Source organism: Mus caroli, unplaced genomic scaffold (assembly GCF_978045245.1).
Source record: "Mus caroli unplaced genomic scaffold, Mus_caroli_1 scaffold_8, whole genome shotgun sequence".
Taxonomy (NCBI): Eukaryota; Metazoa; Chordata; class Mammalia; order Rodentia; family Muridae; genus Mus; species Mus caroli.
The window spans coordinates 124,148,417-124,270,312 of NW_028227263.1; the positions used below are offsets into that span (position 1 = coordinate 124,148,417).

Here is a 121,896-nt window from a genome sequence, read left to right on the forward strand (position 1 = left end):
ACTCTGTCTTGGGGAAAAAAAAAAAAAAAAAACACCCAACAAGTTGGGAGCTACAGAGCATTTATTCAGTGTCTGTCATTCATACCGCTAGCCTCATGCCACATTCATTGCAAACCTGAGATATTATCTGGATGTCGTGTGCATAGCTACTAAAAACACCAACAAACCTCACACTGCTCCTTCTCCGGCGGTGGTTTGGAAAGAACCTGTGCCTTAGTTTACTTTTCACACACGGTGACCCTCACGTGGCGATCATGGCTGATTAGAACTGGGTCTGTAGATCACACTGGCTTGGAATTCTGTGAGATCTTTCTGTTTCTGCCACCTGAGTGCTGGGATTACAGTTGTGCAGCCCCAACCCGACCCCCTTCCTGAGATTCTTGTGAGCAACAAAGGAATTTTGAATAGTGTCCATTGTGGACCTGCCTCTTTCCATAGCCCTGACCTTTGGAACCAAGCCATTTTCCCTTCCCATGACTCAGTTCCCCTACCTCCTCCACGGCTTGATCGGGGGATTGTTTGGGAACAGACTTACACGAGGGCCTGGTGGGCAGACGAAGCTAAAACCCTTTATTAACAATGCTGTTAAAGGGATGTGGCAGCAGCTCAGAAAGGAGAGAGCTAGCTCAACTTGGAGTCAGTGCATGCCTACAATCCCAGGATTGTAACCCTCAGCTGGTTAGCCAGGACGACATGAGATGCCATCTCATAAAACAAAACCAAGGTGGGTGGAATGGCTTCAAAGGTTGCCACCAATCTTGGCTTACGTGAGTTGGGGCCCCAGCACCCACTTGCTGCTTACAACTCAAAGCAAGTTGTTGTTTGCCCTTCAGAAGTCGGCACGGCCTGCACACACACAAAATAATCAGCAAGCAAACAAATAGGAGCATTAACAAGAGTGGAGAGCAAGTTGGTCAGAGCCAGGGTCCACTCCTTGGGCCTTGCCACATGGGAGAGGGGCTTCATGTATGTGGCCAGTGGAGAAGGGGCCCTACCCCAGCCCAGGTGGCTCTCTCACAAGAAACCTCCAAATGCCTGGCCCTTGGGGATGATTTGGCTGTCAGGTACTCCAGCAGCGGAGTACCTGTTCCCCTCCCCCATCCCCAACAAGTGGACCTTCTCATTAGCTGCCCTCGGCGGCCCTGGGAATGTGAAAAGGCGGGTGGGGGTGGGGAGGAGTGGAGCGTCTAGGAAGAGACAAAAGGGCCGCCTCAAAACCAGTCACAAAGACCACAGGATTCTGGTGAGATAGAGAAAGTGGGACAAGGACAACCGGAAGGGACTGGTAGGGCCAGAGGACAGACTGACTGGTCCAGCCCCACCCAGCGGGGTTCGGCCTGCTGGGTTGGTTTGTGCTGCCCCCTCGCGGAAGGCTGCGATATAAAAAAAGGATAGTGGGTGGGAGGGACGCAGAGGCCAGATGCAGGGACAGGAATATTAAGAGTGACACAGAAAAAAACTATGAGACAAGGAACAGAAAGTGACAGGGACGCAAAGAAAGATGCACACAGTCAAAGGAATGCAACGAGACACGGGGACTAAGTGACATAGGCACATGGACAGACAAAGAAACACCAGAGCAAAGCCACAGAGAAACATGGGGATGCGGAGGAAGACTCAGAGACAGAGAAAGAGGAGAAATCTGGAAAGAAAAGATGCGGCGATACGAGAACCCAGGGCAGAGATCAGAAAGAAATGGGGTCCACTAAGAAGTGACCCCGACCTACCACAGCAGCAGGACTAGGAGAAAGGCTGGGACAGGGGTGTGGCCTCACCAAGAGGCGGTGCCTCAGGAAGGGAGGCCCTATGAGAGCCCACATACTCAGGCTAACCAGAGGGCAGTGGGGCGTGGTCTGGGCGAGAAGGCATGGCTTCTCCTGGTGGGAGGTGACCGGAAGTTTAGAAGGGGGTGTGACCGCGTCTCATTAGAGTGACCAGTAGGGGGCGCAGTGGGTCTTCCCGGGTTGTGTGGGGGCGTGGCTCCATGTCGAGTGGGCGTGGTCAAATAGCTTAATTCCAGGAGAAGGCGGAGATAGAATCGTGGGGCCAGACAGGTGTGGGACGCGGGATGGGCGGGGTCTTAGCCCTGAGAAGGGCGGAGCCTGAGCCCTAGGATCGCCTTGGCGAAGAGGGGCGGGGCCTGTGACGTAATGAGTCCGGCCCGCTGGAGCTAAGCGAGGGGCCGGGGGGCGCGGATCCTGAGAGCCAGGCGAGGGAAAGCTGGGCCGAACGAACTGATCCGGGGAGCCGTGAGCGGCGGAAGCCGGCCTGGAGCCGGACACTTCAGACCCCTGACTGCCCTCCCAGCCGATCGGTACACGAAGAGTGGTCCCTAGGCACCCCCTGCCCGGGCCCAGTCCCTCCCCGGGCCCCCCATGGCCCGGGCCGCAGTCCTCCCGCCGTCCAGATTGTCACCGACGCTGCCGTTGTTGCCGCTGCTACTGCTCCTGCTTCAGGAAACAGGTGAAAACGCGCGGATGCCTTCGTCAATCCTCAGAAGGGAGGGAACGGGGCATCGTCCCCCCACCTCACTCCCAGCTCCCCGAGGCCCCTTCCCTCGTGCCCCCTTCTAGGTTGGCCCTACTGATCGAGATTCTCTCAACACACCGTGCTCTCTCTCTGAGTCTCCTAACCTCCCTCTCTGCACCTCGCGTAATCACAAGTGTCCATTCTAACCCGGGTTTCTGTCCCCCTCCACCTCTCTCGGCGTGGAAAGGGTTAAATCCTCCCCATCCTGTGCCGATCACTTATCCGGAATCTGGATTTCCGTCTCTGCTCTCCCCCCTCAGGAATGTGGAGAATGTTCCCCCCCACTCACACTAGCTGGAGGGTCGTGATGGTGAGGAGGGACGACACCCTCCCCTTTTTTTTTTCTTTTCCTTCTTGTTGGGTTGGGCATCTGAGGCCCGGGGAGAATTGGGCGCGAGGGGATCCACAGTCGAGGTTCCCAAGACGAGTGTGTGTTGGTGGGGGGAGTGAGTTCAGTCTTTGGGAGCCCTTGGCAAACCAATGGTGAGAGTTGGGGGCACCCAGGGGCAGGAAGGGTGTGAGTCTGGAGTGCAAGCCTCAGGGAGTTTACAGACACTGACCCCTGGGTTCTGTGAAAATTAAGAGGTTCTGCCTCCAGGATCTCAGAAGGCGAGTCTAACCCGGGTCTAGATAGAATTGGAGAAAAGGGGTTCAAACTTGTGGGTCTTGGGTTTAACTGTAGGCAAAGAGCTCTGCTCGCTGGGGTCCAGGTGCAGTTGGGGTCCAGAGGCACTATCTTGGCAGGTTTGGATTTAGCTGTAGGCAATGGAATTTAAAGATCAAGGGACTCTGACCTTTACCCTTCTGCCCCCAAATATAATCAAAGGCTTAAAGACGTAGCCTGAAATTGGGAACTTAGTCGGCTGTGTCCCAGGTAGAGTAAGAGCCCGGTAGGTTTGCAGTTTTCCTCCCCTTCCCCCTTTCCTTGTGAGTGGCAACGTCCCTGGGGAAGTTTTCCGGTATCGCTTTCACCTAGTTTGGGAGGGGCGGGGCGGGGCTGGAGCGCTAAGAGTCCCAACTCCTGGTTTCGGGACCTTATCTCTCCTTTGGTCACGCCTTTGTCCTCGAAGCACTTGGAGAGGTAAATGGGAGGAGCCTCCTCTCTAAGACTCGCTCCCCTTTCCACCCGCCAGCCCTGGAGGGGCCAAGGGGCTCTGCGAGGCCCGGGGGTGGGGGTGGGGGATGGGGTGAGGTGTAAACAGGTGTGCTGACCTCGCCCCGCCCCTAGCAGGTGACCTGGCTGTTTCTTTTTTAACTACACACTCTGGGATGGGGAGCGGGGAGTTTCAGGAGAGTTTGCGCAGAACGGGGATCAGAAGGATCGTGGGGAGAATGCCTGTCACTTTTGGCCTCGGTTTTTCTTTCGTCACCTCCTTTGAGGTCATTGGCCTTGACCTCCCAGGTAGATGAGATCTGTACCTGTCCCTCTGGGTGAATTCTTAGAATCCACCCGTGTGGTACCTCACAGCAGATTCCACAGAACCCCAGAGCAAACCTTGTTCCCCTTCCCAGCCTGCGAACGAGGAAACCGAAAAGGACACTCTCTCCCAAGGTTCCACTCCCGTCCCTTGAAAGCCTTTGAAAGCCAGCAACCCAATAGCCAGACTGGGCAAGCTCCCCAAAGTTCTTCCTATTTCCTAGACCTGTGGTGGCTGTCCCTTCTCTGCTGAATCCCTGGGGGGGAGGGGGGGCTTTCCAGGGCCTGGGCCTTCCCTTCCAACGCTGGGGAGGGGATCTTGGCCTTTCCTAACCCACCCTACTCCTATCTCCACTTCCTCATTCCTTCTCTCTCCCTCTCCTTTTTCTTTCTTCATTTCCCTTTCCATCTCTCCCTTCTCTCTCTTTCTGGGCTCTTTCTCCTCTCTGTTCTGTTCTGTTTGTCCTTCCTTTGCTCTCTCCATCTCTCCCTTGCTTTCCCTACATCTCTTTCCCCTGGCTCTAGCTGCTCAGCCTCCCCGCTTCCTGGCCTCCTCTGGGAATGGGGCTTACACCACCTGGACCTCCCGCTGGAGCCTGAGCCTCCCTCCCCACTCTTCCCTATCTCTCTCTGCTCATCTATGTCATCTAGGCAGCCCCACACAGTGGCGGGGGAGGGGAGAAGAGGGGATGGCAGGCCTGGCTGTCTCTTCTCGTTAGGGAAGGGGAACTGAGCAGAGAAGAAATGGGGGGGGGGGCAAGGGACAGGATGGAGAGCAGGGATATAGGAACAGGAGCCAAGAGAGGGAGGGGACCGGGGAATCAGACCTATGCACGGATGGAGTCATGCAAGGATGGAGTCATGCACAAAGAATGAAGGAAGATTGCAAGGGAGGGCAGAAAGATACCGGAAAGGGGCAGGGGTGCTGGGGTGCTGGGAGGGGTGTAGGCAGGGACACTGGAAGGGCAGAGAGGTTTGGTGACAGGAGAGGAGATCAGAAGACCCCAGCCAGAGGGCTGTGGAGATCCTGTGACTCCAGAGGTCAGAGCACAGGCCAGTCTCAAGGCCAGCCAGCATGTAGGGGCCACAGGGAGTTAAAGACACGGGAGGCACAGGGAGTCTTGCACAAGGGCCAGCTCCCCTGCCCCCGCTGGGATGCTGTTACATTTTTAATGCCCCAGCAATGCTGAGAAACAGAGCAGGAAGGGGGGGAGGAGATGGACCAGGAGAGATGGCCCGCCAGTAAGAAAGTATGTCAGGAGCCTTGCAGAGGTGTGAGTGCTGGATGCCTAGAGACATGGAGACCCAAGGGTCACAGAAACAGAAACCTAAGACAGGAATGGAACACCTGTGACTCCAGCACTCAAAGAAGGCTGAGGAAGGGGGATTGCAGGGAGTTCAAGGTCAGGCTGAGTTACATAGGAAGACCTTGTTTCAAGACAGAGTGGCAGAGTCAGGCCTGTAATCTCAGTGCCAGAGTGGGGGAGGCTGAGGCAGCACACTGTTCACCCCCAGGGCCGCCTTGGCTGGAGAGCGGAAAGACTGGGGGGAAAAAAAGAGATGGGCTGGGCCAGTGGATAGAATGCTCACTTAGCATGCATGACACCCTGGGTTCCAAACTCAGCACCTCCAAAGTCAGGCATGGTGGCACAGGACTGGAATCCAAGCGTGAATTCAGGATTGCATGGCTATGTAGTGAGATTGAGGCCAGGCAGGGTTATCTGAGTCCTTCTCTCGGAAGAAAACAAGGGGAGCAAAGTGCAGTCAGCAGAGTGCTTGCCTAGCATGCATGAAGCCTAGGGTTCAATCCTTCGCACCCAAAAATCACCAGTGGTAGTGTGCACCTGTAATCCTGCAGATGTAAGGTAGAGACCAGAGCTTCAGAAGTTCAAAATCATATTTGGCTCCATAATTAAGATCAGGACAGCCTGGACTACTTAAGACCCTGATTCACACAAAATGTATGTGATTGTGGGGAGTAAGCCTTTAATCCCAGCACTCAGAATGCAGAGGCAGGCAGATCTCTGAGTTCAAAGCCAGTCTGGGCTAATTAGAGAGTTCAGGATAGTAAGTCAGTCTCTCTCTCTCTCTCTCTCTCTCTCTCTCTCTCTCTGGCACTCTAGGGAATGAGAGGCAAGGGGGTCAGGGGGAGAGAAACAGACCCTAGAAATAGGATCTATACACCAGCAGAAGCCAGAATCTCCTGGAATGGGGATTCACACTGAGGTGTCCACCTCAAGACCAAAAGTGGTCTATCCCAGGCCCCAGCCAGGAGAGCCTTTGAGAGCTTCACCCTGATGAGCCTGTCCTTCCATAGGAGAGGTCCTCTGGGAGCTGAGCCCCAGCAGCAGAAGGAGGCTGCGCATCCAAGGGTCCAGAGGGGCCTCGGGAGGCTCACATAGAAATCCAGACACAGCCCAAGCCATGTACCCTGGCAGCTCTGGCTGAGTTCTCACCCCACAGACAGGCTCCGGATGTCCACTGTGGGGGTGGGAACTATGATTAATGTAATTAATTAATTACCCAGGTGGCTGAGGCAGCAGCTGATGCTGGTCCTCAAGGCCCTCTGGCCTTGAAGGGTTTGCTCCAGCCCTGCCCCACCCTGATATGGTGGGGGCTAGGACACAGCTTGTTTTATAGGTGTGCAGGGGCCAGCTGGGACTGGAGGAGCCAGCCAGGCCGGAAATCTAAGAAACTAGGCTTCCAGACCCTCCTCCAGCCTCCTCCCTCAGACTATTATCCCCCCAGGTCTTACCCTCCCATGTCTTTCCTCAAACTGGGCTTTACCTACGCCAGAGGCAGTCTCTACGCTGGCCTGTAGGAAGCCTGTTAGTCCATTCCCCAGGGGAGGAGGAAGTGTGTTTGAAGACCCAGCTGACATCTCTATAGAGCTGTCACCAGTCAGAGGCAGAGAAGCAAGTGTTCCCACTGGCCATTCTCTGGCCACTGTCTCTGGGCGTGGTGTTGGCTGTCCGTGTCTGTCCCTGCAAGGTCACCACAGATACTTGCTGAGAAGCCTGCAGGAAATGTGTTTCTAGCACAAGGCCACGCATCTTCCCGGCTTCACGACTTCATCTCCCCTGCTTCCCCATCCGACACCCAGAATCCCTGGATCCCCCTCACCACATAGACTTCAAACGCCACAAGTCATTATGCATCTGTCTTCCTCCCCAAACCCAGTGTCCTGCTCCCATTCCCACTTGGGAGAAAACTTCCATCTAGTTCAGCTGTTCTCAACCTGTTTCCGATGATCTTAGGAAGCTCCAACCATAAGTTTATTTCATTGCTCCGTCATGATCATAAGGCCATTAGAAATACGTGTTTTTCATTGTCATGACCCACAGGGTCAGGAACATCGAATCATATACCTCCCCATCAATACAGCCCTTACCCTGATTCAGAGGCTTTATTTATTTATTTACTTACTTACTTACTCATCATTTTGGTTTTTCAAGATAATGTTTCTCTGTGAAGACCAGGCTGGCCTTGAACTCAGTTTCGCCCGCCTCTACCTCCCAAGTGCTGAGATTAAAGACCTGCCCCATCACCGCTTGGCACCAGAGGACTTTTCTTGGCTCTCACTGACCTTTTCAAACTTTATCCTGTTCCTTCCCCTTGTTTACAACTCCCCGTGGCTCCCAGTACCCTCACAGAAAAGCCTACACACTCCAGTTCAGCTGCTGCTTGTGCTGTGGGAAGATGGTGTTCATAGGCTGGCATAGGCCAGACTCTTCCTGCACCAGCCTCCCCATGCTGGGGTTAAAAGGTATGTACCCCCCCATACTTGGAAGCGCAGCACTTTTTGGTTGCCCATCATTCATTCATTCACTCACTCATTCATTCAGTACATTTACAGAGCACCTTCAGAATACTAGACACTGTTCTAGGCTCCGGAATATAGCAATGAATGAATCAGAGCTCTTTCCCTGTGGCTCTGCTGGGGAGATAGGTGGTTGGTTGGTTCTGTGCTGGAGGGAGCAAGTTAAGAATCCTTCTTATCATTATGGTGACCAGATCCTGCCATCACTAGATAAGGAGGAAGCCAGGCTGACCTGCTACAACCCATGCAAAGGCCCCAGAGGCCAGAAGATCAGAGAAGAGAGGTTAGGATACTGAGGGGCTGGGCATGGACATGAAGGGTTCTGAGTGAGAAGAGAGCTACTGAAGGCCCCAAGCAGAGAAGAGGGCTAGCAGCTACCGAAGTTTCTCTCTGGCTGTGTGTGGAGACAAAGCCGGAGAAGTAGGTACCTAGGAGGTGACCCAAGCAGGAAAGGCTGGTGACTTAAGCCCGAGTCGAGACCCTGAGGGAGAACACATAGTCTGACTGGAGATAAATCTTAGAGATTGAGCCTAAAAGGATGAGCTTCCTGAGGCTTCTACGCCAGGAGAGGGGAGAGAACACATCAGACTTCCGTGCTGACCTGTTACTAAGGGTTTAGAGGGGCCTTTAAAATGGACTAGTGCTCAGGAGGCAAAGGCAGCCTGTGAGTTCGAGGCAAGCCTGGTCTACAGAGTGAGTTCCAGGACAGTTAGAGCTACACAGAAAAACTCTTGTCTTGAAAAACCAAAACAAACAAAAAAGCACTACTCAACCAGGCGTGGTGGCGCTCGCCTTTAATCCCAGCACTCGGGAGGCAGAGGCAGGCGGATTTCTGAGTTCGAGGCCAGCCTGGTCTACAAAGTGAGTTCCAGGACAGCCAGGGCTATACAGAGAAACCCTGTCTCGAAAAAACCAAAAAAAACAAACAAACAAAAAAAAAAAAACAAAAAAAAAAAGCACTACTCTTGGTGTGTGTGTGGGGTGGGGGTGGGGGTGGCAGGCGATTGGTACAACTATGTGACCCAAGTATCTTGAGTATCTTGGGTTCCACGGTTGGCTGAGACTATGTAGTCAGACCCCATCTTAGAAAAACAAATAAAACAGCAGCCAGGGAGATGGCCAGGCGGGTGAAGGTGCTTGCTGCCAAACTCGACCGCCTGAGTTCTGTCTCCAAGACCCACACAGTGGAAAGAAGAGAGCCAACCTCACACCTGTGCGTTGGCACCCCCCACCCCTGCCCGACACATATGTAAATGTAGTAATTAAACAAAACAAACAAACATAAACCACAGTTCATCTCACGCTGAACATCCCTTCTTGTATTCAGAATTAGAGACTTAGTCTGGAGGTCTTGGGGCTGTGAGATTCTTGTCATTTGTATGTTTTCATTTATGAAGGGTGTCCCTGGATAATGAAGGTTAACCTGGAATTCTCTGGCCCCAAATTCATGATCCTTATGCCTCTGTCTCCTTAGTTTTGGAATTATGACTGAAGGCTACTGAGCCTGGTTCACTGATACCTCTTGTTATTTTACCGTGTGTGTGTGTGTGTGTGTGTGTGTGTGTGTGTGTGTGTGTGTGATAATACAAGAGGACAACGTTCAGGAGTCTGTTCTCCCTATCCACTACGCGGGATCTCAGAGATTAAAATCCGGTTATCATTCTTGGCTGCAATCACCTTTACCCGCAGTGCCATTTCACCAACCCGCCCCCCCCCACACACACACACCTTTTCAAGCCCATTTTTCTGTCCTTGATGTCCTTTTGCCTAGCTCCAAGACCTGTTCTAATTCACATTTGCAAAACTGTGTAATCCCAGCTCTTCTGGATAGTGAGACAGGAGGATTGATGTGAATTCAAGGCCAACTGAAGCCAAACATTGAGACCCTGTCTAAATAAACAAAATAAAACCCAGGCGGAAGCAAAGGCAAGCCCTGCCAGATGTGGCCTGTGGGGACAGGCACTGACCCTGTGACCCGGCCTGCAAAGAGTGTCAGATCTTTTATTGGAATTGTTCCAGGAGAACCTGCAGGGTGACTTAAATGTCTCCATTTTACACATGGAAGAACTTGGGCTTGAAAAGGTCACCCAGCCCAGAAGCAGCAAGCAGCAGGAAGCTCTCATCTCTCTGTGTTGCAATTTGAAAAAGTTCTCCTGCTCCTGCTGCTCCTTTGTGGTAGGGCTGGGATCCAAAGCTCTCCACGTGGTACACAAGCGCTCTACAACTGAGCCACGCCCCCAGCCCCTCACTGGGGGATTCTAGGCAGGGGCTATACCACTGAGCCACGCCCCCAGCCCCTCACTGGGGGATTCTAGGCAGGGGCTATACCACTGAGCCACGCCCCCAGCCCCTCACTGGGGGATTCTAGGCAGGGGCTCTACCACTGAGCCACGCCCCCAGCCCTTCACTGGGGGATTCTAGGCAGGGGCTCTACCACTGAGCCACACCCCCAGCCCCTCACTGGGGGATTCTAGGCAGGGGCTCTACCACTGAGCCACGCCCCCAGCTCCTCACTGGGGGATTCTAGGAAGAAGCTTTACTGGTGAGCTGTCCTTTTCCTAGTCCATATGGATCTGCTCTGTGGCAGAGATGAAGCCCTTTTTGTCTAGGTGTCTGGTGGGTTTGAGTGGTGAGGCATATGTTATGACTCTCTTAACTGGTGGCCACTTGTCCCATCCTCCCTAGCACTGTCTGGCCCCAGTATTGTGTTCTGTCAGATTCCCTCACCAGGACCACCCAGGTTCTTCTTTTTTAAAGATTGTTTTAAGTGAATTGGTGTTTCGCCTACATACATGTCTGCACACCATATGTGTACTGTGTCCAAGAGCTGAGTTTGGGATGTTTGTGAGCCACCATCTCAGGGAACCCAACCCAGGCCCTCTGCAAGAACAATGGGTGCTCTTAACTTCTGAGTCATCTCTCCAGCCACTGGCCTGCTTTTATTTATTTATTTATTTATTTATTTATTTATTGAGGCAGAGTTTAGCTACGTCTACTTGACTGGCCTGGGACTCACTATGTAGCCCAGGCTTTCTTCAGACACACAGAGATCTCCTGTGTGGTGGGATTAAAAGCTTTTGCTACCACACCCCAGCTTCCCTGGGTTCTTGTGTGTGAGGAGGCCAGGACGGCCACTCACCACTGTTCAGTGGGCAGCTCTGCCTAGGGTGCTTGCTCTCGCTCTCTTATTCTCTCTCGCTCTCTCACTCCTTTGTTCTCTCTCGTTCTCTCGATGGTTGTAAGCAGTTCCTCATAGAAACAAGTCATGTGTCCCTCACCTCAGGGCTCACCGTCAATGGCCACTTGTAATTATCCGGCCTCTGTTTGTTTACAAAGTTCAAGTTTCCTGTGGACCTAGGCTGAGTGCTCTTCAAGCATTCCTTGGTCCTCATAACACCCCTGGGGTGTGTGACACTGTCATTATGTCCTCATTATGCAGCTGGGAAACTGAGGCACAGAGATGTTGAGCCCTGGATTTAAACCCACACATTATTGTCCCCTGGGTCATCGTGGAGTACTTCCTCCAAAGCTGAGACACAGGCTTCCTCGTTTCTATATTTGTTCACAGTGGGGAGACAGTGGGGTTGAAGAGATAGCTCAGGCAGAGGACTTGCTCAACTTCCTGCCCAGCTGCCTGTAGTTCTGATTCCAAGGGCTTTTGGCATCCCCTTCTGGCCTGTACAGGTACCTGTTCGCCGTACATAGATGTGCACGCACACATACACATTAAATTTTAAAAATTACTATATTTTTAAAGATTTATTTATTATATGTATGTACACTGTAGCTGTCTTCAGGCACACCAGAAGAGGGCATTAGATCTCATTACAGATGGTTGTGAGCCACCATGTGGTTGCTGGGATTTTAACTCAGGACCTTCGGAAGAGGATTCAGTGCTCTTAACCACTGAGCCATCTCTCCAGCCCATACTATTTTTTTTAAGTGAGGACTGGAGAGTTGGCTTGGCGGTTAAGAGCACAGATGCTCTTGCAGAGGTTCTGGGTTCACTTCTCAGCATCCACATGGCAACACACAACCATCTGTAACTCCAGCTCCAGAGAACCCAGTGCCCTCTTCTGGCCTCCTTAGGCACCGGGCACACATGTGGTACAGAGACATACAAAGACAAAACATTCATATACATCAAATAATTTTTTAAAAGTTTTTTTAAGTAAAAATTCAACCAGGCACAATGGTGCACACCTTTTATCTCAGCATTTCTGGAGGCAGAAGGATCTCTGAGTTCAAGGCCAACCTGGTCTACATAGTGAGTTCTAAAACAGCTAGGGCTATGTGGAGAGAGCCTGTCTCCAAAAAGAACAAAATAAATAAAGTGGGAAAATAGAAGGGGCTCGTGAGACCCCCACCCTCCTGGAGGGGACATTGGCAGTTGGTTGTCAGGAAGGTTGCTGAAGGAGGGGGAGTGGCGAAGAGTGGGGTAGCGTCAGGCTTGTTGCCCATGTTCCAGTAAATAACCCCACGGCCATGCCAATACAAAGCACCAGGACAGAAGACGTCAAAGTCAGAGACAGACTTCTTAGGAAGAAAGGGGTTCAACAAGAGCCATGTGGGGGTAACGGGGTGGGGGCAGTGACAGTGACCAGACTATATTGTATACATGTAAGAAACCCTCAGGGAAAAATGAGCATAACTCACCTAGCATGTGAAATTTGCTGAATCAAATCACCATCAGTGTAAGGATCGGCAGAGAACAGAGATAGGGAGACGGAACGATGGACCAAAAACTTTCTATGTCAGTATGAGGACCGAGTTCGATCCCCAACACTGAGGAGGCTGAAACAGAGGGATCCCTGGGATTTGTTGGCCAGCCTAGCTGAAACTGAGCTTCCAGCCAACAAGCGACCTTTCTCAAATAATGTGGGGTGCTGAGAGATGGCTCAGCAGTTAAGAGCACTCTGCCTCTGGGTGTGGTGGCACACACCTTTAATCCCAGCACTAGGGAGGCAGAGAGAAGCAGAGTTTGGGGCCAGCCTGGTCTACAAAGCGAGTCCAGGATAGCCAGGGGTCTGTTATACAGAGAAACCCTGCCCCCTCACTCCCCACAAAAAGAGCACACTGCCTATTCTTCCATAGGATCCACCTGTAACTCCTGTGTCTGGGACTCTTGACACCCCTTTCTGGCCTCCTCTGGTACTGCATGCACACGGCACACAGACAAGCAAAACACCCATCTCATAAACTAAAAATAAATCTAAAAAAATAAAACTAAAATGACAAGGTGGGACTTTTGGGATAGCATTTGAAATATAAAATAAGAAAATACCTAATTTAAAAAAAATGACAAGGTGGGTCAGGTGTAGTGACTCAGTTTTAATCACACCACTGGGAGACAGACCTTGTGAGTTCAAGGCCAGCCCCGGGCTACATAGTGAGACCCTGTATAACGTAGGTCAGTCGAGTGAGTAGGCATATCATCTCTGCCTTGGTACTGCCTGACCTAGAGATCTCTGGCTTGTTCCCTCCCCAACAGGACTGACCTCTTTTCTCTCTCCCCAGGAGCCCAAGATGTGCGGGTACGAGTGCTTCCCGAGGTCCGGGGCCGCTTGGGAGGCACCGTGGAATTACCGTGCCACCTGCTCCCACCCACGACGGAGCGCGTCTCTCAGGTGACCTGGCAGCGCCTGGATGGCACAGTTGTGGCTGCTTTCCATCCATCCTTCGGAGTGGATTTCCCCAACTCTCAGTTCAGCAAGGACCGTCTGTCCTTTGTCAGAGCGAGACCGGAAACAAACGCGGACCTGCGGGATGCCACATTGGCCTTCCGGGGACTGAGGGTAGAGGATGAGGGCAATTACACCTGCGAGTTTGCCACGTTTCCCAACGGTACCCGCAGGGGGGTGACCTGGCTCAGAGTCATAGGTGAGTGGAGGGAACCCTGGCTATTTCTCCGTGTCCTAGCTTTCAGGTTGACTATCTTTAATGTGTTGGCAAATGTCTTTTGTTTTGTAGAAGTTTGTATGTTTGCTTTATTGAGATGGGGGGGGGGGGGTTCCCGTGTCTGCGTGCGCATGTCTATCCCCTGCAGTGTGCATGTCCATCCCCCCCCCCCCCCCCCCCCCCCCGCCCGCAATGTTTAGAGATCAGAAGACAACTCTTGGGAATCAGTTCTCTCCTTATATCACGGAGTCCTGAAGATCAAACTCAGGTTGTCAAGTGTCAGGCTTGGCAGCAATTGCCTTTTTTTCCCTGCGGAGCCACTTTGTCGTTTCCAGCCTCTGCCTCTACCTCAGAGTGCTGGGATTAAGGGCATGAGCCATCACACCCAGTTTCTTGGGTCCTGGGGACAGAAACAGCACTTGGGTGTGTAGTAGCGCAAGCACTCTGCCGACTGAGCTTCATCCTCAGCCCCAGGTTTCTGAACTTCCCTCCCTCCCTCCCTTCCTCCCTTCCTCCCTTCCTCCCTTCCTTTTAAATAGGTTCTCCTGGAGCCCAGGCTGGCCTTGAATTTACACTGTATGGAGGGCTGACCTTGAACACTGCATCCTCCTGCCTCCACTCAAGTGGTAGGATTCGAGGAGTGTGCCAGTGCACCTAGCTCTGACAAATGCTGACACTGAGTGCTACCGAGTGCTAGCTGCTCACTCTGTCTGCCAAGGATATATATGACAGACAACAAGGTATTCTTTTTTTTTTTTTTTTTTTCATTGAGTCAGGAGCTCAGTATATAGCTAGCTAAGACACTGGCCTCAAATTCAAAACAACGCAGCTGCCCCAGAGCTGGGTCTGTAGACATGGGCCATTACACTCTACTCTGGTTTCATCCTGAGAACAAGAGCCATGGGGGTTCTAGGCAAGCAGGAGCTGTGACTTGGTGAGGCGTCCTCCTGGGTGTCACAGAGAGGCCAGGCCAACTTGTTTTAAAAGAAAATAAAAAATAAAAAAAATAGTAATGTAGCTGGGTGGAGGGTTGGAGAGGCAGGAAAGGCTCAAGGAAGCGGGGGCGAGCTGTAGGCCTAGGGTTGCCTTGGCTGACCACACGGTGAGGCAGTACAATAGAAGTTTTAAGCAGTTTTTTTTTTTTTTTTTTTTTGGTTTTTCGAGGCAGGGTTTCTCTGTGTAGCCCTGGCTGTCCTGGAACTCACTCTGTAGACCAGGCTGACCTCGAACTCAGAAATCCACCTGCCTCTGCCTCCCAAGTGCTGGGATTAAAGGCGTGCGCCACCACGCCCGGTACGTTTTAAGCAGTTTTACAACCGCTGTCCCTGGATTGAAGGAAACCAAGAACTACAAGGGACACACCCACCCATGGGGCCGAGAGATGACTCAGTGGAAGAGACCCGGCAGGCATGTGGCAGCCATCTACAATTCCAGTTTTCACTACACACACACACACACACACACAGACCCATGCAGGCACAACACCCATACACAGACAGCAATAAAGGACTCCCAGCTTGCTTCAACAGGAGTGGCCCGAGGGCAGAGACTTCTCACTAATGCTGACAAATGCCCTGCAGGACACAGCAATCCAGCCCTCCAGACAGCGCAACACCCAGAGTCTTTCCCTGTTTCTGGCTTCAGAGTTGGAGACTTCCTTTCTGAGGGATGCCAAGAGGGCTGTGCCCATAGCCCATAGCACAGCTCTTGCCAGTTCCTGCGGAGCAGGTCTGTCATGCCAGCAACTCAGGAGGCAAGCTTCAGAGTGAGTTGAAGGCCAGCCTGGGCAACTTGGACTCTGTGTCAAAGTCAAATTTTTCCATCTCTTAATTTTTTATGTCTTTTTGGTTTTTCAAGACAGGGTTTCTCTGTGTATCCCTGGCTGTTCTGGAACTCACTCTGTAGACCAGGCTGTCCTCAGACTCACAGAGATCCACCTGCCTCTGCCTCCCAAATCTTGGGATCAAAAGCGTGCGCCACCACTACTGCCTGACTTCAAAGTCAAATTTTAAAAAGGACTGGCTAGGGATGAAACTCTTCCAAGTGTTTGCCTAGAATCCCCCAGTGAGGGGCTGGGGGCGTGGCTCAGTGGTAGAGCCCTGCCTAGAATCCCCCAGTGAGGGGCTGGGGGCGTGGCTCAGTGGTGGAGCCCCTGCCTAGAATCCCCCAGTGAGGGGCTGGGGGCGTGGCTCAGTGGTAGAGCCCCTGCCTAGAATCCCCCAGTGAGGGGCTGGGGGCGTGGCTCAGTGGTAGAGCCCCTGCCTAGAATCCCCTACTGACAGGCTTGGGATGTAGCTCAGCAATAGAATGCACAGTATTCTACACTCCACCTCCCTTGCAAACAGAAGCAGGGCTGGAAGTGTGGCTTAGTTGTTAGGATGCTTTCCTGTGATGCACAAAGCCCTGGCTTTGATCCCTTGCACCACAGGAAACTAGGGATGATGACACGTGCCTGCAATCCCAACATTGAAAGATAGAATTAGCATAATCAGAGGTTGAAGGTCATCTCCAGGTATATAAAGTGAGTTGAGACCAGCCTGGACTATACGAGATACTGTCTCAAAATCAACACACACACACACACACACACACACTCACTCACACATACTGCAAAGCCCTTCTCCCAAGCCTCATAAAACTCTCTACCCTTATGTAATAGCTTGAACAAGAGTACAGTCAAGACATACTTCAAGCTGGGAATGGTGGCACACGCCTTTAAGCCCAGCACTTGGGAGGCAGAGGCAGATAGATCTCTATGAGTTCGAGGCCAGACAGAGCTACACAGAATCTCTGCCTCAAAAAGAATTCTACTTTGATAGGGAAAAATAAATAAATCAAAGGAGAGCTGGGGTTGCTGTTCAGTAGCAGGTGTTTCCCCGGCCGGTGAGCACACAGTCCTCGGTGTACACGCCTAAGCTGTGCCGTGAAAGGGAGGGAGACAGGAGAGCAACGGGAAGCCTTGGGGGTGGCTCAGTGGCAGAGCCTTGCCTATCATTTACGAAGTCCTCAGCTGCATCCGTAGTATTGAAAGAGAGAAGTATGGAAGAGGGGCAGGCCTACTTTTAGAACATCGATTAGGCCATCGGTACGGTGGATACAGCAGCATCTGCCTCGGGAGAGCATGGTGATGTCAGAGCAACAAGAGGCCAGCCAGTAAAGTCCCCTTGAGGAATGCAGCCTTGAACTGGCGATGGGATCTGAAGAGTGTAGAACCCCCAACACCCTAGCCAGGCTCCACAGGCAAGAGGGGCTTCCCAAGGGAAGGATCTGGGATATCCCAGGGGCGCTGATGGGCAGACCCACCTGACGGATGGTGGTCAGGAGGAACTAGTGCGGATAGCAGAAGGGGACAGCAGACTGACAGCCCAGGGGATACCTGCCCCGGTGGGTGGACCCAGCAGGACACTGGAGAGCCATGAGTCCTGGCTCCAGAGACAATACTGGATAAGAGACACAAGGGAGTGGGCCTTGCTATCTCCATTGGAGGTTTTTCCATGTCTTCCGGAAGGATGAGGTGAAAGGGTAAAAATGACCACCTGGGGAATCCCTGCTGCTTTTATTCCCTTCTGGAAGCACAGTACAATGGCTATCACAGGAAAGCAAACAGGACACTTTGTTTTTTCCCTTCTCCTGCTGAGGGACGGAACTGGTGCCTCAGGATCACAGACAGGAGCTCTTCCACTGAGCCCACACACAGACCCTTAGGTTTGGTGGGGTTTTTTGTTTTGGTTTGGTGGGGGTTTTGTTTGTTTGTTTGTTTGTTTGTTTGTTTTTTTAATTTTGACAAAAACCTCAAGTGTTTCAGGCTCGACTGGAATTTGTGTAGCTGAGGCTGACCTTGAACTTCTGATTCTCCTCCCTCCACCTCCCCAGTGCTGGCATGCACCACCCACCATACCCCATTTATTCTTTTGATTACTGAGACAAAGTCTGAGTATATAGAGCAAGCCAACCTCAAACTCAACATCCTCCTGCCTCAGCCTCTCCCAGTGGTCAGATCACAGGTTTGTGCTACCAGCCTTGGCCTGTACATCTTTCTGACAGGTCACAGTGGCTATTGTAAAATGTCCTACCCAGGCCTGGCATGGTGTTGCACACCTTTAATCTCAGCACTCAGGCAAAGGCAGTTGGATCTCTGTGAGTTCAAGGTCAGCCAAGACCACATTGTGAGACCTAGTCTCAAAAAAGTTATATATACATAGGTATATAATTTATATTATATGTTATATATTTTAAATTACATATAAATAACATAATATAATATATTGATATATAATACATTATAAATGCAAAATATATAATACATAAATTATATATTATATAATATACATATATGCATATAGTAATTACTCAGACTAGGATAATGTATGCCAGACAGATCCTAAGCACTGGGTATGTCAATTTCTTTGATCCATGCATCAGTCCCATGTGACATCAGAAAAAATAGTTTAACTGACTGCCCAGAGCTATGCATATGCTAGGCTAGTGAGTTGGGTTCTGAAAACCCAGGGAGCAGATCCGTGACTGTGTGGTTCCATGATGTCTGTCCGTAGTCCATCCTGTCTGGTTCCAACTGGTCCCGTGTCCGTGTCTCTCCCACCTCTCCTCACCCCGCCCCCGCCCCCGCCCCTGTTGAGACGTTTGTAAAGTGACTGCAAGTTGTGAATCACAAGCCTTCTTTGGTCATCTCCCTAGCCCAGCCTGAGAACCACGCTGAAGCCCAGGAGGTCACAATTGGCCCCGAGTCGGTGGCTGTTGCCCGCTGTGTCTCCACTGGGGGCCGCCCCCCTGCCCGAATCACCTGGATCTCCTCCCTGGGTGGAGAGGCCAAAGATATTCAGGAGCCAGGGATACAGGCTGGCACGGTCACTATCATCAGCCGATACTCCTTGGTGCCCGTGGGCCGAGCGGATGGCGTCAAGGTCACGTGTAGAGTGGAACACGAGAGCTTCGAAGAGCGGATCCTGCTGCCAGTGACCCTCTCTGTGCGCTGTGAGTGTGTCGGGAGGTGGCTTTCCCTCACATGCTGTCCGTGCTGGCTCAGTTCTGTCTGCCTCAGTCTCCACCTTGCCTATGGTCTGTCTGTACTAGAGATCCACCCTAGTCTGAGTCTCCCAGGTACTGAGAGGTACGCTTGCTTCTGTGGGTTCCCACCTCCGAGAATCAGAGATAAGCTGAGAGGGGGTGAGAGCCCAAAGGTTCACCTACTTCCGGGTTTCTAGAAAACAGAAAAATATGCCGGGCAGTGGTGGCGGCTCAGGCCTTTAGTCCCAGCACTCGGAAGGCAGAGGTAGAAGATCTCTGTAAATTCGAGGCCAGAGTGCTCAACAAAGCAAGTCCAGGACAGCCAGAGTTGATAGACAGAGAAACCCTGTCTTGAAAAAAAGAGAAAACTCCGGGTTTACCTGCAAACAGCTGTCCTCTGCATCTTCTTCTCTGGCTTCCAGGGACAACAGGTTTCCTGAAAATCCTCAACTATCCTAGGCCACGGTCCACGCTGGTCACCGGCTCTGTTGCCACACTATTTAGTCTGATTCACTTTTGGAGGCAGGGTTTCATGTAGCCTGGTCTAGCCTCAAACACCCCAGACAGCTGAGGAAGATCCATTCATACGCAGACCCGTAACCTGTCCTGTAACCCGTAGTCTCTGCACAGGGCTCTCTGCTGCCTGAATCCCCTGGATTTCATCCCGTTTCCGAACAAGGTAGTCCAGGTTGCCCTCACATAGCTAAGGATAACCACTGCTCTGAAGCTGCTGATCCTCCAGACGCCACTTTAAGAGTCCAGGAATACAGCTGGAGAGATGGCTCAGAGGTTAAGAGCACTTCGGAAGGTCCTGAGTTAAAATCCCAGAAACCACGTGGTGGCTCACAACCATCTGTAATACTATCCTATGCCCTCTTCTGGTGTGTCTGAAGACGGCTACAATGTATTCATATAATTAATAATAAATAATATATATATACATATATAACATATCTATATGCAGGGATTACAGGCATGGACCACTACACCAGGTTTTATGAGGAGCTGATAGTGGAACTGAGCATCTTGTGTACGCTAGGCAAATGCTCTAACCCAGTGGTCCCTCCTGGTGCTATTTAAACTGCCTTTATCTGAGCCCTACTCTCCCATGTTGTTGACTTTGGCCCTTGGAGGCCTTGGGGTTCCCCAAGCCTTCCCAAAGTGTCCTAGGCTTCTGCAGAAACTGCCTACAGGGACAGCCCTCAATTTTGTCTAGGGACACCTCCCAGTACTCTCTGCACACAGGCTGGAATTCCTCCTTTCCCCAACTCCTGCGCGTGCTTGCGCTCTCTCTCTCTCTCTCTCTCTCTCTCTCTCTCTCTCTCTCTCTCTCTCTCTCTCTCTCTCTCTCTCTCTCTCCCAGCTTCAATTTTGTGTTGTTTTGTTTTGAGTCAAGGTCTCACTATGTAGCCCTGGCTGGCCTTGAACTTTCTATGCGCGAGAGTGTAGGGCAGAGGCATTGGATGCATCTAGAGCTGGACACACAGGCAGATGTGAGTCTCCTGATGTGGGTGCTGGAGGCCAAATTCTCTTAAGTACATGCTCTTAAGCAGTGAGCCCAAAGTGAGTGCCAGGACAGCCAGGGCTACACAGAGAAACCCTGTCTTGAAAAACCAAAAACAAAACAAAACAAAGCAGTGAGCCATTTCTCCAGCCTTGGTTTTCTGAGGAAGGGTCTCTGGTTTACCTGAGCTCTCCTTGAGCTCTCTGTAGCTAAAGATGATCTGAGCTCATCTTCCTGCTTCTACGTCTTCAGTGCTAGGGTTACAAGCATGAACCACGCCACTCAGACCTGGTATTTGCAGTACTATCCTGTCAACTCACTGTGGTAGCTGCCTCAGGATCCCAGTGGATGGTTGGGTCCTTGGCTGTGTGATAGAGTCCCCCCACCTCATCTGCAGTGGCTCTTTCCAGCCATGTTCATCCTGAGACCATCAATGTGAGCCTGGCTACCCTGACTTCCTGCCTGTCTACACTGGCCACCCCAAACTATCTGGATATACTCTATACATGTTGCATTGTGTGTGTGTGTGTGTGCATGTGCACACACACACACACACACACACACCATACACAAGGTAGTTGCTTTCTTGGCCTTGCCTGAGCTAATATCTAAGTGACTTCCCGGGTTGGGTCTACACTGGTCAGAGCATACACAGTGTGGCCTGCTAACCCAAGTTTGTTTTGACTGATGGATCTCTCACCACCAATGCTGCTAACTTGTTCCCAGTTCTGGATTCCACCTGTCTCTGAGTCAGTCATCTTTTTCTCCCAGACCCTCCAGAAGTATCCATCTCCGGCTATGATGACAACTGGTACCTTGGCCGCAGTGAGGCCATATTGACCTGTGATGTACGAAGCAACCCAGAGCCCACAGGCTATGACTGGAGCACGTGAGTGATGTGAACCTAGAATTGGGTCTGAGGAAGGAAGACTGGGGCCTGGACCCCTGGGTCTGAGGAACGAGACTGGGGCTTGGACACCTAGCTCTGAGGGAGGAGGGTTGGGGTATGCATCTCTAGATCTAAAGGAAAGGAATTAGGTGTCATCTCTGGGTCTGAGGGAGGAGAGCTGGGGTGTGCATCTCTGGATCTGAAGGAGGAAGGCTAGGGTGTGCATCTCTGGGTCTGAGGGAGGAGAGCTGGGGTGTGCATCTCTGGATCTGAAGGAGGAAGGCTAGGGTGTGCATCTCTGGGTCTGAGGGAGGAGAGCTGGGGTGTGCATCTCTGGATCTGAAGGAGGAAGGCTAGGGTGTGCATCTCTGGGTGTGAGGGAGGAGGGCTAGGGTCTGGATCCCTGGGTCTGAGGAAGGAGGGCTGGGGTGTGTACCCCTGGGACTGAGGGAGGAGAGTACCTGACCTCCCAGGTCTGCAGAAGGAGGGCTAACTGTTGGACTCTTCAGGGAAGACTACTCTCCCAGATGCCTGCTCTGTTGCTCACCTCACCCCATACCCTTAGGACCTCGGGCGTCTTCCCAGCCTCTGCAGTGGCCCAGGGCTCTCAGCTGCTTGTCCACTCTGTGGATCGAATGGTCAACACTACCTTCATCTGTACAGCCACCAATGCTGTGGGGACAGGCCGTGCTGAGCAGGTCATCCTGGTGCGAGGTAAGGAAGCCTTGTGCTGTTTGAGTTTAAAGCCCAGTGGTTTCTCCCTTTGGGGCTAGGGTCCACTTTGGGGTGTCACTGATGCTGCCCTAGGATGAGAGAGAAAGAGTCTGACCTACCTCTGTCTGCACAGATGAGCATATAGTTCAACTTGTCCATTTTGGCTTGCAGGTGTAGTCTGTGACCATAGGCCGTAACTGGGGGTAACCAGGGAGGAGCATTGGTGAGGAACTTTCAAACTGGGGGCCTGTACTTAAGTCAGGGTTTAAGCTGGGCATGATGTAGGTCTATAGACCCAGTGCTTGTTCAAGAATCTGAGGCAGGAAGATTAATGCGAGGCTAGACTGTGAACATAGTAAGACTCCTGTTTTTTAAAAAATGCCCCAAGTTCATTGAGAAGAAAATCAAGAAGTTGGCTTGGGTCTATGGTGGAGGGAAGGACTAATGGCAGCTGTGGAGCTTTGTCCCTGGGAGGAGATGGGACTCTCTTGATGCTCTTGATTCTTATAAGTACTAATGAACAGACCCACACAAAGCAAGAAGCAGCTTGCTCAGCCATGAGCACTATCGCCAAGATCTTCAGCTGGAGACCAGGCTATCCAGTCACCCAGATGTAACCCTATATAGTTGGAACAGTTGTCACCGAGACACACCCTAAGAAAGAGTGACCCTGGCCAGGACCTATGACATGCCACAGGAACCAGGAAAGAATGATTCTTAGAAACACCCTTAGCCAGACTTAAGTAGAAGGTATGGCAGAAGAATGACAAGTTCAGAGCATACAGGGTGTACAGAATTCGTTCTGATCTAGACTGGGCTACTGAACAAAACTATAATCTCACAAAATAAAACATAAGAAGAGGCCTAGAGAAATGGCAGTGGTAGAGCCCCTGCCTAGAATCTCCCAGGGAGGGGCTGGGGGCGTGGCTCAGTGGGAGAGCCCTGCCTAGAATCCCCCAGTGAGGGGCTGGGGGCGTGGCTCAGTGGTAGAGCCCTGCCTAGAATCCCCCAGTGAGGGGCTGGGGGCGTGGCTCAGTGGTAGAGCCCTGCCTAGAATCCCCCAGTGAGGGGCTGGGGGCGTGGCTCAGTGGTAGAGCCCTGCCTAGCATGTTGGCAACCTTAAGTTCAATCCTCAGTTTGTATACAAAACCGAAGACTTAGCAGCACTGGTGTAGGTACCACACAGTTTGCCTATGCAAATACATGAATCTGAAGTAGTGGCCCTACCAGGCAGGACCTGAGCCCCTCAGAAACACAACAAATGGCTTAGAAGGAAGGTGTAAGATAGAGCCTGGCCCTGTGATGTGCTGGACACAGCCTTTCTTGAAAACACACCCTTGCTGAAACACAACAAGTCTTGTTCAGACACCCAAAGGCAAGCAAGCTGACATGTGTAGGAACACAAACTCACGTTGCTGGTCAGCTCTGAACCCTTGGGACATGTATTCATAGCAAAGCAATTTCAAACGGGGCCATAGTTCACATACAGAAACGTGCTTCCTCACACATCCGAAGAGCATTCCAGAAGATACCTCTGCATCCAGAAACTCCATTAGGGAGATGCTTGGGTCACTAGGTCAGCTGCTAAGAGATACGTATTGAGTTTTCCTCTATAAAGAGAGGTCACTCTCAGCTCAGGGACCCGGCGGATGCAGGCCTCACCTAGTCACAGCCTCCTCGCTGGTGCCTCCAGAGACAGCACAGGACATACAAGGCAGAGACAGGGAATGAGTATATACATTTGTTCCTCTCATCTTTTCAGACGGGGTGTTTGGGTATGTAGCCCAGGCTGTTTCTGGCTCAGCCTCCACCTCCAAGGGCTGAGGTGACGGTATGTACTGCTATACCAAGCTTACTTGGTCTCAGCCTTACTTAGTGACAGTCCACTCTACAGTCGGGTGCTCCTGTGTGCTACATGCAGAGAGAAACCTTGGTGGGCTGGAGAGATGGCTCAGTGGTTACATGTGTGGCTTGCTCTTCCAGAGACTCCCCCCCCCCCCCGCCCCATTTGTTTCACAGCCCCCATGTTGGACAGTTAACAACTGCCTATTAACTCCAAGCACTTCATCTACAGGCACACATGGGTGGGGGGTGAAGGACACTGGACTCCCGGAAAGGAAGCCACAGACCACCTGTCATGGGACACTATTCCTGGGAAGACAAGGACAAACGGTTACTTGTCCCAAACAGGGAATCAAGGACAGATCAGTGTGTAGATAGCACCAGTAAGTTGTGCTGAGGTTCCTTACGGAAGCAGAAATGACACAGGGACAGCTGCATCTCCAACGCCCGCCCCAGTGCCGGTGACGTCTCACAAAGCGGGAGCCTGGAGCACCCTGCACAGCCTGTGGGCAGCTCCCAGGGAAGAGACTGCACTTCCCAAGCAGCTTGGTCTCTCTCTGTGTCTCGCTTGGTCTCTCTCTGTGTCTCATCTACAAGGCTCAGCTTTCATTGCCTCTCATATGCTTGGAGAGGGAGGAGCAGCCTCACACCTGGGACTTCCTGTAACCTTTTAAGCCTTTTATTTTCTAAGCTTAAGGTGATTCCCTGGGGATGGAATGTTTTATCTCCCTTTTGGCATCCTTTCCCTTAAGGTTTCCTCCAAGACCAAGATGGAGGTTTTAATTTCAGGGGAAATGAGTGCCAGCTAACACCAGGGTACTTGAGGACATCATTGCAAAGACAAGCCCAACATTTCACACTAGCAGAAAAGGGCACGCTGAGCACCCCAGAAACCAGCGGCTGGGCCAGGCCTGCAGCACACACAGGAAGGCGGACGGAGGCAGGAGGCCAGCACTGGCTACTTAGTGAGTCTGGAGTTGGTCTGTGCAGCCTGAGGACCTGTTTCAGAAAACCAAACAAGCTGGGCATGGTGGTGCCGCCCTGTAATCATAACACCCGCGAGACAGAGGCAGGGGAGTTTTGTTGAGTTGGAGGGCAATCTTGTCTATATAGCAGGTTCCAAACCAGCTTTTGGTTTGGTTTGGTTTTTTGGAGGTTTTTTTGGTGTGGGTTTTTTTTTTTTTTTTTTTTTTTTTTTTTTTTTGGTTTTTCAAGACAGGGTTTCCCTGTGTAGCCCTGGCTGCTGACTGTCCTGGAACTCACTCTGTAGACCAGGCTGGCCTCAAACTCATAAATCCCCTGCCTCTGCCTCCAGAGAGAGAGAGAGAGAGAGAGAGAGAGAGAGAGAGAGAGGATATAAAGTTGGAGTCTAGTCACACCAGGGAAACGTGGGTCCTGCTGCTCTCCAAGGTACTGACCCCGCACCCACTCTCAGACACACAGCCTTAGTTCCCACGCATTCACCATCTTGCATGAGCATGGCTTTAAATTTTCAACAACGAAAAACATGAGCGGACACGCTGTGCTACATGGCAGGCCTCTCTGCAGCCAACTCACAATCCTTGACTCAACTCACTGACCCAGGAATAGGCGGCTCAAGATCCCGAGCCCCTCCCTCACTTCATGGGTGCACCCACATTTCCAATGAAGCAGCCGGCAGGGACTCACTGACCAGCACTCAGCCCTCATTCCTGCCTCTGTGCAGTACTTAGAAACAGACATACTGTCAAGGTGTCCTTTCAGAGCCCACCCCCACATGCTAGATGTAGGTCCATATATAGAGAATATGCTGTGTGCATAGAACTTGAACACAACTCCCCCAAACTATGACTTTATTTGTATGATTTTATTATTTTGTCCCTTGGATTTTGGTTTTATGTGTTGTTTTGAGGCAGGGTCTCACTGTGTCGCTCCAGTTGGTGGGGAACTCTTGCTGTAGACCAGGCTGGCCTTAAAGTCAGAGATCTGCCTGCCTCCGCCTCCTCCTATGTGTTGGGATTAAAACTGAGCAATATCTGAGCCCAGCACAGTACTCTACTTGAAAACACTACTCAAAACCTGGGTGTGATAGCCCAGCCCTGCAATTTCAGCACCTGAGAAGCAGGTTGCATGGGGCTGAACAACCTGTACTCCCGGCCACCAACAGGCTCACTGGTCAGGACCTTTCAGGCATCTATTCCTGTTCCCCTTAGGGGCTGAGGACATCATGACAGCCCAATGAGACTCTTGTGTTACAAAAAAGGCACCGTGATGGGCAAGGCTTCAAATCCCTGTACTGTTGATTTCCTTTATATTCCTGGGCCATGGTGGAGCAGGTGGGAAGCGAGCTGTGGAGGGGAGGGGAGCATGAGGCCGGGAGGAAGCAGGGATCAGTAGGAACAGCAGTGTGAGGTAGGGAGATGATTCAAGACCTCCCAAACCAAGGAGATACACTGATAGGACCAGTGCCTCCCACTATTTCCTCCCATATTCACATTCTGGATCCTAGTGGGAGAGAACAGAGGGCCTGTACTTACAGTGGCCTCCCATCCTGTACTTCTGAACACACAAGGGGCCAGCACCCCATGCCCTACAGCATCCATCACTGTCTCTATTGTCTTTTGTTGTGTTGAGTGAGAGATGGAGACAACCTGGCCTCAGACATGGAATCTTTCTTAACTTCCTCAATGGGTGTGACTACAGGGTGGGTCACAAAAATGGTTTAATTCTTAGTGTTTGTTAATGCTGGAGGTGGTGGAATACAGGGCCTCTAAGCAAGCAAATGCTCTACCACTGAGCCATGCCCCAGCCCCTCACTGGAGGATTCTAGGCAGGAGCTCTATTGCAGATCATCCACAGCCCACCAACACCCTTTCCCCTTTGTAGAGATTCTGAGAGTCTGGAGTCTGACTACGTGGCCCAGGCTAATCTTGATAGCATGATCCCTTTTCCTCATTCTCCCATTGCTAGGATGGCAATCTTGTGCCACCACACCTTGCTATAATCTTCATTTTGGGGGGACATTATGGGTAAAGATAGCTATCTGGGCAGCATCAGCTGGCAGCCTCTCCTTGTACAGTGCCCATCCTGAAGGGTCACAGATACCCCTTTCCTCTTCCTCCTCGCCTTCCTCCTCCCTTCTCCCAGCTAGTCACCTCCTAAGTTCTAGTCTGGTCACTAACCCATGTCCTGGGTCTCCCCCATGCCCTCACACCCAGATGTGTCCTCTTGACTCCCTCTCCTCTTTTTCTCTCTCCTTCCTTTTTCCTCAGACACCCCCCAGGCCTCCCGAGATGTGGGTCCGCTGGTGTGGGGGGCCGTGGGGGGAACATTGCTGGTGCTACTCCTGGCTGGGGGGTTCCTGGCCTTGATCCTGCTGAGGGGGAGGAGGAGGCGGAAGAGCCCTGGAGGAGGAGGAAATGATGGCGACAGAGGATCCTACGATCCAAAGACTCAGGTGTTTGGGAATGGGGGACCTGTCTTCTGGAGGTCAGCATCCCCTGAGCCCATGAGGCCAGATGGCAGGGAGGAAGACGAGGAGGAGGAGGAAGAAATGAAGGCAGAGGAAGGCCTCATGCTACCTCCACACGAGTCACCTAAGGACGACATGGAGTCCCATCTGGATGGCTCCCTCATCTCTCGGCGGGCAGTTTACGTGTGACCCTACGATATAGACACTGGACACATGGAAACACCAAGTCCCACCCTCACTGCCAACCACACCAATGCCAGCCAGCAACGATGGCTAGGGACCGGTTGGACTGGTTCTTCTGGGGCACACTGGAGTTGGAAGGGCACCGCCCCTGCTTTCAGGATAGAGGACAAGTGGAACCACACAGACTCCTATCTTTAGGGCCTCATGGAGTAGGGGACCCCAGGAGCGCCATGGTGCACACTCAGGACTCCTCAGAGCTTGCTTTCGGCCCCAGCCTAGCCCTGGCCCCGAAACACTCAGGAGCTAATAAATGCCTTGTCGGAAAACCTTGGGGGTGTTTTGTAATCCATCAGACCCCTCTCTTTGTATCCTGGGGAGTGACTGGGTGGGACAGGGACCACTCAGTATGAAGGAATAAAACCAGCTGGGGCCCAGGTTGGGAGATCTTAGGCCACTTGTACTCACCCCTTCCTGAAGCTGCAGGGACTTAGAATGTGGTCTCTGACCTTGAGGCTCTGAGCCATGAGTGTGGGGAAAGTGGCTTGAACTCTTAGATAAGAGGCCGGGTGGGTGACCAGACTGGCTTCAGAGCTGAGCTTCCTTAGGAAGAGCAAAGCTAGCTGCCTTGGTCCTGGGTCCTAATGGTAGGGGGTTGGGGAGATGCGGGGGGGGGGGGGGCGGGGGGGCACACCACAGGTCTCCTTTCACTGGTGTAGAGGGTCCTAAGAATGGAGGGTGGCTTCTCTCTCTATTTGGAACTACAAGGCTATAGAGGCAGGCGTCAGGTGTGGCAATACCCAGATGGCCCCACCTTAATATCCTCAAAGCAGCCTGTCTTTGAATGCCTGTCTCATTCTGATGTGTCTCTGAGCCCCCACACCACACACACAAACATATACATATGTGTCTGTGTATTGTGTATGTGTATATATACATACATACATACACAATACATAGACACATATGTACTCAAACACAATGCACATACACAGATACACCACAGTGTACAGCATATGCAGACACATACAACACACAGAGACAACACTACATATACAACATGCACACATACACATATACATCATATACTTACACAGGCATACACCACACACACACATCTCTCACATGTACACACTGACACACATAAACTCAAACGCAACATGCATATACCACAGGTACAACATGCACACACGTTTCTCCTCAAGCTAGCAAGCCTTTTGACTCGGGGCCCCCAGAGCATTTGCTCCTGAGAGAAGTTGAACTCTTATCTTCCCCGCATACCCATGGCCTCTTGGGACACTAGCTAGGATCCGATGCCACCTTCTGGGTGGGAGGAGCCGCCAGGAGGCCAGGTCACTGGCACTTCCTCAACCAGTAGTCATAGATCTCAGATTACCAAGCCTATGCCTGCCATGCTGGGGACAAAAGAGTGGCCCGGGTCACAGAGCCTTGACCTGTGGGAATGTAGCCAGCCAGCAACAATGGCAGGAAATGCTGAGTGTTTGATATGGCCATGTGCAATGCACACCAGTTAGCCAACATACGCACACTGGAACCTTCTGGGGGACAGCCAGCTGGAGAGCGGATGCTGACTGTCCCCCTTGGGCAGCTTCCGCTCCATGTGTGGGAAGCACATTAACTTCACAGATGACACCTGTAAGGTTTTGAGTCCTTGTCTCTGAGTGTTCCTTGTGAACCCGCCATGTTCTCAGCCATGGAGGGCAGGGCGGGCAGTCGGCTTGATTTGCACACAGATCCCGGCTTACACGCCTGCGGTGTGTCTGACCCAGGGCAATGGATCTGGTGAGGAATCAGGTACTTGCTGCAGGAACTCTGCCATTAGGGGAGGCACACAGAACAGTTGGGATTAGGATGCCTGGAGCTCTCTGACTGGTCTCCTGATGGGCCGGAAAACATCGCATTCTGATCATAAGGGGTGGTCCTCCTTCCTCGCCCCCCATCCCTCTCTCTCCTCTTCAGTCCAACCCAGAACCGCTGCTGTTCCTGTTTTGTTCTTTTAATTTTTTTTTTACAATGGTCCTCAAATGCTGCAGCCGAGGTTGAACTTGAACCTCTTCCTGCTGCTTCCGCCTAATATGAGGGCTGGGGGGAGGTTGTTTTGTTTGTTTTGGTCTTTGAGGCAGTCTTGGCTATGTAGCTGTAACTGGCCTGGAACTCACTATGTAGCCCAGGCTGGATTCATACTCTGCGATTTTCCTGCTTCAGCCTCTTGAGTACTGGAATTGTAGGTGCCTCTAAACTCACACCTAGCTCTTCTCCCTTAAAAGTACCCTGTGTCCCTGTCTGCAGTACCCAGAGGACCCAATGACCCTTCACAGATTCGCCCTGGCTGGCTGGCTTAGTGGGTGCAGCATGCCATGACTTCCTTGTCCCCTCCTACTCTGTACATGTGGCCAGTTCCATCTTGACATTAGATAGCATCCAATCTCCTTGTTTGCTGTTGGCCAAGGCCAGCCTGAGCTACAGGAAACTTCAGCTCCGTGAGGGTGGAAAGTTCCTGTTTTGAGTACACCTCTATGCAGATCAATGTTCCTGAAACCAGGTGCACAGGGTGATTTGATAAAGCCAAGCCCCTGGCCATGACAGGGTTGACAGGCAGGGGAACTCCTTAGACATACATAGAGCACTTGCCTAGCATGCTTGAGGCCCTGGGTTGAGTTCCCAATGCAGCCAAAATGAAACACACAGCACTGCTGGTATGATGGCACATGCCCATAATGCCTACACTTGGAAGGCAGAGGCATGGATTTATTCTGGTTTACAGAGAGTCCCAGTCAGCCTGGCCTACAATGTGAGACCCTGTCTCAACAAATACATAAAACAATCATTTTGAAAAGTCTGGCATAGGTAGTATCTGAAGGAGAGGGCTGGCAGAAGCAGCTGTGAGTTTTTCATAATGACCCCAATGCTGTCTTTGTCCTGACAGAGTCACCCAGCACAGCAGGAGCAGGGGCCACTGGTGGCATCATCGGAGGTATTATCGCTGCCATCATCGCCACCGCAGTGGCTGGCACAGGCATCCTCATCTGCCGACAACAGCGGAAGGAGCAGAGGCTTCAAGCTGCGGATGAGGAAGAGGAGTGAGTGATGGGCTGGGAGGAGGGACAGCAGAGCTGGGAGCATGGAGTGGGAACCAAAGGAGATCATTAAGGCAGTGTAAGACAAAGATGCTGCCATAAATAACTGAGATGTCAAATGGGGTGCTGAGGAAAGATTTTTCTCTTCTTCATGAAGTGTGGGTGTTAGAGTCTATCTCCGAGACACTGTCAGAGCCCAGGTTCCCACCATCTTGTTGCTCCCTAGGGCTTGTTCCCTAGAGCTTCAGATCTTAAGGACTGCTAAATGTGGGAGGTAGAATTAGGAGAATTAGAGTTCAAGGTCATGCTTCCTCTGTTACATGAGGCTCAAAAAAACAGCAATGAAAAAATAAATAAATAAAAAGTTGTACAGTAGCCAGGGAGATTAGTCAGTTTGTAAGAACCTGGCTTGCATCCCTAGAGTCCTTGGGGGCGGGGCGGGGGCGGGGATTCATCTCCGTGAGTTCATGGTCTGCAGAGTGAGTTCCAGGACGGCCAGAGCTACACAGAGAAACCCTGTCTGGGGCAAATGAAAAACAAATTTATTTTTATTTTCTGGTGTGTTTGCTTACATGTGGTCTGTATACTAACTACATGCATGCATGGTACCCAGGGAGCTCATGAGTTGCCACGTAGATTGTAGGAATAGAACTAGGGTGTTTTGAAAGAGCAACAAGTGTGCTTAAAGCCATCTCTCCTGCCCTTTATTAATCTTTGTGATAGGACTCCACTCTAAACCAGGCTGTCCTAGAAATCAGAGATCCGCCTGCCTCTGCCTCCCAAGTGCTGGGACTAAAGGTGTGCGCCGCCCCCACCTGGCTTGTTGTTTACGTTTTGTAAAATTAGGATTATTATGTGTTTGTGCATGTGTGCACACAGGCCTTGGCATGGATGTGGAGGCCAGAGGACTCATGAAGGCACAGGGTTTTTTTTTTGTTTTTTTTGTTTTTTTTGCGTGTGTTCTGGGGATAAAGCATATCCCCCAGTTTTCAAGGCTTTCATCTGCTGAGCCAACTTGCTTGCCTGGTTTGTTTGGCTTTTTTTGTTGCTGTTTTTCTTTTTAAAAGATTTATCTTTCCTGGCAGTGGTGGTGCACACCTTTAATCCAAGCACTCAGGAGGCAGAGGCAGGTGGATTTCTGTGAGTCTGAGGCCAGCCTGGTCTACAGAGGAAGTTCCAGGACAGCCAAGGCTACACAGAGAAACCCTGTCTCAGGAAAATATATTATTGGTATTTGTGTCTGTTTCTCTTTGTGTGTGAGTGTGTGTGTGCGTCCCACACACAACTGTGTGTGTGACTGTCTCTGTATGTGTGCCCTCTGAGAGCAGAAGATCTTGAATCTGGGAGTTTGAGTTATTGGCTATTGTAAACCCCCTAATGTGAATGCTGGGAACTGAACCTGGGTCCTTCAGAAGGTCAGGCAGTGCTCTGAACCTCTGAGCCATCTCTCCAGCCCCCTTTGAAACATTTAGCTCCCTGTGCCTTGATTTGTTTTTGAAGCAGGATCCCACTATGCGGCCCTGGACGGCCTGGAGCTCCTCACAGAGCCGGGGCTGGCACTGAAGTCAGAAATCTTCCTTAGTAGTAGGAATGCAGGTATGGGCCACACACCTGGCTCACTTGCTTGAAAGAGAATTTTCTGAATTCTTTCTGGAGGTTTCTGGGACTGTGACTTGCTCAGTCTGACTCCCACATGGCACTGGGGCAGGGGCAGGGATGGTGCTGAAAAATCCTGTAAAACCCAGCATCTCCTACCTACCCATCAAGTGGCCAGGCTGGCAGGCAGGGCCAGTGTGACCAGTCCTTTGTTCCTCTGGTAGAGAGAACCATAGACACCTCCTGTAAGAGGAGAAACTGGGGAAGGGGGGCTAACCTCCCATTGATCTGCCTCCTACCCCTGATTCCTGCAGACTGGAAGGACCTCCCTCCTATAAACCACCCACCCCAAAGGCCAAGCTGGAGGAACCAGAGATGGTGAGCTGTTCCCCTAAAACCCGAGCTACCCTGCTTCCATACCCTGCCTTCCTCCCTGGGGTCAAGCTGGGAGGGGGCTGTTGGCCTGGAACGGGGCTGGCTGGGAGCAGCAGACATGAGGGTCCTGGTTTACTCTTGTGTCCTCCCACAGCCCTCTCAACTCTTCACCTTGGGGGCCTCAGAGCATAGCCCAGTGAAGACGCCATACTTTGATGCTGGTGTCTCTTGTGCTGATCAGGTGGGAGCTTCCGGGTAAACCAGGGTGGGCTTAGGGGGTGGCTTAAGGGTTGGGGGTCAAGGTTGGGTAGAGTGGAGTGACATATGAGTTGGGTAGAGAGAGTGCACATAGGAGTTGCCCAGGGCTTTGCCTACAGCGGAGACACCACCATGGAGCCATTCCCCAGGGGGCCCCCACTATGATGGAGACACATCGGAGACCATCTTCTTGGTGGTCAAGAGTCAGATAAGGAGACCGAAGCAGACTGAGAGATCTGATTAGCACTCAAGGTTAAATAAAATAAATATTGAGGTCAGAGCTGTGCACCATAGCTCCACCTTGTGACCCCAGCACTTGAGAGAAGAGAATCACTGTAAATTTGAATCACAGGAGATTCAACCAACCTGAGCTACAAGGCTAGCATGAGCTCAAGAGCGAGATTTCGTTTCAGAATAACCAAGAAAAGCAGCAAGATCATTGACTCAGCAGTTTAGAGTGTGCTGTGTCATGAGGACCAGAGCTGTGTCTGAGCCACATACCAGGCACCCCCCAGTGCCTGTGACTCCAGCTTTAAGGGATCAGATACCCTCCTCTGGCTTCTGCACAAATACTAGTACACACACACACATACATTTCCAAATATCTAGAAAAAACAAAACCAAAGCCAAGCCTGGTATGGGGTACACACCTGTAATCTCAGTATTTGGGAACTGAGGCAGGATTGCTATGTTTGGATCCAATCTATGCTACCTAGTGAGACCTTGTGTAAAAGAAAACAAAAAAGCCAGTCAGATCGTAACAGTGCACGCTTTTCATCCTAACACGGAGATGGAGGCAGGAGGGTCAGGAGTTCAAGGTCATCCTTGGCTACAGAGAACACCTTGAGTTACATAAGACCTCTTCTCCAAACACACAAAAAGATTAAGGTTAGGCTGGGGTTAAAGGCAGTTGGTCCTGGTTGTTTGCCCAGCATGCACAAAGCCCTGGATTCAGTGCTCAGCATTTTGTAACTACAGCAGCCCAGACCTGAGTCTAACACTCAGGTGGTTGAGGCAGAAAACTCGGGAGACTGAGACGGGCAGATCTGGCCCACCAGAACAGCCAGAGCTACATAAAAAGAAAAGAAAAGAGAGAGGAGAAAGAGAGAGAGACAGACAGACAGAGAGACACACAGAGAGAGAAAACACAGAGGTCAAGTTTTCTTGGGTAAGGACTGGGTTTCAGAGATCAAAGAGGAAGACAGACAGTTTGGTCCAGGGAGAAACGATGGCAGTGGTGTAGTTGGATCCGATTGGTAGGGGGCAGATCTAGGATGACAGCCGGAGACCGAGGTGACTTTGATATCTTACTTGCTCCCTCCCCACTTCTAGGAGATGCCTCGGTATCACGAGCTGCCCACTCTGGAAGAGCGGTCAGGGCCCCTGCTGTTGGGGGCTACAGGCCTGGGACCTTCTCTTCTGGTGCCTCCAGGACCCAATGTTGTGGAGGGGGTTTCCCTGAGTCTCGAGGATGAGGAGGAAGATGATGAGGAGGAAGACTTCCTGGATAAAATCAACCCTATTTATGATGCCCTGTCCTACCCCAGCCCCTCTGACTCTTACCAGAGCAAAGACTTTTTTGTGTCACGGGCCATGTATGTGTGAGGGAGGCACAGGGGCTGACGTCTCACCTTTCACCCTTGACCCATGAGCTTTCCACCAGTAATCTAGGACACTCTGACTTCCAGGCAGACCAGGGACAACTCTCACCCATTGCAATCCACCTGTGACTTCTTAGAGGCTCCACCATGACGTCCAATCTATGATGTCTGAGGCAGGCAAACCTGCACAACTGGAAACTGGGGATTTTTATCTCCCGTGGCAGGGAGCTCAGCATATCCTTCTGCACCACCTGTGACACCCCCCCACCCCAGGACTCCTAAGACTGCGACCCTTTGACCATGCCACTCAATATCTCAAGAACCCTTAAAGTCCCAAAGGACCTTGCACTTGTCCTCAGGCAGTAGAGTCCAAAAGATATGCAAGAACGGGATCAGGGGCTCCCTGTTGCTCAGACCTGAGCCCTCCAGGCAGCAGAAGCTCACCTGATCCCTCCCCACCCTGCTCCCCAAAGGTGAAAAGGAGAGGATTCCCCAATGTAAGGTAGGACCTCCCCATCTCCACCCACTCCTGCAGGCAGGAATCTCAGGTTTGTCACACCCTCTCCTCAGCACCCCAGTTCCTGTCTCCAGAGCATGAATTCCAGGTCCAGTGCTAGAGGGGAGAACCTAATGCAAGTGTGCCTTGCCACCCCAAGTTTGGGAGACTCTGCTCTTATCCTGACGACTACTGAATTCTTTTAGCCCCTACCCAGTGAGAGGAGAACTACATATCCCTCTTTGGGGGATGGTGTGTGTATGTGTGTGTGATGGAGAATCTGGGCATCTGGGGTGGGAATTTTATTTTGTAAGCATTTCTTACATAATATGAGTTTCTACTTTGATAAATTCTTGTGTTTTCTGTGAGATGTGAAGGGAGTGGGGTAGAATGAGGACTGAAGCTTGAAAGGCATCCGTGATCTGTAAGTCAACACAGAATAGACTCCCGTCCCTCCCCCAAAAAGTAAAAGAAATGCCCCAGAAATTAATGAGTAATAAGCAAAACCGCATCAACCAAAAGGAAAAACGATAGGCATGCAAGAGGTGTCTAAGATCATGAGGCAAATAAATTTTCAATGAAGCCCCCAAGGCGTGATGGGTAATGGAGCTAAACGAATGAGCCAGAAGCAAAGTAAGAAACGAGGGCCGTAGGCGTAGTGGGTAGTCGCCAGAAGGTAAAAGATTCCAAGATAGTTCATTAGAGAAAGGCCGGAAGGATGGGAAAAGTGAACGGGCAGATACGAGCTAAACCGAGCCAAGGGATTGAAGCTCAATGAATGGGGGAATGAATGCTGGGTAATGGGAAAGGAATGAATGGGCCAAAGATAGAAGGTACAGTGACGCAAGGAGCAGACGGCATGATGGGTAAAAAAAAAAGGGAGGGGGTCAAGGCAGCTGCGGCGTTAAGGGAGAAAGCGGCATTGTGGGTAGGCAGAGCCGGCCGGTTGTCCCAGAACTGGTTTGAAACCTTCCCGAGGCACTGTGGGAAGGGGCAGCACTTCCGACTTTACCGTCGGGGACCCTGCCTCTCCACCGCGGTGCCTGTCGGGACGCGAGACCTGACCTTGCTGCCTAGCAGCGTCTGCAGCGCAACGCACCTCTAATGATGTCCTCTGACCCTGGCACATTGGCCAATGAGAGACCTAGCACGCACGTCACCATGGCCGGCCCATTAGACATACTGTAGCCAATTAGAATGCGAGTTGAGCCAAGGACCACCAATGGTCAAGGCTTTTTCTGGGGCGGGTCTCCGCGCCTCCAAAAGGAGGGCGGGGCAATGAGCAAGTAGGCGTGTCAATGCGTGTGATATCGACAAATAGCGAACTAGCTCCAACCCCGCGGCGTCGCGAACCAATGAACTCGGGATACACGAGCCAATAGGAAAGTAGAGGAAGCTGCACTGACTGATTTCGACTAGGAACCAATAGGAATAGGGCTTCAACAGAAGGGTGGAACTTCCTGCTAATTCTCCAATAGAATGTGTTTCTTCTAGGGCGGTGGGAGGATCTCGGAGGACACCAAACCAATAGAATCCATGGGGCGGGGAAACAGCGGTGGCGGCGGCGGCAGCGGGTTCGGTTGCGCTTAGCGCACGGGGTAGGAGCGGAGCCCAGGCCGGGAAGAGGCGCCGCCGCCGCCGCCAGTGAGAGCCGAGTCCGCTTTGGGTGGGAAGGGCCTGGGGTCGTATCCGGGGGTGTGCGTGTCGCCCCGATCCCTGCCCTCTGACCTTTCCCCTCGCAGATACCATGGGGAACGTGTTGGCTGCCAGCTCTCCGCCCGCAGGGCCACCGCCGCCTCCTACGCCGTCCCTCGTGGGGCTCCCGCCGCCGCCTCCTTCGCCGCCAGGCTTCACTCTGCCGCCGCTCGGCGGCGGCCTGGGCACTGGGTCAAGTACTGGCCGTGGTTCGGAACGGACTCCCGGGGCTGCGGCCAGCGGCGCTGCGGCGGCCTCGGACGATGGGGGCTGCGGATGCCTGCCCAACCCGGGGACGTTCGAGGAGTGCCACCGGAAGTGCAAGGGTGAGGGGCGCCGGGCCCGAGTAGCCCCAGGGAAAGGGAAGGGACCCCCCCCCCCCGAGCATTGGCGCACATCGTTGCAATCATTGAACAGAACGTTGGGAGCTGAGGATGGATTGGGAGGGTGGGACCTTGAACTTGGGGCTCGGAACTGCGATCAGATGATGAACTCCTTGGGGAAGAATGCCACAACAGGAGGGAGAAGTCTTAGGGTACTGAGAGCCAGGGGACCGACCCCACCAAGATTCAGGAGTGTGATCAGGAAGGGAATTACAGCCCAAGGTCACAGTGTCAATAGGTTTTCCCCAATGTTCCCATGAGGGGTTCGACCCAAGGATCCTAGCCTAGGATCTTTTGACAATTTGATCATAAGAGGGGATACATTCTTACTCTTGATAGTTAAGTGTGTGTTAACTTACTAAATACTGAGAACAGTTCTGTGTGGTGAGAACTGTAAGCACGAGAAGTTAGGCAGGAGAGTGAATTTCCTAAGTTGAGGTGACTGCACAGGGTTTAAAATGTGCAAAGGGCCAAGGTTCCTCTAGTGCTGGAATTATTTAGTTAGTGAGATAAGAGTTTGTGAAGAGAGCTTGGGATGGGAGGAGAAGAATCTGGGGTGTGACAGCATCTCTCTTCTGCAGAGCTGTTTCCAGTTCAGATGGAAGGTGTCAAACTTACAGTCAACAAAGGGTTGAGCAACCGTTTCCAGGTGAGCCTTTCTGGTGCCTTGACCCTCCAGAGGTCACGACAGCGATAATCCACCATGCATACAGATCCCCTCACTCTTAAAGGCTTGGGGGTTTTGGTAGGTAGAAGGATCCAGATAGCACTCCAATGGCACCACTGGCCAGGGCAGAGGTGGGACGATCGTACTCCCCAGACCAGACCAGCATGCATCGAAAGACCCTGTATCAAAACATAAAAGGCAAACTAACAGTAAGACTCATGAATTCCAGGGTGACTACTGGGGGCCTGGAGAGTTAGGGTTTAGGGGTCCATAATTCTTACCCTACAAAGTCAAGTAAGAGTGCAAACGGTGAGTATGGTGCCCACCCCGGCACCACTTTCTCACTAGAAACCTTTAATCTCATCAGGTCAGGCCTGGTGTTTTGTTGGATCCCTGGGCATTGATGCTGCTAGTCGTGGCCTGACACCCGGTGTTCACTCCCCATCTCTACATCTCTAGTTTGCATCCCCCAGCTATCGCCAAGACCCCCACCACCTACTCTTTTCTCCCAGGTGACCCACACAGTAGCCCTCGGCACAATTGGGGAGTCCAACTACCACTTTGGGGTCACATACGTGGGGACGAAGCAGCTGAGTCCCACAGAGGTAAGATTTCTTTAGTCATTCTAACATCTGTTAAGGAAACCCAGTGGCCAGGTGACAGACTCAAGGGGGCTTTGGAGGGAAAGAGGTAAGCAAGTGAGCAGCCGGGGCCTGTGGAGGTGTTGGGACATGGGTGATTCCTTCCTGTAGCAATATCTCTAACATACTGTTCTTTATCTGATCCTGGGGGTGAGGGGCTGGGTTTGGGGACAACTTAGTGATGACCTGGATGCTTGAACCAGATATAGCACCTGGAATGTCAAGATTTTTTTCTTGGGTGTTCTCTAGGGGGTGCTAGAGAGCCACAGAAATTTGGCGAGGGAGATGGGTCAGATGGGTGCTTCAGGTATGTTCCTCGGGATGGAGAGAAGGGGTGTGGAGCTGGTGGGAGCGGGAGGTAGAGGTCTGAGCTACAGCTCTCCTCGTGCTCCCTGTGGGGTTTTGTTTGTGTTTGGAGATACGGAGCTGCGGCTGAGGATGATCTTAACCTGTCAGTCCTCCTGCCTTTGCCTCCCCTAAGTGCTGCCATTGCAGGCCTAAGTCCTCATTCTTGGTTTTATCTGGTGCTGGAACTCAAACCTGGACATACTAGACAAGCATTCTCACTGACTGATACGTCCTTAGCAGGTTTTTTGTGTGGAGTAAGCATGTGTGCATTCCTGTGTAGTAGCATGTGTACGGGTGTCTTGCAAAAGCCAGAGTGGGACATCTGATCCGAAAGCTCACGGTTTAGGCTTAGACAGGCTGCCAAGCAAGCTCACAGGACCCACCATCTCTACAGGGGTAGAGTGACAGGCATGATACTTAGACCATGCAATCCATGTGGCAAGGGTTTGAACACGGGTTCTCATGCTTGCATGTAGAAGTGCTCTTGCCTAGTTTATACTGATTCAAGCTCTTCCTGGACTCGAACTCTATGCAAACCAGGCTGGAATCCAACTCAGGTCTTGCCCTCCCGTCTGTCTCCCAAGTGCAGGGATTAAAATGTGTGCCACCATGCCTGCTGCTTTTTTGTTTTTAAATCTCTGTACAGTCTTATAGTAAGTACACTGTAGCTGTCTTCAGACTCACCAGAAGGGGGCATCAGATCTCATTACGGATGGTTGTGAGCCACCATGTGGTTGCTGGGATTTGAACTCAGGACCTTTGGAAGAGCAGTCAGTGCTCTTAGCCACTGAGCCACCTCTCCAGCTCCCTCTCCACAGTCTTCCACCTCCACCAGCAAGCAGATCGAGGAATGAAAGCCTCCCCGGGCACTGCACTAGAGTGGCAGGGCCCACTTGGCATTGCCTGTCTGTGTGTCTCCCTAGTGTTCGAGGTAGGGAAGGCCTGAGCTGCACTTGGAATTGCATTTGTGTGGTGAGGAGGCCTGTGGAGGACAGAGGACAACTTCTTTCCTTCCACCTTGTGTGCACTGGGGCTTGAACTGCTGTTCAGGCTTGGAGACAAGCGTCTTTACCCTTCCTACTGCGCCATCTCGTTGGCCCCTTGAGGCGTGTTCTGAAGAGTGGAGCAGGTTGGTAACTAAGAGTCGAAGCTAGGCTTGTGACACAGCTTGGAGATGAACTGTGGGAGGCAAACGGCCACAGAAAGTATGCTGTTGTGGCAGGGAAGACAGCGGTAGGAACAAGGCCACCATGGAGGTCTCAGTTGTCAACCAGGAAGCAGAGCCTGCCCAAACCTAGCTGACTCTCCTGGCACATGCCTATCCTCCTAGCCCTGGGGAAAGCTGTGGCAGAAGGATGAGGCATTCAACCCACATAGCAAGGCCGACTTCCATGAATAAATAAACATGCAAGCCAAAGTGCGGGCTGATGGTGCAGACCTGTAATCCAGACTCAGGAGTCACGGGCATCTGCCATGACATAGCTGCCGTGGGGACTAGCTGGTGCAGCTGGTCGGGGCGATACAGACTACAGTCACTTGGGGAAAGGAGCCACCTCCAGCTTAGGGTCACTTTCTAGAATGACGACGGATGTGGGAGGGCCAGGCTCACTGGGCAGTGCTGCCCCTGGCCTGAGCAAGCCGGTGAGTTGCACGCTTTCATGGCCTCAGCGCCTGCCTCCACGCCCTTGCCTTGAGGTCCTGCCCTGACTTCCCTCAGTATGGACTATGGTGAGGATGACAAACTGGAGGAGGTCTTTGCTTCCCCAGTTAGCTTTGGTCCTGGTGTTTATCCCAGCAATAGAAATCTTAGCTAAGATAGTTTGAGGCTACCCAGAGCAACAGGAAACGCTGTCTCCAAAAATCACTTAATGTACCTGGACTGTCTGCCTAGCTGCAGGGTTCGCGCTTGCTCCAGGGGCAGGTGTGTCACTGAAATGATGACCCAAGTGGGTGCGGTGTAAGCACTGAGGAGGCTTCATGGTGGAGACCATGCCAATGGGATTGATGCTTAACCTCTAACCTTCCCTCTGTCCCGCAGGCGTTCCCCGTGCTGGTGGGTGACATGGACAATAGTGGCAGCCTCAATGCACAGGTCATCCACCAGCTGAGCCCAGGCCTCAGGTCCAAAATGGCCATCCAGGTGAGTCTGGATGGATGTGGCCTGTCACCCCCCACAGGCGCTCCCTCCCCCGTGGTCCTCACACTGCCCCTCCCCCACAGACCCAGCAGTCCAAGTTCGTGAACTGGCAGGTGGATGGCGAGTACCGTGGTTCTGACTTCACAGCTGCTGTCACCCTGGGCAACCCAGATGTCCTGGTGGGTTCAGGTAAGAGGTGGGGCTCAGTGGTGCTCACGAAGCCTTGATCCGGATCCCTTTCCCCACAAGGCACGTGGCATGGCCTTGCCTCTGAGAGGCGGCAGAGGAGGAGTGACTTGAGATCTTGGGTGCTGCCACAAGCTTGTGGTCCCAGCACTCAAAAAGGCAGGGCAGTCGTGAGTCCTGGCAGCATGAGCTGATTCACAGGACCAAATGAAAGGCAAACTACAAAGCCAGGTATGGCCATACCTGTAATCTCAGGAGTGGGGAGGGTCAAAGATAGAGATGCTGGATCCCTTTCCAGTTTGGATACATTTTTTGGTTTTTCGAGACAGGGTTTCTTTGTATAGTTCTGGCTATCCTGGAACTCACTCTGTAGACCCTGCTGGCCTCGAACTCAGAAATCCGTCTGCCTCCCAAGTGCTGGGATTAAAGGCGTGCGCCACCACTGCCCGGCTTACGTTTTTTTTTTTTTTTTTTCCTTCACATTATTTGGTGTGTTTGTGTGCAGCATGTGTGTGGGTGTGCACATACATGGAGCCTGCCTATTGCCCTCAAGCACCAGCAGAGTGTGTCCAGTCCTTAGAGGCTGGAATTAGAGACTGCTGCCAGTCACCTTCTGGGTGCTGGTGATATCTAGATCTTCTGAAAGAGATGACAGTGCTCCTAACTGCTGGGCCACTGTTCTGGCCTGGTGAAACAAGCCTTTAGCCCCAGCTCTAGGGAGGCAGAGACACTAGATTGCCTGAGTTGAAGGCCAGCCTGGTCTGCATAGTGAGACTCTCTAAAACAAAGAAATCTGAGCGTGATGATATAAACCTCTCCTTTCAACGCTCAGGAAGACTTGTGCAAGGAGGGCCGGCCTGCCCTGTGAGTGTTCAGTTGGTGTGGCCAAACACCATGCCCAGTGCCACACTGGAAAGGGTTGGATTTGTTTAGGTGTATAGATCCAGAAAGATAAGACTCTGGCCTGACAATGGGACGTGACAGCAAGTGGCAGAAGCAAAGCAAGAGAGACCACTAGAAATGACCTTAGCTTTGACACTTCAGTCTGCCCCCAGTAACATATTTCCTCCAGCAGGCCATGCCCAGGCCTCTCCAAGTGGGGTGCAAGTGTTCTGATGCCTGAGACTATGGGGCATTCATTTCTCACTCAGACCACCACCTGGTCTACCTAGGTAGGGAAAGGAAAGGGATAAAATGGTGGAGGTTAAATAGAGATGGCATGTGGCACCAAGGTTAACTTCCTGGATTCCATCCTCGTGGAGCAAAACCCTACAGTGCCATCCATCAGGCAGGAACCATGATTGGGGGACGTAGTTCAGTCCTGGGCTGCTGCTGTCTGTCCAGCCATGTGCACTCTAGTGACACTAGTGAAGCTTGGTGAGCTCGCGCCCTGTAAGGTCAGGCATGGCCTAAGTCCCAGGTGATGGAACTGTCCTTAGTCTACCTGCCTGTAGTACTTAGACTTGGCTTTTGGTCATGAACAGGGCACAGTGTCCCATGCACACAGAAAGTAGGACGGGCCAAGATGGGTACCGACGTCTGGCCCCTCTGCACTTCTGCTCTCTTCCTTCGTGGTGTGCAGGAGTTCCTGATCGCATGTCTAACTGTCCACTGGCTGCAAGTGTACCGAGCCTACCTCATAGGGTGTACTTAAGCATTGACAGTGGATTAGTGGATAAGAAACCTGAGTCACCTCTGGGGAGTGTCCGTCCCAGGATGCACCTCCACATAAAAAGCACATGCAGATTTTAGCTGTATACTGGGGTGAGGCTTGCCACCTGCCTAGATCCACCAGTAAGGTGCTCATGGAGTGGTTAGGTTATAGTCCCTTTAAAAATATTGTTTTGTTCTGTGTTGCAAGACAGAATTTCACCGTGTAGCCCTGGCTATCCTGGAGCTTGCTCAGTAGACCAGACTGGCCTCAAACCCAAAAATATCTGCCTGCCTCTACCTTCAGAGTGCTAGGATTAAAGGTGTGCACTACCATACCTGGCAATTGTTTCTGTTCTTGAGGGCTGGCCTAGAACTCAACTAAGCTCTTGCCTGCCTTTCTCCTGAGTGGTAAAATCAAGAGGATACAAATCCTGGGGGTTAGAGAGATGGCTCAGTGGTTAAGAGCACCCGACTGCTCTTCTGAAGGTCCTGAGTTCAAATCCCAGCAACCACATGGTGGCTCACAACCATCCATAATGAGATCTGAAGCCCTCTTCTGGAGTGTCTGAAGACAGCTACAGTGTAATTACATATAATAAGTAAATAAATCTTTGCAAAAAAAAAAAAGTATACAAATCTACCTGGCAAATATGTATTTTAACCCCAAAAACAAATATTCGTACAAAGCACGTGTTACTATTAGGATAAGTCACACATGAAGCAAGTTCAAATGATCAAATACTTTCTAGGTGGAGATTTTTTCATTCAGAGTTTCTCTGTGTAGCCCTGTCTGTCCTGGAACTCACTCTATAGACCTGGCTGGCCTCAAATTCAGCAATGCCCCCTCCCCCTGCCTCCCAAATGCCAGAATTAAAGCTGCACCACCACTGCCCAGCAGCTGATTGCTACTGTATTTTTTTACTTTGTTTATCACTGTGTGTCACTGTGTGTGGCCGTCAGAGGACAACTTGTAGGAGTTGATTCTCCTTGCACTGTGGGTACCAAGGATGGAAGTCAGCTCTGCGGCTTACACAGAGGCTCTAATTAATCTCTGTGATGTTCTCTAACAAGGAGCTACGTCTTTACTGGAATAAGCCGGATAGTCTCTCCAAAATGCCAGCGCCTCACCCAAGAAGCCAGAAGAACGGTGGCCTTGGTTTTGGTTGTTTGTTTTTTAAAAAGGTATTCCTGCTGGGCAGTGGTGGTGCACACCTTTAATCCCAGCACTCAGGAGGCAAAGGCAGGCGGATTTCTGAGTTCGAGGCCAGCCTGGTCTACAGAGTGAGTTCCAGGACAACCAGGGCTACACAGAGAAACCCTGTCTCGAAAAACAAAACAAAAAAATCAAAACAACAGCAAAAAGGTATTCCTGGCATGTCTAGGATGGGAACACAACTGCCTATCCTCCAAGGGGCTGAACTGCACATCTGCATAATGACTGGTAATCATTCAAGATGCTGTCAGCTAAACAGGTGTAGTTGCACACCCTTTTAGGACAGCCATGGCTACACAGAGAAACGCTGTCTCAGAAAAAAGAATTAAAAACTGTCAGCCTTAATAAAGCCGGGCGTGGTGGCGCACTCACTGGTATGCCTCTCACTGGGGAATTCTAGGCACAGGTCTATCACTGAGCCCCTGCCCACAGCCTGTTGCTGGGGGATTTTAGACAGGGGTTCTTCTAGTGATGGGCTGCCTCTCCACTACAAATTAATTCAAATGTTTCTGGGCTTCCAGCCTTAGGACATGACTTTGTCCAGACTGTTCTTGGATAGGTGGTGTGTAGCCATGTGTAGACAAGGCCTTCCAAGTTTTACCCAAACTGAAACATTTTCATACATTGCAAGAAGACCTCATTTGGGAACTGGTGCTGTAGTCAAAACTCCAGTGGAGACCCGTGGAGATAAGCATGGGAGAAAAGGCTGGGCATACAGAGCAGCCTTTGATAGAGGCTAGAATCACGCTATAAGCAGTGCACATGGACGACTGGGGTGAGGCTCAGTGATAAAGCCCTACCTGCTGACCTGAGTACTTGGCTAGCAAGTACAGGGCCCTCCATTAAGACCCTAGCAACGGAAGCAGGGCATGGTGGTGCACGCCTTTAATCCCAGCACTCGGGAGGCAGAGGCAGGCGGATTTCTGAGTTCAAGGCCAGCCTGGTCTACAAAATGAGTTCCAGGACAGCCAGGGCTATACAGAGAAACCCTGTCTCGGAAAGAAAAAAAAAAAAAAAAGACCCTAGCAATCGGGGCTGGGGAGGTGGCTCAGCAGTTAAGAGCACTGATTGTTCTTCCAAAGGTTCTGAGTTCAAATGCCAGCAACCACATGGTGGCTCATAGCATCTGTAATGAGATATGATGCCCTCTTCTGGTGTGTCTGAAGACAGCTACAGTGTACTCATATACAATAAATAAATCTTTAAAAAAAAAAAAAAGACCCTAGCAACCAACTAACTAAAGTAGCCCAGCACTCAAGACGTGGGAACCAGGAGGATTTCACCTCCAGGGTCACCCTGGACTAATTAGTGAGCAAATTCCACATCAGCTCTGGTTAGAGAGACTTCTGGCTCAGCCGAGCTGAGCTTGGTGGCTCACACGGGCAGGAGAATCCTCACAAGTTCTGAGCTGTCCCGGATTGCACAGAGTGAAAAACAGCAATAACAGCAACAGAACAGGGTGGGCGGACAACAGGGCTGAGCACGTTGGACACTTGCTGCCAAGCCTGACCTCCTGAATTTGATTCCCTGGGACACGTGGAAGGGAACCAACTCCACAAGTTGTCCTCTGACCTATGCACACCTGTACGCTTGCACAAGCACTTGCTTGCACAATTACTAATGGGAGTGGGTATGCCATCTTGAATAGAAGACATTGGCACACTTTAATAATCAGAACCACGTACGTGGGAGGCCAAGGAAGAAGGATCACCCCATTTAAGGCTAGCCAGAGCTCCAGAGCAAGACCCTTCATTGTTTATTGAAATGGGTTCTCTTTGTGGTCCTGGCTTTCCTGGGACAACGTATGTAAAGCAAGCTGGCCCCAGACTCACAGAGGTCCATCTCCTTCCGCCTCTATCTCATGTTGGGATGAAGGGCGGCCCACCTGGCATAAGATTTTGTTTGTTTGTTTGTTTGTTTTGTTTTTGTTTTTCGAGACAGGGTTTTCTCTTTGTAGCTTTGGCTGTCTTGGAATTTACTCTGTAGACCAGGCTGGCCTTGAACTCAGAAATCCGCCTGCCTCTGCCTCCCAAGTGCTGGGATTAAAGGCGTGCGCCACCACGCCCGGCAAGAATTTATTTTTGAAGACTATAAATAGGTCAGGGGCCCTAGAGAGGTGACGGGGAACACTGGCTGGTTTTCCAGAGGACCCTTGTTTAATTTCAAGTGCCTGTATCTCCGCTCAGAACTGCCTGTAAGTCCAGTTCAGACAATTTGATACCCTCCTCTGGACGCTGTGGACACCAGGTGTCACGGAGACATAGGTGCAAGCAAGGCACCCAATACACATCATTCCAGAGAAAGAACTCTTTAGGCCACCAGGCAGTGGTGGGGCGCCTTTAATCCCAGAACTTGGGAGGCAGAGGCCAGCCTGGTCTACGGAGTGAGTTCCAGGACAGCCAGGGCTACACAGAGAAACCCTATTCGGAAAAAAAGAGAGAGAGAAAGACACAGAGACCTTTAAGCCATAATAAGATCAAAGGTGGGCTATGGTAGTTCTTGTAACCTGGCTATATGTAGGGCTAGAGCAGGGCCATGTACCAAGGCAGGCCTGGGCCACATAGTAGGATGCTGACTCAGAAAAGCCCCCACAAACTCCTAAGAAGAACCATTGTGATTCAGAGCCTTCAAATTCAACCCACTCAGGAGAGAGCTAGATGGGGCACGTTGGCCAGGTGTCTCAAGGTGGCTGGCTCTGTTTTTATGCTGGGGCCAACCCTTAGGGCACCACAATCTGTTGTGAGGAGCCCGGATGTTCATTTAGCACTGGCAAACTATGGGAGTCCTCAGTTTACTCTTCTGTGAGACACCCTATACAGCTGTGAGGTCTGTGGGAGAGGTTTCACCTGTGTGGCAGGTGTGGAGGCTGTAGGTAAGGATGGCTTTCTCAGAACAGTGGTGGCCCCTACAGCTGAGTGGGGGAAGGGACTTCTGCCTTGTGGTTGCTCTCTGTAGGATTGTGCCTGTCAGCTTCCTCTTAATTAGATGAGTTGATACTGGTGATCAGAGGTTTGCTGGGGTTGGCTTGATCCTCTTCTGAAGCTAATGGTCCCCTGCTCACTGAGGGAACATTCACACTGGCCTCTGAACCTATGAACCCATGGCACCTTCCTGTCCAGCCATAGACTTCTGGGAATACACCCGCCCAGGCCCTGCCGTGTTCACGCATTGTAGGGCATGGAGGGCTGACTCAGTTCCTTGCACAAGCTGGTCCACATAGAGTCCTGCTCACTGTTGTGCCAGATGGGCCTTAGGAAAGTGTTTCCAGACATGGTATCGCTGTAGCCCAGGCTGGCCCGGCACTCTCTCCCAAGTCATGGGGTCACTGGTGTGCTTACTCATCCCCGCTCTGTGGGAGATCACCCTCCCTGCCACCTTGGCAAGCCTGTCTGCCCACCCAGCCTTGGCCTCCCTGAACACTCTGCTCTTTGCTTCCCATCTATTCCAGTATATTTCTTTCTTCTCCCCTCTCCCCATTCTAGGGGTAGAATTCAGAGGCTTCTACAGGCCAGGCAGCTCTGCTGTCGACCCATGCCTCCAGTCCCTGCCTCCCAGCTCCCTGGCCTGCCTTTAAACCAGAGTGCCTCAGAGCTTTGGGCTTGTGGTGTAGAGGAGCCTGCTTCTCCATGTTCTATTGAAGGGTGACTTGCTTCTCTTCTCCCTAAGTGGTGGCAAGTATGTGCTACTGCTTTGAGGGTCATGCCCAGGAGTCGCAGGGCAAGGGAGAACTGCATAAACTGTTGTGAGGTTTAGCAGACAAGAACTGCTGGGGAGGTGAGGCCAGGCCTGGTCGGAACTGGCGAGTCTGACCACCCTCTCCTCCTACAGGAATCCTCGTGGCCCACTACCTCCAGAGCATCACACCGTGTCTGGCCCTGGGTGGAGAGCTCGTCTACCACCGGCGGCCAGGAGAGGAGGGCACTGTCATGTCTCTAGCTGGGAAATACACACGTGAGCCTGGGGCGCACTTAGGGAGGAGGCTGTGGCCTGTATCTCAGGGTTGAGAGGGAAGAGAGTGGGGTTTCCAGATGCCCACATCCCTTGATACCTAGTCCTCACCCAACTCTGCTCTCCTAGTGAACAACTGGTTGGCTACAGTAACGCTGGGCCAGGCAGGCATGCATGCGACGTATTACCACAAAGCCAGTGACCAGGTGAGCCGGAGGGAGCCCCTAGCTGTGAGTCCCAGGCTGGGTTTGCTGGTGTATGCCCAGGAGTCCTAATGGGCCACTCACATGTGTGCCGGGCCCTCTCTCCCCCAGCTGCAGGTGGGTGTGGAGTTTGAGGCCAGCACCAGGATGCAGGACACCAGTGCCTCCTTTGGGTATCAGCTGGACCTGCCCAAGGCCAACTTCCTTTTCAAAGGTAAGGAAGGCCTCAGCTTCCCTCCTGGGGAACAGGCCAGATACGACTCAGCTGTCTGTGGTAGAGTCCATGGGAAATAGGGAGGTTGAACATGTGCTGGTGGAGTGAGGGCGGGGACTTTGTGCAGCTCCAAATTACTCAGAGCGGCTTGTCAAACAATGGGGCTCCTACCCTGGCATGTTTAGTACATGTTGGGGGCCTCGCTTTAAACCCTCTCTTCCCATTCCCATCTAGCAAGCTCTCTGGCCCTCCCCACTCACTCTTACCTTACTTGGGGTTCTTCTGTTGCTGTGATGAAACACCATGATGGTAAACATCTTAGGGAGCAACGAGGTTATGTTGGGTTACAACTCTCAGATGGCATGCCTATCACTGAGGAGAAGATGGGGCAGGACTCAGCAGAAAGCTGAAGGCAGGCTGATGCAGAAGGCCTTGTGGCAGTGCTGCTTGTTGGCTTGCTCCTTATGGCTTCCTCAGCCGACTTTTATAGCCTCAGGACCATTAGCCCAGGGTGCCCCACTGAAAATAATCCGGGTACTCCCACATCAATCACTTAGAAAGTGCCCTACAGGCTTGCCTGCTGCCCTAGCTAATGGAGACATATCTATTGAGGTTCCCTCAGCTGGATCTCAAGTTCAAGACCAGCCTGGTCTACAGAGCAAGTTCTGAGACAGCCAGGGCTACCCAGAGAAACCCTGTCTCAGAAAACAAAAAAAGAAAGGGGGGGGGGATGACTAGCTTGTATGAACCTAGCCAGCACAACAGGGAAGCTGAGGCTGCAGGAGCATGTGAATAGTGACCGCCAGGTTCAGAACCTCATTCTGCGCAGTGACATGGGTTTGTCATGGTCTGGAGCGGCCTTGGTTGTGACTTAAGCCTTTCCTGCGGTTGGGCCAGGCCAACTGAGTCCAGCCCTGCTGCCTCCATCCCATTTATTCTATCCCTTACCTAAAGATAGAGCTAACCTTGAGCCCAACTAGCCCCGTGTACTCATGGAAGCCACCATTCCAGGGTCCCAAAGTTAGAGGAACAGGCCCAAGTAGCTGCTTCACAGGTGACGGGACATATACTTATGGGTCCATTGTGGCTACCATAGAGGTGGGTGGCCAGGCACATCAAGCCACCCAGTCTCTGCCCCGCTCTCTGCCCGCAGGCTCTGTGAACAGTAACTGGATCGTGGGCGCCACGCTGGAGAAGAAGCTCCCGCCCTTGCCCCTGACACTGTCCCTCTGCGCCTTCCTCAACCACCGCAAGAATAAGTTCCTGTGTGGCTTCGGCCTCACCATCGGCTGAGCCCTCCTGTCCTTCCTCTGCAGACCATCGCTGGGCCGGCTGCCCTCCCCTCCTCTCCCTCTCTCTTGGGGTTGGGGCAGTGGGAAGGAGGGGACCTCCCATGCCCAAGGATCCCCAGCGCCAGGGGACAGTGTCCAGGGGGCCTGGGGTCCCGGAGGGAGTTCTGGGATCTGAAGGGCATTCGATTGTGAGCGCCCAGGCAGAGGCGCAGAGGCGGCTGTACAGGCTCAGAAAGGAAAGACTTGATGTCCTCCTGAGGGCAGCAGAGGAGTGCCGAGCCGCCTGTCACTTCCCCCTCCACCCCTCCATAGAAATCATGTTTATAAGTTATGGAAAACCGGGACATTTTACAGAAAAAAAAAACTTAAAAAACAAAAAATATACGTGGAAAAAAAAAAAAATAGGATCTGGGAGGCCTCGGTTTTCTCCAGTTGTTGACATGGTTGCCAGCAGGCGGCGCCGAGGGTTCAGACAGCACAGCAGCACCAAGCAGTTTAGAGAAAGCTTGGCCAGGCATGGTCACACCCTCTGCTCTTGGGGACTTACACTGCCGGAACATCATAGGCCTGGCCTCACCGGGAGGGTGGCTCCAGGTCACTCGCCCCTGTGCAGCCTGACCCCGAGAGCTGGCAGAGGACTTTGTCTCTGCAAACAGGGTGGGGGCAGGGAGACGGGGCTCAGGAGCCTCCCTGTCCCAAAAAGGGCTGAGGCGGTAGCTCGTGCTGACTTTCTCCCAGTGGGAAGGTCAGAGGTCTCGGAAACTTCAGGAAGAAACGGAGTTCCGGGAAGTTCCGCACAATAAGGAAAGTCACTCTGAGGTGGGGGAACGGCCCAGCACCTTCCCGGACTGAAACAGGAAATGTCAAGTTGTTTTGTTTTTTAAATTTTGTTGAAGATGTAGCTCTGGGCCTCGTGTCAGGCAGGTGCTGGGTTCCTATAATGCTTTTCTGTGAGGCTGTGTTCCAGCCCCTGCTCTGAGGTGTGCGGTAAGGGCCTCAGATTGGGCCCTGCATCTCACTGCTGCTCCTCATGGCACCCTAAGGGTAGCAAAGGCTCACGATGAACTGGTCAGTGTCCTTCTAGACAGCAGCACTAAGACCCTCTCTACTGCCTGGGCTGGAGATGGGAGCTGGCCCTTAGTAACCCATGAAAATCATCTCACCACACCCAGTCCTTGCCAGTGTTTTCTGAAGCCAAAGCTAACAGGCCTGGGCCTGGCCAGGCACCCTGTACCCTTGGAGCCAGGTGTTCCGCCTCTGCCCATCCTGCAGAATCATGTTTTGCCATGTCTGGTGCCAAACACTGCTATGTGGCTTCTCTCCTGCCATCCTCTGATCAACAGCTGGGAACAGGGAACCTTGTGCAGGCAGTGCTTCTAGCAAGCTTGCTGTGGTCTATGAGCCCTTTGTCCTACCTGACTTACCAGGTACAACAGCTTTCCCACTTTTTTGGGTTTTGTTTTGTTTTTTTGTTGGTGGTGGTGGCTTTTTTTGGTTTTAGGTTTTTCGAGACAGGGTTTCTCTGTATATCCCTATCTGTCCTGGAACTCACTCTGTAGACCAGGCTGGCCTCAAACTCAGAAATCTGCCTGCCTCTGCCTCCCGAGTGCCGGGATTAAAACCGTGCGCCACCACGCCCAGCTGGCTTTCCCACTTTTTAGCCAGGACTTCATTCTATTACCTGAGCTCGGGATCTTCCTGCCTCAGTTTTGCATGTGGCTAGAACTATAGACCCATGTTCCCGTAAATAACTTCTGGCTTGTCTTTTTTTTTTTTTTTTTATGTGCACTGGTGTTTTGCCTGCATGTATGTCTATGTGAGGGTGGCAGATCTTGGTGTTACAGTTGTGAGCTGCTGTGTGGGTGCTGCGGTTTTGAACCTAGGTCCTGTGAAATGCAGTCAGTGCTCCTAACCTCTGAGTCATCTCTCCAGCCCCTGCTCTTCTGTTTTTATGAGAAAAAAGAAAAGAAAAATGGCTTGAGAGTGGAAAATGCACATGCAGGGGTGCACACCTGCAGTCCCAACATGCTACGGCAGAGGCAGAAGGACCTTGTGGGTTTGAGGGCAGCCTGAGAATCTTACCTCAAAACAACTTTTTAAAATGTGCTCTGTAGGGGTAGCTCTTCCCTCCCAAGGTTACACATCTGGCAATTGCCAGAAACAGGCCAGGAGCATCAACGCTTGGTTTCCCAGGGCTTGGCTTGATGTATGGCTTCAAACCCATCGGGAGCCACCACTGAACAGCTCCTGAAGGAACTGGAGCAAAGTCCCAGCCTTGGAATGGGAAGAGTTCACCTGTGACGGAGGACCCCAGAACAACGAGCTTCACCCCAGAAGCTGAGCCTCTTAGCCCCCACCCACGCATTTCCATTTAAGCCGCCAGCTCTTTTCTTTACAATGCACCAGACCCCGCGGGGAAAGGGAAGGAGCGGTACTCAGTGCCCCAGTACCAAGGCCTGGATTATTCAATGAGGTGTCCGCTCCCTTTGTTGGCGGGGGAGGGGAGCGGGGGGTCACAAGGCATCCAAACTCCACCTCTTTCCTCTGCCCTGCTGTGAAGGGGGAGAGAACAACCCGCCTCGTGACAGGGGGCTGGCACAGCCCGCCCTAGCCCTGAGGAGGGGGCGGGACAGGGGGAGTCCTATAATTGGACAGGTCTGGGATCCGATCCCCTGCTCAGACCCTGGAGGCTAAGGACTTGTTTCGGAAGGAGCTGGTAAGACAAGCTGGGCTGGGGATTCACCCAGGGACCTTGGTAGGATGTGGGCTGCGAACCTTGAGGTCCCCCGGAGTCCAGGAAACAGGCACAGGAATTGGAAAAGCAGGCAGCACGATAGAAGTCTTGGGGGACAAACTAAGGACGCGAGGTAACTAGCCTTTGCAGAGTCAGAACAGATTGGAGGGGTTACCTCCAATAAGGAGTACGAGACTGTCGGTGCACGGCATACCGGCTCAACTAGGGACCATCCTATGGCGAAAAAAACTCGGGATGAGCCTTAGGCTGCTTTTATATAAATACCTACTGATTTCCATCACAGTCCCCAAGTAACCCGGACTGCTTTCAAACTGTGGATCCTCATGGCTGAGCTCCCTAAGTTCTGTGGTTGTGGGAGGGTACCACTTCGATGGGATGGAGGACGATTAAAAATCGTGTTAAATTAGCACAAAATGGAAAGCAGGACTTAGCCGGGAAGAAAAAGGAATGTGAACTGGACCACCCGCTGGCCCTCTGTGAAGTGGAATTTGAACCCTAAGAGAGGGAGCTGGAATTTTTGGCAGTGCATCCACCCCGGGGTGCCGAGATAGCGAACTCGGCAAGGGGAGGTAAACAGACCTTTGGGAAGAGCGGGTGCTCAGTTTTGGAGATGTTTGTGATAGCTCACAGATCTGAGAAGAGAAGTAAGGTGGGGTTCTCTGGGTGGCCGGAGTCCCTCCACCCCCGCCCCCTGGTGTTCAAAGACAGTTTTTCCCTCCGCAGACTGGCCAATCACAATTGTGAAGATGAAGGCTCTGTGGGCCGTGCTGTTGGTCACATTGCTGACAGGTATGGAGCAAGGGCTTGCTGTGGTGCCTCTTTGTTCCTCCGTGGACTCTATTCTAGCCCTAGATCTCTTCTGCTGGCGGGTTGAGGCTGAGGCGGTTCTGAGACCTCTCTGAGATTCAATAGCCCTGAGCAGCTGTTTTATATACTCTTTATTTAGGCCTTGATTTCCCCTAACTATAAGAGGATTGATGGCTTAGTGGGTAAAGGTGCTTGTCATAAAGCTTGAAGACTTAACTCTGAGACCAACATGGTGGAAGGAGAGAGCCGATTCCCTCTAGAACTCCGACCTCCAAGGGTACACACACACAAAAAGTTGAAATATGTAATTTCTTAGTTGCTTTTAGAAGGGAGGTATACATTTTTAATTCCATACCTGCCTAGTCTCGGCTCTGAACTGTAGTATCTAAACAGACTCCACAGCCTCCAGACCCACTTCAAAGAGACCCAAGAAGACTGTAGGTCCTGACCCAGCCTTAAACTTACTCTACACAGGATGCCTAGCCGAGGGAGAACCGGAGGTGACAGATCAGCTCGAGTGGCAAAGCAACCAACCCTGGGAGCAGGCCCTGAACCGCTTCTGGGATTACCTGCGCTGGGTGCAGACGCTGTCTGACCAGGTCCAGGAAGAGCTGCAGAGCTCCCAAGTCACACAAGAACTGACGTGAGTGTCCGGCTCTTTCACCCTCGGCAGGCACCAGCTGAATATCCAGATCCAGGGTTGCCTATCTGGGTACCTACCCCCTTCTTGTTTCCTTTCTCAATTAGTGTGTAGCCCAGGTTGGCCTTGAATCCTCCTGCCTTCGTTAGCCTTCTGGATGCTGGGATGTACAGACATTTATTATTTGCTTGGCTTTTGGCTTTTTGAGACAGAATCCCATTCTGTAACTCAAGCTGGCTTCGAAGGCTCTGCAATTCTTATGCCTCCGCTTCTCAACTTCTGGGAATACAAACGAGTACCATCACCTCTTGCTCTGTGGTTTCTGGCCCTTCTGTCCTGCCTTCATCTCCTTCCTGTGTTTCCTCTGGGCCTGCAGGGTACTGATGGAGGACACTATGACGGAAGTAAAGGCTTACAAAAAGGAGTTGGAGGAACAGCTGGGCCCAGTGGCGGAGGAGACACGGGCCAGGCTGGGCAAAGAGGTGCAGGCGGCACAGGCCCGACTCGGAGCCGACATGGAGGATCTACGCAACCGACTCGGGCAGTACCGCAACGAGGTGCACACCATGCTGGGCCAGAGCACAGAGGAGATAAGGGCGCGGCTCTCCACACACCTGCGCAAGATGCGCAAGCGCTTGATGCGGGATGCCGAGGATCTGCAGAAGCGCCTAGCTGTGTACAAGGCAGGGGCACGCGAGGGCGCCGAGCGCGGTGTGAGTGCCATCCGTGAGCGCCTGGGGCCTCTGGTGGAGCAAGGTCGCCAGCGCACCGCCAACCTAGGCGCTGGGGCCGCCCAGCCTCTGCGCGATCGGGCCCAGGCTTTTGGTGACCGCATCCGAGGGCGGCTGGAGGAAGTGGGCAACCAGGCCCGTGACCGCCTAGAGGAGGTGCGTGAGCACATGGAGGAGGTGCGCTCCAAGATGGAGGAACAGACCCAGCAAATACGCCTGCAGGCGGAGATCTTCCAGGCCCGCCTCAAGGGCTGGTTTGAGCCAATAGTGGAAGACATGCATCGCCAGTGGGCAAACCTGATGGAGAAGATACAGGCCTCTGTGGCTACCAACCCCATCATCTCCACCTCAGTGCCCCAGGAGAATCAATGAGTATCCTTCTCCTGTCCTACAGCAACATCCATATCCAGCCAGGTGGCCCTGCCCCAAGCACCTCTCTGGCCCTCTGGTGGCCCTTGCTTAATAAAGATTCTCCGAGCACATTCTGAGTCTCTGTGAGTGATTCCAATCAGCTTCAGCCTCAGTTTATTGTTTTTGCCTTACCTAGCACACATTCCATGGCCCTGTCACTATCTGTAGAGGGAGGTGGTTTTGCAGCAATAGAAATGAAGCCTAGGACCTAGCAACATAAAAGAACAAGTGATCTACCACTGAGCCACGCCCACAGCCCCTCACTGAGGGATTCTAGGCAGGGGTTACCACTGAGCCACGCCCACAACCCCTCACTGGGGAATCATATCTACCACTGAGTCACGCCCTTCCAGCCCCTCATTGCGGGGAATTCTAGTCAGTAGCTCTACCACTGAGCCACACCCACAGCCTCTGGGGCTCTTCACCGCCCCCTACCCCAGGATTCTAGGCATGGGCTCATTTTTTTTTTAAGATTTATTTATCTTATGTATATGAGTACACTGCAGCTGTCTTCAGGCGTCAGATCCCATTACAGATGGTTGTGAGCCATCATGCGGTTGCTGGGAATTGAACTCAGGACTTATGGAAGAGCAGTCAGTGCTCTTAATGCTGAGCCATCTCTCCAGCACCCAGTACAGGCTCTTCTATTTAGCTATAGCCACCCTTCTTTTTAGTCTGAAATAGGATCTCAGCTGATTTTCCTTGCACTCCCTCTAGCCTAGTTTGGCCTTGAATATTTGAATCTTTGTCTTCAAATCAATCTCTGCAGGAACTGAGGAAGGCGTGTACCACTTCATATCGGTCAGTTGGGCTACTTTTCCCAACTTAAATACCCACTCCACAGCTATGCCTTGAATCAACATGTAAGAGACCTGGGTCGCCAGGCGGTGTTTACTTTTCTGTTGTCTTACCTCTCCTCCTCCGCCCTAGTCTTATCTGACACCCTCCTTGCTTTGTCTCTCCTCTTTTCCCTTCTAGGCTTCTTTTTCTGGCTTCCTGTTTTCCTGATCCTGTTATCTCACCCTCCCGCGGTTTCTTTCACTCTGGGCCTTTGGTTGGCGGCTTCTACGTGGCTCTTGGATCCTCAGCCTTTCTCCCTTGCTCTGAAGTTAGCTGGATCTTTGCTCCCTCTGGGTCATGGGGCCTTAGCCCCATTCTTTCTCCCCTGCCTGTGCTGTGTGCCTTTTGACTTTCCCAGCAAGTGTATGGGGAGTGAGTTCAGGCTGGGGACACAAAACCATTCTCCCCATGTCCTGGTACTCAAAGGGGTCATGGTGAAAGCTGGAGAGCCCCTGGCTGGCTTCTCCTCCCACCCCCTCAGTTCTCAGGGACTCAGCAGGGCTCCCACTAACAGGGGCAGGCTAGGGCTTGAGCTGTGTCTTGGGTCAGGCCAAGGCTTCAGAACTCAACTGCCTCTGGCACACCCGGAGCCTGCAGCTTTCCCTGGCATGGAACTCAGCATTATCTGGAGGCAGGCACCACTTCCACACATGACTCATTAGGCCCAATGAGAAGATGGGTCAGTGGGCTGAGTGACAGGGCCCTAGACAGCCACACTTCATGCCCAGGGGCTAGGAACACACCCCCAGAGCCTCACTACTCTCAAATATCAAGATGAGGGGAGAGTATCGAGGGAATGTCTCTCTCTGAAGACCTGAATTTTTGTGATGTTATTTGAGCCACGCTGGCCTTGAACTCTGAACCCTCCTGCCTCATCTTCAAAGGCTGGAATTACAGGTTCGCGCCACTAGGTCTATCTGAGAACTTAGTTACTTCTACAGAAGAGAGTTTGTTTTCACTGGTTTGAAACAAGGCCTCCTGTACCCAGAGCTACTCTCTTGCCAACTCACTGTAGAGCCAAGGATGACCTTGAACTCTGGTCTTCCTGGCTCCGAGTCCTTGGTGCTGGGTAGACAATGTGTGATCCTAACCCCCAGTTTTATGTGGTGCTATACAGATGGCATCCAGGGTTTCCTGCATGCTGGACAGGCCATCACCAACCGAGCCACACCCTCCTCCTCAGCACTTTGTTGTTGGTTTTCAAACCAGATCTCATGGAGCCCAGGCTGGCCTCAATCTAAATAACCAAGACTATCCCTGGTCTTCCTGTCTCTACCTAACAAATGATGGTGGGATAGAGGGATGTACAACCAGGAGTAGAGCCTTACTCCTAAACGAAGAAGGAACCCCACTTCCCTGTGGGCAGACCTGAAGGTAGAACAAGGACCACAGAAAGACATTACAGAACTAGAATTGTGAAGGAAGTCATGGAGGCCAGCCTGTTGTACAGAGTGAGTTCCAGGACAGCCAGGGCTACACAGAGGAAAACAAGAAAAAAAAATCAGAGCTGAATGACTAGCAGTTTTAGAACCTTAGCTGTGTGCTTCCCGTACCCTACCTGTGGCACAGGAAGCCCTTGTTGCTAAGAGGAGGATGACACTGGAAGCACCAAGCACCGGGCAGAGTAAGAGGGAAATCTGTTACATTATTCAGATGGGTGCTTGAGGACTGAGCAGGACTCTTTTCAAGAAGCAAAAGAGTCAGGCCTGGCGCCCACAGGGACTGAAAGCTAGCGGCGAGTTGGCCCCAGAGATGTCGCAACCCAGCCAGGGTCGAATCTGTTCCACCCCTTTCACAACCATCCCCCTGTTGTCGTCGTCGTCCCCCCCACCCCCACCCCAACTGACACGTGGGTTGCAGGGGCACCAGGCCAGCCAACCTAGAGTCTGGGCCCCTTAGCCACCAGCTGCCAGGGGGTCACTGTCGGTCAATGACAGCTCTGGGGAGGGGGGGGGGGGAGGGAGAAGGGCCTTGGACTCTAGCCTGAGAGAAAGGATGTTGTGGAAGGAGGGGGCAGGGAGGCAAGCTTAGGGCCTGCAGGGGCCTAGGAGGCCCCACAAGACCTAAAAACGGGAGAAGGGGGGTTGTGCCAGTTGGGGGACACTATGGAGCTCTGCAAGCTAAGAGGCTCTGCAGTTTTGACTAGCTGAAGAGGCAACTTCTAAAGAAGGGAGATGAGGGGATGCCAAGACCCCAGAGAGCATCAGAGGAGGTCTGAGGGTGTGCAGATGCAAAGGCACTGGAGGTGAAGGGAGCCGGGGCGCAGCATCCGGGACAGAATATGAGCTGAGGCTCCTGGGAAAGGAGAAGGTAGAGAAGAGCTAACCTGAGGATGCGGTGTGAGCTAGGGGTGAGATGGGGTGAGGGGAGTTGTTTGTAACACCCCCCCCCTTAAGGTGGGACAGCCTCAGAGAGAGAGTGAGTAGGCAGAGCAGCCAAGGCTGGGTGAAGATCAATGAGATTTGGAAGTGAGAATGCTGCCCAGTGAGGAGCCTTAGGCCTAAATAAAAAGCCTTGGATGTGGGATCTGCCTCCCAGTATCCACCAGAATGACAGAAGAGAGTGGGCTGGTTGTGTTGGTGTTGGTGCATGCCCGTAAATCCCAGCACTCACTAGAGAGGCAGAGGCAGGAGCATCACAAATTCCAGGCCAGCCAAAAATCCTATGTCAAAAAAATAAAAAAGTAGGTGGACACAGAGACAAGGGGGAGGCTCAGGGGGAGGGCGACCAGCTTGCCCCGCCCCCTCCCCAACCGGTTAAACCTCTGTGCAGGATCCTCCCACCGCCGTGGGCCTCCTGCGAGATCCTTAGATCCAGGTTAGTGCATAGCAAAGTGTTCCCCCACTTCCTACAGCTAAGGGATTGGGGTGGTGGGATCATGGTGGAGGGCGGTGGTGAATACTAGCAATGTCCCCCGCTACCCGTGCATCTGCCTCCAGGGTGCCCCTCCAGCCAGGATGAGGCTCTTCATCGCTCTTCCTGTCCTGATTGTGGTCGTAGCCATGACCTTGGAAGGTAAGAAAGAGGCTTGGAAGTGTGAAGCTGGTCTTGTGCCTGCGGCCCAGGCTTAGAAGACCCTCGAGGCAGGGCTCTGAGGTCCCTTTCTGTGTCATCATTCCACTACCGCCCTCCCATCGTCCCCCATCCCACCTGCCAGGTGCCTTACTTTTCTGTCAAAGTGGGTGCTGAAGGAGGCAACTCTGTCCAGAAAAGACACAGTAAGCAACGACCTAGGATACCACCTTTGGGATTGGCTAATCTTCCTAGAAGGGGCGGAGCGTAAAAACAAGGAGGTGAGCGGTGCAGTAAAATCAAATGTCCAATACCCTCCCCCATACTAACGAGTTTGCTCGCAACCCTCTCGCGGCAGGCCCAGCCCCCGCCCAGGCGGCCCCTGATTTGTCGGGAACATTGGAGAGTTTACCGGATAAACTGAAGGAGTTTGGGAACACTTTGGAAGACAAGGCCCGGGCAGCCATTGAACATATCAAACAGAAGGAAATTTTGACCAAGACCCGGTTAGGACCTTTCAGGACACGGGCGGGTGGTGTGTGTGCGTGTGCGTGTGCGTATGTAAAAGCCCTAGCAGACAGTTCCACACTGACACAATGGGGAAACTGCACCAGAGTGCTTGACACTTTCCCTGAAGTCATAGAACTGGATCTGAAGTCATAGAACTGGATGTCAAAGTGTTTGTAGTGTGGAGACAGGCCATGTAACTCCCAGCCAACTGATAGAGATGTTTCCAAGTCGTAGTGAAGGGCCAAGCTAGGCGGCTGACTGGTTAGGACAGACCCTGACCCCTCCCTGTGTACTCTTGAGACAGGACATGACTTGAGTCTCCGGGACAGAGAAAGAATGTAGGAGAGTTGGGGCAGGGTCACAACAGAAGCTGTGCAGGCCTGGACTCGGCAGTTTACACGGGCCAAAGAGAGATTAGGGCATTCTGGGTTAAGATCCCAGCAACTAGCCAGGCAGTGGTGGTGCACACCTTTGATCCCAGTATTCCTGAGGCAGAGGCAGGTGGATCTCTTTGAGGCCAGCCTGGTCCAAGCTAGTTCTAGGAAAGCCAGGTCTATACAGAGAAACCCTATCTCAACACCCCCCCCCAAAAAAAAGGGCCCCAGTAAAGAACAGAAATAGGAGTTTGAGATCAGCCTGGGCTACAGGCAAGGTTCTGCCTCAAATTGAAAACAACAACAAAAAGCAGGAGGTGAAAACACCTGAGAGACACCTGATATGCTGTAAACAGGTTGGCTAGCCAGTTTGGCAAGTAGACAAATCGTTCATTTAAAGTGAGGTCTGAGTTTGATTACAAATATCCAGCCAGGCCTAAACTTGGCAAAGGAGGTTTCCTTTGGAAGGAAAGTGCAAAGGCCCTGGGGTGGGAAGATCTGTAGATAAGAGAGAATGGCCTTCTAGAATTGGGGGGAGAACTTGGGCCAAGGACGGAGGCCAGGATGAGCGGCGAGAGCTTGGGCAAGCACAGGCTAGAGAAGGGGTGGGCGGGAAGCAAGAGATGGCAAGCCTTGTGGGGTGTAGCTGCACGTTTTTAATCCCAGCGAAAAATAAAAACAAACAAGATTTTAAAAAAAAAAAAAAGATAAGAAGATGGAAGGGAACTGAGGGAAGATCATGCAGTGTTTAAAATGCCTGTGTGGATCTGGTTGGTACCAGAATCCACATCTTTTTGTTTGTTTGTTTCAAGACAGGGTTTTCTCTGTGTAGCCCTGGCTGTCCTGAAACTCACTCTGTAGACCAGGCTGGTCTCGAACTCAGAAATCCACCCGCCTCTGCCTCCCAAGTGCTGAGATCAAAGCCTGCGCCACCACTGCCCAGCAGAACTCACATTTTTAAAAATCAGTCATAGGGTTCAGTTAAGAGCACTTGCTGCTCCTGCAGAGGACCAGCAGTCTGTGCCCCTACCCCCCCCCACACACACACACCTATGTCAGCACAGCTCACAGCAGCCCTGTAACTCCAGCTCCAAGGGATCCAATCCCCTCTACTGGATCTGCAGGCACTGGAGCACAAATACATGAACAAAATAAAGCTTCTGTATAAATGCCAGGCAGTGGTGGCACTCGCCTTTAACCCCAGCACTCCAGAGGCAGAGGCAGGCAGGTCTCTGAGTTCGAGGATACAGAGCTAGTTAGATGCAGACATTTCACCCTACAAAGGGAAGGACAGACAGATGGAACCCTGGCGTCAGGTGATGGGAAAGAGAGACATATGGAACCCTGGCTGCCAGTTGGCTAGGCTAGGAGCCTAGATCAGGGACATGCCTGGTGAAGACCTGAGGTTGCCCTTTGTCCTCTGTAGTTACGTGCTAGCCACCTCTCACACAGTGGCTGGCTTTGAAAGCCAGGTCAAGATGAAGTTCTTTGAGTTTTGGTTTCACGATGCTCTGATCTGGGCTGGGGATGTGGCTCAGTGCTTGCCTTGTGTGCACAAAGCCCACGGTACCCACATTGATTTGGGAGGTGCAGGCAGTAAGATTGGAAGTTCAAGGTCTTCATCCTTAGCTATATATCAAGATTGAGGCTAGCCTGGGCTACATGAGACCCTGTCCCAAAACACCCACACAAATTCTCTGGTCTGTGTGAGGGAACTGAGGCAGAAACAATGACACCTCCCCACCCCCAACCCAGGGTTTTCATCCCACAGACAGGATGAGGGGAGATAAGGAAAGGAACAGGAGGGGAATGGGATGCAGAGCTCTAGGTCCCTCGAGGGTCCAGCAAGCACTGACTCTGTCCCGTCTCTCTCTAAAGGGCCTGGTTCTCAGAGACATTTGGCAAAGTGAAGGAGAAGTTGAAGACCACGTTCTCCTGAGCACCTGGCGGGCCACCTCGAAGCAGCAAGGACATCCACGTCATGTGCCAGGTCCTTCTTCATCACACACCAATAAAAACCGTGTAGAGAGCAAACGCTCCGCTCCCTGAAGTGCTTTGGACTGGGGTGGGGGCTGAGGGATGATGCAGAGCCTGGGTCCCTTCGCTTGTTGGTGGTTTATGTATTTTTCTGTGTGAGGGTGTTTTGCCTGCATGTTTTTATGTGCACCTCGTGTGTACAGTACCCACAGAAGCCAGAAGAAGGCCTTGCTTCTCCTGAAACTGGAGAAGGTCCTGAGCTGCCATGTGGGTGTTGGGAATGGAACCTGGGTCCTCTGGAAGAACAACAGCCAGGGCTCTTAAGTGCTTTGACATCTCTCCAGCCCCCCACCCCTGTCTGCATACCTTTCACGTTATGGTTCCCCAAAGAACCTTGAGAACCCTATTCACGTCAAACACTGAGGCTCAAAGAAGGAAAGTTCTTGGTGCAAGGCACCCAGTCAGACAGCAGGGAGTAGGGCTGAATGCATAGCCTGCAATGATGCATAGCTTACACTCTCCTGTTTAGTGTGATCCAGAGGAGGCTGGATTGGACGTTTCAGCGCAGAGAGTAGACACTCATTAAACCGCAAGTGGATGATGCAGAGGACTAGGGAATGGTGGACAGGACGGGTTTCTCAGGGTAGCCCTGGATGTCTCAGAACTCCCCATAAGCCAGGCTGGCCTACACCATATGCCTCTGCCGCCTCCGGAGTACTAGGATTAAAGGAGTGTGCCGCCGCCACCACCACCTAACCCTAGGCCTGCCTTAACACACTGAGTTCGTACAGAAACCAAGGCATGCTAGGCAAATAGTCTACCACTGAGCCCCACACCACCAGTCCCTCACTGGGGGATCCTAGGCAGGGAGTCTACCACTGAGCCACGCGATTCTTTCCTATCTCATTTCTTTTCACATTTTCTTTTTTTCTTTTTCTTTTTTTTTTTTAAAGATTTATTATATGTAAGTACACTGTAGCTGTCACACTCCAGAAGAGGGAGTCAGATCTCCTTACAGATGGTTGTGAGCCACCATGTGGTTGCTGGGATTTGAACTCTGGACCTTTGGAAGAGCAGTCGGGTGCTCTTACCCACTGAGCCATCTCACCAGCCCTCTTTTCTCATTTTCAAGGCTGGGTCTTACTCTGTATTTTTCTACATAAAGCAGGCTGGCCTGGAACTCACAAAGATCCCCGACTCTTCCATTCCAAGTGCTGGGATTAAAGGTGTGTGCCACTACCTCTAACTCTTTGGAAATACTTTCAAAAAAACTTTTTTTTTTCATTGCTTTTTATAAAAAACTTTGTGGGAGCTGGGCAGTGGTGGTGCATGCCTTTAATCCCACCACTTGGGAGGCAGAGGCAGGAGGAGTTCTGAGTTCGAGGCCAGCCTGGTCTACAGAGTGAGTTCCAGGACAGCCAGGATAGAGAAACCCTGTCTCAAAAAACAAAACAACAACAACAAAATTGTGGGAAAACTGCTAATTAAGACTGAAGGCCACCATGACAGGATAGCCTAGCCTGTGGGCTGGGGCGCAGTAGGGGAGACCCTCTTCCTTAGCCAGTCTCCTTCTCTGACCTTGCCTGGGGGAATTCTAAGCCCCCATACTCTCCTCCACTTGAAGAATGTCACATGGCCCCAATTAGATGACAGGATCAATTTCCTTTTTCCAGACAAAACCTGTTCAGACTGCACTGAGATTCCTGAAATGCTTCGCCATGCTAATGAGCCCCAAGCCAGTGACCTCTGCCCATACTGGATGTCCCTACCCTCAGTCCCCCCAAACTTTTAAGCCTTCAGTCAGCCTAAGGAAAGTTATTCTGCCCACTGACAGCAGGTCTGGGGTGGTCTTTCACCTTACAACTCGCAGGGGTTCTGAACCCCACCCCACCCCCAGCCGCTCACATCTCTACTTCCTTTGCCCTTGTGCATTGCATCACAATTCACGGGGGATGGGGCGACCCAGGTAACTCATTGTATTATGTGTATGCATGTGCATGTCCCCGGTGAGTGTGGAGTCCAAGGACAACTTGCCTGAGTTGCTTCTCTAGGTCCTGGGGCTTGAACTCCGGCCATGGGTGTTGGTGGCAAACGCCTTAATAAGATGGGCTGGGGAGATGGCTCAGGGGTTAAGAGCACTGACTGACTTCGGTTCCAAGCATCCATAACGGGCAGTTCCCAATTCCCTATAACTCCAGTTTCCATGGGAACACCTGTGTACAACACCCTCACCAGTTTCCATGGGAACACCCATGTACAACACCCTCACAACATATACATAATTAGTTCCATTTATTTTTTTATTTTTAGGGTTGGTTTTTTGAGATAGGGTTTCTCCGTGTAGCCTTGGCTGTCCTGAAACTATCCTGAAACGAGGCTGGCCTCAAACTTAGAGATTTGCTTGCCTCTGCCTCCTGAGTGCTGGGATTAAAGGTGTGTGCCACCACCACTTGCTGCATAATTAATTTCTGAAATATTTTTTTTAAATATTTTTTTATTTGATACAATTTTGTGCAGTCTAGGCCAGCCTCAAACTTGGATGATGATAAACCATGCATCTTCCTGCCTCCACCTCCCAAATCCTGAGTTACAGACTTCTGCCACTGTGCCTAGTTTTATGCAATGCTAGAGACAGAACGAGACTTCGTGTGTGCATGGTGAAGGGTTCCACCAATGGAGCCGCAGCCTCAGCCTCTCTTTCACTCCAAATTCCCTTGCCAGAGACCTCAAGCATCCATCTGAAGAAGTGAGCAGTTAGAGACCCGTGGAAGACAAGAGGAGGGGGACTCGGGGGCAGGGAGGCATGCGGGCTCAGCGTGAGTAGGGATTCTCAACCATGAGAAGATGGGGACCAAGAGGAGGGAGGAGAGCAGACACCTGGGAGATTGAGGTCGGAGGATCACCAGGAGCTGGAGACCATCCTGACTACAGTGTAATGGTCTCAAAAACAAAGAGGTCAAAGGAGAGTTCGTGCTAATTTTGCTGGCTGGCACTCTCCAACTTGAAGACAGTTCAGGTCTCCGGGATGTGACTCTCTCTGCTATCACACTAGGGTGGCAGCCTGTCCCATTCTCCATGCAGATCCCTCTTCTTTCTCCCCAGCTCCCTCCCTGACACACTTGTTTTTCAGTTGCCCCTGGTGTCCACCCTGACCGACCTTCAGCCTGCCCCTGCCCCCAGGATGAGCAAACATTGCAGGCAGCAAATAGCAAACAGCCCACAGCCACTTTGTATGCTGACTTTGGCTTAAGGGCAAAGGACAGAGACCTTCCTCAGCCCTAGACCCAGCCCCAGCTCCCTACCTTAGCCTACCTCTTGAGCTGTAGGCTTTGCATGGGGAAGGTTGCTTTTGTTCCAGCATGGTGAAATGATGAAAGACAACTAGATTCAGACCCGGACCCCATCACCAACTACTGTCTTGGTTTCCTCCTTTTGTAAAGATTTTTTTTATGTATGTAAGTACACTGTAGCTGTCTTCAGATATACCAGATGAGGGCATTGGATCCTCTATGCATGATTGTGAGCCACCATGTGGTTGCTGGGAATTGAACTCAAGGAAGAGCAGTCAGTGCTCTTAACCACTGAACTATCTTCCAGCCCTCAATTTTCTCTTATGTAAAAAAAAAGAATGCTAGGTAGGGCTGGGCAGTGGTAGGGCACGCCTTTAATCCCAGAATTTGGGAGGCAGAGGCAGGTGGATTTCTGAGTTCGAGGCCAGCCTGGTCTATAGAGTGAGTTCCAGGACAGCCAGGGCAATGAGGGGCTGGGGGCGTGGCTCAGTAGTAGAGCCCCTGCCTAGAATCCCCCAGTGAGGGGCTGGGGGCGTGGCTCAGTGGTGGAGCCCCTGCCTAGAATCCCCCAGTGAGGGGCTGGGGGTGTGGCTCAGTGGTAGAGCCTCTGCCTAGAATCCCCCAGTGAGGGGCTGGGGATGTGGCTCAGTGGTAGAGCCCCTGCCTAGAATCCCCCAGTGAGGGGCTGGGGATGTGGCTCAGTGGTAGAGCCCCTGCCTAGAATCCCCCAGTGAGGGGCTGGGGGCGTGGCTCAGTGGTAGAGCCCCTGCCTAGAATCCCCCAGTGAGGGGCTGGGGGCGTAGCTCAGTGGGAGAGCCCCTGCCTAGAATCCCCCAGTGAGGGGCTGGGGGCGTGGCTCAGTGGGAGAGCCCCTGCCTAGAATCCCCCAGTGAGGGGCTGGGGACGTGGCTCAGTGGTAGAGCCCCTGCCTAGAATCCCCCAGTGAGGGGCTGGGGGTGTGGCTCAGTGGTAGAGCCCCTGCCTAGAATCCCCCAGTGAGGGGCTGGGGGCGTGGCTCAGTGGGAGAGCCCCTGCCTAGAATCCCCCAGGGAGGGGCTGGGGGCGTGGCTCAGTGGTAGAGCCCCTGCCTAGAATCCCCCAGTGAGGGGCTGGGGGCGTGGCTCAGTGGGAGAGCCCCTGCCTAGAATCCCCCAGTGAGGGGCTGGGGGCGTGGCTCAGTGGTAGAGCCCCTGCCTAGAATCCCCCAGTGAGGGGCTGGGGGTGTGGCTCAGTGGTAGAGCCCCTGCCTAGAATACCCCAGTGAGGGGTTGGGGGCGTGGCTCAGTGGTAGAGCCCCTGCCTAGAATCCCCCAGTGAGGGGCTGGGGGCGTGGCTCAGTGGGAGAGCCCCTGCCTAGAATCCCCCAGTGAGGGGCTGGGGGCGTGGCTCAGTGGGAGAGCCCCTGCCTAGAATCCCCCAGTGAGGGACTGGGGGCATGGCTCAGTGGTACAGCCCCTGCCCAGACACAAAGCCCTCTGTTCAATTCCCATCGGTGGGAAAACATTCCTAACCTGGGGAGAACACCAAAGCAACCCCCTCTGGGCCTCGAGCACAGTGTGCATAGAGAAGTACACACCAAATTAAAAACATCATACTCGGACTCAGTTGATGGAGTACTTGCTAACTTACACTTGGCCCTCCATTCGATCCCCAACTGTGCATTAAATTCGGTGTAGTGGGGAATGCTGATGATGCCAGCACTGGGAAGGCAAACACAAAGGCCTTCAGAGTCCAGGCTTGCAGAGCTTCATGGGGAAAAGAGAATCCTTATTTAAACTTCAGAAGCCCGGTGTGGTGTGTGTGTGTGTGTGTGTGTGTGTGTGTGTGTGTGTGTGTGTAGAGAGAGAGAGAAAGAGAGAGAGAGTGGGAGTATATATATATGGAGTGTCTTTGAAACAGGGTTTCTCCATGGCCTCAGAGGCCTGGAGCTCTGTAGAGCAGGCTAGTCTCGAATTTACAGTGATCCCTCCAGAGCGCTGGGATTAAAGGCATGTGCCACCACACTTGGTATAAAAAAAAATTTTTTTTTTTCAAAAAAAGAATAAATAGATAAATAGCAACTGCGCGTTATAGTATGGCTGCACCTCTTCTGATGCTCTGTCCTGTCTCAGGCCAGCCTACAAGCCAGGTAATGGTAAGTCAGCAAGTCACATTGTAGTGTGAGCTGATCAGCCCGCAGAGGCTTGGCAACCAGCAACCTGCACGTAGCCTCGATGCTGAAAAGAGATGGCGATTGGCTATAAACTCCACTCCGTCCTGAGTTTCTGGGGAGTCGGGTCTTCCTAAGTCACCCGAGCTTAAACTCAATAATCCCCCTGCTTCAGCTTCTCAAGCTCTGTCATCCCAGACCTGCGCCCCCGCCCCCGTGACCGTGTCCAGCAAGAGGTCTTTTTTCATAGCCAGACATGGGGATCTATGGTTCATTGGTTTGTGCTTCTGTTTTCCTTTTTCTGATGTGGAAAAACAAAACAACAAAACCACAGAACATAACATTTAGCATTTCAGCCAGTTTCGGGTGTCTAGGTCAGCAGTGTTGAGACATTTACATGGTTGTGCAACAGAACCCAAGATCTATTCCTAAAATGTTTGCATCATGGCAAAGCAGCAGCTCTGTGTGATATTTTTTTTTTTTTTTTTTTTTTTTTTGTCTGTCAGCAAGAGTCTGACATGTGAGGAGCCATACCATATCAGTGTGAGGCTCAGCCCGCCTCAGGCGCTGGGGGCAGGGTTGCTCTGTACAGTTGCTCCAGCTGCAGCTAAAAGACCATCAGGAAATGTATGTGTATATATATATATATAGTATTTGTATTTCATGTGCATTGGTTTTTGCCTGCATGTATGTTTGTGTGGAGGTGTCAGATCCTCTGAAACTGGAGTTACAGGTAGTTTCAAGCTGCCACAAGGGTACTGGGAATTGAACCCAGGTCCTCTGGAGAAGGAGCCGGTGTTCTTGACCCCTGAGCCATCTCTCCAATACCCCCATCAGGGATTTGCTGCATGGAAACAAAGTCTGCCAGCCATGTGGGCACTGGGGGTCATCTCAGCACTGAGAAGGCAGAGGCAGGAACATCAGAAATTCAAGGCCAGTCAAGGTTGCCCTGAGTTTATGTCTCAGTAGATGACAAGCAAACCAACAGGAAGCCACGGGGTACCCAGTTACATTTCAACTTCAGAGGAGTAGGTTCTGTTTAATTATTTATTTGACAAAACCCCCAAATCTTGTGTGGAACATATTTAAAATAATGTTTGTCATTGATATGGTTACACTTGAAACTCCAGATCTCAAGAGCCTGAGGCAAAAGGGGCTCACAGCTCTCATGAGCCATAAAAAGACCTTCCTGGGGGAAGCCTGCCTGCCAGAGTTTGACCCCTGGGATCCACAGTAGAAGAGAACCACTTCCTGAAAGTTGAAGTTGTCCTCTAACATGTTCCATGGTGTGGACACACCCAGAGACACACACATAGACACACACATACATACACATACAAACACAGACACATATATACAGACAAAAAGGCACACAGACACACACACAAAGATACTCACACACAGAGAGACAGAAGAGATACGTACAGATACAAAAAATAAATAAACATAGTTTAAAAAAAGCATTAAAGGAGCCAGGCAGTGGTGACCCACTCCTTAATCCCAGCACTTGGGAGCAGAGGCAGGTGGATTTCTGAGTTCGAGGCCAGCCTGGTCTACAGACTGAGTTCCAAGATAGCCAGGGCTGCATAGAGAAACCCTGTCTCGAAGGGAAAAAAAGAGCATTAAAGGAAGGGCTCAGTGGTTAGGAGTCCTTCCTACTCTTCCAGGGGACCTGAGTTAGACTCCTAGTTCCCACATCAGGAGGGTCACACCCAGCTCCAAGGGACCTGATACATGCACTCTAGCCACCATGAGCCCCTGCACTCATGTGCACTTCCCTGACACAGACAGTCACACGTACACATAATTAAAAATACAGTTTTTACATGTTAGCTAAAAGAACTCATGGCTACATAGTGAATTCCAGGCCAGCCAGGGCTACTTGAGACCCTGTCTCAAAATATAATAGAAGGAACCCCTCACATACACCAATCTCTCAATTCTCAAAGGAAGAAACTGTATCCAGGAAAACTCTGGGGGGGTGTGGAGTCAGTGTTGGGGTTTCATGTCTTCTACAAGGCCAGAGCGGCACACTGTTTAGGAAAGGAGGCAGGCAAGGGCAGACATGGCCTCTGACTGTCACTGTCACTGGCCCCATCGCTTTGAAGTTCTGCCAAGGAGAGTGGGGAGGTCACAAGGGGAGGGCTCTTTCCAGTGCTGCCTGTCCCTTCCCCAGTGTGAAGAGTGAAGTATAGCGAGAGGGACAGAGATACAGAGGGACCAAGTCCCCAGAAATGTCCCTGCTGAGGTTCAGGCCTCAGGACCTGCCATCACTCTGCCTTTCTGTGCTGTTCTTGGTCGGCTTTGTAGGTAAGGAGTTGGGGGGCTGCTGGAGGTGGGGGTCTCTGAGTGGGGCACGACTGTGGCTTCATCAGTGGGTCAGTAGCCATGTAAGAGGAACGCAACACACACATGCGTACACACACTCACATGCACACACTGGGCCTTCAGGTGCTAGGCAAACACTCTACCACAGGCTTGTTTTGTTCTTTGGAGACACAGTCTCATGTAGCCTGGGTTGGCTTTGAACTTCAGATACAGCTAATCTTGAATTCCCCAGTGTTCTGTTTTCCATCCTGGATGTGCTCAGATTACAGGCATGCCCCACCACGCCTGGTTTAAGTGATGCTGGCATCGAACTCAGGGCCTTGTATATACAAGGGAAGAACTCCTTCTAGAAAAGCCTTATACTCAGTCCTTTGGCCCCAGCTGCAGTTGTGACATATGTATAAGTTCCACCATGGGCATAAGTATGCTTTTGTTGCTATTATTTGATACTGTTTTTTTTTTTTTGTGGGTGTGTTGCTGTCTGTAGTTTTTTGGTTTTATTTTGTTTTGAGACAGGGTCTCAGGTGGCCTAGGCAGGTCTTGAACTCACAATCTTCCTGATTCTGCCTCCTAATCACCAGAATCACAAGGGTGCAATACTTCCTGGATGGACTTGTGTGTGCTTGCTCTCTACAGAGCACATGTATGGAAAGTTCTAAGTGTTTGGCTACAGAGGAGGCTAGATCTGCGTATGTGTGCTCACATACAGCTTTGTATTTGGTTCATGCATTCAAAATTGTATCTCAAAAGCAGAATACATTGGTGTGGATCTGTAATCCCAACTATTCAAAGGCTGAGGCAGGAGAATTGCAGGCTAAGGGTCCTCCTGACAGTTTAGTGACACTCAGATTTTTTTAATTTTTTTTATTATTTTTTTTATTTTTTATTTTCTTTTGGTTTTTCAATACAGGGCTTCTCTGTGTAGCCCTGGCTGTCCTGGAATTCACTCTGTAGACCAGGCTGGCCTCAAACTCAGAAATCCGCCTGCCTTTCCTCCCTGGGATTAAAGGCGGGCGGGTGCGCCACCACCGCCCGGCTGTGTTTTTTGTTTGTTTGTTTGTTTGTTTGTTTGTTTGTTTTAGAGTGTACATGAGTACACGGTAGCTATCTTCATACACAGTAGAAGGATGCCATTACAGATAGATGGTTGTGGGCCACCATGTGGTTGCTAGGAATTGAACTCATCATATCTCAATGCTCTGAACCTCTGAGTCATCTCTCTAGCCCCACCCCGACACTCAGTTTTTAAAAGTACAGAAAACCGGGACCCATGAGATGACTCAGTGGGTCAAGGTGCATGCCACAAAAGCCTGAGACCGGAGGTTAGTCCCTGGAACCCATGTGGTGGAAGGAAAGCCAGGCTTCTAAAGGTTGTCCTCTGACCTCCACAGGAGGATCATGAGACACAGAGGACCTCACACACAGAGACATATATTACACATACACATATGCACACATAAATGAGTTAAAACTTTCTCTTCTTATTTTATTTTATTCTATTTTATTTTATGTGTGTTGATGCCTTGCCTCCACAGACTTTTTGAGTGTGTCAGACCCCCTGGAACTAGGGTTACAGACAGTTGTGAGCTGCCATGTGGGTGCTGAGAACTGAAGAACCGGGTCCTCTGGAAGAGCACTGAGTCCTCTTAATGAGCAGCCAGTGCCCTTAACAGCTGTGCTATCTCTCCAGCCCTTTTTTCTTTTAATTTTCAGACAGAATGGCCTGGAGTTATAGCTTAGCATGCATGAGGCCTTTGGTTCAACATCTAGTACCATTAAAATAAATAAATTAATTAAAATAAAATTGCCACTGGGCGTTGGTGGCGCACGCCTTTAATCCCAGCACTCGGGAGGCAGAGACAGGTGGATTTCTGAGTTCGCGGCCAGCCTGGTCTACAGAGTGAGTGCCAGGACAGCCAGGGCTACATAGAGAAACCCTGTCTCGAAAAACCAAAAAAAAAAAAAAAAAAAAAAAAAAATTGCCGGGCAGTGGTGGCACACGCCTTTAATCCCACCACTTGGGAGGCAGAGGCAGGTGAATTTCTGAGTTCGAGGCCAGCCTGGTCAACAGAATGAGTTCCAGGACAGCCAGTACTACACAGAGAAACTCTGTCTCGGAACCCCCCTCCCCCCAAAATTCCCCATGTATCTCCCAAGACAGTGCTGAGGGCGTGCCCGGCCGGCAACTCCCATGTACTCCTCATTGGCTTAGCTCAGTGCCCCTTTCACCGAACTGGAAATGGTGAAGTCATGGATGGGACTTCAGAAGGGTCTTGGAACTAGAGTTCATGTGTGATCTGGGTGTGTTTCCTGGAACCCCAGTGCTTGGGAGGTGGAGGCAGAGGGATCAGGAGTTCAAGGCTAGTCTTAGCTATGTAGGAAGTTTCTAGACAAGCAGAGAATGTGGCTCAGTTGGTAAGGAGCTTAGGTCGAATGCCCAAACCCGGATTCCAGTCCTATCCTGACATAAAACAGACATGGGGTTACACACCCATCAGCCTGACATTTTGGAGGTGGAGTCTAGAGGATGAGCAGTTTGATGGCAGAGGTCATCCTTGGCCACTTGAGGCCATCTGGAACTATAAGAGGCCATGTCTAAAATAACAACCACAACAGTAATAACAATAACAATAGGCTAGAGGGATGGCTCCGTGGTAGCTCCATAGTTAAGGGCATGCACTACTCTTACAGAGGACCAGAGTTCAGTTCCCAGCCTCACAGCTGCCTGGGACTCCAGTTCCAGGGACTCTGACACCTTTGCCCTCCACAGGCACAGGCAGTACTCTTGTTTATGTGCCTGCAGACAGGACCATACACACAGGATAAAAAAAAAAATAGTGCTGGAGAGATGGCTCAGTGGTTAAGAGCACCGGCTGCTCTTCCAGAGGTCCTGAGTTCAATTCCCAGCAACTACATGGTGGCTCACAACCATCTGTAATGGAATCCGATGCCCTCTTCTGGTGTGTCTGAAGATAGCTACAGTGTACTCACATACATGAAATAAGTAAATAAATAAATAAATTCAAAAAATGTTTTTAAAAAAACCAAACAACACAAGCATGCGCATGTATACTTGTGTGCCAGGTAGTATCTGGGCGTGAGTCTCTACCTAGGTGTGTGGGTGCTGGAGCAGGAGGAATGTGTGTGTGTGTGTGTGTGTGTGTGTGTGTGTGTGTGTGTGTCCCAGAGGGCAAGAGTGTTAGGTGGTTAGAGGAGAGAGGCACCAGGTGGGAAGTGGAGTTGCACACTGAGCAAGAAAATCTCAGTAGACAGAGAGACAAGGGAGGGACCAGCAGTGAGGAAGAGACAGATCAAATGGTGGAGAGACGGTTGTGGTGTCAGAGGGCCTAATAGGCCAGGATGAGCAAAGTAGTGCAATAGACTGGGTACTTTCTTCTTAACTATGCCCCTGTGTTGTATAATATCCTTCAAAAACGACATCACGGTGCCCTCTCTACAGGATGGGAAACTGAATCTAGGCCAGGTGAAATCAGGTGTGGCCTGTAATAAGGGGTGATGTGGGTGTCTGGGTACAAGGATGAGCCCACCTGTTCCCAGGAGTAACATGCAGGGAAAGAGAGGAATGGGGTCCTGAGATCTCAAGCCCCTCTGTGGTTTCCCCAGCATCCATGTCTACAGAAAGCCTGAGCCCCACACCTGGCCCTGAGAGCAGCCGCTGGAGCCTGGTAAGGGCCAGGGTGATGGAGATGGTGGAGCCACTGGTGACCAGAACCAGGGAAAGATGGCAGTGGTTCTGGTGAGACAGTCCTGGTGCTCGGCTGGGAGGGAACACCAGAGTTAGAGGGGGAAAGAGAGCCCGTGGCTAGATCCTGGGTCTGAGGGAGGAGGGCTGGGGTCTGGAGCCCTGGGTCTGAGGGAGGAGGGCTGGGGTCTGGACCCCTGGGTCTGAGGGAGGAGGGCTGGGGCCTGGAGCCCTGGGTCTGAGGGAGGAGGGCTGGGGCCTGGAGCCCTGGGTCTGAGGGAGGAGGGCTGGGGCCTGGAGCCCTGGGTCTGAGGGAGGAGGGCTGGGGCCTGGAGCCCTGGGTCTGAGGGAGGAGGGCTGGGGCCTGGAGCCCTGGGTCTGAGGGAGGAGGGCTGGGGCCTGGACCCCTGGGTCTGAGGGAGGAGGGCTGGGGCCTGGAGCCCTGGGTCTGAGGGAGGAGGGCTGGGGCCTGGAGCCCTGGGTCTGAGGGAGGAGGGCTGGGGCCTGGAGCCCTGGGTCTGAGGGAGGAGGGCTGGGGCCTGGAGCCCTGGGTCTGAGTGAGGAGGGCTGGGGTCTGGACCCCTGGGTCTAAGGGAGGAGGGCTGGGGTCTGGACCCCTGGGTCTGAGGGAGAAGTACAAAGACTCTGCAATCTTGAGTCTGAAGAAGGTCATAAGTAAACGGGATTGAACCCCTGTAGTATTTGGTTTGTCACCTGAGATGTCCCCTTTACACAGGGGCCCTGGAGCTGTCCAGGGCTTTATGCAGACCTACTATGAAGATCACCTGAAAGACCTGGGTCCCCGAACTCAGGCCTGGCTGCAGAGCTCCAGAGACCACCTCCTAAACAAGACCCACAGCCTGTGTCCCAGACTGCTCTGCAGAGACCGGACTCAGGGTTAAAGTGCCACGTACCTCCCTCCCCTGGCACCCACAATAAAGGTGTTTGTTCTTGATCTGTGTCACCGGACGCATAGCTTCTCTTGAGGCCAGAGGTCAACCTTCCGTCATATCTAGGAGTTAATAAGTGGAAAAGTTGTCACCTGGCTGGGGAGGACACAAGGAAAGCTTTAAGGGAAGGGGCCAAAGTGAAAACCTCCCCCTGCCCACAGGTTCCGGCTTGATGAGAACAGGAGACTTCCAGGCACCAGGTCAGATGCAGGAGGCAAAGTCTTAGAGGCCGGTGTGAGTCAGATGACCCACATCCTCACAATGTCCCTCTCTTCCAAGAACATGCAGACCTTATACTGTTATTCCAAGTGGGGTTCCGCCAATCCAGAAAGCCCTCCACAATACCCAACCTCACCTGTCTCTCTCAGGAATTGGGGGATTGTCTCTCTTTTGTGGGAGACAGTAGGGGAGACTCTAGGGATCGAACCCAGGGCCCAACACATGCCAGGTAACTCCCCATTACTGAGCCCCAGCCCCAGCCTTCTTTTTAAAACTACATTTATTGAGGGGATGACAAGGTAGCAGAGTGGTTAATGTGACAGACTGCCAATTATTACACCTCTCTGTGTGTGCGCCAGCACGCGAGAGTATGCGCACACCAGCCACCAGCCATGCGTAAGGCATTAGAAGACAACCTTCAAGCATTTGTTCTCTCCCTTTACATGGGGGACTGAACGCAGGTCATCAGCCTTGGTAGCAAGCTCCGTTACAGGATGGGCCACCTGTCCTGAAACTTGCTCTGTAGACTAGGCTGGCCATGGTGGTACAAACCTGCCATCCCAGCCCTTGGAAAATCAGGACACCCTCAGCTACACAGAGCATTCTGGGGGGTAGCCTGAACTACATGAAGCCCTGTCTTTGAATGAAACCATAAAAAGCCTTTTCATTTTCAGATAAAAACCTTGCTAAGTTGCCCAGTGGTTCCTGGTTCCTGGACTCACTCTGATTTTTTTTTTTTTTTTTCGAGACAGGGTTTCTCTGTGTAGCCCTGGCTGTCCTGGAACTCACTCTGTAGACCAGGCTGGCCTCAAACTCAGAAATCTGCCTGCCTCTGCCTCCCAAATGCTGGAATTAAAGGCGTGTGCCACCACTGCCCATCTCACTCTGAATTTTTGATCCTCCTGCCTCAGCCTTCTGAAAGAGCTTGAGGTTACTGCCCTGCCCAGTTTATGGGTGACTTCTCAAAATGGGGCTCCCCTGTGGTTTGACCTGACAGGAAATGTCACTGGCCATTACCCTTTCAGGCCTGCCACCCCACCCCCCTGTGGCTTTGTTGGCCAGGACTTTGGCCTAGGACAGAGCAGCTGCCTGATATGGAAGGAGGGGGCCCTCCAGAGCTATAAAGCCTGCCAACCCACTGGAGTGAGCCAGGATAGTCCCTTCCTGCCACTACATTCGGGTAAGAGGTGGACCGGGGGGTTGGGGCAGAATATAAGGGGGGCAAGGATTCCTAAGGCAGAAAATTACAGGAATAATCGCCTTAGATGTCTGTCTTAACAATGATGGGATTGAAAGCCCTCTCTCTCTGTCTCTCTCTCTCTCTCTCTCTCCCTCCCTCCCTTCCTCTCTCCCTTCCTCCCCCTTCCTTCCTTCCAATTTTGGGACAGGGTCTCACTATGTAGCCCAGTCCAGGTTAGCCTTGAACTTCTGTTCTTCCTGTTTCAGCCTGACTAGCCTTGATGTGCCTGACTAAAACCGTGGACTTTAGAGTCTATTTGTTTTACTTGGCCCTTCTCCCAGGTTTCAACTCTACCTCTTTCTAAGACATCTTTTATTCATTCATTCATTCATTCATTCACTCATTCATTCATTCATTTTGTGTGAATGGATGTTTTGCACATGTGTGTCTGTGCACCACATGTGTGCCTGACTCCCTAGAGAAGTCTGAAGGGGACACTGGACGCCCTGGGACTACACTTAACAGCTGGTTGTGAACTGCCTTGTAGGTAGTGGGAATTGAACCCAGGTCCTCTGGAAGGACAGTTAGTGTTGTTCCTGCTACTGAAACCCCCCTACCCACGTCGCTTTCTGGCCTCGATCTCAGTCCCTTGCTGTCTCAGTTTCTCATCCCCAAACATGAATGTTCTGAGCCCTGATTACCCAACCCTCGGGGTACGGGAGAGGTCAGGTGAGCAAAGCAGAGCAAGCTGAAGACTCTGAAGACACTCAGTCAGAAGCATCTCTTGTGATGGGTGTCCCAGGGTGCCTCTCCGTCTGTCTGTCTGTCTCTCTCTCTACCTGAGACAGACAGGGTTTCTCTGTGTAACAGAGCCCTGCCTGTCTGGACTCAATTTATAGACCAGGCTGGCCTGGAATTCACAGAAATCTGCCTGCCTCTACCTCCAGGATGCTGGTTTTGTTTTTTTTTTTGTTTTTTTTTTTTTTTTTTCGAGACAGGGTTTCTCTGTGTAGCCCTGGCTGTCCTGGAACTCACTCTGTAGACCAGGCTGGCCTCGAACTCAGAAATCCACCTGCCTCTGCCTCCCAAATGCTGGGATTAAAGACGTGCGCCACCAAGCCCAGCCGGAATGCTGGGTTTAAGGCATGCCCCACCCTGCCTGATGACCTTGGACTTTTGATCCTCCTGCCTCCACCTCTGACATTTTATGTATGTATGTATGTATGTATGTATGTATGTGCTTGCATGTGCCATGCACACACGTAGAAGTCAGAGGGTAGCTTGCAGGAGTAGGGTCTCTCCTTCCCGCACTTGGTTCCCAGGATTTGAACTCAAGTCCCCTGGCTCGGTGGCAGATACACTTACCGGCTGAACCATCTTACACAGTGTGCCCAGCATCACCCTCAAGGGTTTTAACAAAGAATTTATTTATTTGTTTCGAAAAGGTTTGTTTATATTTCCTACTAGTCCAGGGCTTTTAGGCCTCATGACAGCTTTCATGAATGAATGACTGAATGAATGAAAAGATGTGTCTCAGTTTCCTGTCTGCCTTTCACTAGCATGTAGGAGACCTGAGTGGCATCTCTACCACTTAAAAAAAAAATGTCCCTGGCCATTGTGTCACATGACTGACATCTCGGCACCCTAGACAAAGGCAGGGGACTGCTGTGAGTTTAACTCCAGCCTGATTTACTAGGGTTTTTTTTTGTTTTTGTTTGTTTGCTCGCTTATTTATTAGAAAAGAAAGGCAGGGAGTGTCAAAATCTGAAGAGCAGAACTGGAGTTGTAGCTCAGAGGGTAGAGTGCTTGCCTGGGATGCTCAGGGTTCTAGGTTTGAATTTCAGTACCACATGAAACGAGATATGGTGGCACACCCATGTGATCCCAGCATTCCAGGGGTGGAGGCAGGACGATCAGGAGTTCAAGATCAGCCTAGTCTACTCAGTCAAGTTGAGGCTATATGAGACTTTATGGGCTTTGGTTTTTGCCTCCTTTTTTTTTTTAATGGGGCCTTGAGACATGGCTCAGTGGTTAAGAGTGTTGCTCTGACAGAAGACGTGGGGTTTAGCTGAGCTTTGGTGGCACTCACTTTTAATCCTAGCACTGTTCCAGGACAGTCTGGTCTACAGAGCGAGTTCCAGAACAGCCAAGGCTACAGAGAAACCCTGTCAAAAACAAAACAACAACAAACAAACAAACGGTTCACTACATCTCTAATTCCAGTTTCATGGAATCCAAGCTGTTTTCTGGCCTCTACAGGGACTAGACCTGCACTACGTGCATCTATATACATGAAGGCAAAACAGCCACATACATTGATTTTACTATTATCATGTTGTTATGTGTTTTTTTTCCAGACAGGGTATCACTCTATATAGCTTAGGCTGTCCTAGAATTCACATTGTAGACTGGGCTGGACTTGAACTTGAGCACATGGAGAGCCATCTGCCTCTGCCTCCTAAGTTCTAGGATTAAATGCATGTACTACTATGCCTGGCTTCACACACACACACACACACACACACACACACACACACACACGCACCCAGGTGTAATGGCACACACAATCAACACTACTGCTTGAGAGCTCAAGATAAGTGACTCTCTGAGTTTGAGGCCAGTGTGTTCTATAGAGTGAGCTCCAGGCCAATCAGTGCTACATAGTGAGACTTTGTGTTATCCTGCCCCCCTTTGCCACCCCTCCCTCCTAAAAAAGCAACCCTCTAGAGTAGAATTCCAGGAGAGACCTCATCTGAATTAACAGGGTTCAAATTTTGGTTGGGCAGGAATAAGGACAGAATAGGGTCCCACCCACGCCTGGTGAACAGGAATGCAGTTCCCAGTGATCCCTCTAACACAACCCTGTCCTTAATGCTCCAGGTCCCAGACAGCATGGGGTCTCGGTTCTTCCTGGCTCTATTCCTGGTCATCCTGGTGTTGGGAAATGGTAAGTGGGTCGGGTGGCAAGATGGCGGGAGGAGTGAATAAGGAAGGGGTGGGGTGACCCTCAAGCACCTCCCTACATTCTTCAACCATTCCTTCATCTTCCTCACCTGCCTCGACTCACCCAAAGTCCCCTTACCACCTCTAATCTAATTATCTCGCTTCCCTCAGAGGTCCAGGGGAACCAGGAAGATGACCCGGGCAGCCTGGCTCTGCTGGGCACGGTGCAGGGCTCCCTCTTAAGTTACTGGACCTCTGCCAAGGAGGTTGCCAAAGACCTGTACCAGAAGACATACCCGATCAGCATGGATGAGAAACTCAGGTGTGTCCCTCCCATTAGGGACAGATCCCGGCATACTCACACCCTCAGACCCAGGGGTCCAGACCCCAGCCCTCCCCCTTCAGACCCAGGGGTCCAGGCCCCAGCCCTCCTCCCTCAGACCCAGGGCTCCAGACCCTAGCCCTCCTCCCTCAGACCCAGGGGTCCAGACCCCAGCCCTCCTCCCTCAGACCCAGGGGTCCAGGCCCCAGCCCTCCTCCCTCAGACCCAGGGGTCCAGGCCCCAGCCCTCCTCCCTCAGACCCAGGGGTCCAGACCCCAGCCCTCCTCCCTCAGACCCAGGGGTCCAGACCCCAGCCCTCCTCCCTCAGACCCAGGGGTCCAGGCCCCAGCCCTCCTCCACTCTCAGACTCAGGGCTCCAGCCTCTAGGCGCTTCCTTCCAACCCCTCCCTGTGCTTTCTTCTCTCCAGGGACATGTACAGCAAAAGCTCGGCGGCCATGAGCACTTACGCAGGCATTTTTACAGACCAGCTCCTTACTCTCCTGAGGGGAGAGTAGCTGCCAGGCAAGCCCCAAGTTACGGGAAAGGAAAACCTGAAAACGGACACCGCGCCTCTTTGCTCGTGTCACCAGACCAGGATGGTCCTACACCGCCCTGTCCCAGCTGCTCCCACCTTCCTGCTCCCAACTCGAGCACAAAGTCTTTCAGTGAACGAATAAATGAGTCCAGGTTCACTGGCGTCGTGTGGCTTCTTTTCAGAGGTTCCCAGGGCCAAGATGGAGGGTCTTTGGAATCTCGTCCACATTTGATCAGTGTGGTTTTTGTGACAAGGTGGTAGCACCCTGCATTCTGTAGCTTTCACTTAAAACCCCAGTTTTAAAATTACTATTTATTTAATTATTTATTTGTTTGAGACAGGCTATCTCTATGTAGCCTTGGCTGTTCTGGAACTCATTTATACATTAGACTGGCCTCGAATTCAGAGATTCACCTGCCTCTACCTCATGATTGCTGGAATTAAAGGCATGCACCACCACCCTGCTTTTTCTTTCTTTCTTTCTTTCTTTCTTTCTTTCTTTCTTTCTTTCTTTCTTTCTTTCTTTCTCTTTTTCACAGCAGGGTTGTTGTTTTTTTTTTAAAGATTTATTTATTATTATATCTAAGCACACTGTAGCTGTCTTCAGACACACCAGAAGAGGGCATCAGATCCCATTACAGATGGTTGTGAGCCACCAAGTGGTTGCTGGGATTTGAACTCAGGACCTTCAGAAGAGCAGTCAGTGCTCTTAACCGCTGAGCCATCTCTCCAGCCCTATAATTCTTTGTTTTGTTTTGTTTTGGTTTTGGTTTTTCGAGACAGGGTTTTTCTGTGTAGCCCTGGCTGTCCTGGAACTCACTTTTGTAGACCAGGCTGGCCTCAAACTCAGAAATCCGCCTGCCTCTGCCTCCCAAGTGCTGGGATTAAAGGCGTGCGCCACCATGCCTGGTGATAAACAATTTTTTTTTTAAGATTTATTTATTTATTATATGTAAGTACACTGTAGCTGTCTTCAGACACTCCAGAAGAGGGCGCCAGATCTTGTTACGGATGGTTGTGAGCCACCATGTGGTTGCTGGGATTTGAACTCTGGACCTTTGGAAGAGCAGTCGGATGCTCTTACCCACTGAGCCATCTCACCAGCCCGATAAACAATTTTTATTTTTATTTTTTTATTTTTTTTTGGTTTTTCGAGACAGGGTTTCTCTGTGTAGTCCTGGCTGTCCTGGCACTCACTTTGTAGACCAGGCTGGCCTCGAACTCAGAAATCCGCCTGCCTCTGCCTCCCGAGTGCTGGGATTAAAGGTGTGCGCCACCACGCCCGGCTACAATTTTTAACCTTTCCAAAATACCCGGATGTGGCAAGCAGTGCCTGTAGTTACAACACTTCCAAAGTCCTAGGACAGATAGAGGCAGAGAAATCAGGAGTTCAAGATCATTCTCAATTGTGTAGCGAGTTCAAAACCAGCCTGGGCTACATGAGACCCTGTCTCAAAAACCAAACAAAATCAAACAGACAAACAAACAAACCAGGGTGGAGAGGTGGCTCAGTGAGTACAGGTCATTTTTCCCCAGAACCCACATAAAGATGGAAGGGGAGACCCACTCCACATAGGTCCTCAGCCTCCACATTTATGTTGTGTGTGGCACAGGCACATACACTCACTAGCATATGCACACAATAATAACTCAGGGCTGGCCAGGCAGTGGTGGCACACACCTTTAATCCCAGCACTTGGGAGGCAGAGGCAGGCTGATTTCTGAGTTTGAGGCCAGCCTAGTCTACAAAGTGAGTTCCAGGACAGCCAGGGCTACACAGAGAAACCCTGTCTCGAAAAACCAAAAAACAAAAAACCCAGGGCTGGGGAATCTTGCTTAGCCCATGTGTGTGTCCCCAGTTCAAACCAGACAAAGCAGGGGACTGAGTTATCCAGACAGATGTCTGGCACAGAGGAAAGTCTTGTTGGAGCTCACAAGGCACTGCTAAAGTTAAGATGTTGATGCTAAGGTTGCTAGGGGCCCAGGAGGACACACACTGAAACCTGGGCTCTTGGACAATTCCAACATATTAATTCATATGTATTTTACCAAAAATCTTGCTAGATAGGGGGACAGAACACAGCAGAGAAAAAGACAGCCATGCTTCCATGTAGCCTCTGACAAAGAGCTAACCAACAGTGTTGGGCATGGTGGCATGAGTTTATAATCCCATTACCTGGGAGGGAAAGATAAGCAGATCTCAGTGAGTTGGAAGCCTGATTGGTCTACAGAGCAAATTCCAGAAGAGGTGGGGCAGACAAGAAAGACCCCCGAGCCAAAAAAAAGACAATAGCACCCTTTTGATGATTACAGCTTTGCGGTATGTTTCATTTGGCTGTTCTTTCTGTTTATCCAAGATGGGGTCTTAGGTGCAGCTCGCCCAGGCTCTTCTGTCTCATCCTAAGGATTGAGGACAAGACTGCACTCCTGTGTCCCATAGGTGGCACTATTGGTCCCTCAGAGGACCCATGGCCTGGATTTTTTTCTAATCTGTTTGGCAATAACCTACAGCTAGCCAGTCTTTCAATACTCCTGGGGCAATTTTCCCAGGTCCTGAGGCTGGGCAGCTCTGAGTCCAGTAGAAAACAGGGACTGGGAAGGAGGGGCAGTGGGAAGGCTCCCAAGTCCCCAGAGCCTGGGAAGAACTGAGGCTGCCAAGCTCTAGGGGTGCCTGGGAGGGGGAGACACATGGGGAACAATTCCTCCTCTGTCCAGTGTTTCCCACAGACTCAAGCCAAAGGGAACTACTGCCCAGGCAAGTTCTGCTCCCAGCCAACCCCAGTGCCACCCCCAAATACTTTTCCCCCCTCAGCTCCTCATCACCTCTGTGTAGGACCCCACAGTCCAGGTGCCCAGATTCTGCCTAAGACTGAGTGATCTGAACCCTGGATTTCTCCTCTCTCAGATTGAGGACTCTGTACCTTGAGTTTCTTGAAGACTTAGATCTTGACTGTGCCAGCCCACTTCTCCTACAGAGACTGAGAACACAGTTCTTGATGGTGTTGGGTGCCCCCTAGCGGTGGGCAGAGTGAGTCTGTTCTGTGACCCACTTAATATTATGAGCTGGCACTGAGTGAAGGCACAGGCAGACCTGTAGTCTCGAGTGTGATGATGACTGGCTAGCTTCCAGTACGTAGCGAGAACTTGTTTGAGCAACAATCGCCTGTTTGTTCTTGTTTTGTTTTTTTCGATGTTTTGTTTTGTTTGTTTTGGTTTTTTTTGAGACAGGGGTTCTCTGTGTAACAACACTGGCTGTCCTGGAACTCACTCTGTAGACCAGGCTGGCCTTGAACTCCTCCAGATCTGCCTCCTTCTGCCTCTCAAGTACTGAGATGAAAGGTGTCCAAAACACCCCAGGCACCATGCATTGCTAGACAAGTACTCTATTCTCTACATTTCTAGTCCCCATCTGTATAATCCAAAATTTTAGCTTAATTTTATGTGTATGAGTGTTTTTGCCTGCATATATGAGAGTGCCTGGCAGCAAGGAGGTCAAAAGAGGGAATCCAGTCTCAGTCTCTTAGAACTGGAGTTACAGATGTTTGTGGACTGACATTTGGGTGCTCAGAATTGAACCTGAAACCTGGGGGGAATCTCTGGAAGAGCATCCAGGCTCCACTCCAAACCACACCACTGAACCTTCTACCTTTCTTCTTCTTCTTCTTCTTCTTCTTCTTCTTCTTCTTCTTCTTCTTCTTCTTCTTCTTCTTCTTCTTCTTCTTCTCTCTCTCTCTCTCTCTCTCTCTCTCTCTCTCTCATTTTATTTATCTAATATATGAGTGCTCTGATCTGCAGGTCAGTTGAAAAAGGCATCAGATCCCTTTATAGATGGTTGTGAACCACCCCCCGGTTGCTGGGAATTGAACACAGGACACTTCTGGTAGAGCAGCCAGTACTTTTAACCATGGCGCCATCTCATCAGCCCCTACCTGTATATGTTTAATGGTTCCTTCTTGCCATTGTGCTAATCCCCGGGTAAGTCACCTTCTGTACCTAGAGAGCTTGGTTCTTTGATTCAGCAATGATGATCCCTAAGTCAGTGCTGGGGACACATCAGGGGCCACAGCAGTCCTAGGGCTGGTCTGTGAAATGCAGGTAGACATACTCAACAGTGGGAATATTGGCACTCGGTGGGCATGGGTGGGGCAAGTGAGGAGACTAAAGAGCCTGGAGGGCTTCCTGAAGGAAGAGGTACTACCACAGAGTGGACATCTGAAAGACAGGGACTTACTGTTTACATTTTCTTGTGCTGGGGTTGGGCATGGGCATGGCACTCCGGTGCAGGTCATAGGGGGTCTTTCAGGAGTTGCTTTTGTCCTCTTGTCACGTGGGTGCCAGGGCTTGAACTCCCAGCTGCTTTATCTTTACGCTTTTGAGCTTACTGGGTCTTTGCAGCAACCATGTTGGGTGTGGATACGGGGCAAGTAATAGAATTCTTAGCTGGGGGAGTGAAGATGCTGCTGGTGAAAGAGATGCTACTTATGAAGTAATACCTGTTAGCTTGTCAAGAGTCAGATCCAGAGCCATCTTGTTTGTTTGTCTTCTCAAGCCATGGTTTCTCAGTGTTAACCGTCCTGGCTATTCTGAAACTCACTTTGTAGACAAGGCTGGCCTTGAACTCACAAAGATTCACCTGCCTCTGCTTCCCCAGGGCTGGGATTAAAGGCTGTGCCACCACTGCCAGGCTCATTTTAACTTTTAAGTGAGGTTTTTTTGTTTATCATATTATGTGATTATGTGGATACCAAGACAGACCTGTGGATGTCAGAGGTCGATTTCTGGACCTGGATCTCTCCTTCCATCATGGAAACCCCAGGGACTGAACTCAGATCCTTGGGATAAGTGCCTTTAGCCATTGGGCCACCTTGTTAGCCACAAGTGCAACTTTCCTCCTCCTCCTCCTCTTCCTCTTCTTCCTCCTTTTCCTCCTCCTCCCCCTCCTCCTCCTCTTCCTCCTCCTCTTCCCCCTCCTCTTCTTCCTCCTCCTCCTCCCCCTCCCCTCTCCCTCCTCCTACTCCTCCTCCTCCTTTTCCTCTTCCTCCTCATTCTTTTAAAACAGGGTTTCTCTAGTCCTGGCTTTCCTGAAACTCACTGTGTAGACTAGGCTGGCATCAGACTCACAGAGATCCTCCTGCCTCTGCTTCCCGAGTGCTGGGATTAAAGGTGTGTGCCACCAACCAGCTCAGACGTATCTTCATATCATAAATTTCTTTTCTTCTTCTAGACTCAGCAGCATGTAACTCAGGCTGACCTAGAACTTGTCGGTGGCCTTGAACTTGTCATCTTTACAGGTGTCCCCTATCACACCTGTCTGGCTTGGAAGCCCAGGCCCTCCTACACAGGTAGAAACTGCTGGTATGACCTGGTATAAACCTGGGGGGAAACTGAGGCAGAATAGAATGATGAAAAATGAAGAGGGTGCATGAAGAAAAATGGGAAGAAGAAAAGGCCTCTGTCTGGAGGCCTGTTTTGCTTTTCCTGTTCAGATAGATCCAGGACATGTGAGAACTCAATGAGGAAGTGAAAACTGCCTACAGAGAGGGTTCATGTTCTCCTACAGTGTGATGGTTTGAATGTGGCTCTCCCCCATAGGATCAGAGGTGTGGTCCATGATACATTCATTTGAGGATACGTTCTCTGTTTCTTGTTCCAACCAGCATGCCTGCTGCTTGCTCCCATGTCCCTCCACCCCCACCACGCTGTACTCTTGGGAGCTATAGGCTAAAATAAACTCTTCCAAAACTTTTGGTCATCACAGCAACAGGAAAGTAACTAATACAGACTTCATCGGGAACTATGTAAACCAGGCTGGCCTCGAACTCAGAGATCTGCCTGGCTCTGCTGGGATTAAAGGTGTGCACCACCCTGCTAATTTATTTATCCTTATTTTATGAGCATTGGTGTCTTGCCTGCATGTGTGTCTGTGTGAGGGTGTCAGGGACCTGTGTCTTCTGAAAGCGTAGCCAGTGCTTTCAACTGCTGAGACATTTTTTTTTTTAAAGATTTATTTATTTATTATATGTAAGTACACTGTAGCTGTCATCCAGAAGAGGGCGCCAGATCTCGTTACATATGGTTGTGAGCCACCATGTGGTTGCTGGGATTTGAACTCCGGACCTTCGGAAGAGCAGTCGGGTGCTCTTACCCACTGAGCCCTGAGCCATCTCACCAGCTCCTGCTGAGACATCTTTCCAGGCCCTTATGTTAAGGAGATTTTTAGCTGGAGCTGAGATGGCTTAGCTGCTCTCCTGGAGCACCCGAGTTCCATTTCCAGGACTACATGGCCACTCACAATAGTCTGTAACTCCAGCTCCAGGGACCTGGCGCCCTCTTCTGGCCTTCAAGGACACTAGACACATATATGGTGCACATCCATACATGAAGACATAAAATAATGAATCTTTTTTTTTTTTTTTTTTTTTGAGACAGGGTTTCTCTGTATAGCCCTGGCTGTCCTGGAACTCACTCTGTAGACCAGGCTGGCCTTGAACTTAGAAATCCACCTGCCTCTGCCTCCCAAGTGCTGGGATTAAAGGCATGAGCCAGCACGCCCGGCTAATTTTTTTTTTTTTTTAAAGAGTGTTTTAGTAGGGATATAGACCCTCTCACCAATTAAGGGGGCTTGTTTCCAGAGGATCAGTGTTCAGTTCTCAGTAGTCTTCCTGTTGGGTATCTTATAATTGCTTATTGAAACAGGTGTAGGCCTTGAACTTAAGAGATTCACTGGCTTCTGCCTTCCCAGTGCTGAGACTAAAGTCGAGCACCAACACTCCCAGTCCTTGATTGTGGTCTAACAATCTTTGATTTTTTTAGTTACTATAAAATTTGAGAGCTTTTTGTAACTGATATAATTCACTAACTTTGTAGCTAACAAATTGAGAGATTTTGTATCTAATGTAAAATCATGGTGTTCTTGTGCTGTGCCTTGAAACAAACATTCGTGAACCCCAAAAAGACCACCAAGGAGCTGAATCCAAAGCAATTGCATTAGGATCTTTTTATTCAAGCTTTTGTTGAGGTGTAGCCTAGAACTGGTGCTAGGTACCGGCCTGTTAGTTTACTTGAGTTCAATCTTAAGTCAGATTCTCTGAGATAGAGTCTGAACCCAAAGGAATTGGTCGCTCACTTGTTTAATGTGCTGAGACATAAACTGTAATCCCAGATAGCACTCCTGAGGATGAGGCCAGAAGATGCCGCAAGTTCTATGCCTGCCACAGCCAGGGCTTCATTTCAAGATCTTTCCCTTTACCCATCAAAACGAACAAACAAAAAGAGAAAATAGGATTATTACACTCATGTATGTTATGTTTTAACCCCAGTATTCTGGAGGCTGAGGCAGGAGGATCAGGAGTTGAGGCCGGCCTGGGGTACAGAAAGAGATCCTGTCTTTGTGTTTAAAGATTCGAGGTTTGCAAGAAAGCACAGACCCCTACTGGAAGACGAGTGCTAAACTAAGTGGCCTAAAAGCGGCTAAGGTCCGGGATGGAGGTGGCTCAGCGGCTAAGAGCATTAACTGCTCTTCCAGAGGTCCCGAGTTTACTTCCGAGCAACCACACGGTGGCTCACAACCATCTATAAGGTGATCTGATGCCCTCTGCTGACATAAAGATACAGTGCTCGTGTACATAAAACAAATAAACGAGTCTTTATTTGAAAAAAGTGACTAGGGTCCCATTTCCAGGTGCGGTGTCCGTAAGAAAGCAGGTACGGCCTAAGGATGAACTACAGTCTCCGAGGGTTGATGCCGAAAGCTTAAGACAAGGAAATCGCATCAGAAGCGAAAAGAACAAAGTAATGACCACCCCGTAGGTAGAAAATCCGCAGCCAGAGAGGGTTTGCTCTTCAAGAGGGGCGTGGCTCTAGCGAATCGCTACGGTGGCCGGAAAAGCTCCGAAACCATCGACTGTGTAAAACCCGAGAAGAAACGGCGATCCGAACTGCGGTGGAATTGCTTGGGACGACCATACAATCAAAAAAATAACCATCCACCTTGGCTGAGTGTAACAAGTAGAACCCATGAAAAGAGCTTTTCCTACTATAGAAAGTTCAAGCATTCGGAGAAGTTACTCCCTGCTAGACCAAAACAACCAAATTGCGGTGAAAGGGGCGGATGTCGAGTACGGTGGCCTAGTCGGTCCTTCAGGAGGGCGTGGCTTGAGGCGCTCCATTCTGATACGGAAGCCTGGTGGGGACGGGCTAAGCGTAAAATCTCGCGCGATCGCGCTGGCGCCGTCGGGGACGGGGCGGGGCTGGCGGCGGGGGCGGGGACCCGGAGCAGGAAGATGGCGGCGGCGCAGGAGGCGGACGGGGCCGGCAGCGCCGTGGTGGCGGCCGGGGGAGGCAGCTCTGGTCAGGTACGGAGGCCGAGAGGTGCCTGAGGGGGCTCTTCCCCAGCGGGGGGCACCCCTGCAGGGAGTGTCTTGTCCTTTTTGGAGGAACCGGGTGCACCGGGGGCTCCATGCCCCAGAGGGACCTTGAATATTGGGCCCTGGCGGCGCCCGGCCGCCCAGGAGGCCGGACGGTGGCGGGAACCCGGCCCTGTTGCACGCCGGGTCTCCTGCAGGCTCGCGCCGGGCGTCCAGCGGACTCCTTGCTCGAGCGGAGGAGAGGGTGGCGCGGAGGGGCGCAGACTCGGTCCTTGACTGTGTGGTTCCAACCTCCAGCACTGTCTTTCTAGAGAGGGCTGGTGTTCCGGGTCCGCTCCGCAGTGCCCGAGATCGGGGGGCAGTAGTTGGTTAATTGAGAGTTTTCAAGCTCAGGGCAAATACGGTAATTGTGGTGGGTAGAGGGCATGGGCTGCGGAGGCCGACCGACCCATTTCACAGACAAGGATCCGAGGGACGACAAGACGAAGGCGCTTGTAGAAGGTCATCCAGGTTAGTTTTGGTGTCCGTTCTAGGAAAAAGCAGACTGTGGGTGGTCTGGACTGAGATGGGCGCATTTAGCATTTAGCCCAAGCTGATCAAATAGAGAAATCATTGGTCCAGGCGCGTTTGCCTCCCAACCCATTACCACCTCAAATAAACTGAGACCTCAGAGCATAGCAGTTCACTCAGGCTCCGTGCAGGCTTCTGCTGGAATTGATGGAGTGGAAGCAAGGTGCTGTCGACCCACCCACTGGGATGTCACTGCTGTGTAGGAGGCAGCTCAGGGGTGAGGAGTACCGACTGGGAGGGGTGCGTGAAGCTGACTGGATGTGACCTTGGACAAGTTTTCTTCCTTTGGGTCTTTATTGGGCGAGAGGGCCAGCCTTATGGTTATAAAGATGTCTCCAGTCATGTCCCTGCAGTGAGGGGAGTGGGAGAGGAGATGGTAGTGTAAACAGACTCGGGAAGTGACAGAAGTCGGGATGAGGGACTGTAGGGTCTCAAAGGAGGGGGGCAGATACACTCACAGTGATGAGGTAGAACCCAGCTTTTCTGACTGAGTCTTTCTGGCATTTCCAACCAGACCTTGGGTGCACACAGCTCAGGAAATTGCTGGTTTATCCCTGCTGTGGTGAATACACCAGCGGGGTCTGCAGGGACGTCCTAGCCTCTGGTCCTTGGGACTAGCTCCTGTAAGTTTCTACTGATTGTTGGGTGGCAGTGGCGTGAGAGACTGTTGAGTTTCCAGTCACATGTGGAGCCTCTCTGGTTCCCATCTCTGCTCTAAATCTTTGCTTTGTGACTTTGGTCAGGGTCTTCCTATGAAGCTAGGGCCGATGGTGACCCTTCTGCTTCAGCCTCCCAAGTGCTGGGATGACAGTCTACTTCTAATCCTTGCTTACGCTTGAAAAGTTTTAATACTCATCCTTTGGCCTTCAGGATAAAGTACACTTTTTTTTTTTCTTTTTCTTTTCCCTCTTTTTTTAAAGCAGATCAAGATCTGGCATGAACTGTTTTCTTTAGACTAGACTAGGCTTTCTTTGTTCTTTTTCTTTTTCTCTCCCTCTCCCTCTCCCTCTTTTCTTTTCTTTTCTTTCTTTCTTTTTTTTTTTTTTTTTAATTTTTGAGACTGTCTTTGTAGCTATCTCAAGTTTTTGTAGTCCTGGCTGGTCTAGAACTCAGAGAGTTCTGCCTGCCTCTTTCTCCCAAGTGCTGGAATTAAAGGTGTGCCCATTATACCCTGGCTTGTTTGTTTTTATAGTTCTGGAACTCACTCTGTAGCTCAGACTGGCCTGGAACTCAGAGATCCGCCTGCTTTTGTCTCCCAAGTGCTGGGAATACCGCTGTGAGCCACCACTGCCCAGCTTAAAAACACCTTGGTATTGACACTTTGAGTTGGCAAATTCCTCACTGTGGGGCTGCCCTGTGCACCTGAGGATGCTTAGCACTGCCCCTGGTATTTGCAGACTTATGTCAGTAGCATGTGTACTCTTTCCTGGCCTGACAATCAAGAATGTCTCTAGAAGTTTCTAAATGTTCCTGGGGTGGGGGCAGGGGTGATGGAGACAGAATCACCTGTGCTGGAGAGGCAGCCGACTGGAAGAATGGCATCTACTGTGAACCTCACCCACTAGAGTGCTTCAGTCTCCTTCTTGGAGTCTTGGCCTGTCTTCCTCTCGGGTCTTCTTTTCTGCTCTTTCACACAGTCCTCAGGAACATGGACTAAGGAGCTCACCCGGGGGGCAGCTGTAAATACAGGGCATGTGCAGGATCACACGAGGATGGGCAGGTTTTGGTTTTGTTTGAAGACAAGAGTCTCACCATGGAGGGGAATCCAACCTCAGACTGAGAATCCTCCTGCCTCAGCTTCCTGACATGACACGCCCCACTGCAGGATGATTCTTAGGTCCCAGGTCTCAAGTTTCCTTTCCTTAAGAAAGAAATCCTCTCAGACTGGATCATCCTCTCTGATGGCCCAGCCTGCCCACTGTGTGTTGTGTCTGTCTCCTCCACTGGACTTTTGGTCAGTACTGTATCTCTAGCCCCCCTCAGCTTAGGCTGGGCAGAGGAGATGGTAAGTTGGAAGAAGTTTTGTTTTGTTCTGTTTTATTAATGGTCTAGGCAGTGAATTCCCAGGATTCCTGCATGCCTATCAAGTCCCGCACTGAACTACAGCCCTAGCCCATCACTGACAGGTGCTCTACCCTGACGCATCTCTGCAGCAGTGAATGGTTGCTGAACCAGAGGCCGAGCTGAGATAGAGTCTGAGGTAGTCATGGTGAATCTGAGCAGTCCTTGAGGACATGGTCCTGTAAGTGATCGTAATTATTTACCAGACTGGTGGGTGTTCCTAGAGGAGGGTCTTTGAGTTCAAGATACAGAGGCAAGAGCAAGCAGGAGCTGTGCTTTCCTCCCTACTGCCTTCGCATTCTCTGCCACCCTCTCCAGCCTGCTGGCTTAGCATGGAGCCTGTGTCCCAGCAGCCTGCTCCTCTTCAGGCTAGCCCTGCACTCATTCCCTCAGCTGATACAGGCTGTGGGTAGAACAGGCTCTGCTTTCTTGGACCTCATGTCTCCAGTAAGAGGTGGGGAAGCATAGATAGGGACACAATAACAAAAACATACCTGGCCACAGATGGTAGAAACTTAGATATATAGCTGGAGTGTGTAGGGAGTGAGCAGTGGGTATGTGGGAAAGCTGCCATTCAAATAGGGTCTTTTGGGGGGGGGGGTGTTTCAAGACAGGGTTTCTCTGTGTAGCCCTGGCTATCCTGGAACTCACTCTGTAGACCAGGCTGGCCTCGAACTTAGAAATCTGCCTGCCTCTGCCTCCCAAGTGCTGGGATTAAAGGTGTGTGCCACCACTGCCCGGCTCAAAAAGGTCTTGGGGAAAGACTTCCCAGAGAAGGTGGCACTCTATAAAGATCTGAAGAAGGGACAGGGGGAATCACAACCCTGTAAAGGAAAGGTCATTGATGTCATGGAACTAGACTGTGCAGAGGCCCTGAGGTAGAAGGTGCCTGGTGTTAGGAAGGGCACTAGATGGGCTAAGCATGTGGCCAGAGGAGCAGGGAGACAACTGTGTGCCAGGCTCTGTGAGGAGTGGGCTTTGACATTGAAGACAAGGGGAGCCCCAGAAGGGTCACCTCTCTGTCCAGGTTTAACTTAGATACCTTTACATTTGTCGGATGTCAGTGTACAGTGCGGTGGCTTTTGATACACTCTGCAGTGACTGTATCGGTTTGGTATGAGTAAAATTGTCTCTGGGGGGCTGGTTCCAGGGTTCCCTTCCGTCAGTATCAAAATCTCAGATGCCCAAGTCCCTCTTGTAGAATATGTTTGCATGTAACCTGCATGCCCAGAGGGTGGAAATGCTGTGGAAGTCGCCGCTCGGTTGTGTTGGTTAGGAGGATGTGACAGTAAGAAGTCTGTAAATGCAGGACAGAAGCAGTTTGGTTTTGTCCTTTTGTTTGTTTGTTTGATTTAAGATTGATTTATGTGTTTAAGTGTTTTGCCTACATGTATGTATGTATGTGCACTACATGTTTACCTGGTGCGTGCAAAAGGTCAGCTCTCTTGGAATGGATTATAGATGTTAATAAACCAGACTGGTCCTCTGTAAGAGCAGCAAGTGCTTAGAACTACTGAACTATCTCTCCAGCCTGTTTACTGGTGTGTGTTTGTTTGAGAACAGAGTCTTGTATAGCTCTCAGTGTTCTGGACTATGTAGACCAGGTTGGCCTTGAGCTCTGTTACCTTCTGCCTCTGCCTCCCGAGTGCTGGGATCAAAGGCGTGCGCACCAACCAGTTTTACTGTGTTGTAGAGAGAGGATCGCATATGTAAGCTAGGATGGCCTTAGACTTAAGGCAGTCAGTCCTTCAGCCATTCCTTTCCAAGTTGGCATTACAGGTGTGCACAGTTGACACTGGGGTTGCGAAGGCTGTTGAGATAGATGATGAGTAGATAAAACGGAGACCAGATGAGCCTGGCAGCCCGTGTTTGATCCCTGGAGTCTACTTAAAGGTTGAGGGAGAACTTTATGTCTCTGAACTTCACACACATGAAGGAGCACACACGTTCACACATATGCACCATACATAGGTACAATAATACTAAGTATGTATTTACTTCTTTGAGACAGAGTTTCTCTATGGAGCCTTAACTGACCCAGAACTCCATATGCAGTCCAGGTTGGCTTCAGACCCACAGAGATCTTTGGAGTTTGCCTCCTGGATGCTTGGATTGCACGAGTAGGCCATCATACCAGCTAAACATTTTTTTTTTCAGGGCCTGGAGAGCTGGCTCAGACATTAAAAGAGGGCGGACTGCTCTTGCCGTTCAATCCCCACTGCCCACATTGGACAGCTCACAAGTCACTGTGACTCCAGCTCGGCATCCAGGGGCACCTGCATTCAAATGTATACACCAGTGCCTGCATACAATTCAAAAGAAATTCTGGACAGTGGTGATGTACGCCTTTAGTTCTAGCACTTGGTAGGCAGAGGCAGGAAGATCTTTGAGTTGGAGACCAGCCTGGACTGCATAGAGAGTTCCAGGACAGCCAGGGCTATATAGACCCTAACTCAAAAAACAAAGCATTTAGCCATAGATAGATACATAGATAGATAGATAAAATCTTTGGGTGGCTCAACAGCTAGGAGCATTGACTGTTCTTCCAGAGGACCAAGATTTGATTCCCAATACCCACATGGTGGTTCATAACCCTCTGTAACTCCAGTTCCGTGGACTCCCATGACCTCATCTGGCCTCTTCAGGCACTGGGTATGTACATGATGCACAGACATACGTGTAGGCACAACACTCATATCCATAAATATTTTTTTAAAAAGATTTATTTATTATTATATCTAAGTACACTGTAGCTGTCTTCAGACCCACAAGAAGAGGGCATCAGATTTCTTTATGGATGGTTGTGAGCCACCATGTGGTTGCTGGGATTTGAATTCATGACCTTCGGGAGAGCAGTCAGTAGTGCTCTTAACCGCTCAGCCATCTCTCCATCCCCCATAAATATTTTTTTTTTCATAAATATTTTTTAAAGGGCACGTGTTCTTGTCCATTCACACTCGAAAGTGGTTTAGGGACCGATGAGATGGAGCAGTGGGCAAAGGTACGCATTGCCAAGCCTGTCAGCCTGGATTTGATTCCTGGAACCCACATGGCAAAAGTACAGAGCCAGCTCTCACAAACTGCCCTCTGGCCTCCATACATGTACTGTGGCATGTGTCCCCACCTCCCCATAAAATAAAAGAAACATTAAGAAGAAAAAGAGAAATGCTTGTATTTACTTCACTTCCCGTAGATGAGTATTTGCCCACATGTATCACATGCATACCTGGTACACATGGAGGGAGGCCGAAAGAAAGAGGGTATCAGGTCCCTGGAACTGGGATTACAGATAGTCATGAGCTACTGTGTGAGTTTCCTGTCTCGTGACTCAGGGTACTTCCTTGCCTTCTCAGTACTGGGGATGGGGCCAGGGTCTGCTGTATCCTGAATTGGGAGAGTACCGAGCCATGCCCCACCCCACCCTCATTGTGAAGTCTAGGTGGGCAGTAGCTCCTCACATGTCAGCAGCACTTTGAGGGGCTTTCTGACTGTGGCCGTGCTCCTGGGTACTAGGAGTGTACCTCGTGGATTTGGTCTGCTTGCCTGCGGGAGTCTTCCTAGCTGGGTTGTCCATCACTGTAGGGGACGAGACCTGGAAGCAGTCAGGTGTGACTTCAAATCCTGGCCTGGTCCCCATCTCTCTTCCTGACTCTGAATCTATCCAGACTTGCTAGAAACCTGACCAAACTCAGCATCCTCAGAGTAAGGACCTTATAGCTGGACATGTCTGCTGGCCCTCATACTTTTCCCATTGTTAAAACACCTTGCCCGGGCTTCCCCGTGTGACTGTTTCAGCCTGAGAGTCTCATTGAGATGTCATTCCAGTCTTTGTGGGTTCCTACTTTTGTCCTGGTGGCTGTCACCTTCTGCTTATTTCTCCAAAACATATTTCTGTTTATCTTATTTTAGGAACAACATTGAGTATACCATATGAATGGCTGAGCAGTCACTGGAATACTGCCTGTATATTTACGTTAAAACAGATAGACACACAGACAGGCAGACAGATAAGGCCAGGTGTGGTGGCACATCCCAGCTAGAGGCAGGTAGATGATCTCTGTGAGTTTGAGGCCAGCTTGGTCTACAGAGCAAGTCCAGGACACCTAGACTTTTACTGGCTATTACACAGAGAAACCCTGTCCTGAAAAAACAAAAACAACCGCCCCCCAAACCAAACCATCACCACCACAACAACAACAAAAAACAAATAGAGGGGCTGGTGAGATGGCTCAGTGGGTAAGAGCACCCAACTGCTCTTCCGAAGGTCCAGAGTTCAAATCCCAGCAACCACATGGTGGCTCACCACCACCCATAATGAGATCTGATGCCCTCTTCTGGAGTGTCTGAAGACAGCTACAGTGTACTTACATATAATAAATAAATAAATCTAAAATAAAAACAAAACAAAACAAAAAAACAGAGCCGGCCAGTGGTGCCACACACCTTTAATCCCAGCACTTGGGAGGCAGAGGCAGGTGGATCTCTGAGTTTGAGGCCAGCCTGGACTGAGTTCTAGAATAGCCAAGTTACACAGAGAGAGACCCTGTCTTGTAAAAACAAAAAGTAAACAAAATCGGGCAGATAGATGATAGGTTGATGGTTGGTACGTAAATAGGTAGATGATAGAGGACTAGATAGTTAAATAGTTGGATGGTAGGTAGGTAAACCGACAGTAGTTTTGTTTTGTCTTTTTATTCTCTCACCTCTGCCTACCGAGGGCTGGGGTTTTAGGCGTCTGCCCTGTACATGGAGGCTTTTTAAAAAAAAAGATATATTTATTATTATATGTAAGTACACTGTGGCTGTCTTCAGACACACCAGAAGAGGGCATCAGATCTTATTACAGATGGTTGTGAGCCACCATGTGGCTGCTGGGATTTGAACTCAGGACGCTTGGAAGAGCAGTCAGTGCTCTTCACCACTGAGCCATCTCTCCAGCCCATGGCTTCTTTACTATCTGCTGTTCTGCAGGTAGCCTGGGCCACCAAGCTCCTGAGTTTAATAGCTACCACCTAACTCAGGGAATGTGCACAGTAGGTATGCTTGGCACACAGTAGGTTTGCAGAACAGGCCTGGGAACCCATGAGGAGAGCATTTCTCTTCATTCTGTACCAGTGTTTTCACAAGTCTGTTCTCAGGCAGAAGGGGTGACCGACCTAATGACATGCTAAGGTGTCTCAGGCAAGAACAGTGGGGAGAACTACAGCTGAGATCTACTGGACCCAAGCGTCATCCCCTTCCCTCTCACCTTGCCAGTGCTGTCTTGCACTTTGGGACATAACAAGGAGGAGCTCTTGTTGAATGGGGATGAGAGTTAACAATCAACACCTGCCCTGCTCCATGGCTGCTCTGTTTCCTGCCATGGGACAATAAGGAAAGATGGGCAGGATTGGGGTCCAGGGTCCTGGGGGAGAGGGCTGGGCAGTGGAGCCTGGGGACAGTGGGTATGGGTGGCACTGTATGTGCTGACTTTACAAGTGTGGACCAGGTGCTGAGTCTTTGCTATGCCCATGGTGGTGTGAAACCTGCCTCCCCTCGACCCCTTTTTAAAAAGATCATATGCATGTATATATGTGTACTATGTGTGCGCCCAGTGCCTATGGAGGTCAGAAAAGGATATTAAATCCCCTGGAGCTGGAGTTACAGATGTTTGTATGTGTACAAACCACTATGTGTGTGCTGGGAACCAGACCTTAGTGTTCAGAAAGAGCGGCCTGTGCTTTGAGCTATGAGCCATCTCTGTAGTCCTCAGGTCCTACCTTTTGAAGACTGACAGGATTGGACAGCCATTAGGAGAGACTAACACAGGACTGGAGCCAGCAGTGTCCAAAGAGAGGCTTCCAAATGGCCCTGCTCTGGACTCTCTTCTTCCTGGCTGTCAGAGTGAGCCTCTGCTTCTGAGAGAATCCTTGGTGTGTTTTGAGACGGCCTATGTTGTCGTGTGTTTTGAGACATACTTTGAACTCTTGCACCTCCTGGTTTTACAAAGTCTGAAGTGTTGAGATTCTAGGCATGTGCCACTCTGCCTGGTGAGAGATGATTTCTTTCCATTTTATCCCCACCTGATTCTTTCTCTTTGGTGTCTTGCTCCTGAGTAACCCAGAGAAGTATCTTAATCTCTCTGAGCCTTTGTTTGCTCAGTTGCAGAGTGCAGCTATATTCAGAGCTTGGTGCTCCGCAGGGTGTACAGGATGGATGCTTATTTACCAGCTCACAGTGCTGAGGTTCTGCACCAGTCTGTCTGTCTCACTGTTGGAGAGCTGGAGAGCAGGGGCTCAGAGCCCTCATGCCTAGGGAAGGATCTTGTGGATAAGCCCTAGCTTTCTGTGGTAGCCAGCTGTAGGGCCCTAGGATAGCCCTCCATGAACAGTGCTCAGCTCACAGTGTCAGACTGTCCCTCAGCTGCTGGCTGCATCTGTGCTTGCTCCCTGCTCCAGTTCACTGTGATTTAATTCTTAGTACCTGAGTTTCAGGCCTGGCCACAGCTCCCTGTTAGCACCTGCTTTCCAATGCTGCCCCCTTTGGGTTGGTGCTCATAGACAGGTCCCCATAGACTAAGGCAGCTCAGGACTGTCCCCAGCATTGGTATCCTTGGGGAGCAGTTTCCTTTGGAGCCCTTTCTAGCTGGAAACTACTGGTTGTGCCTTCTCTGAAGATTGACAAAGTCTCGGCCTCTGAACTCAGGGTACCCTAATCAGCCCCCCTTACCCTACTCTATTCCCCCCACAGGTGACCAGCAATGGCAGCATTGGGAGGGACACGCCAGCCGAGACCCAGCCTCAGAACCCTCCACCCCAGCCGGCCCCCAACGCCTGGCAGGTCATCAAAGGCGTTCTGTTCAGGTGAGCATGTAGGCTTAGGGTTCCCACTCTGCACAAAGCAAGGCTGGGGAGAGGGAACAGTGGCCAGGGATAGCACATCTCTACATTGGGGGGGCTGCATACACAGGGGCCTCAGGACCTGTGTGCCAGAGAAGGACCTTGTGGATAAGCCACAGCCTCTCATCGTCTCACCCCAGCAGCCACCTTCTTTAATGGGGGTTGCTGAACCCCTAAGAGCCCTCCTGGACAACATTCAGACTAAAATGGTTTTGTTTTACTTATTTATTTATCTTATCTATTTTTGTTTTGCTTTGTCTGAGGCAGTGTTTTTCTATTATATAGCCCTGGCTCTTCTGGAACTTTGTAGATCAGGCTGGCCTTGAACTCAGAGCTCTGTTTGCCTCTGCCTCCTAAGTGCTGGGATGAAAGACATCCTTTCTGAGCCATACATCAAGCCCCTAACTTCAAGACAGGGTCTCACTCCACTGCCAGGCTGGATTGAACTCGCTGTGTAGTCCACGGAGGCCTTGAACATTTTTTCTTTTTAAAGATTTGTTTATTTATTATATGTAAGTACACTGTAGCTGTCTTCAGACACACCAGAAGAGGGCATCGGATCCCATTACAGATGGTTGTGAGCCACCATGTAGTTGCTGGGAATTGAACTCAGGACCTTCAGAAGAGCAGCCAGTGCTCTTAACCGCTGAGTCATCTCTCCAGCCCAGGCTTTGAGCTCTTACGTTACATTAAGTTGTTAACTTTATGGGCGTGAGAAGATATGTACATGACAAGATGCACGTGTGGACGGACATCAGAGGATACCTGAGGAGTCAGTTCTTCGACCATGTGGTCGTGGGAGTAAAACTTCGCTTGTGGGTCAGGCTTCATAGCACACACCTTTACTCTCTGAGCCAGCTCACTGGTCCAAATCCTTGAACCTTGATCCTCCTGCTTCGGCTTCCCAAATACTGAAAGGACAGAGGCCCAAGGAGTCTGGCTGAAAACTCAGTTTGTATGGTGGGAAATTGAGTCTCACCAGGCACTGGAAGGGGAGAAGATTTTTATACAGGCAATTAAGAGAGTCTGCCTTGCCGGGCGTGGTGGCACACGCCTTTAATCCCAGCACTGGGGAGGCAGAGGCAGGCAGATTTCTGAGTTCGAGGCCAGCCTGGTCTACAAAGTGAGTTCCAGGACAGAGAAACCCTGTCTCCAAAAACAGAGAGAGAGAGAGAGAGAGAGAGAGAGAGAGAGAGAGAGAGAGAGAGAGAATATCTGCCTTAATAGATTTCCCCCTTAAATTTAGGAATCATCTGTGCCCTTTACATCTGTGCCTGTGTGTACTAAGTAGCTATTGAGCAAATGCTCAAGTCACTGATAAAATGACATCCTAAGTATATGGGGCACATTTGTGTGCTCTGTTAGCAGTGGCCTTAGGCTAATGATAAAAGTAAGTTTAGTGTCCTATTGATTAGAAACAGACTCAGTATGTAGCCCTTGCAGTGGTCCTCTTGGCTCATAAGAGACTAATCATAGTACAAGTTTATATTTATTCAGTGGAGATGCAGGAATTTATTGTTGATTTGAAAAAAGGTCTCACTCTCCAGTGCAGTTTTTAAACATGACAGCCCTCATGTTCTAACTTATTGGGTGCCAGGTTTACAGGTGTGAGCTACCAGGTCTAGCAGATGTATTAATATTTACAGACATTAGGAACAACCAACATTTTGTCTAAAATAAAGGCTTGACTGACAATGTTGAGGGAGTCAGGGAGTGCAGCTAATACATAGAAACATTATTCACTAACATCTCATTAAAGCACACACCACCGCTCCTGGCTGTGTTTTTTTTTTTTTTTTTTTGTAGGAAGGTTTGAGACAGGGTTTTTTTTTTTTTGTTTAGCCTTGGCTGTCCTGAAACTCACTCTGTAGATGAGGCTGGCTTCCAATTCAAGAGATCCTTCTGCCTCTGCCTCCCAAGTGCTAGGATTAAACGTGTGCGCCACCACCACTTGATTGTATTTTAAAATGTATTTTGTGTATGTGAGTGTGTGTGTATGTGAGTGTGTGTGTATGTGAATGTGTGTGTATGTGAGTGTGTGTGTGTGAGCGTGTGTATGTATGGACAGGTGGGTGGTGGTGGTGCTAGTAGGGGGTGGGGTGTTAGCACGTGTAAGTATGTGCATTCAGAGGTCAGAGGACAGTTTTCAGAACTCAGTTTTCTCCGTCTAAGACCTAGAGATCAGACTCAGGTCAGGCCTGGCAGCAAGTGCCTTTACTCATTGAGCCATCTTGCTGGCCCTTTTTTTGTTGTTGTTTTATTTTGTTTGTTTTGTTTTTGGCAGGTGTTACCCAGGCTGGTCTTGAAATTGGGACAGTTTTCCTGCTTGAGCATCTTGAATGCTGGTGTTCCAGACCTGTGCTTCTACATCCACCTTTATTAGCTTGCTTGCTTGCTTACTTGCTTTTCTTTTCTTTTGTTTTTTTGTTTTGTTTTATTTTTGTTTTTTGTTTTGTTTTTTGACACAGGGTTCCTCTGTATAGCCCAGGCTGGCCTCGAACTCAGAAATCCACCTGCCTCTGCCTCCCGAGTACTGGGATTAAAGGCGTGTGCCACCATGCCCCTTTTCTTTTTTTTTAAAGTATAGTCGCAGGTAAATCAAGCTAGTCTCAGATTTATAGCAGAGGATGGCCCCCATTTTCTATCCCCCTGCCTCCACTACTTACAGTTTTCTTACATGGCAATTACAGGCATCTGCTACCATTCAGTATGGCATGTGTTGTACTGGGAATGCCCTTCACAGCATCAGGTGTGCCAAAGCAGGAGCCCTGCCAACCACACTCCATTCCCAGCCTCTCGTTCCAGTTCTCGTGATTCAGCTCCCACTTCAAGTGGAAGTCCTATGCTGAGCTTATCCTAGGGATTCCATGAAAACCTGTCACCAGAAGGAGGTGTGTGTGACAAAAAGAGTCACACAGTCATGACTGCTGTTTTAGAAGAGTCTTAGAAGAGTCTAGTCTGCAATGGGTATGGCTCAGCACTAGAGCACTCATTCAGCATGTTTGAACTTTGCGGTATCTTCCCAGCACTGAAAAGAAAAGAAAAAAAGATTTCATGATCTCCATTTCTGTCTCGAGGCACATTCTGGTGGGGGACAGAACTCCCTGCCTGTGGCTCCCAGGTACTGTTCAGCCCCAGACCTGGGTGTCCTGATGTTTGAGTCCAGGCCTCTCAGCCATGGAGCCCTGTTCCTTACCCTGTCTGTCTGCCCTGACCTGTGCTTTCAGGTTTTCTTTTTATTTCGGGGGAGGGGGGGCTGTGGTGGTGGTGGTGCATGTTGTTGATGCACATGTAAATGGCACAGCATGCGTGTGGAGCTAGGAGAACAACTTGTGTGAGTCTGTTTCGCTCTCTGCCATGTAGCGTCTGAATATGGAGCTCAGGTCCTTAGCCTTGGTGGTAAGGGCCCAGTTGGCAGGGCCATCCATGGGCTTATTCTTTAGGTTTTAAAAATGTTGCCAGGCATGGTGGCACATGCCTTTAATCCCAGCACTTGGGAGGCAGAGGCAGGCGGATCTCTTGAGTTTGAGGCCAGCCTGGTCTACAGAATCAGTTCCAGACCTCAACTCCAAGAGATTCTCCCTGCCTCTGCTTCCTAGGTATTGGGGTTAAAGTTTTTATTAGCATATATTATTTATATACAATAGTAGTTTCTCTGTAACATTTGCATACATGGGTATAATGTATTTTGATCCTATTTAGGCCCGACTACTCTCTTGGTTATACAGTTTTGCTGTGGAGCAAATCCAGAGGTTTGTGTGTGCCTCATGCCCAGTTCCTTCATCCCTGTCCCCTGTTAGCTGAGATAGTGTCTCCGTATATAGCTTAGGTTGGCCTGTAACTTGGGACTGCCTGCACTCCCTGAATGCTAGATCACAGACTTGTACCATCATGTCTGGCTCACTTTTTGTTTTCATGCTCCAAGTGACAGGACAGGGCAGTCAGCTCTCAGGTCCTCGCCTTCATTTCCTCACAGCTGGCAGCACCCTCACAGTGCTTTTCATTAACTGCATATCTGGACATCTGCACGTTGGTGCTGAGGGCTGCTTCCTTCCCAGGAGCTCTGATCCAGCCTCTGCAGGCTCACTTCCTTCCTTAGCACTAGTGGCAGCAGACATCAGGTGGGTGTGGGTGCCTGCTCACAGACTATCTCTTCTGAAGTCCTCTGCTTGTGTGCTACTATGAGTGGAACAAAAGGCCCCAAATATACTAGGCACAGAGCTTCTTTTTTAGTTATTATATTTGTTTATATGTGAGGTTGGGGGTCGGGCACATGCTGCCATGGACAACTGCCAGAGGACAGCTTTGTGGCATTTGTTTTCTCCTACTTTATACCTGGTATGATGGTTTGTATGTGCTCAGCCCAGGGAGTGGCATTAGAAGGTGTGGTCCTGTTGGAGTAGGTGTGTCACTGAGTGTGGACTATAAGACCCGCCTAGCTGCCTGGAAGCCAGTCTGCTAGCAACCTTCAGATGAAGATACAGAACTTTGAGCTCCTCCTGCACCATGCCTGCCTGCATGCTGCCATGCTCCCACCTTGATGATTAGGGACTGAACCTCTGAACCTGTAAACCAGCCCCAATTAAATGTTGTCCTTATAAGCTTTGCCTTGGTCATGGTGTCTGTTACAGAAATAAAACCCTAAGACACATGGTCACCAGGCCCGCATAGTGAGACACTTTATGACGAGGCATCCATAGCACAAGTGCTAGCTTTGAATTTTTTTTATTTATTTACGTATTGAGACAGGGCCTCGTCATGTAATTGCCTGGTCTGGAACTCACAGAAATCCCCTTGCCTCTGCCTCCTGGGTGCTGGAATTCAAGGCACCTTTTTTCTTTTCTTTTCTTTTCTTTTTTTTTTAAAGATTTATTTATTTATTATATGTAAGTACACTGTAGCTGTCTTCAGACACTCCAGAAGAGGGCATCAGATCTCGTTACAGATGGTTGTGAGCCACCATGTGGTTGCTGGGAATTGAACTCTGGACCTTCGGAAGAGCAGTCGGGTGCTCTTACCCACTGAGCCATCTCACCAGCCCCCTTTTTGCTTTTCTGAGGCAATGTCCGCAGTCTATAGTTCAGGCTGACCATGAATTTGCTGTGATCCTCCTACCTCGTCTCTCCAGGGCTGTGATTGCCAGAGTGTATGTCTGGTTGGTTGGAGCGAGCTTGCTTGCTTGCTTGCTTGCTTGCTTGCTTCCTTCCTTCCTTCCTTCCTTCCTTCCTTCCTTCCTTCCTTCCTTCCTTCCTTCCCTCCTTCCCTCCCTTCCTTGCTCCCTCCCTCCCTTCCTTTCTTTCTTTCATTCTTTCATTCTAACATGGCTTTATGTGTATAAGTATTTATTTTGCCTGTGTGTGTGTATCTTTGTACCTAAGTACCTGGGGACTTCAGAAGTCAGAAAGGGCATCAGATCCCCTAGAGCTGGAGTAACTGATGGCTGTGTGGGTATCAGGAACTGAGCCACAGTAGTTAAGGAGGAGAGCAAGTGCTGCTAACCACTTATCCATCTCTTCAGCCCCAAGGTTGGGTGTGGTAGTGCACACCTTTAGTTCCAGCATTTGGGAAGCAGGAGCAAACCGATCTCTGAGTTGGAAGCCAGCCTGCTCTATAATGTAGTAAGTTCTAGGATAGCTAGAAATAACACACACAAAATACGAGATCCAGGGATTTTTGTTTTGATTTGTGTTTTGATACGAGGCCTTGTGCAGTCAAGAATACTCTCAAATAAAAGTTTTTGTTTAGATGAGGATGACACACTCTTTACCAGTTGAGTACCAAATAGAGTCTCAGTGTAGCCCTGGCTGTCCTGGAAATTGCTCTGTAGACCAGGCTGGCCTCAAACTCACAGAGATCTGACTGCCTTTGCCTCCCTAGTGCTGGGTTTAAAGGTGTGTGCCACTATACCCAGCCAGGTTTTTGTTTTGTTTTGTTTTTTTCCCGAGACGGTTTCTCTGTGTAGCTGTGGCTGTCACACTCACTTTGTAGACCAGGCTGGCCTCGAACTCAGAAATCCGCCTGCCTCTGCCTACTGAGTGCTGGGATTAAAGGTATGCGCCACTACTGCCCGATGTGTGTTTTGTTTTTTGAGATACCAATTTATATCCCTGACTGCATTAAACTCACTGTTATCTAAGCTAATTTCAAGCTTTCAGTGATCCTCCTGTCTCTGCCTCCTGGTGCTGGAATTAACAATTCTGAGCTATCATACCTACATTTGTTTATAAGCTTTCTGAACTTCGTTCTATCTGGAAAAACATTTATTTGGACTGTCTGGGTGGTGGTAGTGCACACATTTAATCCCAGCACTCAGGAGAAGGAGACAGAGGCAGACAGATTTCTCAGTTTGAGCTGGTGTACTAGAGCTAGTTCCAGGACAGCCAGGGCTACATAGAGAAAAACCTGTCTCCAACCCAACCCCCCATTCCTGCAGCAAAGGCTATTTGGAATGGGGTAGAGAATTTAATTCTTAAGTTTTTTTTCTTTTGTTGTGTCTGGCCTGAAACTTGAGTAGCCCTCTTCCCTATCGAGTGTTGGAATCACAGGCATGAGCCGCCATGCTGCCTTTACTCCCATCATTTCACAGCCTCTTCCCTGTAGGTGTGGGTGCACAGAGGAAGGGCTTTCTTTGTCCCACCAGCCCTCTGAGAGGGCTTCTGTCCTCACATGCACTCCAGATGTCTAGGACCCAAACCCTAGAAAGCGCTGTTGTAGCTTGCCTTGTTTCACATATGGGGATAGAAAGCTAGAGGGCTGAGGATCCACAGGGCCCCCTCTGAGCGGGGTGATGCTGCTCCCACACTCTCCTTGGAGTATTTACCAAAGTGGGAGCTTCCCATGAAAGCAGCAGGGGTCCCCAGGGAGCACTGGTTCCAGACCTTTGTCAGCTATGTGCATTGGGGAGGAGATGGCTCAGCTGGGTTGCAGCCCCTGAGACCCCAGACCCCAGGGCTCCTTGGTTTCAACAGGCAGAGGCAAGTCCTTGTGCCTAGTCCTGCCCTAATAGGGCTCAGCCGGGAGGCACCAAGCCACTGAGCTGCCACTCTCAGTACTTTCCCACTTAAGTGGTTTGTTTTGTTTTGTTTTTGCAGTGCCAGGTTTGAAACCCAGGGCCTTGTGCATGCCAGGACAGTGCTGCATCTGAGCTCCACGCTGAGCTGAGAGCTGTACATGCCTATTTCCCCCAATGAAATAGCAGGAGCAGGGAAAGCAGGCACGGGGTGGGCGCCAGGCTCCTGTGCTGGTAATGTCATCACAGCTCAGTGGAGCCAGCTGTATGCTCTTCACACCCCCTTCAGAGGCCACCAAACCTTAGCAGTCTGGCCTGAAGCTGGGGGGTGGTGGTGCACGCCTTTAGTCCCAGCACAGGGAGGCAGAGCAAGGTGATCTTGAGTTTCAGGCCAGCCTGGTCTACAGAGGGAGTTCTACAGCCAGGGCTACACGGAGAAGCCCTGTCTGGAAAGGAAACAGTCTTACCTGGGAGTGAATGTTGGCAGTATACGTATGCACAGGCCTAACGGTAGGGAGCCTGAAGCAAAAGGATTTTACATTCCAGGCTAAGCCCTGCTACAAACTGAGACTGCCTCAAAAAGCCAACCGAGGGCTTGATAGATGGCCCAGTGTGCAGCATGAGACCCTTAGTGCAGTCTCTAGCACCCATGTGTGCCTGAAGGCGTCTGAAACCTCCACCCTGGTGGTAGGAGGCAGAGTCAGGAGGATTGCTGGGGCTTGCTGCCCAACCTAAAGTCCAAGCTGGTCTTTTTCAGAAGATGGTGTGATAGTATTGCCCAAGCTGGTCTTGCCTCTCTGGGCTTACAGGAGCCTTCTGTTCTAGTCTCCGGAATTACAGGCATGTTACCAAGTCCAGTTACAGTTTTCTTCTTATAATTTTGACCTATCGTTGGTTGTCCCTTCTAATGGAGATAGAGACAGCCCATTGTAGTCTTGCTATGACAGTATTGCAAATATATTGCAAATACAGAATATATTGATTGTGTGTGTGTGTGTGTGTGTGTGTGTGTGTGTGTGTGTGTGTTACTAGAGTAGAACCTTGAGCCTTGCATGTGCTAGGGAAGCTCGTGATGACTGAACTACATGCTGTTCCCATGGCTCTTTTACTATAGTAATGGATTTTGTAAAAAAAAAAAAAAAAAAAAAAAAGCTTTATTGACTGACTGTAGTTTTTTCTTTGTTTCATCTTAATTGGAAAAATAAAAATTGGCCAGTGATGGTATATGCCTTTATTCCCAGCACTTGGGAGGCAAAGACAGGCAGATCTCTGTGAGTTTGAGGCCAGCCTGGTCTACAAAGCAAGTTCCAGGGCAGTTACACAGAAAAACCCTGTCTTAAAAAACAAAGCAAGCTGGGCGTGGTGGCGCACGCCTTTAATCCCAGCACTTGGGAGTCAGAGGCAGGCGGATTTCTGAGTTCGAGGCCAGCCTGGTCTACAGAGTGAGTTCCAGGACAGCCAGGGCTACACAGAGAAACCTGTCTCAAAAAAAAAAAAAAAAAAAGGGGACCCTTGCTGCAAAGGAAAAAAATAAAATGTTTGGGGATACTGTTAAGTGCTAAAGTCTAGACCCCCCCCACCCGCAGTGAGGGGCTGTGGGTATGGGTCAGTGGTAGAACAGTGAGTTGGCTAACATGTGAAAAAACGTAGTCACCACCACCAAAACCTGGCTTTTCTGTGGCTGAAAGGCTAACCCACTACCTCCAGCTTCTTTAGTCTTCAATTGAAACTGGGAAGTAATTATACTAAGGTTTCTTACAGTACAGTAGGAAGATTCTAGATCCTTTGAATAATCATTAGGCTGCCAAAGCCTGGGGCACTCTTCCAACTCTGAGTTGAGTGGCTAAGCCCTGTGGCCCATGCATGACATGAGATCCTGGAGGGAGCAACGTAGCCCTGTGCTTGTACGGGGCTCCTTGAGCCTCTGTCCTTCAAGGGCTCTGTGTCTTCACTAGCTCCCCACCGCCTTCTCAGACGCCTCAGATCTCAGAGAGCAAGGGTCGGGTATAGAGCTGACACGGGGCTCCAGCACAGGGCGGAGGACTTACTTGCCCCTGCTTCCTTCCTCAGGATCTTCATCATCTGGGCCATCAGCAGCTGGTTCCGCCGAGGGCCGTCCCCTCAGGACCAGTCGGGCCCTGGAGGGGCCCCACGTGTCGCCAGCCGAAACCTATTCCCCAAAGACACTCTAATGGTAATGCTGGGTGGAAGGCTGGTCGAGGGCTGGGGGCAGTGATATGGTGAGGACAGGCAGGATGGGACAGTTCCCAGCTGCGTCAGCTCTGTAGGCACATGGTCCCAGATGCTCTAGCCGATCAGGGCAGGTGACTTGTGCTACCCGAGAGACACTAGGAAACAGGTCTCTGGGGAGCTTGTACAGTAGACTTCCCGGTTGTTGTGCACCTATTGCAACAGGGTCCCCGGGTGCTTTCTTTCAGAACCATGTTTGGCTCTCGTGGTTGTGGGTGGCGGGGTGACTGGGATCAGTTCAGGTTCCTGAGCTAACAGCATGGCCACCAGACTCCTCCCCTCAAGCTCTTCCAGGTCCTTTGTGTTCTCTGCTTAGCTCTGCTGCCGAGTATCTTAGCCTGTCAGCAGGCCACTGTTGAATAACCGATCCTAGGGATAGGGATGGTTGTCAGGAGCCTCGGGCCAAGTAAGAGGAGGCTCCCCAAGCTTGCCTCCCCTTCTGAGGCACAGATGCTTGACTTCTTTGTCCCAGATCTGTCCAGTTCCAACTGGGAGGTCATCCGTGGTGGTCTTGCTTTCCCTTGTCCTTAAGTTCATCACTGGTAGTCCGGGCTCCTTGGTGTCACCGTTCAGGGCAGAGCCAGCATACAGCAAAAGCCAAAGTTGAGTTGAGCAGTTTCTATGCCAGCATCTGACCAGGGTCCCCACACCCTCCTGCATTCCACAGAACCTGCACGTGTACATCTCAGAGCACGAGCACTTCACAGACTTCAACGCCACCTCGGCGCTCTTCTGGGAGCAGCATGACCTGGTGTATGGTGACTGGACCAGTGGAGAGAACTCCGATGGCTGCTATGAGCACTTTGCAGAGCTTGACATCCCACAGGTAGGTCCTGCCCACAATTCGCCCGTCTCGGCCTGCGTCCTCCAAGCCATCTAGTGTGGTGTGGTTCCCAACTTTAGCTGATCAGCCATCAGTAGCTGTCCCTGAGGGGTCCACTCAGCACAGTGATGCCAAAGGCATAGTTTCCAGGTTATATGAATAAACAGTGACAGTGCATTTTCTGTTCAGAGCCCAAGCCAGGTTGATGTGTGGAAACGTCTCTACCCCATACACTTGAGAAGTGTTACAGCTGAGTGTGGTAGCACTCAGACAGCTGAGGCAGGATTACCATGCGTTCAAAGCCGAGCTGTGAATTATAGGAGGATGTGTCTTAAAACCAGAAGAAGCTTTACTGCCCATGTAACTGTTAGTGTCTCACGTAACTGCTGCTTGTGCTGTGTGTGTGAGAGATGAAACTGGGGTTGGCAGCAGCGTGGGGACGTTCTCCTGGTCAACAGCAAGTGAGAGATCTTCTGCTCTCGGGCTCTGCCCCCCAGGAAGACTTTCTCAGCTTGTTTAAGTATCTTTCCCATGCTCACAGCGACTGGGGCTTCTGCAGTCCGTGAGGTCCGAGGCATAAGCTTGGCTCTTCCTCACAATCCTTGAGCTTAGGAGGCTAAGACTGGGCTTTGCAGTCTATCTCCATCACTCGGCAGCAGACTGGGCACACACAAGCACTCAGCAGCTTTTGTTTTTTGTTTTTTGTTTGTTTTTCTTTTTTTTCTTCCATTGTTGGCAATTGAATATAAAGCATCTATTTTGTATGCTACATAAATACTGTACAACTGAACTGTAGCCCCTGTCCTTGGATTTTATTTTTTGAATCTTTTTGTTTTGTTTGTTTCTAGATAGTGTCTCTGTGTAGCTCTTGTTGTCCTGGAACTCACGCTGTAGACCAGCATGGCCTCAAACTCAGATATTCATGTGCCTCTGCCTCTCAAGTGCCGGGACTAACGGCGTGTGCCATCACCTCCTGGTGGATTATTTATTTGTTTGTTTGTTTGTTTATTTAAGGATTTATTTAGTGTATATATGAGTATAGAGGGTATCTGATCCCATAACAGACGGTTGTAGGCCACAATAGCGTTGCTGGGAATTGAACTCAGAATCCCTGGAAGAACAGTCAGTACTCTTAACCACTGAGCCATCTCTCCAGCCCTTATTTTTTTTTAAAGATTTATTTTTATTTTATGTATATGAGTACACTGCCGCTGTCTCCAGACACACCAGAAGAAGGGCATCGAATCCCATTACAGGTGGCTGTGAGCCACCATGTGGTTACTGGGAATTGAACTTAGGACCTCTGGAAGAGCAGTTGGTGCTCTTAACTGCTGAGCCATCTCTCCAGCCCAAAGATTTTATTTTTTGAGACAGTTTCATGTAGTGCAGGCTAGTCTTGCTGTGCATCAGAAACTGGTTTAGAACTGGCTGCTTGGATCATAAGAATGTGCTGTCACATCTGACCTCAGCCCCCTGTTTTTCGATAGGGACACTGAGTGTCCAAGCTCTGAACTTGGAACACATTCTGTAAACCTTAGTCTCCTGAGTGACGGGAACTATAGGCTGTGTCAGGACTGCTGCTTCAGCCAGTGTGCACATGTTAACTCGTAGTGTGGTGCAGCTCTTGTCCTTTGTACCAGTAGGCTTTGGGAATGGGGGAGGATGCCCCATCTCTGAGTGGTTTGATCTACATGGACAGACACAGTCTGTGATTCCAGTCGTGCTATGGCCATACTGTCAAACTCAGGCCCTTTCTGGAAGTTCAGGAAAAGGTGGGGGACCAGTGAGCTGGTCTTGGGGATTCAGGTTTCACACCCAAAAAGCAGCTGGTGGGCTTGGAGGGCCCTGTGTGGGCCAGGCTCTGCGTGACTGTCACACATTAGGCTCAGCTCAGATCTTCCTTTCCTTCCCCATCCTGGGAAGTTGGGAATAAGGAAGGCTTTGGCAGAGGCAGTGGGATGTCACAGGGTGTGGAAGGTGGACAAGTCTGTTTTCTTTTGTTTTATCCTAATCTGGTCTTCCTTGTGCCTAAGCTTGCCTCAGACTCTCAATCCTCCTGCTTCATCTGGAGTTAGAGTCATGCATTGCCACAACTGGCTTTCAGAAAACTGAGTTCTGACTCCCTTGCAGCCTGTCTCTAACCCTGGGTGTGAATTAGCTTCAAGCCTCATAGGCCCTACAGGGTCGTATTGTGACCTGTGGCAATGCAGGGCTGAAGTGCTCTGTTCCTGTGGGCTCACTAGTGTAAACGTGTCCTTGCTGCAGTGTTGGATGGCCTACATCCTACAGTTGGTTTACTGAGTGTCCGGTTCAGCTGGCACCCACTCTTCAGTCTGTTTTACTCCAGCATTTGGGACAGAACCAGTCAGCTGACCTTTGTGCCTTGAGTCCTCAGTAAGCTGCTGGAGAGTTGGAAGTAAGTGGAAGTTACTGTAGGCAGGTGACATGTGGCCTTGGCCTTTTCTAAGCCTCACTCACCAGGCCCCTTCTCTTGCAGAGTGTACAGCAGAATGGCTCCATCTATATCCATGTCTACTTCACCAAGAGTGGCTTCCATCCAGACCCCCGGCAGAAGGCCCTGTACCGCCGGCTTGCCACTGTCCACATGTCCCGGAGTAAGTTACTTCCCTCTGGTCCTGGTGAGCCCTGACAAGAGTGTTGTATGCCATCTCAGGTCTTGTGGAGCAGGCAGCAGCTCTGTGCTCTGGACTCAGGACTGATGAGACAGGCACTGGCCCCACTCATGTAATTAGCTCTGGGACACCCAGGGACCTGCTAGTGAGAGCAGGAGAATCTGGGTGTAATGCAAGCCGGGATCCCAGCTACAGAGCTGAGGGGCTAAAGCTGAGGCAGTCATGAGTTTGAAGCCATCCTAGGCTTCTTAGAAAAAGCAGGGCTGGTGAGATGGCTCAGTGGGTAAGAGCACCCGACTGCTCTTCCAAAGGTCCCGAGTTCAAATCCCAGCAACCACATGGTGGCTCACAACCATCCGTAACGAGATCTGGCGCCCTCTTCTGGAGTGTCTGAAGACAGCTACAGTGTACTTACATATAATAAATAAATAAATCTAAAAAAAAAAAAAAAAGAAAAAGCAAACAGTTAAAGCAGGTGGAGCTTAGAGAACTGCTGAGCAGAAGGAAGGTGGTAATCACAAAGATTGGCTGCAACAGAGAGAAGAAGCTCATCAGAATTTGAAATGGAGCAACTGAGGTTGAAAGAGCAGCTGGAGCCGGGCGTGGTGGCGCACGCCTTTAATCCCAGCATTTGGGAGGCAGAGGCAGGAGGATTTCTGAGTTCGAGACCAGCCTGGTCTACAGAGTGAGTTCCAGGACAGCCAGGGCTACACAGAGAAACCCTGTCAAAAAACAAAAAAACAAAACTCAGTTGGCAGAGTGCTTGCTTGTCCTGCAGGAAGCCCTGGGTTGGGTCCCTTAAGCAGCAAACCAGCTGTGGTGGTGTACACCTGTGATTCCAGCATTGGCGGGGTAGGGGAGGACCTGATGTTCAAGGTCATTCTTCATCCCTGATTAGGGAATTCAGGGCCAGCTGGACTGTGTGATACTGTCACCAAAAAAGAAAAGAAAAAGAAGAAGAGAGAGAAATAAAGAAAAGAAAAGGAACCTTCTTTTTTTGTTTTTTTTTTTTTGTGGGTTTTTATTTTGTTTTGGTTTGGTTTTGTTTTTTGTTTTTTTTTTTTCGAGACAGGGTTTCTCTGTATAGCTCTGGCTTTCCTGCAACTCACTTTGTAGACCAGGCTGGCCTTGAACTCAGAAATCTGCCTGCCTGCCTCTGCCTCCCAAGTGCTGGGATTAAAAGCATGTGCCACCACCGCCCGGCGCCTTATTTTTTCTAAAAGCCAGTGATTAAGGGCTGGGGCAGCATTGTCCATGGGGGTAGGTGCCTATAGTTTCCTGCTGCACAAAGTCTTATTGCGGAAGTAAATAAACCACTTGGTTAATTATGGTAATGGTGAGAGATGTACTGAGCAGTGTCTGGTAGTAACCCTGATCCAGCACTTGTAAGGCTGAGGTGAGAGGATGGTGAGCTCTAGGTGAGAGGATGGTGAGCCACCCTAGGACAGGCCATATAGTCAGACCACATCTCAGACAAAACAGTACCTAGGTAGGTAGATGGTTCAGTGGTTAATGTGAGGACCAGTCTTTGTCCCCAGCATCCTTGTCAACTGCCAAGGCAGCCCAGTGAGCCCTAGTTCCTTGGTATATACAAAAAAGCAACTGATGTCTTTCTCAGGCCTCCACATGCCCACACTCAAATGCTCCCACACATGCAGCACGAACTTCACAGCAAGAGACAGGCAAAGCAAAGGAAAGTGCTGAATTCCTTATCTCAGCATGGGGTTGGTGGACAAGTATGGTGTTTTACATTGTGTGGGGAGACAAGTGTCAGTGAATTCTGTATCACACCCATAGCTTATGCCCAGTGGTACCAGCATCTGCGACTCCGTTGGACGGGCGCAGCAGCTTTAGAAGCTTGGTCTTCCAGAGCAGGGCTTCTCTGCTCCCACAGGACTAGAGCAGTTTCATATTAGAATGAACCAGTCAATCTATCTATCTATCTACCAAATTTTATGTGTGTGATATTATACCTGCATATATGTATGTGTACTATGTACATTTCTGGTGATGGTCGGGGTCATCAGATTCTCTGAAACTGGAGCCATGTAAGCTACTGTGTGGGTGGTGTGAATATGTGTGTCCATGTCTGTATCCCGTTTTCATCAGCCCTGTCTGTTGCTTGTTGACTGCCTCTTCCCTTCTTGGAGGATGTCTCAGGAGTTTATTCTCTGAGATACCCAACTTCAGGGGCTTGTTACTCCAGCTGGACAAGGGGGGGCTAGTTTCCAAATAGTTCATCAAGAAAAAATGGAATGATGCTAATGTTGTAAGAGAGCTGTAGGCTTTGGCCCATGAAGTGTAGGTTTTAGCCTCATTCTCCATGATAGTCACTGAGGTTCCAGGAAGTGGCACTAATACACCAACATCCCTTAGCTTATAGGAGACAAGAGCTATGTGATCTTAGCCCAGAGCTCTATGCTCCCTGCTCCCTTGTGGGGATGGAATGGGGCAGCTCAGCAGCACGGGGGTGAAACCTAGGGCTTTTCACACAGTAGACTGTGCTGCCATCTATGCCCTCAGGCCTCTTACAGGGACATTCAGAGACAGGTGCCCTACCACTGAGCCACACCCCAGCCCCTCACTGGGGGATTCTAGACAGGGGCTCTACCACTGAGCCACACCCCAGCCCCTCACTGGGGGATTCTAGACAGGGGCTCTACCACTGAGCCACACCCCCAGCCCCTCACTGGGGGATTCTAGGCAGGGGCTCTACCACTGAGCCACACCCCCAGCCCCTCACTGGGGGATTCTAGGCAGGGGCTCTACCACTGAGCCACGCCCCCAGCCCCTCACTGGGGGATTCTAGGCAAGGGCTCTACCACTGAGCCACACCCCTAGCCCCTCACTGGGGGATTCTAGGCGGGGGTTCTACCACTGAGCCACACCCCTAGCACCTGGGGAGATGATTCTAGGCCATACCTCCAAGCTCCTTGGTGGGAGAATTCTAGGCAGGAGCTCTCTCACTGACAATCCTAAATCCATTTTATCATTATTTAAATTTTGTTTTTTGAGACAGGTTCTCTGTGCTTTCCTGGCTGGCCTGTAACTCACCTCTTGAGTACTAGGATGTGGCCGGGCACACCCGTTTTGTTCAGAGCATTTGATCTTCTGTATTTGAGTGTTTGCCTGTATATAAGTACTTGCACCCTCATGCTGTCACCCATAAGCCATCTCTCCAGTGGCTTCTGGTTTTATTTTGAGAGGCTTTCGCGAGGTTGCTTAGGCTGGCCTTGAACTTAGTCTGGTCCTCTTGCCTCAGCCATTAACTACTTGGGATTACTGGTTTGCACCACTAGGTTCAGCAAGGGAGGCAGTTTTCCTTCTCAACATGAATAAGAGCTAGTGACATCTAAGTTGGGAGGGTGTGGTCAACCCTTTGCTCTTGTCTCAGGCAAGGTGGTGGGAACCCTGACTAGCCTGACCTTAGCAAGGGGAAGTAAGTCCACTTGTGGCTGGGGATTCACAGTGTTGGAGTTCTCATATTGGCTTCTCACGTTGCTGGCGCCAGACCTTCTCTGGAACTGTTCTCTAACTCCCCCATGTATGGCCATGTATTCAGTGGGCTGTCCCTGAGCCCAGGGTACAGAGCATATGGGTGAACTAGGAGCCAGGTGGGCGTGTGTTGTGATGGAATTAAACTGTCCAGGAGAGGAGGGACCATATCACCTCCTTGGGGAGGTGAATGCCAGTGAAGTGGCTCATGCCTGTAGTCCTCAAGCTGAGGGTCAGCCTAAGATATACAGTGAGGTGCAGTTGCAGAGAAACAGCGGCCACAGCCATGTAGGAAGGAGGCAGTGGCATGGTGTGGGCTCCGGTAGATGTGTGTCCTTTGCAGGTTTAGGGAGTGGCCAAGCAGGTGTTAGAGATGGGAGGCTCTGCTTTCTGCCTGGATAAATCTATAAGTGGTACTTCTCTATAAAGATGAAGTGGTGGTTCCTTGAAATTTAGGGGCTGGTTGAGGCTTCCCAAGTGATATAATCATTAGTGGGAAGCCGGGACACAGCGGCCATGGGATCACAGGCCTCACCCACCTCTCTCTGCCCACAGTGATCAACAAATACAAGCGTAGGCGATTTCAGAAAACCAAGAACCTTCTGACAGGAGAGACAGAAGCTGACCCAGAAATGATCAAGGTAAACAAAAGTGGAGTTATTGGGGATCATGGTGTTGCCTAGGTGCGCACAAGTTTTGGTCAGGCCAAGTGACTGCCACTTCTGAGCACTTCCCTGGGAGGAGTTCAGAGATCAGAACACTGCAGCAGGAAGTCTGCAGACAGGTCAGCCCAGGCGGCCCTTGGGGTAGATCTGGCTCTGAGCCCGTTTCACTTGGGACCCTTGCTCCAAGTTACACAAGTGGAGAGGCTGGCTTGACACCATGTAGCTGTCTGGCGCAGAGCAGGAGCAGGAGCCGTAGCTTGGAGCAGTTGTAGACTTAATCAGCTCTGTGGCTCCTGGTAGGCTGAGCAAACCAGGGCACTTCTCTAAAGGCACATAAGCTTACCTTTCTCTCTGGCTTTGGGCAGGAGGCATGGTCTCAGAGTGAAGTAGGGCCACTCTGAGAGGGGATGCCACGGTGCTTTCTCTGGGCTGGGCTTTGTCCTGTGTATGAGCAGCCTGCCTCTGCCTCCACAAGCCTCTCCTTTCAGATGAGGAGGTGGAGGATGGTTGAATCTGAGTCTCATGTAGGTGATGGGTATCAGCGTGCACCTACCAGCCATAGCTGCAGTGGCCGTTCTTCTGCCCCAGTTGTCATGGGAGGGCATAAGCAGTAGTATTTATGGGGCCTCTGCCTGTCCGAGGCCTACTGTTCCTTTCCCATCTCCCCACAGAGGGCTGAGGACTATGGCCCTGTAGAAGTAATCTCGCACTGGCACCCCAACATCACCATCAACATCGTGGATGACCACACACCATGGGTGAAGGGCAGTGTGCCACCCCCACTGGACCAATGTAAGCTGAGCCAGAAGCTCAGGCCTGTGACCTTGTCTTCCCCCAGCCCCATCTATGAGAGACCCTTTTAGTTCCACACTCTCCTAACCACTCTATGCCTGTTCTCTTTCTTCCCGCACTCTTCTTTAGCCAAGTCCTGGCCAGTGTGGGTGGGAATGGCTGCTGTCTTTGGGTGTCAGTTCACACCTGGTTTCTCACTGTTTTCTATAGAGTTGGGGGTATATGACCACCAGTGAGTGTAAGCTGTACTGGAGACAAGCTTCATTGGCCTTCATTCAAGGCCACTCCCTTTGCCACTGCATCCTTTCCATTGAGTTCTTGGGACCCTTCTGCTCCTCATGGTACAGTCAAGAAATGCTATGTGGTGTCTTGGCCAGGCTGAACAGTGCCCGCTCCATGTGCCCACAGATGTGAAGTTTGATGCCGTGAGTGGTGACTACTACCCCATCATCTATTTCAATGACTACTGGAACCTGCAGAAGGATTACTACCCCATTAATGAAAGTCTGGCCAGCCTACCACTGCGTGTCTCTTTCTGCCCGCTGTCACTATGGCGCTGGCAACTCTATGCTGCACAGAGTACCAAGTCACCCTGGAACTTCTTAGGTGACGAGCTGTATGAGCAATCGGATGAGGAGCAGGATTCAGTGAAGGTGTGTGGGGCGCCACAGGCCAGGGGGAAGTGGGGAATCCCACCCAAGGCTGCCCAGACTGTTTCACGACTGCCTAGCAGCCCCACCCCCTAACCCTAGCTCACCCTGGGGCCCCGGCTCCCGACTCGACTCCTTTACTTTCTCCTGTTTTCTTCTTGCCCGTGACACACTCTCTAATGGTCGCTGGAGCAGCTCTAGAGAGGTCCTACTTGGGATTCCAAGGAACATGTAGGGAATGGCTCTTGGAAATGAGGTGCCACAGCAGGGACAGAGCAGTACTCATAGACTCTCTCCCCAGGTTGCTCTGCTGGAGACCAGCCCGTATCTTCTGGCACTGACCATCATCGTCTCCATTGTTCACAGTGTCTTTGAGTTCCTGGCTTTCAAAAATGGTAGGCATGGGGGCCCGGGACATTGAGGCAACCGGCAGATGAAGTAATCTGCTCCCTGCTTCTTCTGTGCCTGGGGCCTCTGTTTGTACTCTAGAGGGCTGGAGCCTGAAGAGGGACAGTGACCCCACTAGGCACAGAACTCGCTGGGCCTGCTGCCTGGGCCAAGGCCAGGGTGGTATCACCAGGAAGCAGGGTGGGGAACTCCAAAGCCAAAAGAAAGGGAAGCCCTGGGGCTGCTCCCAGCACCCTGCCTGACAGGGAGGCCCCAACATGCAGCTACCCAGTTCTGGGACAACCCATTGCTGTGTTCAGCTCCAGGTGCTGAGGCAGAGGCAGGCCTGCAACTGCGCAGCTCTGCTACAGCACTCATTCCAACTGCTCTGTCAGCCTCTAGGCTGGTGGACCATAGTGGGGGTGGGGGTGGGGTCCCCTGAAGCTTCTGGAATTGACAGGAGTGATGGACACTTCTGTCACACTGACGTTGCAGCGGAAGCTGCTATCCCAGAAGAATATAGTGGGCAAACTTGAGGGGTACTCAGTGTGACCTCTCCTGGAAGGCCTTACATAGGGAGCTCCACCATGCTCTGAGGTGCTGGCTCTGTTCCCAGCCAGAGATTAGTGAGGAGCAAGTTTGGCCACACATGGGAAGCAGCAATCGTGAGCTAGACTTTGCCCCCTGTGCCAGGTCCCCACTGTTCTGAGGGATGGATGACCTTATGAGTGGGATGTGCTAAGCCCCAGGTTTGGGCATGTGGGCCAGGGTCCATGCTCCTGAGTCATGGATGTCAAGAGTCCTGAATGCTTATGATCCAGCTTGATGAGACCAGAAATAGCAGGATGTTGTCAGCTTAGGTCCCCCAGGTGTCCACATGGAGACCAAAAACCAGGGTTTGTCTGTGCCCCAAGGATAGCTCACAGTTTGAGTGGGAGGCCAGAAGAGAAGGTCCCCAAGCACACACCCTGGATCTTCCTGTGCAGGGAAGGTAGGATGGCATTGTGTGATTCTGATCTGATGTCTGCCCAGGTTCTGCCATGCAAGGGTGTACAGCCCCATGTGTGGTCCCAGCTAACCTGCTTCCTTTACCACCTGATGACCCTCAGGTGACCAGCTCAGGGAACTTGTGTTCCTATCCCATATGACCTTGGGAAAGGTCCTGTGTGCCCTCTGCTTTTGTGGGAGAAAGTGCAGCCCAGGAGAAGCTGCTGACCGCCTGTGCCCACATCCTCTACAGACATTCAGTTCTGGAACAGTCGTCAGTCCTTGGAGGGGCTGTCGGTGCGCTCTGTCTTCTTTGGCGTTTTCCAGTCCTTTGTGGTTCTCCTTTACATCCTGGACAATGAGACCAACTTTGTGGTACAGGTCAGCGTCTTCATTGGGGTCCTCATCGACCTCTGGAAGATTACCAAAGTCATGGACGTCCGGGTGAGTCAGGCTCTATGTTGCTGTGGGGCTTGCAGGGTGGGAAGGGGGTCGCCTGCTTAGCCAGGACCTGCCTTGGTCTCTGGGGGTTTCCCAATGCCTGCCTAGCTCTCAGGACCTAGGGGATTTTCACAGTAGGGGATTTTTTGGGGTCACATTAGGGCAGGGGAACTGGGAAGAGTGAGGAAGGGCAGGGGGCGGTTCTGGCTGGGGAGTGGCAGGAGCCAGGTCCCAGCTGACCTTGACTTTCCCTTTACAGCTGGACCGGGAGCATAGAGTGGCAGGAATCTTCCCTTGCCCAACCTTCAAAGACAAGTCCACCTACATTGAATCTTCAACCAAAGTATATGATGATGTGAGTGACCCCTGTGGCCCTGCGGTGGTCTCCAAGCACCTACACTCATCAGGGGCAGGCTGGGCCGTTGGTCTTGCCTGCCAGTATCACTGCCAGGCCCATATCACACCCTGTGTTCCCCACCTGCCACAGCTACTTCCTGGCCAAGTCCAGAGTTCCCAGAGCCACCTGGAAATTCCCCTGGCCTAGCCTGCTGGACCAGGTGTGGGTGGATGAGGACAAGGAGTGGAAGCACTGAACAGGGCCCGCAGAGCTGGCCTGTTCGGTGACCCCCCACCCCACCGTCACCCCGCAGATGGCGTTCCGGTACCTGTCATGGATCCTCTTTCCCCTGCTGGGCTGCTATGCCGTCTACAGCCTTCTGTACCTGGAGCACAAGGGCTGGTACTCCTGGGTGCTCAGCATGCTCTACGGCTTCCTGCTGACCTTTGGTGAGCAGGCCCAGCTCTACCCTGCCTGGAGGGCATGTCCACACAGTTCCAGGCCCATCATTCTTGTAGGCCACAGCCTTGGGGCTGGCTGCCAGGCCTGGCCTTGATCCCACTTCTAGGACCTGTGCCTGCAGACCATCTGAGGCTCATGTTCTCATGCTTCTGTAAGCACAGCAGCCAAGCCCTGTCCTGGGACTCACTGGCCTCCAGACAGTGCCCACCCAGTGTGGGCAGCCATGGGAATAGGGAGCTATAAGGATTCCTCTGGCCAGGTCTACAGAGAGGAATTCATGTGCTGGTGGAATCCCAAAGTGCAGAGAGAAAGCAGGCACTCACAGTGAGTACTGAGTACAGACGAGGGCAGAGCAGTAAAGGTGTACGTAGATGAGTTTAGGAACCCCACTGAGGAAAGATGCTTAACAGTCCCCAGAACTGACCAGGAGAGACAACATAAAGATCAGGAAATGCTTGAAATTGGGAAGCTGGGGTTGGATATCTGAGGTCAAGGCCATCCCAAGCTATAGCCCAAGACCCTGTCTTCTCCAAAGGAAAAAAAAATGTTGGAAAGAGAATGCAACGATCCGGGGTAGGCTGTGCTAGAGGAGCAGAGTGAGCCTGGGTAGCTGGTCATGGTTCCTTTGTCTTCCTGAAGGCTTCATCACTATGACACCACAGCTCTTCATCAACTATAAGCTCAAGTCTGTGGCCCATTTGCCCTGGCGGATGCTCACCTACAAGGCCCTCAACACTTTCATTGATGACTTATTTGCCTTTGTCATCAAGATGCCTGTCATGTACCGGATTGGCTGCCTGCGGGATGGTAAGGCCCAGCGGACACAGGGTACAGTGGGTGGGGAGGAGCCTCATCTCCACTGCGGTGGGCCATCTCCCTCACACGGTCCCTTCCCCCAGATGTGGTTTTCTTCATCTACCTCTACCAACGGTGGATCTACCGCGTCGACCCCACCCGTGTGAACGAGTTCGGTATGAGTGGAGAGGATGTCTCAGCAGCGGCATCCAGGGCCCAGGCATCCACTGCAGCAGGGGCTATCACACCTGCACCCAGCACAGCTGTCAGCGGAGAGGATGCCTCCACAGTCCCAAAGGCCACTTCTGGGGCCTGCACTGCCAGCCAGCCCCAGGAAGCCCCTCCAAAGCCAGCAGAGGACAAGAAAAAGGATTAGCCACTTCAGTCCTCCTTATCTGCTCCTGGTGACTGACCACCACCACCTCCCGGGCCCCTCCCTTACCCTCTCTGTCGCCCTCTTCCTGGACAGATCAGGCCGGAGCGGCAGGAGGCCCCCAGGGCCAGGGCCCGGTGTGTGAGATGGGGCCGGGCAGGTTGGGGCTGGCTGTGTGTATGTGGAGGCACCGTCCATCGTCTTGTCTATCCGTCTGTTCCTATGTGTTTGGAGACATCTCGCCCTGCCAGCCCAGCACCATCGGGAATCATGGTGAAGCCAATATGGCGCCGAGGGTGGGCCAGGCGGGGAAGGGGCCAGGGCTCCTCTGTGGGACGCCTGTGGTCCTCCATCATCTTGTCCCTCATCCCCTGACCACCCTGCTCCCAGACCGCCACCCTTTAACACAGTCTGGATTTAATAAATTCATATGGGTGTTTAACTTAAGCTCAACCACCGCACCTCCTCTGCCTTCCTTGTCTGGACCATGCAGCTGGCTCAGGTCTTCAAGAGACCTAGAGGTGATGAGGGAGTGGAGTATGGGGTTGTTCAGCATTTAACACCCTGCCTTAACCCCGTGCTGCACAAACCATTAGTGGTGTTGTATGTAAGTTGTAAGTCAGAGCTAACTTAGATGGCAGAGGCTTGCAAGGTGGCTCAGTGGGTGAAGGTATTTGTCATGCAACCCTGATAACCTGGCTTTGCACTTCCATTGTGCTACAAGGCAACACAACCTGAGTTGATCACCAAACCACACAGAGGCAGGAGGGAAGCAACTATAGTGTTGTCTGACCTCCACACACACACTGTAGCACACATACCCAAACAGGATAACTGCCCTGCAAGAGGTCTCCCAAAACAGTTCCATCTTATACTGCTACGAGGCTGCTGGCTAAAAGCATCTGGTATTTGTGTCCAGCTGTGTGCCACCAGGCAGGACCTGAAACACTAAACACCACCAAGTCTGCCTGTGAATCAAGAGGCTACCCCTAAGAAGGACAAGCCCTATTTAACACTCCTCAATGGAGAAACCAGAATGGGGCCTGTATGCACTTACCTGGGCCACAGCAGAACAGAGTGAATCCTTGGGTGTCATTGCACCCTCCACAGTGCTGGCCTCAAGAGCCCAACTGTCCATACCAGGAGCAGGGCCTGCTTACCCTCTCTAGGAGAATGACAGCCATTGGGGTACTCACTACACCTTCCCAGACTGTAGGATTAGCAGTGCTGCAAGGAGGCACTGGCCCAACCCCAGGTTCCTTCAGGTTCTACCTACTTCTCCCTGCTGAGTCAAGCAGGGATGGTGCCTCACAGGTAGGTATCATACCCACTCTCCTTGCTGGGCTCCCCTTCCACCTGCTGCCCCAATGGTCTCAGAAGAGTAGACAGCTAATGTGATCCCCAGGGGGCTGCTGCATGTCCCCAGAGTCTTTGTCTCATGCTCTGCCACAGCCTCACCTCTAGCCCCAGTCTCTCAAGTCCTTTCCTGGACCCAAGTACCTTCAGAATACAATTGGTGGTGTTCCCGGGCACCCCTTACCACCTAGTCCTGAGGCTCTGCCCACTGGTATATCATGGCAAGGAGACTTCCTTCACTGGAGCAAGACCTGTGAAAACATGACTGTGTCCTAGCCACTCTGGTGCCATTTGCTTTCACGGACATTGGACATATCCAGTGCCCTTATTGGGGTACTGGTGGATGGGTTAATAGAGACTTCGGCAAGTCCGTCTAGGCAGACAGCACAGAACAGTTCTGTGTACACAGTAGGACCAGCATTCCATGGCAGCTCTGTGGAGCTCACAACCTAGCAGAATTCTAGGTATTGTTGGTCCCAGTGGTTATTCCCCATCCTTGCTTTTGAGAGGTCAATCCAGGAGATTTACAAACTTTCAGCTAGCCTGGGCTACAAAACAAGACTTGGCATAGTGGCACACACTTGTAATCCTGGCACTTGGGAGGTGGAGGAGAAGGGTCAGGACATCAAGGTCATCCTCACTGGCTGTGAGTTGGGTCTGAGGGGCTGGAGAGATGGCTCCGCCTGCCGTTACAGGCTAGGCTCACAACCAGAAATAGAAGCTGGGTCTGAGGCCAGCCTGGGCTATTTAACACCTTGTTTGAAAGAATGAAAAATGGAAAGCACCATGGATGCACCATGTACTGTCCCCAACTTTGAGAACAGTGTCCAGCACTGTTGCTGTGTGTGTGTGTGTGTGTGTGTGTGTGTGTGTGTGTGTTCACAACAGCTCTTTGAAATTTGTGATGTTTTTCTGTACCTCCAGATGAGAAACTCAGATTTTTTTTTTTTTCCCAAGCTGGCCATGGGATCACACGCATTTAATCATAGTACTCAGGAGTCAGAGGCCAGCCTGGTGTATGTACCCTAACAAGTATTTAGTAGTTTGAATAGTGCAGGTACATGGAAAATCTGTGTCAAGAGTCAACTAGACTGACTACCTCCTTAAGTCTTTAAAGCCATCCTGTTAAGAAACTCAAGTCCAAGCCGGGCGTGGTGGCGCACGCCTTTAATCCCAGCACTCGGGAGGCAGAGGCAGGTGGATTTCTGAGTTCGAGGCCAGCCTGGTCTACAGAGTGAGTTCCAGGACAGCCAGGGCTACACAGAGAAACCCTGTCTCGAAAAACCAAAAAAAAAAAAAAGAAAGAATAAAAAAAGAAACTCAAGTCCAGAGTGGTGAAATCAGTTGCCTGGAATTGCATAATTGTCCAGGAAACCTAGGATTTGAACACAGGATATTTGATTCAGGACCTTCCAATTATAACTCTTGAGAGAGACTGCTTGTCTTTTCAGTCAGGGTCTTGCTAGACTGGTCTAGAACTCGTGGTGATTTCCTGCCTCAGACTTTCAAGTGTTTTAAGTTACTGGTGTGAGCCATCATACCTGGCTCTCAGTTTTGCTTTTGAATTCACAGTCCTGTCTCAGATCCAGGCAATCAACACAGGTACTCCCAACACG

At 51.1% G+C, this 121,896-nt stretch overlaps 7 protein-coding genes across 8 annotated transcripts; all 7 read left to right on the top strand.

Moving 5' to 3' along the window:
* The first annotated feature begins 2,141 nt into the window (after positions 1-2,141).
* Nectin2 (nectin cell adhesion molecule 2) lies at positions 2,142-35,276 on the top strand. 2 transcript variants are annotated; one of them, XM_021166282.2, is made up of 9 exons: positions 2,142-2,463; positions 13,284-13,646; positions 18,360-18,656; positions 20,965-21,082; positions 21,648-21,796; positions 30,217-30,370; positions 32,278-32,341; positions 32,493-32,579; positions 33,929-35,276. In XM_021166282.2, the coding sequence occupies exons 1-9, from the start codon at positions 2,376-2,378 to the stop codon at positions 34,199-34,201; spliced, it is 1,593 nt and encodes a 530-aa protein (XP_021021941.1). In that variant the 5' UTR covers positions 2,142-2,375; the 3' UTR covers positions 34,202-35,276. The 2 variants fall into 2 exon arrangements, with proteins under 2 accessions (XP_021021941.1, XP_021021942.1); XM_021166283.2 differs by lacking the exons at positions 30,217-30,370; positions 32,278-32,341; positions 32,493-32,579; positions 33,929-35,276 and adding an exon at positions 26,890-27,598 and having other exon boundaries at positions 2,143-2,463.
* A 942-nt stretch (positions 35,277-36,218) lies between these two features.
* On the top strand, positions 36,219-52,787 carry Tomm40 (translocase of outer mitochondrial membrane 40). The gene is made up of 11 exons (XM_021166284.3): positions 36,219-36,337; positions 36,436-36,714; positions 37,353-37,420; positions 37,951-38,043; positions 40,466-40,567; positions 40,648-40,753; positions 47,445-47,567; positions 47,694-47,770; positions 47,879-47,981; positions 49,135-51,989; positions 52,752-52,787. The coding sequence occupies exons 2-10, from the start codon at positions 36,441-36,443 to the stop codon at positions 49,272-49,274; spliced, it is 1,086 nt and encodes a 361-aa protein (XP_021021943.1). The 5' UTR covers positions 36,219-36,337; positions 36,436-36,440; the 3' UTR covers positions 49,275-51,989; positions 52,752-52,787.
* Positions 52,753-54,688, top strand: Apoe (apolipoprotein E). Its single transcript, XM_021167561.2, has 3 exons — positions 52,753-52,817; positions 53,310-53,478; positions 53,852-54,688. Exons 1-3 carry the CDS (start codon positions 52,775-52,777, stop codon positions 54,576-54,578), a joined length of 939 nt encoding a protein of 312 aa, XP_021023220.1. The 5' UTR covers positions 52,753-52,774; the 3' UTR covers positions 54,579-54,688.
* A 3,477-nt stretch (positions 54,689-58,165) lies between these two features.
* Apoc1 (apolipoprotein C1) lies at positions 58,166-61,387 on the top strand. The gene is made up of 4 exons (XM_021167301.3): positions 58,166-58,274; positions 58,397-58,472; positions 58,828-58,975; positions 61,232-61,387. The coding sequence occupies exons 2-4, from the start codon at positions 58,415-58,417 to the stop codon at positions 61,290-61,292; spliced, it is 267 nt and encodes an 88-aa protein (XP_021022960.1). The 5' UTR covers positions 58,166-58,274; positions 58,397-58,414; the 3' UTR covers positions 61,293-61,387.
* Positions 61,388-68,919: 7,532 nt separating this feature from the next.
* On the top strand, positions 68,920-73,755 carry Apoc4 (apolipoprotein C4). The gene is made up of 3 exons (XM_021168686.3): positions 68,920-69,079; positions 72,722-72,854; positions 73,537-73,755. Exons 1-3 carry the CDS (start codon positions 69,004-69,006, stop codon positions 73,700-73,702), a joined length of 375 nt encoding a protein of 124 aa, XP_021024345.1. The 5' UTR covers positions 68,920-69,003; the 3' UTR covers positions 73,703-73,755.
* A 1,257-nt stretch (positions 73,756-75,012) lies between these two features.
* Positions 75,013-79,107, top strand: Apoc2 (apolipoprotein C2). The gene is made up of 4 exons (XM_021168687.2): positions 75,013-75,149; positions 78,030-78,096; positions 78,264-78,414; positions 78,843-79,107. The coding sequence occupies exons 2-4, from the start codon at positions 78,042-78,044 to the stop codon at positions 78,928-78,930; spliced, it is 294 nt and encodes a 97-aa protein (XP_021024346.1). The 5' UTR covers positions 75,013-75,149; positions 78,030-78,041; the 3' UTR covers positions 78,931-79,107.
* Positions 79,108-87,188: 8,081 nt separating this feature from the next.
* On the top strand, positions 87,189-119,377 carry Clptm1 (CLPTM1 regulator of GABA type A receptor forward trafficking). Its single transcript, XM_021167162.3, has 14 exons — positions 87,189-87,304; positions 96,677-96,789; positions 105,905-106,028; positions 106,752-106,910; positions 109,405-109,522; positions 113,591-113,676; positions 114,372-114,492; positions 114,901-115,145; positions 115,444-115,537; positions 116,770-116,960; positions 117,217-117,312; positions 117,608-117,743; positions 118,396-118,563; positions 118,656-119,377. The coding sequence occupies exons 1-14, from the start codon at positions 87,233-87,235 to the stop codon at positions 118,925-118,927; spliced, it is 1,995 nt and encodes a 664-aa protein (XP_021022821.1). The 5' UTR covers positions 87,189-87,232; the 3' UTR covers positions 118,928-119,377.
* The last annotated feature ends 2,519 nt before the right edge of the window (positions 119,378-121,896 follow it).

Bases quoted from the DNA above. Each gene is read 5' to 3' on its own strand.
- Nectin2 (XM_021166282.2), top strand. From the start codon at position 2,376: ATGGCCCGGGCCGCAGTCCTCCCGCCGTCCAGATTGTCACCGACGCTG. The intron at 2,464-13,283 runs GTGAAAACGCGC...CTCTCTCCCCAG, and splicing joins GCTCCTGCTTCAGGAAACAG to GAGCCCAAGATGTGCGGGTA. The intron at 30,371-32,277 runs GTGAGTGATGGG...TGATTCCTGCAG, and splicing joins GCTGCGGATGAGGAAGAGGA to ACTGGAAGGACCTCCCTCCT.
- Tomm40 (XM_021166284.3), top strand. From the start codon at position 36,441: ATGGGGAACGTGTTGGCTGCCAGCTCTCCGCCCGCAGGGCCACCGCCG. The intron at 40,568-40,647 runs GTGAGTCTGGAT...CCTCCCCCACAG, and splicing joins GGTCCAAAATGGCCATCCAG to ACCCAGCAGTCCAAGTTCGT. The intron at 47,568-47,693 runs GTGAGCCTGGGG...CTGCTCTCCTAG, and splicing joins TCTAGCTGGGAAATACACAC to TGAACAACTGGTTGGCTACA.
- Apoe (XM_021167561.2), top strand. From the start codon at position 52,775: ATGAAGGCTCTGTGGGCCGTGCTGTTGGTCACATTGCTGACAG. The intron at 52,818-53,309 runs GTATGGAGCAAG...TACTCTACACAG, and splicing joins GTTGGTCACATTGCTGACAG to GATGCCTAGCCGAGGGAGAA. The intron at 53,479-53,851 runs GTGAGTGTCCGG...CTGGGCCTGCAG, and splicing joins CAAGTCACACAAGAACTGAC to GGTACTGATGGAGGACACTA.
- Apoc1 (XM_021167301.3), top strand. From the start codon at position 58,415: ATGAGGCTCTTCATCGCTCTTCCTGTCCTGATTGTGGTCGTAGCCATG. The intron at 58,473-58,827 runs GTAAGAAAGAGG...CTCTCGCGGCAG, and splicing joins CGTAGCCATGACCTTGGAAG to GCCCAGCCCCCGCCCAGGCG. The intron at 58,976-61,231 runs GTTAGGACCTTT...CTCTCTCTAAAG, and splicing joins GAAATTTTGACCAAGACCCG to GGCCTGGTTCTCAGAGACAT.
- Apoc4 (XM_021168686.3), top strand. From the start codon at position 69,004: ATGTCCCTGCTGAGGTTCAGGCCTCAGGACCTGCCATCACTCTGCCTT. The intron at 69,080-72,721 runs GTAAGGAGTTGG...TGGTTTCCCCAG, and splicing joins GTTCTTGGTCGGCTTTGTAG to CATCCATGTCTACAGAAAGC. The intron at 72,855-73,536 runs GTGAGACAGTCC...CCCTTTACACAG, and splicing joins GAAAGATGGCAGTGGTTCTG to GGGCCCTGGAGCTGTCCAGG.
- Apoc2 (XM_021168687.2), top strand. From the start codon at position 78,042: ATGGGGTCTCGGTTCTTCCTGGCTCTATTCCTGGTCATCCTGGTGTTG. The intron at 78,097-78,263 runs GTAAGTGGGTCG...CGCTTCCCTCAG, and splicing joins CATCCTGGTGTTGGGAAATG to AGGTCCAGGGGAACCAGGAA. The intron at 78,415-78,842 runs GTGTGTCCCTCC...TCTTCTCTCCAG, and splicing joins AGCATGGATGAGAAACTCAG to GGACATGTACAGCAAAAGCT.
- Clptm1 (XM_021167162.3), top strand. From the start codon at position 87,233: ATGGCGGCGGCGCAGGAGGCGGACGGGGCCGGCAGCGCCGTGGTGGCG. The intron at 115,538-116,769 runs GTAGGCATGGGG...CATCCTCTACAG, and splicing joins GTTCCTGGCTTTCAAAAATG to ACATTCAGTTCTGGAACAGT. The intron at 116,961-117,216 runs GTGAGTCAGGCT...TTCCCTTTACAG, and splicing joins CCAAAGTCATGGACGTCCGG to CTGGACCGGGAGCATAGAGT.